We start from the raw sequence: 144,179 nt of genomic DNA on the forward strand, positions 1-144,179 counted from the left end.
AGGGTATTCGGATATTCCGATGATTTCGGTTTGCGACGCATTTAGCAGGGGTTTTTGGCGCATACGATCGTATTGTCGCGCACCGGCGCCATCTTTCATGCGACACTTACATACACCGGGAAGAAGAAGGTGAACTCTGGCAGACCTGAGCGGGGAGCGACACATGCAGGATATACCACGAGCGCTCGTAGTGAATCGCGGCACAATCCGTGGTCGGGGATCGTGACGTGGACAGGTAACTAAATGTGCCCCATAGTGTCCAGATGTCCGAAAAGCAGCTTGTTCGCCATTTTGCCACTGATTAAAAATAGTAATTATCAATTTAATTACATATTTACATACATTTATATATAGGTCCCAAATTGATATAAATCAAAACATGTGCTTTAACCTCAATAAATGGCTCTTTTAAATTGGTGTCAGAATATGGCAAAAAGGCAATGTTTTTTTCTTTGTACAAAAGATTTTCATCTTTCAAAATCTACTAAAACATAATGAAACCTATGTAAGGCTGGATTCACACCTCGCTTTTTGTATACACACGTTTATGAGGATTGTATAACCTTTTCCTAGAATCCTTGGGCTACATCCATTTGTCAACGTTAACTATTGTATTTCAAATTGAGTACTTGATTACCACATCCCTAACTTCCATGGTCTCTATTTGTAACAAACAATTATGTATGGCCTGTATAATGTATCCCGCAGGCAAGAATATCTCTTCTATTCAGTGGAGAGAATTATAAGTTCATATAAAGAACAATGTGGACAAAATGTAGTCAATGTGACATCATAATCAAGATGCTTATAATACTACAATTTATCCATTACTCTTACAGCGTATACATTGGAAAAGCTCCCAGCGTATATACTAAGCGCATACATTGATACATACTGGCAAACAGAGACTAGTTGTTGCCTCCATCTGACCAGTATATGTTGCAACCACTGAAAAAGGCAGGATGGAAAGCCGTAGCAAGCTACATGTTTCCATCCTGCTCAGCAACATATGCGCTCAGTGGAGGCAAGAGAATCCTTTGGGGAGCAGATTCAGCATATTTCATCCCTCCTCCAGCTTGGTTGAGTGGATATGTCACTCAGCAAGAGGGGGTGAGGGCGCACTAGTGTCTATGCAAGGTATAGAAAGGCGGACAAGGAGACAGCAAATAGCACTCATAGAGCAGTTTTATTGTGATACCAAATGAAGGTGTAGAAAGTTGAAATGGTTGTGCTATATTAGGCACAACACTATTTTGGTTGCTTGGTTAAAATGTAGGTACCCTTAGGTACTGCCTTTTGACATAAGGCATCGAGACATGGTTGCCAATACGGTCTGGATCATGCTTGGGTATAGTGAAACTGTCAAAGAAGGCGCACACAAGTATTCAGAAAATCGTGGTTTAAGACAGTAAAATCATTTATTTGATATCTCAGGATCACAATGCATTTCAGAGTTCACAACTCCTTTATCAAGTGAAATGAGACTGCATCGTGGTACAGACAGTGATATCCCAGAGCTGGTCTCATTTCACGCGTTGTGACCCTGAGATGTAACACGATTTTACTCTCTTGAACCATGAGATCTTATGAATACCTGTGCGTGCGCCTTTCTTGATAGTTTCACTATACACATCCGTCCATATAAGGACAGTGACATCACTGGGGAAACACCCCGTGCATCAACAGCAGCCAATCGCTGTCTGCTGCTATTGTGCAGTCCTCGAGTTGGGAGGGAACCCCAGGCAACGTTATTGATCGAATTGACCCACAGAATAAGTGGGAGGTGTAATTTGGAGCACACAACGAAAACCATAAAAACAGAGTCCACAATAAAATGCTGAAAATATTTCACTGCATATTGATTTTTTTACCAGCTTCCCTGTACATTGCATGAGAAATGAAATAATGGCATTAGGAAGTACATTTTGATACACTGAAATCAAGCCCTCATAAAAATGTAAAATGTAAAATGTAAAAGGCTTTTTGAAGGTCGGGAGTGGAAAAAACTGAACAAAATCGGAAAATGGCTGAAGGTTAAAGGGAACCTGCAGGGCCATCACTAGGAAATTTGGGTCCCCTGACTGCCAAGATTTTTGCCCTTCTCCAACACCCCACATTGTAGTTCCCCACATCACGTACAAGTGCTGCATAAATGATTTTCTTATATATAAAATTCCCTGGAATTAATTATAGCGATTTTCGCATGCATTAACAATGCATATACAGTATGCATAGATAGGTAGCCATAGCACATGCCCCCCAGGAGATGGAGAGGTAGCCACAGCACATGCCCCCCAGTAGATTGGTAGCCACAGCACAATACCCCCAAGTAGATAACTGGCTTCTCTTCCTCTCCCAGACGCTGTTGCCTAAACAATGATGGCAGTGGTGGCTCCTGGGTCGCACAAAGAATGCAGGCTGTGGTAACATCACTGCCTGCTGTGTGCTGACTTGGACACACACAGCGCTGATCGCTATTAAGGGCTAGTGGGCCTACAGTCCGACAAATCCCCTCATGATGGCGGCCAAGGGAAACTTGCTGGGAAGGGAGAAGCCAACTACCAGACTTGATGTTTAAAAAACCTAAAAGTTAAAATCACCCCCCTTTTCGTAGAACGGATCTAAAAATAAATAAACAATAACAATTATAAACATATTATGTATCGTCACTTTCCAAAAAGTCCCGATCTATCGATTTTAAAACGGTTATTCCCCTCGGTAAAAATTTGGTAATAAAATCTCTTTGATAGCACTGAACCAAAGAATATAGAGGTGGTGTTTTTTGGAGCGCACAATTTTTGTCAATTTCACAGCATTTTTCCTGCTTCCCATTACACGGTATGGAATATTAAATACCATCACTTCGAAGTAAAATTTGTTACACAGAAAACAGCCCGTTATACAGCCCTGTATACAGAAAAATATAAAAGTTATGGAATTTTGAAAATGGGGAGTGAAAAATGGAACCGCAAAACGAAAAACAGCTGTGTCCTTAAGAGGTTAAATTACTTTTTTTGTCAGGGCATAAATTAATCAGCAACTTCATTATAGATAGTTAATATTGAATGTTTTACATTGTAGTCTGGGTCAATTTCTTATTTGATATTGCATGTTTTAATAAGTTTTACATTATCTTAAATTAATGAATCTCTCTGCTGTAGGAATGGGAACCCTTCATCCTCAAGCAAATGCGCTGGGATTTAGCTGTCATAGTACCACATGACTTTCTTGACTATATGTTGGACAGAGTTATTTTTACCTCAGACATGCGAAGCTCTTTACGTAAAAATGCTGGGGCATATTTGACACTCTGCTCTGCTGGTATGTATACATGTATGTAGACAAAGCCACCATAATCATCATATGTACGACTCCATGTAGGGTTATCAGTACATTGTGACTTGAGTGAAATCCTTATATATTTTTTTTGTCTTAACAGACTGTAATCTCTACAAATTTGCACCATCACTGATAACAGTAGTCTGCATTGCAAAGGCAATGTGGGATTTTGGCTTAATTATGCCTCCAGCTGATGATTTGTTTGCCTGTCTTTCGTCACTTGCTGAAACAACAACAGTAAGTAGTAGACAATGTTACAATATTTAAAAACATTTTGTAAAACTGTCATTTTTGGGATTGGAAAGATTATCAGTTTTGCTAGACTGTTGTATTCATATAGTAACCTTAACATCATTCTACATCACTAACCCCGAATTTGTAAATATAGGGGCGCATTTATTTACCTGTTCCTTGGAGTCCACATAAAGTGCATAGTCTGCGATTCACTAAGATCATGCGCCTGATATCCTGCATGTGTTGCTTCCCCGTTTAGGTCCGCCAGAGTTCACCTTCTTCCTGGTGCATGTAAGGCCCCTTCCACACTTGCGTTGCAGATCACGTCAGAGTTTGATCAGGGTGCGATCAGTGTTTGGTCAGTGAAAAACGCAAATTTTGCATCAGAGTGCAATCAGTTTTCAGTCAGTGTTTGTTCAGTGTCTCAGTTTTTCACGCGCGTTTTTGATGCAATTTTCAATGCAATTTCAATGCGTTTTTCACGCGCAGAAAATGCTCGTGAAATGGACTCAGGACTGAGCTCTGTCTTTTCTATGGCAATTGATGCGTGAAAAACGCATTGCACTTGCATTGCACTTGCAAGTGTCTCAGAGTGCGATGCGTTTTTGATGCATCTCCATAGACTTGTATGGTGCGTTTTTCACGCGCGTGACTTGCAAAAGTAGAGCATGTCGAGATTTAAACGCGCGTTAAAAAAAAAACGCGCGTGTGTGCGTGAAAAAGAATGCAAGTCTGAAAAGACCCGTTACAATGGGTCAGAGTGCAATGCAAGTTCTGCGCGTCAAAAGCACGCGCAGAAAACGCGCATGAAAAACGCAAGTGTGAAAAGGGCCTAAGTGCATTGGATTGTGACACAATTTGAATGTTAAATCCCGTGCTCAGTCCGAATCAGTTGGATCGTCCGACGGCACTAAACCCCCCCGTTTTCTGCCGCATGAAAGCCAGCGCCAAAATCCGATCGCATGCGACAATATCCAGTGCTAAACACCAACACAGCCGTGCAATCCCCAAAAATTTTGGAAAATCTGACTAAAGTGCGGCCTCGGACCCTTAGTAAATAAGCCCCGTATTGTCAACAGTATAATAATATAATATGTGTTTGCATACAGACAGATTACGAAAAGCAATGCAATATTAACTGGTTAGCGACTGCCCGCCGTGTATTTACGGTGGCGGTCGGGTCCTGCTGCATAGAGAGGGCTCACGGGCTGAGCCCTCTCCATAGCCGGTCAGTCTTTGCTGCATATTGCAGCAAAGACTTACCGGTAACACCCGCGATCAGTGCTAGCACATTGTAATGAATGAGGAGGAAAATCCCCATATACTGCCATACTGTAGTATGGCAGTATATGATAGGTGCGATCAGACAACCTAGGGTTAAAGTACCCTAGGGAGTCTGAAAAATAGTAAAAATAAAAAAAAGTTATAAAAAATTATAATAAAAAAACCCTAAAAATTCAAATCACCCCCCTTTCCCTAGAACTGATATAAATATAAATAAACAGTAAAAATCATAAACACATTAGGTATCGACGTGTTCGAAAATATCCGATCCAAATATATAAACGGTTTTTGAATGCGTTTAACCCCGTAACGGAAAATAGAGCCCCACGTCGAAAACGGCACTTTTTGCCATTTTGAAAAATATGAAAAAAAGGGATCAAAAGGTCGTAGAGTCCTAAAAATGATATCATTGAAAATATTATCAAATGTTGCAAAAAATTACACCACCCACAGCTCCGTACAACAAAGTATAAAAAAGTTATTAGCGCCAGAAGATGGCAAAATAAAGAAAAAAAATTTTGTATAGGTTTTTCATTTTTGTAAATCTATGAAAACATTATAAAACCTATACAAATTTGGTATCCCCGTAATCATACCAACCTAAAGAATAAAGTAGACATGTCATTTGGGGCGCTCAGTGAAAGCCGTAATATCCAAGCCCACAAGTAAATGGCGCAAATGCCGTTTTTCACCATTTTCACTACATTTGGAATTTTTTTCCCGCTTCCCAGTACATGGATGGCATGGAATATTCAATGCCATCACTATGGAGTGCAATTTGTTACGCAGAAAACAAGCCACACAACTCTTTACATGAAAAAAATAAAAAACTTATAGATTTTTGAAGGTGGGGAGTGAAAAATGGAAATGAAAAAACAGGAAAGGGCCCGGTCCTTAACCGGTTAAAACATTGCCCCCATAAGATAACAGTTTTGGATCCTGTTTTTTTTTTTGGTAAAAGGGTCTGTAATTTGCCCTAACATGGCCATTTTTGTCACTGTATTCTTGAAAAATCTAAATCCTGGAGCATCTTTTCATATCTTTGTGTTGTGCCATTCTTTTGTTTTTACTAGAAATGTATTTCTGTTTAAAGTAAATGAACATCTGATTATTTGTAACATTATTAACCCTGTCATCAGCTAAAAATTATATTCCCGGGGACAGATTCGCTTTAAGTTGAATGGACCTATGAATATGACTGCACAATTAGCTAATATTATGGAGTGAATTGAGTAATTTCAATCAAATGTATGTATACTATGTAACATGATTACAAGATACTTGGGTAAAGAGGGGATTTTTACACCACTGGCCTTTATCCAAATACACTGCTCAAAATAAAAGGGAATCCTCAAATAATACTTCCTAATCAAAATTAAACTGGAAAAACACAATAGAGGTTGATCCAACTTTGATTAAATGTCCGTAAAACAAGAAAAAATGAGGATCAATATTGTGTGTGAGAATATTTAATTCATACAGATCTAGGATGTGTCATTCAGTGTTCCCTTTATTTTTTTTTTGAGGAGTGTATGTTGAAACTTCATCTTTTGGAATGGTTCTGAAAGTGGGTTACATGTGTGCCCCCCTCATCCCTCTGGCTGTCCGGTTCCATAAATGACTAATTCAGCCCAAAGCATAAACAAAGCAGTGGACAGACCTATCTATTGAGACCTGCCCTCCCATGGAATGACATGATATAGGGAAGTGGTCGGCATATGCAAGACCTGTTGTTAGGTCTGGCCTTGAAGCTGCAGTTTCTGATGACAGTATCCAGAACAAATGTATCTTAGGTCCATTTCCCACCTGCATTTGGTTTTCTGCTATTAATTTACATCACAAAAATGATGATAACAGAAGACTAACGGATCTATTAAAATGTTTGTTGATGTACATGGCTTCTATTTGTATCTGCTTGCACAAATTGTGTTGGGCTTCTGTTATTTCAAACGGATAAAATAGTTCTGCAGTTTACATCCAATTTGCTGTAGAACTAATGGAAGTTGTGCAAGCGTGACAATAGCGGAAGCCATTATAAGTCCATTGGCATCAATTAACATTTTAATGTATTCACAAGTCTTTGGTTATTTTAATTTTTGTGTGGGAAGTCCAGATGCAGGAGTGAACTGGGCCCTACCTGAATCACCCTACCTAAATTTGTTGCTACAAATATATTTCATGTGAGTATGAAGACTGGTTGACATGGAGATCACAGAATTGTTACCTCAACCAATCAGGTGCCAATTTGTTAGGACTAGAGGTAAGTGTGATCATTATAAAAGTTATTGAGGTTTTGTAAGGGGGGGGGGGCAAAATTGGCAGCAGAAAATGGAAAGATTCTATTTGGAACACTCTAAATAGAGTCTCATATTTCAGCAAGTAGTTATTATTTGTATGATGGAAGGTTCTGATCTAGATATCTGCTTGCTGTTATTGTTAATGTAGAGGCTTTCTATAGAAATACAGTAATGTCGTGAGCATTTAATATAGAAAATATATTGAAAAATTGTATAACTTTTCATTATACAAATAATTATATTTAGTTATTGAACTGGGAATACCCCTTTAAATGGAACCTACCACCACGAATCTACCTATAAAAGGTAGATCGGGTGGTAGGTGGATCAATAGGACGTGAGGATAGCCCATTTAAGGACTAATCCTCACGTTCCCGCACTGTTTTGAAAAGTTTTATTATCCCTATATTCAAATTTCCTTATGTTGCTACACCCCGGTAGCCTCTTTTCTCCTCCTACCGAAAATCTTCGGCGCGCAGCTCCTCGTCCGATGAATCTGCTGTCTGCGCAGAACAGCAGGCCCGCGCCTGCTCGGTCACTGCTCCGAAGCCGGATAATAAAACTTTTCAAAACAGTGCGGGACTTGAGGATTAGCCTTTAAAAGGGCTATCCTCACGTCCTATTGATCCACCTACCACCCGATCTACTTTTATAAGTAGATTCGTGGTGGTAGGTTCCCTTTAAATTCCTAGCGCTCCATGACATACTAAAACTGCATGGAGCGCTGTTACATAAGTTGTCTGGCAGTTTAAAACACTCCAGATCCGGTTTATTTTCATAGCCCAGTGCACTGGCATTAATCAAAAAACAACTTTGAAGGGATATGTGAATTGGTTGAATAGAGTCAAGGAGGCAGAGAGTGTAATATCTCTCTGTCTCAGATCACCACCCTTTGCAGAAAACAAATGAACTAAAAGCTTGAAATATTTACTACCCTTTCTGATTCATTTTTAACACTATACTGTATTCTTTCCACAGGATCAGATCTTGGCCTGTAAAACAGAAATTGAAGGTGCTTTGAGCAGATATGCGCTGGAAGACCATACTTATGTGAATCTGGTTTTTTAAGATATTGGAGGGATTGTTAGGACACTCATCATTGTACTCTACCATTGTTTTAATAGTTTGTAGTCTTTAAAGGGATTGCCCGGGATTTAATTTTTTTCTTTACGAGTGGTGTGGGAGCTGTGAAAACAAAAGTAGTGTTAAATTGGAAATAAAATATTGTTCTATAAATATCTGGTCCAGTGTTGTGCTTCCCATCTGTTTGTGTAGAAAAGTGGTTACCACAACCATGAAGTGCACCCTCTCCAGCTTCTGCCTACAGTTTGTGTAATGCTTATACATAAAGTGCCGGTAGGCACAGCACTGGAACAGAGTGACAGGCAAGTATATATATTTTTTCTTGTTTTCACAATCCCTAATGCCAGTTAAAAAAGAAAAAAATTAACACAGCCCCTTTCCAGTTACAGGTTGTTTTTCATTGTTATCTTGATTCATGTTAGGCTCACATTAGAAGAGGCAAACTAAAAAAATAGAATAGAGTAGAGAAAACACACAACTCTTTGTTCTTTTTACTTCTTCTCTAGCACTTCAGTGATGATTAGGCTATACAAACTCCAGCCCTGTCCAGTTGTAGTTTTCAATGTTGCATAGTCCAACACAGCTGTTTTATAGAGACTGTACCTTAAAGTTTACAAAAATAAAAGACAAGTTACAGCTTATCTCCATCTGTACCCTACGTGCTTCCCCCGTCTTTGTTCATCTGACTGTGTTGCATTGTGACTGTGTTACATTCAGTGGGTGTTATGAAAGAGTAAGCAGTAAACACTTTTAACCTCTTAACGCTCAGCGTCCGATATATCGGACGCTGAGCGCAGTGACTTAGCGCTCAGCGTCCGATATATCGGACGCTGAGCTGATGCCGGTTCAGCTCAAGATCTGAGCCGAACCGGCATCGGGAAAGACGGGGTGCCGGCTGTGACTGATAGCCGGCACCCCAGTGTAACACCCGCGATCGGAGTTGTCTCCGATCGCGGGTGCTTAACCCGTTAAATGCCGCGGTCAGCGCGACCGCGGCATCTAACATGTATCTGGGGGATCTTTCCCCCACGATCGGCCCCCCCGAACCGTTTTCGGGGTGCGCCGATCGTTGCTATAGTAACTCTGGGGTCCGATCTGGACCCCAGAGTTACCTGCAAGAATTGCCAGTAAGATGGCGTCTGTGACGTCATCTTACTGGCACAGTGCCAGCCTATGCAAGTGTATAGGCTGACACTGATAATACTCTGCAATATATCAGTATTGCAGAATATTATCATGAAGAAGCAATCAGATGATTGCTTCTTCATGTCCCATGGTATAAAAGTGAAAAAGTAAAAAAAAAAAGTTATTCAATAAAAAAATAAAGTCATAAATCACTAAAAATGCCCCAAACCCCCAAAACATATAAAGAGACATATAACTCAAAAAAAGTCTAAATCATAACACAAACCCCACATATATAGTATCACCGCGTCCGTAACAACCCGTAGAATAAAAGTAAATCATTATTGAACCCGCACGATAAACGCCGTAAAAAAAAACTGTTATAAACCCTCCAAAAATTATGATTTTTACCTTTTCAATCCCACAAAAAATGCTATAAAGTGTGATCAAAAAACCATATGTACTGCGACATGATACTGGTGCAAAGTACAACATGTCCCGCAAAAAATAAGCCATCAACCAGCTCCGTAGCCAAAAAAGTAACAAAGTTATGCCACTTGGAAGACGGCAATACATAAATGATAGATTTTTCCCCACATTAGGGTTTTGTTTGACAAATTTAGTAAAACGTAAGAAAATATATTCATGTTTGGTATCCCCGTAATCGTATCAACCCATAGAATAAAGATAACATGATTATTAGTCTATACGGTGAACACCAAAAAAAAAAAGAAGTAAAAAATCCAGTACAGAATTGATGCTTTTCTACTCCTGTCCTCAAAAAACGTTCCTAAATTTTCAACAATAGGTGATACAAACCCCAAAATGGTAACATTGGAAAAAGCATCTCATCCCGCAAAAAAAATGGCATCACATGGCCCCAATAACGCAAAAGCGAAAATTTTATAGCCTTCAAAAGGGGCCAATGAGGAAACTAAAATCCTGGCAGCTGCAGCGCCCTCCTTCCCTTCTGCACCTCGCTGTGCCCCCATAACACAAGTCACAGCCACATGTGGGGGGTCTTTGTACTCAGGAGAAATTGCAGAACAAATTGTATGGTGGGTTTTCTCTTTTTATCTTTTGGAAATGTGTAAATTTTAGGGCTAAATGAACGTATAAGGGAACAATTTGACCATTCTAAATTTCACCTCCATTTTGATTCAATTACTATGAAGATCTCAAGGGGTTAACAATCTTCGTAAAAGCTGTTTCTGATAGCTTGAGGGGTGCAGATTTGAAAATGGGTTGGTTATATAGGGGGTTTTGATGCTAAATATGTAAAATTTCATTCCAAACTGTATTTATCCCCAAAATAGTCAATTCTGAAAATCCGGAAAAGCGATATTCTATTTGCAAGCCGCGTGACATCAAAATAAATTATCCAGACATTTCAGAAATTATGAAAATGTAAAGTAGACAAATGGGAAATGTTATTCAGCAACTTATTTAGGTGGTAAATCGATCTGCCTGAAAACGCAATGATTTTGAATTTCGAAAATGGCAAATTTTTCCAAAAATTTATCATATTTTCTTTTTTTTTGTAAATAAATGCAAAACTTATCTGCCAAAATTTACCACTAAAATGAAGTACAACATGTGGGGAAAAAACAATCTCAGAATCGCTTTGATAAGTAACAGTGTTCAAAAGTTATAACCGTATAAAGAGACGCAAGTCAGAATCCAAAAAATCGGGCTGAGCCTTAAGCTACAAAATGGCTGCGTCCTTAAGGGGTTAAAGCATATACGAATATAGTAGATAATAAAAAATGTTTTTACATGTTTAATTAAAAAAAAATACGTTGCTTGTTTTTTGGCAAATGCTTTTTACAGCCTAAACCCCAAACTCCTTTCCCATCCCTCCCCAGATGAGCACAAGTGTCCATGGCCGCAGATATCGGCATAGAGGCAAACTTATCATGGGACATCTCAGTTCCTGTAAATATCTAGTCATTGTAATAAACAGTTTCAACAAGCAAGAATACACATGAACACCTGTAGTTGAGGCTTTTGGAGTAGCCACAAAAAAGGCAGCTTATTAGTGTACCCTCTGTATAACGATTCTGTGGTTCGCCTCGCTCGTATGTGCCCACAGGAGATCCAATGGCATACTTAAAGAGAACCTGTCACCACATATACAGCTAGTGACAAGTTCATATAAAGTCCTGTCATAAGATTAGCAAACGGTACTACATGCATATATCTAATCACATGAAATCACATCATCCTCCATGGACTTCTACTCCTCCCCATCCTCCAAGGAGGCTGATGTGATTTTGTGTGATCAGATACATACATGGGGTTGATGTTGCAAATGTAAGAGGACCTTTGATTATGGCATCTTGGTCACTTGACTTTAAGTGCACAATGAGCTCTCTCTCTCTCAATGTTCCATACAGCAGAAAATCATAGCCCTGAGACCTGTCAATCAGGAAAAGGAGGCAGAACAGTGCAAATAACTCATGAATATGCAGGGCTTCATTGGACTCGGGTAGTGTGATGGACTCGCATCAGTTGCATATAAGTTTACAAACAGATTTTGTAACATTGCAGCCATGAAAATGAACAATTTAGGGATAAGGACAAAGCTTTTTAAACATAGTTTTAAAGAAGTCTATTTTGGGTGGGTCAATCTGCATGACAGGTTCTCTTTAATAGTCCAATCCAAAATTTTTTTATAAACTTCTCATTGTTATCGCATTAACTATAAACAACAAACATTTTTGTTTATGATTTATTTGATAAAACCCACGCTTTCTGTAAACTGCTAGTAGATAACCTCATAAGACTTGGCTTTTAAAGGAAATCTACCATCAAAAAGAAGCATAATAAATCATGGACACTTACTCATAGATCCAAGTACTGTGACTGTGGCAATCTTATACATGTTATCCATGACCTCCTTTAAAAAAATGAATCTCTCTGTGATCTGGTTTTCAAGCTTTTACACTGTCTCTTCCTTCCCACTGCTCCCTCAGCACGTTAGGAAGTGCTCACTGCACAAGTACTGAAGAAGCCAGTAAAGCCAGATCAGAGTGGCTAGGCTAATAAGCATAATTTTAAAAGTTGATTTTAGAAAGATGGAAACCACGGGAAATAAATATAAGAAGATTGTCACAGTGCCTGGATTTAGGAGCCTTCATCTTAATTGATTGGGATGGTAGATTTTCTTTAATCTAAAATCAGGGGATGAAAAGGACCCACAAATCATAATAGGTATTACAATGCCACAAATCAAGATTTGGATTATATAAAAAATAACCCAGAACTACATGTAAGGGTACATTCACATGGCATTATGACCCCTCCATAGAAATCAGGGGCGCACGGATGCAGACAGGGGGAAAGATGAGCATGCTCCATCTTTTCCCCGAGTATAGCGCGGATTGTTACTACTACCGCTGTCATGCCGCCATTGCCGTCTATGGGGACGAATATGCGGCCGCATATATATCCCCACAGACAGCTGTCTGAATGAAGCCTAAACCCGTATGAATGTTCAACAGAAAACATGAGATTTGTGTTATAATCTTGTTTCTCTACTGTCATCTGCTGGCGCGAGTCAATATTATTAGCCATTTTGACCTCCCCGTTTCCTATTTGTGTGTACCGTATGACAATGGCTAACCACATCAAAATTGTTTGGGGAGTACTTCACCACGTATGGCCTTGCATCTCAGCCATCATATGCCTACAAGAAACACACTAATGCTTAAAGTGAGTAGCACTTCTGCCAAGTCCCATTCAGGTCAACATCTGCAAAGAGTTTCTCTGTTTTCTCCGTGTTTGCATGGGTTTTCCTCTCGGTCCTCCGGTTTCCTCCCACACTCCAAAACATACTAGTAGGTTGATTAGATTGTGAGCCCCATGAGGACAGGGGACAAGTTGGCAAGCTGTGTAGTACATTGTAATCTGTAGGCGCTAAATAAAGAATTGTTATTAAAAGAAATCTACCTTTTGTTTTATGCATTGTGAACAAAACATATCTTGAGAATGCTGTAGCTACACTGATGCAGAAACTTATTTTGTTTAATCCCTGAATCGAGTGGTTTTTCTCAAAAAAACAAATCATAAAATTCAGGACCTTGAAAAAGCTGGGTGCTACGGAATATAAACACATTACACAGAGCTTCCTGAACGGTCCAGGCAGAACTAATCAACCTGAGCTGGCTGACTCATACACAGCTGGGGGATGGTGCAGAGATTGATTACTTCTGCCTGTCAGGGACAACACAGTCCTTACGCTGGGCAGGACAAGGCTGAAGCAGTGCACAATTACGGAGAGTTGACATTGCTTAAAAGTTCCTAAATTATTGATTTTTCACAAACGCCATTTTGGCTTAGGCCATGGACCCTTGTTTGTATTCTGTGAGTCATCCACAGGTGAGCTCTGCCTAAATGCCAGGATATAAACCTGGATATTTTGTAATTAATTAACCAATCACAAGAATTCTTAAGTGCAAGTTTGTTGTGTTTTTTTGGGAACCATAAATGTGAATTGTGGTCCAATTATAGATTTTTTTTTTTATTGCATCCCGCATTTGGTGAACCATTAAAAATTATAGAATAATTTTTAATGCATTCCTCGGTTGGCCACCAGTGTGAGCTTTATCTGTGTATGGTTTCACTGCACTTGGAACACAGGAGTGTAGTTGCAGGAGTTGACCACATATCCTATGCTGAAGCACAGGATAAGTCCTTGGATGACATTACCATAGGGGAGAAACCAGAGTCGCACTGGTCTTAAAGATAGATTTGTCCACATTGTTACAGGTATCTGTACAGATCCATCAGGACAGAACAGTTCCATGAACCATACATGGTTTTAAGAATTTGTTGTTCTGCTTTCATGAAAACATGATCCCAATAGTTACCCCTCCCAAATCATGATAACAGCAAAGGTCCTTTATCATGTACAGGTAATGATTATGGATTGCAGACAATATCAGGCTACATGAGAAAAGTGGGTTTGTAATAACACTGTGCCTTGCATGGAAAGTACATCATGCTTACAATTTGATGTGGGTCCGTGAAATCTGGCCTTAAGGCTACATGCACACGAACGTTTGTCCGCCCGGCTACGGGACACATGTTGGAGAGCAGGAGGGGTGAGCAGTGCACAGGATGCACAGTGTACAACCATGCACATGGGGAAAGATGTGCTGTATGGCTATGCGTTGTTCTATTGCCGTCTATGGAGACGTATATCGACCACTGTATATACGTCCTCATGACTGTCGTGTGAATGTAGCCTAAGACATAGTTGGAAATGTGAACTGTAGATAAACATCCAATTCCAAACGGTTATATGTCCGGTTCTAAGAAAATCACAAGCGAGGCTCTTGGTACTATAAAGCCCAAGATATGGGCATTTGAACTGATGAGTCATCTCTTCAGCTCATTTTATTTTAACTTTCGAGCTCAATTTTCTTAACTGGTAAACAGGCACGTTTACTGCGGTAAAAACTTGTTGACAGTCCATTTAGCATTCCAGCAATATTTAGTTTCAGGTTTTTGTGTTGAGAGAATGAAAGTAACATTTCAGCCCTGGTATAATAATCAGTGTTGCTCAGTCCATGCCCATAGGTGTGGTGCATTCAACATCTCTAGACTTAGAATTAACCAACTCTCTACGAATTTCATTAGCCATCTGTGGATGACTGTGGGTTCGTAATAGTTCTAGTAAAGCCTCTTTCTGCTCTGAGGATATATCTTCTTTATATCGCTGGCAGAGAGCAAGAAGACTTTGATGCCAAAGTACTGGGAGTTCTCTACGATCTGCACGAAAAGCCAAGAAGTGAAAAACAAGAGCATCAAGAACCCGGAAAGGAAGGGCATATTTCTTATCTATGAGAAGCCGAAGGAAGATACTGTTTGCTCCATTATATGGCATTTCTGCAATCTTCAGCATAGCAGCACTGTAGCAAAAAAACAAAGAGTAAGCATTAATACAAGTAGAAAAAAAAAACTTGAGTAAATGAATTCTACATTTATTGTAGAACCTAAAGAACATAATTGTTTTCCCTCTGGCTCACTATATACTAATACTAATTCCTGGAGAGGGGCTCACTTCAAACCAAAGCCAGTTTTCACCTTCCTGACCAGGCCCTACTTTTAGAATCTGGCATGTGTGACTATAAGTGGTTATAACTTTGGAATGCTTTAACATATGCAGATAATTTTGAGACCGTTTTCTCATGACACATTTTACTATGTGTTAGTTGAAAAATGTGGATGATTTGTTTTGTATTTAGTTATGAAATAAATTGAAAAATTGAAGAATTAATAATATATAAGAATATAGAATAAGAATTTTTAAAAATTTTAGCCAAAGTTGTCTGCTTTCTAGGCAGATAGTTTCAAGTTGTTTGGGTGGCATCACTAACATTTCCCGAATTTCTGCTTTGTGTTGGCAAGAATTTTAGGCGTCCTCATTCTCCTAGGATGTTATGAGGCCCTTTCAATTGAGAGGCCTAAATAATAATACAACCCCGTTATAGAAACTGCACCCCACATTGTAGGATAAACCACTTTTAGGAAGTTTGTTAATACCATTTACATGTTTCATAGGTGGTAAAACAAAAAGGAGATGCAATTTTGAAATGGTTTTTTTTATCTTTTTAAGAAGAATGCATTCATTTAGGCCAAAAATGACACATTCACAATTGATTAAATTACTAAAAACTGCCATAAAGTTTGATACCCAATTTGTCCCGAGTATGCCAATAACCCATATTTGGTGGGAAACTGCTGTATTGCATGGTCACAATGTACAGGTTATGAAAAAGCTAAATATTGGGCCACTTGAAATTGGCCACTGTCTTGACGTCTATAAACGTGCTATGGCAGTTATGAAAGTGTCAAGGGGTTTACTGTAATTCAATGGGGAATGCAACATACATGTCAGTAGCAACCACAAGTCCACTTTACATAGGTAAATAGCTGACAACTTTGTAGGTAACAGAAAAGAGAAAAATATATATATATATATACCTGGAGTGAAGAACCGGAATAGAGCATTTAGTCAGGATACTTCCAATGATCACTGCTTCTCTCAGAGTACAAGTTCCAGATTCACAAAGAGGTATGAGGATTCCTAGATGAAGAGTTAGATAACAATATCGTTGTGAATTGAGCAGAATAATGACCTACACCATTTAACAATTGTGACATTTAATCTCAAAAGTTTAGCTGTCGGAACTGAGAAAATTTGTGAAAGTTTCTTTAATAGAATCTTTGATACTCAACGGGAGTCTACCACCTACCCAAGTCTTCTGCCACCGTGTTACAGAAAAATTCTAATGGATTTCATAAACACATTATTTCATTATACAGGTTCAAATATTATGTTAAGGAGTCAGTTAGTGAACCAAGGTCGTGTCCTCTGGACCTTGAGTACTGGCATGTCTGCTTTAACCCTAACCATATGTCTCATGAGCAAAAGTTTTGTCCCAATATAATACAGGCAGTCCCCGGGTTACGTACAAGATAGGGTCCATAGGTTTGTTCTTAAGTTGAATTTGTATGTAAGTCGAAACTGTATACTCTATAATTGTAGATCCAGACAAAATTTTATTTTGCCCTGGTGACAATTGGCGTTTCAAATTTTTTTGCTGTAATTGGACCAAGGATTATCAATAAATGTTCATTACAGACACTTTACAGCTGATCATTGTTGTCTAGGACTATACTGAAGCATCCAGGGAGCTTCACCAGAGGTCACAGTGGGCAGAGGGGTCCGTCTTTAACTATGGATAGTCTGTAAGTCGGGTGTCCTTAAGTAGGGGACCACCTGTACAAACAAAGATAGTATTTGTAAAGCAGATATATCACAGGAGCCTCTGGCAGATTGTTTCACTCCCAGAAAATAAAAGTATGGTACATATAGAAAATTACATTTTGTCAGTGCTCACTCCTACCGGGTCTTGAAGGATGCACTTTCAAAGCACCATGTTCCAACACTCTCCTCAACAAGACTAAAGAGGATTTCAATCCAAAAGGGATCCCTTGCACTTTGTGACTTTGATGGTTCAATACTTTGATTTCAATAGGGTTTCACCACAGCCAAAGCCAATTCACTCCCATGTCGGAGTTCCTGAAATGGGTCCTTGTAGGGATTGGGTAAGAAACAGTGCAAATCCTTTGGTTTTAGAGTAAAACACTTTGTTTAATAAAATTAAAAGTGTGAATATAAAAATCAGTAAGTCCTTTAGACGCCAGGATACCTTGCCTCTTGTTGACTTTATATGCACGCTTTTCATTTTCTTTTGAGAATCTGGTGAATTCTGCACCAGATTCATACATGTGTCTGGTGCTGGATGATAAATCTGGTGCAGTATAAGACTGTCTAGTCGTACTCTGCACCTCCTATTAGGCTTATTTTACGCCAGAAAGTTAGCACAAAATTGAGTTGGGTCAGGAAAATTTTTGCCGCACGACCCTTTTTGCAGAAAGGCCACGTCCCAATTAAAAGGCCACACCCCTTTGTCGAGCTAGTCCTAAGAGCCAAAAAAAAGGTCAAAAACCCTTTATAAATGTGGAGTAGACAGGGTATTTTTTTTAGTGCAAATGATGACAGAATTCTGTTGTAGACTGATCTCCCCCTATGTTTCTTGCCCTATCCCTACTAGGACCCATTGCAGGATCCTAAACCAAGGAGTGAACTGGCCTCGGCAGTGGTGCCGCCCTATTGGAATCAGAGTATCATACAGTCACCAAGAATTTCCTCTTGGATAAGATTATTTTTTCCTCTACCAGATCAGAGAGTGTTGTGACATGGTGATTTGAAATTACTCCCTGAAGACCCAGTAGGAGTAGGCACAAAAAAATGTAAATTTCCTGCAAGTTTTGTCCTGCAAGGCCCTCTGCACATGACCATACGGGGTAAAGGGATTCGAACGCACATATCATGCCCCCACAGAGATCTACGGCACCTGTGCAGTGCATAAAACCTATGGCTCTACTCACATGTTCCATTTGGATTGCGTTTCTAAACAGTTCAATTGGAACGTGATGGGGCCCCATGGCATAAAAAAATTTGCATTGAGATGCATGCCATCAGGAACGAGTACCCAGTGTTTTGCATGTAAACATTGTAAAACACTGGGCACCCTCTACCGATCACATGCGTTTCAATGGAAATGCATATACAGTCGGGCCAAGCCCCCTCCCATTCCAAAAGGATTGTGTTTAGAAATGCAATCCAACGGAGTGTGTGAATGCAGCCTAAGAAGTCGTAACCCATTGGTTCAAAAAGAAATAGCAACGCTACAGTTGCCCTGAGTACTTTTTTAGCATATGGAGTTTAACAAAAGCTTCTAGGAAACGGATATCATGATGATAAAATTACATGTATGTAGAAAAATCCTGTGCATTTCTCTGCAATATGCTGTCTGAAGAGTATAACGTTTAGGAGTGGTGGTAGACTCCCTTTAACCCCTACGGGACTCAGCCTCTTTTGGCCTTAAGGACGCGGCCCCATTCTTCAAATCTGACCTGTGTCACTATAAGTGGTTATAGCTTTGGAACGCTATGAGATATCCAGGGGATTTTGAGATTGTTTTCTCGTGACGCATTGTACTTCAAATTAGTTTAAAAATTTGGATGAAATCTTTTGCGTTTAGTTATGAAAAAAAACTACATTTGGCAAAAATTTGGAAAAATTCTTTATTTTCAACGTTCTAAATTCTCTACTTTTGATGCAGATAGTCATAGCTCCTAATTAAATTCATAACTTACATTTCCCAAATGTCTGCTTTATGTTGGCATGGTTTTTTAAGATTCCACATATTTTACTAGAATGTTATGAGGCTCAGAATTTAGGTATCATTTTTCACATTTTTTGTAAAATCACCAAAACCTGTATTTAGATGGACCTGCTCAACTTCTAATTGACACAGAGGCCTAAATAATAGTGAGACTCGTAAATTACCCCATTGTGGAAACTACACACCTCAACGTATGAAAAACCACTTTTAAGAAGTTTGTTAACCCTTTACGTGTTTTATAGGAATTAAAACAAAATGGAGGTGCAGTCTGCAAATTGTAATATTTTTTCACAATACACCCATTTTGGGTGGAAAATTAAACATTTACAATGGATTAAATGAATAAAGGCTCCACAAAGTTTGTTACCCAATCTCTCCCGTGTACAGTGATACCCCATATGTGGTGGTAACCTGCTGTATGGGCGCACGGCCGGGCATAGAAGGGAAGGAGGCGCCATCCAGATCAGATTTGCTATGTCACATTGTACTGTACAGGCTATAATTTTTTTCTTTTTTTTTTTTTAATGTGGACCTATAGGGGCTTATTTCTTTTGCCACATGAGATGCACTTTTCTGGTATGCAATTTGGGGGAATCTATAGGCTAATTGGTGAGATTTTATTAACTCTTTCTTGGTGGAGGAAATGAAAATCATCACTTTTCAGGAAGATTTTTATGGGATTTTTTTGGCCGTTTACCATACCATAAAAATAGTATATTATTTTTATTCTATGGGTCGCCACGATTCCAAAAAGACCTCATTTATATAGATTTTTTATTTTTTCCCATTTTTACTGAATAAAAAGTAATTTGGCAAAAATGTTGTTAATTTTAGCATCACTGTCTTTCATATGCATAACTTTTTTATTTTTTGCCTCACAAATCTGTTTAAATGGTTTATTTTTTGCGAGAAGGATTGTTCTGTTTAGTGGTCTTATTTTAGAGTGCATAACATTTTTTAAATCACTTTTTAGAGCATTTTTATAGGGTATTAATTGAAAATGATCTTTTTTCTGGAGCTTTTTTTTTTTTTTTTTACGGGGTTCACTTTGCGGATCTAATAACGATTCTGTTTTATTATGCAGATTGTTACGGACGCAGGGATACCAAATATGTGGGGGTTTTGTGTATTTTATTCAATTGTACTGAATAAAAACCAATTTGGAGAAAATCTTGTTCATTTTAGCATCACCATCTTTTCATATGCATAACTTTTTTATTTTTCGGCTGACAAATCTGGTTAGGGGCTTATTTTTTGCAAGAAGAGTTGTTCTTTTCTACGGCGTGTACCGTGCGGGTCCAGTAACGATTCTGTTTTATTATACAGATTGTTACGGACGCGGCAATACCAAATATGCAGGGTTTTTTTGTGTTTTTGTGTTTTTTATACTTTATTAAGTGTTTTTATAGGAAAGTGACATTTTAGGGGCTTATATTTTAATGCATTTATTTTTTATTTATTCTAATGTATTAACTTTAGTGTTTGACTTTTTTTTTTTAATTATACAGACTTGAACCAGTGATGCTCTGATCACTGGTTCAAGTTCAATACACTGCTCTACAATACTATTATTGTAGAGCAGTGTAAACTGTCTGAGCAAGCTTGCGCATGCTCAGACAGTTTACAGTTAGACCCGGAAGGGGTCTGACTGCCAGGTAGACCGGGCAGCTCCGGGGCACATGCCAGTCCTCGGAGCTGCCCAGAAGAGGATCGGATCCCCCGGTAAGCGGCACGGGGGATTCTATCCACAGCGCAAACACCCTTACACGCCGCGGTCATGCTTGACCGCGGCGTGTAAGGGGTTAACACCCGCGATCGGAGCCGGCTCCGATCGCGGGTGTTAGCGCAGGCTGTCAGCTGTACTAGACAGCTGACAGCCGCTGCTTCTGGTACCGGCTCCGTTCGTGAGCCCGTGCCAGAAGCAGGGCGTTATAGAACGTCCTCTTGCGCTAAGTCTCTAGCCCCGGGGACGTACTATAACGTCCTGGTGCGCCTAGGGGTTAAAGAGAAGTTCTCTAGAAGTTCTTTTCGTGTTTTGCTCCACTTCTTTAATAATCTACAGCTTTTATATTTCCGCACAAAAAGCTTTAGGATGTATTGTTTTCTGCCTAACAAATGTTACTTCCTAGTGATGGCAATTTAATTTTCCATGCCATATACTGGGAACAAAAAAATCCATATGCAGTGAACTTGACAAAAAACACTTTAGCACCATTTTCTCATTATTTACGTTTTTTACTGTATGCTCCAAATGAAACTTCCCCCTTTAGTCTTTGGGTTGATGCGATTCTGGGGATACCAAATTTAGACAGTGTAATTAACATCTTTTGTAGGGGAAAAAAAACCTTTAATTTTGCCATATTCTGACGATAACTTTTTAATACTTTGGTGTACAGAGCTCTGCAAAGGTAATTTTTTTTGCGGGATCTGATGACATTTACATAGATACCAGCCATGGGACCATATATTTTTACTTCAGTTTTTTGAGTTGCAAAAAGACAAAAAAAGTGGATATTTTGGAGCCATTTCCAGGAATAACTTTTTATATTGATTAATCTTTTTGGATGTGGCAATACCTAACATGTTTATTATTTTAACTGTAAATGGGGTAGGACTTATTTCTGTACTATTTTTAGACCCCCTGGGGGGGGGGGGGGCGCTAAAAATACGGTACTACAGTAATAACCATCTTAGGTGGTTTGATCAATCCTACTCTATTCTGCTATACTACAGTATAAACCAAGGCCGTAATCATGAGAGGCAGGGCTCCATGGCAGCCCTTCCCTAAAGATATACTGTACATACACACATATATATATATATATATATATATATATATATATATATATATATATATATATACATACAAACATTTATACATGTGCTCATGTATTTAATGGTGCACATCCTCCATTCTTTAATGTCACATCGGATGACGGGGCCTTAGGACACTGAGGGCGGCTGCTACAGTATAGCACTATGTGGGGTTTTTGCACATAATCTGTTAGAATATACCACTGGCATATTGTAACAGATTGGCAGGAATTAAAAGTCTTCGGGTCATAAAGACCTGAGACTGTCATGGCGACAGATCGTCATGGGGAGCAACAATGACAGCCAAGATAGTAATGCTCATGCGCTGCCGGCAGGAACCTGGTACTTGTGGTGGATGTTTGCTGCAATATGCCGCAAACACCAGTTCTGTATGGAGAGGGGTCCGTAACATAGCTAATAGAAAAAAAATTCTAAAATCACCATTTCCTCAGAAATTAACAAATAAAATCAAAAACATGTTAAAGATCACTGCATCTCATAATGCCCAATTAAAATATAAAAAGGTTATTCTCAGTGAACCCTGTAACAGAAAATAGCACCCAAACCACCACTTTTGCCATTTCCCAAGAGTGATCAAAAGTTCGTACAGTCCCCAACAAAATGTTAGCATTGAAAAAGTCATCTTTTTCCAGCTTCCTAGTACAATGCATGGAATATTAAATACCATACATGGAAAAAAAAAACCTATGGATTTTTTAGGTTAAGTGGAGAGTGAATAATGGAAATGAAGAAACTAAAAAGGGCTCTGTCCTCAAGTGGTTAACAGCACTTATATTTTGTGTGATACAGCTACGCAAAGTATCATGTATTTGTGAAGAAAATGATATGTACTCTAGCCCAAAATAAAATCCAGTGTGTACAGGTAACATATTTCATAAACGCAGTCTCAATGCACAGCTGTGGGTAACATATTGCACTGTACATCTCCGTACTGTGCAATCCATTGCTCTAAAAAGGAAGAAGTATCGCACAACTACTAAACTACAAAGACATGGCCATCCACCTTAACTGACAACCCAGTTAGAAAAGCAGCAAAGAGGCCACTGGGTACTGTAGATTTTAAAAGCAAGCCATAAGAAGTCCTGTTTGGAGTTTGCAACAAACAAGCAATGTAGGGGGCAGAGTAAGCATATGCTATTAGGTGCTTGAACACGAAAATGCTCTGCGTGGAGGAAAACCAACACTGCATATCATCCTGAACACACCATCCCCACTTTTAGAAACATAAGGATCACTTTAAAATAAATCTTTACAACTTTATGAGATACATTTTGCGTAAAAGACAGGTTTAGATGTACATGTATTTTCCAAAATTCTTATTGCATGCCAAATTTACCTTTGAACCAAGCACCAGGTTTGAATAGTGCTTTTTTAAGAGCCATATAAAGGTGAAAGTTGAGCCGCTTGTACTCTGCTATGTCATCTCGAATGCGAGGAAGCAGAACCAAATTGTAAAAACGCTGTGCCATACGTTCAGGCAGGTTAGAAGAAAAGATTCTGGTTGGGAAGAAAAACTATAGATTAGCAAACAAATCAGTCTTGATATTGTTAGGCCTATTTGGGTAGAGGTAAGCTGCTCTGAGGGATTCGGATATAGAATTTAAAAAGGGGAAAACTGTTTTCTAACATCGCAAATTCAGAAACACACATGAAAAGTACTATATTTATAAAAGCCAAGTCTAGCACTGCTAGACTGTGCAGCATTATGTGAAACACTTAGTGAGCTGTTCCCAGAGAAAAGCCTGAAAGTTCTATTGTTCATGAGGCACTTCCTCCATTTTGGAAATTGTTATTTGCGTTTGTGGTTGCTGTATTGCCACCAATAATTAGGTCAGACTTGAGGTCACCTACGAAGGTTTACCGACGTCACACCCCTGTCTCCAATGGTAAAGCCTACCGTGTTGCTTGATACATTGCTGCAGCAGTCCAGGATTCCGGTTCAGTAATGTATAGGATCTGTTCCCAGTTTGCCAAAGCTGGCACAATCTTGAAAGCTTTGGGGAGCTTACCACTACGGTAAGAGGATAATACCTAAAATGAGAAAATATTATGATTTAACCAAACTCCATTTATTAACTTGAAGATAGCATTGCAGATATGCAGAACAAAACCATAAGCAGAAACAGTTTCCGGGCCCTGCACACAAATAACATATGAATGTGATCGATTCCCATGGCTGTCCTGCTCATACCTGTATCCATCAATCTCTTGAATCTCAGGTCCATTTTTTTTTTATTATATGTTTACTTTTACTGCAAATGGTCAACAAATAAAGTTTTAAAAAAATTGGTCAGATACAATGAAGTCAGGGATTTGGTTCAAGCCCCATGAAACCAAACACTGAAAACAGAATACTTATTAACTAGGATAAAAAAAAAAATTAAAAAAAAAAACACCTTACTTCTTTTACACCTTTGTAGACTTCTAATACTCTAGGGTCAAGTTGCGGCATTGGTCTTCCAGAAACCTCTGACATTGCAGATTCTACTTCTGTTTGTTTCTCTGTGATCTTTTCCATGATAATGTCTGCAAGTGTTCGTCTAAAGCAAAAAAAAAAAAGAAAAAAAAAAATCATTGCCGTTTCTCATACAGAAATCCCAATGCAATTTTTTTTTAATTGTAGAAATGAATAGTGCAGGGAATAATATAAAATTTTGTATTATATCTCACTAAAGGAAAGCTACCATCAAAATGAAGCATGATAGAAACATACACATAGATCTAGGCACATCAACTTTGTTGATCTTCATATATTTGCTTTTCATGGCCTCTTCCTGCCAAGAATATATCTCATATGTCCTTTGCCATCTGTATTTCCCTGCCAAGGACATATCTCATACGCCCTCAGTGTGGCATCTGTATGCCACACTGAGGGCGTATGAGATATGTCCTTGGCAGGGAAAGGAAGGAAGCCATGGATAGCGTCCATCCTCTCTCTTCAGAAGGCGATAACCGAATCCGTGGCACCTAAAATCTCACGTTCAATATGAATCTAGATTTGTGTTTCTAGGTGTCATAGAACTGGAGATAAGTGCGTTTAACCCCTTAACGACCAGGCCCTTTTTTGTTTTTGCATTTTCATTTTTTACTCCCCACCTTCAAAATTCCATAAATTTTTCATGTAGGGAGCTGTACAAGGGCTTGTTTTCTGTGTAAAAAATTGCACTTCATAGTGACGGTATTTAATATTCCATGCTGTGTACTGTGCAGCGGGGAAAAAAAATTCAAATGTAGTGTAAAAAAAAATGCATTTTTTCTGTTTTCTTGTAGGCTTGGACTTTACAGCTTTCAGTGAGTGCACCAAATGACATGTCTACAATATTCTTTAAGTCTGTACGATCACTGGGAATACCAAATTTATATAGGTTTTTTAACATTTACAAAAATTAAAATGTGCAAATCTGTGTGCAGTGTAATTTTTTTCCCGACTTTTGATGACGTTTTTAGTGCTACCATGCTACCAACTTTACGGCCTTCTGTTCACTTTTTATATTTTTCAAAATGGGCACTATATTCTGTTATGGGGTTAAATGCCAGGAAAAACAGTTAGCTCCTGCTCAGGCCCTGACAATTCTTCCTGTTTGTGCGACCCTGGAGGGAAGCTACAACGATCATCCAAATTTCTTCTATTTTCTGCTTTACTGGTTTCCTCAGGGTGCTGAAATAAATGAAAGCTGTGACAGAGCAGGGAGTGTAAATCACCAATTACATTTCTGTGTTGGCACTTTGCGATAAATAATTGGGACTTGGTTGTAGTTTGGGCACTCGGTCTCTAAAAGGTTTGCCATGCTCTAGGGTACTTTAAAGGACTATGGAGGCTGAAGCCCCTCCGGCTCACTTGCATACAGTATTTCATTCTGATGGTAGATGCCCTTTAACGCTAGGCTACCTGATTGATTCTACCATATACTGCCATACTATAATATACTACAGTATGACTATACATGCGGATTTAACACATCATATATTACAATGTGCAAATCGCACATTGTAGTACATATAGTACAGAGAAGAAAAAGAGCCTCGGGTCTTGGTGTGACTCGTGGCTGTCATGGCGAGGGATAGGCGCTCCTTGATGATGTCAGGTAGAGTGACGATCAGTGCAGAGATTCTAAATGCCACAAGCGGCTTTGCTCGAAGGCACCCATGGCAGATGTGCGCGGGTGTTAGCGACAGGTGTTTGCTCCATTGTGCAGCAAACACCCCGGGAGTATGAAGAGGGCTCAGCCCGTGATCCGGCTTCATACCACCACCGCCCCCCTCCCCACACACACTACAGAACGTTCAAGGAAGTCTTCAGGGGTTAGAAACATTTCTGGATTGCAACCAAATATTTAATGGTTTGTGTTTTCTTGGGAGTGTAGATTCTTTTTGATGTTATGTATTGTGGTATATATAAATCTGGTCACTTTTGTTATTTTTAAATCCCCTTTTGAGCATAAACCTCTGCTTTGATGTGAGTTTTTGATATGTTTTCATTGCAGTTTGCAATAGCAAGTGTTCCTGGTTTATCCATTGTTAATTTTGATGGTAGATTTCCTTTTAAATGGGACCCAGGATTAAAAACAGAGGGAAAGGTCGAAAAAAAAGACACACAGGACATTGAAAAAAAATAAATAAATAAGAAGAGCTGTACAAGATAACACAGAATAAGCAGCAATGCACCACCAAAATTGAAGCTTTTACTTCATGTAGTTTTCACCAGATACTAACCAACCAATCTTCTAATTAAATAGAATAAAATATTCCTCACCTTAGAGGTGGATTTTTGTTCATGAACAACTCAATTGCTTTCTCATCTTCAGGATTCACCTGCACCTCCTCACTGTAGTTCCCTGCATCCATTGAAGCAGCTTTCTCCAGTGTAGGCCACTCTTCATCCTCAGAATCAGACTCATTGCTTTTACTCTTGTAATCTACACAAAATAAAGAATTAGCATTGTTTACACTGGATATCAATGGACTTTTTGTGGCTTCTGTTAGTGCTTCCATTAGAAAGTTATAATAAGCAGCACGGAGCGTAGGGTACAAGATGTCCAGTGCTCCGGGCTGCTCATTATACACCCCCCCCGCACCTCTCTCTCCTATGCTGGGACATCTGGTCCCTTACGCTCCGTGCTGCCAATTATAACTTTCTTTTCTGTATAGTTGCCCGACGGCCTTCATAAGCGGCCTGGGGTTCTGTTCTAAGAAATTTAAGATCACTAATGCCGTCCGTCAAGGATGCCCGCTATCTCCCCTGTTATTTAACATCTTTATAGAACCCCTTGCACAAGCAGTAAAAACAAATAAAGACATCAATGGAGTAAATATCAGAGGAGATAGGTACACAGTGGGCTTATATGCCGATGATATAATTATTTCATGCGAGGAGCCAGCTGTTTCCCTGGTCGCCTTTAAAAAGGTAGTTAAGATATACTCCTTAGTATCATATTACAAAATCAATGAAAGCAAAAGCAAACTGCTACTAATAAAGAGAACCACGGCACTAGAAAGAGAAATCAAAGAAAATTTTTCATACTTATGGTCCCCAGAAGGCTTCCAATACCTGGGGATACAGTTGGCCGGCTCCCTTAAAGGAAACCTACTGTATATTCCGGCGTATAAGACGACCTGGTGTATAAGACGACCCCCCTACTTTCCTGTTTAAAATATAGAGTTTAAGATATATTCGCCGTATAAAACTACCCCTTTTCCAACGCATACAAAACACCGGTAAAAATTTAAAAAAAAAAAACAGATTTGAATTTAACATGGTCCTTTTTTTAATGTAAATTCTTATGACATGCAGGTATATAGCAGGAAAACTGTCGCTCAAAAACATAAGGCATACAACAACAACATTACCATTACAGCACAGCCCCCGGTAGTATACAGCACAGCCCCCGGTAGTATACAGCACAGCCCCCGGTAGTATACAGCACAGCCCCCGGTAGTATACAGCACAGCCCCCGGTAGTATACAGCACAGCCCCCAGTAGTATACAGCACAGCCCCCAGTAGTATACAGCACAGCCCCCAGTAGTATACAGCACAGCCCCGCATAAAAAAAAAAAACTTATATACTCACCCTCCGGTGGCCCCGATGTGCGGCGCTGCTCCCCCGATGTCCGCGCCGTCTTCTTTCTTCTGCTGGGCGCCGCCATTGAGCTTCCCCGGCAGGCGCCTAGTATGACGCGCCGCTGCTGACGTCATACTAGGCGCCGACCCGGGGAAAGACATGGCGGCGCCCAGCAGAAGAAAGAAGACGGCGCGGAAGACTGAAGACAGCACAGCGCGGCCAACGGAGGGTGAGTATTTTCCCCCCGATGTCTTTTTGAGGCTGCCGGCAGCCATCGCTGTGCAAACACCCGCGATCGGTGCTAGCACCGATCGCGGGTGTTACCGGTAAGCCTTTGCTGCAATATGCAGCAAAGACTTACCGGCTATGGAGAGGGCTCAGCCCGTGAGCCCTCTCCATGCACCGGGACCGCCGCCGTATAAGACGATTACCGGCGTATAAGACGACCCCAGAGAAGACAGAAGATTTTTCTGTCTTCAAAAGTCGTCTTATACGCCGGTATATACGGTACCACTTAAAAAGTGGTAGGTTTATACACATATACATGGCACCAGCTCAGGGTGAGCTGGTGCCAGAGCATATTTTTGTTAAGGGAACAAAGTCCCCATCTTAGTATTATAAGTTATATTAACTTATAACTCGGCGCACCGCACTTTGTTCCCTTAACAAAAATATGCTCTGGCACCAGCTCACCCTGAGCTGGTGCCATGTATATGTGTATAAACCTACCACTTTTAAGTGGTAGGTTTCCTTTAAAGAAACTATAGGAAAAAACCTGACAGAATTAAATGATAAGATAACTAACATAATCAAATATCTGACAAACTGCCGCCTTACTTGGTTAAATAAAATCGCTGCTGTAAAAAGAAATATTTTACCTACTGTACTATATTATATGAGATTTATTTATCCCCCTGAGATTTCCAAAAGAAGAGATAAATAAGATCCAAAAATATATTGATAGATACATTTGGAATGGTAAGCCCCCACAGTTGCCCATAAAAACATTAAATGCTCCGAAAAGCTTAGGCGGGGTGGGACATCCGAATCTATCAAGATTCCAAGAAGCTACCCTAATGGAACCAATAAAAAGTTTATGGCAAAATGTAGAGGGAAAAATGGACCACCATAGAGGAATCGTTTGCAAAACAGACATCACTGAAAAACTTAATTGTAGCTGACTGGCTTGGTTATAGTATGACTGGGCTGATGCTTGACACCACTAAGGCAATGATAACAGCATGGCACAATTATCATTCCAGCAGGTCAGATATACACCTGGCTAGGCATGAAGTTGATATGGATGTTCTTAGCCTGTGCCTTATATAGATTTCCCAGCAGAAAAATGGAAAGCTGCAAACCTCTCCTCTTTGGCCATTTGAGGATGTCTATAACACACATAGCATCCCCAAGGGTGAGTTCCTCAACTATAAGAAATTGGTGTCGTTTCTGCAACGAGTACAAGGGAAAATGTACACCAACAATGTAGGTAGGCCACTCTTTATAAAATTTTTTAGAGGGTAAAAATAAATGGAAAGGCGGTATCTCAATCGCATATGGGGATCTAAATTCCCTTAGTTCCTCAAATACTAAATTAACATATATGCAAAAATGGGAAACAGAATTAGGGAAAACATTTCTACTAAGCGACCGGCTCTGATCATTTAACAACAGTTTAATGTGTTTAAATCACAGCGAATGCTTCCTGAAAAATATTTTAAGATGGCATTTAGCACCAAATAGATTAGCAAATATTTATAACAACACAATAAACGAATGCTGGAGAGGATGCGGTGAACAAGCAAATCTTCATCTGTGGTGGCACTGTCCACTTGTCACAAATTACTGGGTACAAGTGGCCAGGTTGTTTCAAAGACGATGTAAGGTTAAACTCCCTGTCTCCCCAGAGATATTTCTTCTCAACATTATAGAGAAAGATGTGTCTTTGCCTAGCGAAGCCTAAAAAGGATACCTTTGGCAATGTTCAACAGCTAGGCTAGAGATTCAAAACAAGTGGAAAACAAATTGCTCACCTCCGATAGAGAGAGTAATTTTGGGGATGAATAAGCTAAGGAATTATGAGCTATTTATGTATGAGGGGGGGGGGGGGGGAGCCACAAGTAAAAAAAATTTTTTTCGGGTTGGGATATATGGATATGTAATTCAGGAAGATAAAGTCAAAATTGATATCGGACACATAAGAAATAGGACGTTGGGACACGGAGGAGAGAAAAAAAATTAAAAAGGATAGGAGAGGAACGTGTGACAGGAGGGATTAGGGTATAACAGTAATAAAGGAAGATATATAACACTTGTATCTGTATAGACAGCGATTGTATTTTGTATAGATAGCACATGGTTCTCTGTTTTGTTCTGGGTTTTTTTCTCTTCTTTATGTATCATATAACGATTGATTGTTGACTCATACAAAGAATTGTAAATTTTCTTTTTTTTTATTGTCCTTCGAAGAAATAACACAAACAAAAAAAAAACAAACTTTCTTTTCTAGGTGATCCTGGCATGTCAAGCTTAATGAAAAACAGCGCCAGGATCAAGATAAAGATGAGCAGATGTGAGTATTGATAGGTTTTTGGTTTGGTTGATTGTCTTTAAACTTTTATTATCCTTTTAGTGATGGAAGATAATGAAGGAGGTCCTAACACAAGTGTGAAGTGGGCCTTAGTATGATTTGATTGTGATAAACTATTTTGATAAACAATAATATCTTAGAGGTTCTTAAATTCTATGCCGAAACTGAAGCTAAAACTGAGAATACAGAAATAAATCTAACATGGAAGATATTCTGTATTTAAAATTATTCCTATTCATTTTACTGCTGTTTAAAGGACATCTACCACCAGGATGGAGGATTGTAAACCAAGCACACTGACATAGTGGTGAGCCTGTAAGAACAGATACTTCCAGAGGGGGCAAACACCAGTAAATCAGTGTGTGGTTTACAATCCATCCTGGTGGTCAATGTCCTTTAAGTATACAATGCAATACTTCACTTGCATGAACTTTACATTATTAAACTGGATACTTTAACCCCTTAAGGACGCAGCCATTTTACAGCTTAAGGCTCAGCCCCATTTTTTGGATTCTGACTTGCGTCACTTTATATGGTTATAACTTTTGAACACTGTTACTTATCAAAGCGATTCTGAGATTGTTTTTTCCCCACATGTTGTACTTCATTTTAGTGGCAAATTTTGGCTGATAAGTTTTGCGTTTATTTTGCAAAAAAAGAAAAAAAAAATGATGAATTTTTTGAAAAATCTCACTTTTTTGAAATTCAAAATCATTACATTTTCAGGTAGATATATTTACCACCTAAATAAGTTGCTGCATAACATTTCCCATGTGTCTACTTTACATTTTCATCATTTTTGAAATGTCTGGATAATATATTTTGATGTCGCTCGGCTTACAAATCGAATAGCGATTTTCCGTATTTTCAGAATTTACTCTTTTGCAGATAAATACAGTTTTGAATGAAATGTTACATATTTAGTATCAAAACCCCCGTATATAATCAACCCATTTTCAAGTCTGCACTCCTCAAACTATCAGAAACAGCTTTTAGGAAGATTGTTAACCCCTTGAGATCTTCATAGTAATTGAATCAAAATGGAGGTGAAATTTAGATTGGTCAAATTGTTCCAGTTATATGCTCATTTAGCCCTTAAATTTACACATTTCCAAAAGATAAAAATAGAAAACCCACCATACAATTTGTTCTGCAATTTCTCCCGAGTGCAGAGACCCCCAACATGTGGGTGTGACTTGTTTTATGGGTACACAGCGAGGTGCAGAATGGAAGGAGGGACCTGCAGCTGCCAGGATTTTAGTTTCCTCTTTGGTCCCTTTTGTAGGCTATAAATTTTCACTTTTTCGTTATTGGGGCCATGTGCTGGCATTTTTTTTTGCGGGATGAGATGCTTTTTTCCAGTGTTGCCATTTTGGGGTTGGTATCACCTATTGTTGAAAATTTAGGAACTCGTTTTTGAGGGTATGAGTAGAAAAGCATCAATTCTGTACTGGATTTTTGACCTTTTTTTTCGTGTTCACCGTTTAGCCTAATAATCATGTTAGTTTATTCTATGGGACGGTACGATTACGGGGATACCAGACTTGAATATATTTTCTTACATTTTACTAAATTTGTCAAATAAAACCGTAATGTGGGAAAAAATCTATCATTTTTGCATTGCCGTCTTCCAAGTGGCATAACATTTTTACTTTTTTGACTTGGGAGCTGGTTGATGGCTTGTTTTTTTGCGGGACATGCTGTACTTTGCAGCAGTATCATTATGGAGTACATATGTTTTTTTGATCACTTTTGATGGCATTTTTTGTAAGATTGAATAGGTAAAAATGTTAATTTTTGGTGGGTTTTCAATAGTTTTTTTTTACGGCGTTCATCGTACGGGTTCAATAATGATTTACTTGTATGCTACGGGTTGTTACGGACGCGGTGATACTATATATGTGGGGTTTTTGTTATGATTTAGACTTTTTTGGGCTTATATGTCTCTTTATATGTTATGGGGCTTATGGGCATTTTTATTGATTTATTACTTTATTTTTTATTGAATAACATTTTTTTTTACTTATTCACTTTTTCCACCATGGGAAATGACCAAGCAATCATCTGATTGCTTGTTCATGATAATACTCTGCAATAATCATGTATTGCAGGGTATTATCAGTGTTAGCCTACGCACTTGCATAGGCTGGCACTATGCCAGTAAGATGACGTCACAGACGCCATCTTACTGGCAGTGCCTGCAGGCAGTGCTGGGGACCAGATCGGACCCCAGCACTTCCATAGCAGTGATCGGCGTCCCCCGAAAACTGTTCAGGGGGGCCGATCGTGGGGCAAGTTAGATGCCGCGGTCGTGCTGACCGCGGCATTTAACGGGTTACACACCCGTGATCGGAGCCCACTCCGACCGCGGGTGTTACACTGGGGTGCCGGCTATTAGTTACAGCCGGCATCCCGTGTTTCCCGATGCCGGTTTGGCTCTGATCCAGAGCCGAGCCGGCATAAGCGCCGTGGCGGATATATCCGCCACGGAGCGTGAAGGGGTTAAGTGTAACTGTAAAGTTGTAATTATTTTACTAATTATTATATGCGATTTCCCCTTTAAAAACAAAACAGAACAATGCCCATATTGTGCTGCTCGCCGCTTTCTTTCCAAATTTATGGCATTTTTGTTCTGAATGTGTTTGACAAAATTCCAGAGGTGAAGTGGGTGGAGACTAATGTCTGTCAGTCTATGCCCTCAAGCTGAGACCAGTTAGCATGCCCACAGATCCCATGATGCCTTGTGTTCTCAAAGTAATTTATCATTACATCCATTTAGTTTCCTAAAAGTAAATCCACTGAACACTGCACATACAGGATGCATATGGTGACCAGCATGGCAGCTTCCATCACATGGAGAAGGGAACATGTAATAAGTGGTAGAAATCATCAGTACACCAGTTACATGCAGTCTATAGCCTGTGGTGTGAGCACTAAGGGTTAATAGTTTATCTGAAGAGAGCTGATACTGCCAATGACAAGGTGAGGAGGGAAGCAGCATGAGGTACAGAGGAAGTTCTGTAGAAGCAAACTGGGATGGAGGAACTGATAGGGAACACTGAAGAGCTTCTACCTCCACAGCTCTCAACACATACAGAGAGTTTTTGTGTATAAATATTAAAGTCCTCTCAACAAAATAGAGCATATTAGTGAATATTGTTACCTTGTAGGGCTATCTTCTGAGCACAACCCTCCCCAATCAGCTGATCCCACTAGGTCTTGCATCTGGGAGAAGATGACTAGGGATGCATGTCCCCAGTAGGATATCCTTCATATATGCCATAAAGATACTAGAAGCCAATACTCTCTAGAACATTCTGCCCAGGGCTCTGTCGCGAGACTCTTACCAAGTACAGTGGTCTTCTGGTTGGGAGGCAGGCTCCCGGCCCCGTGTTCAGCCTCCAGCTCTTCCTGCTGAATCCGGGCCTGCTCCAGGATCTTCCGTGACAACTTCTCATCCACGTAACCATCATCTTGGGCCTCAGAACCTTGCCCCCGCCGCTTGACCCGGGTGGTGGGCCTGACTGATCCTTCCTGCATGATCTGCTCTCCCAGCGCCACATGACGGGGAGCGGATCCCCGTGAGCCCCGCTGTTTCGGCATCGTTACACACGTGTGGCACAGTATCTATTGCGCATGCGCTACGTCAAAATGTGGCTCAGAGTTCACACTTCCGTACCGATGTAATCACTAGCGGAAGTGAAGTCGTCCATTTTATTGTAGCCGTCTCTGTTTCGTTTCTTTATTATCAGACGGGGCAGAGTAAATGGACTTCAATATGTGCGTATCACAGCGCTAGGGGTGGCACTCACAAACGGCATAACTCTGCGCTGGCACGTCATCTTTTAGCTCTGCTGTCAGGACAACATGGGGGTGACATGGTGAGTAGGTTACAGTCTGCGTACTGAGAATTAGAAGGAATGTGGCTATTTTCGCATATATCAGTTGCTATCAGATTTTCGTATTTGCGTTCCAATAATGGTGGTGTCGAGATGGCAATCTATAGGACGAATCGTATTAATAATTTTCAGGGAAACAGGCAAAGTCATCCATCCATTTACTTATAGAGCTGTATGAGGGCATGTGTTCTGCAGGACATTTTGGAATTCCTGGTGGTCCATTTAATATTCTATGGAACTGTGAAACTGGAAAAATAAAATTTCCGAGTGTAATTGATGAAACAATGCATTTGTGTAATTTTCTACCTGTACTGCTGAGGTGAAATTTACTCTTTTTACTCTTTGGGTCATTATGTTCAGAGATTTCAAATTTATATCACCTTTGGTATATTTAAATACATAAACAAAAACAAACTTGTGTATAAAAAGGTTTTTAGTGGTATCGCCACATTCTGGCACCCATACTTTTTCATACTTTATTGTAAAGAGATGTGCCATTATCTGCGGACCAGACTAACATTTTTGGGATTCTAGGTATTAGGGTATTAATAAAAAAAATTATTATTATTATTTTTTTAATAAAAAAGGGGGTCTGATTGCTAATAAAATATACTGCAATACTCCAGCAGGGTTTTATTGAACTCTCTCTACAGCAGGCCTGGGAGTCTCAGGGCGCCGTCCCACGTGCCGTTTTAAACGCATTATGTTTCAGGCAGACTCATCCCCCCCCACACCCCCTCCTTATGACTTTTTCTAAAGTCTCCAACGATCTTCTTACAGCTAGGTGACTATTTTCACCTCATCTTCTGGATCTCTCAGCAGCGTTTGATACTCCTCAGGAGGCTTTGTTTCTATTGGCCTGAAGGACACTATGCTCCCTTGGTTTTCTATCTATCTCTCTGACTGCACTTTCAGTATCTTTTTATGGATCTTTCTCTTCTCATCTTCCTCACACTATCAGGGTTCCTCAGTGCTCAGTCCTAGGTTCCCTTCTCTTTTTCCTCTATACTGCCCCCATCGGAGAAACCATCTGCAGTTTCCATTATCATGTTTATGCTGCTGATTCCCAACTATACACTTTTGCACCTAGCATTATTGATGCCCTACTTCAGAACAGTGACTGCATCTCTGCCATATCTGACATCATGTCGTCTCTCTTCTTGAAATGTAATATTTCTAAGACTGAACTTCTTGTCTTTCCATTATCTACGAACTATGGGAGCATTCACATTTGAGGGACGTACATGGCGCCTGTGTGCCTCCCAGCCGCTGTCTTGGGGTTGTGCTGGACTCTGACCTCTCCTTTGCTCCACATATTGAATTTCTTTCTCGCTCTTGCCGCATGCATCTCAGAAACCTCTCCAGAATCCCATTTCTCACATTTGAAACCTTTAAATGCTTATTGTCGCTCTGATTCACTCTCGCATAGACTACTGTAACTCCCTACTTATTGGTCTTCTACTTCTTAAATTCTCTCCTCTACAATCTATTCTTATTGAATCAGCCTGGCTTGTCTTTCAGACCAAACACTACACTGATGCCTCAAGCCTGTGCAAGTCTCTCCACTGCCTGTCTTCCGAATAGTTTAAAATCGCCCTCATCCACAAACCTCTGCATAATGCTGCACCTCCTTATCTCTCCTGTCTCCTCTCAGTCTATCGCCCTTCCCGTGCTCTTATGATCTGCCAGTGATCTTAGATTATTCTCTACCTTTAATTTAAACCTCACACTCAACAGGACTTCTCCCGAGCTGCACCAATTCTCTGGAATGCACTACCCCAGACTATCAGACTTATACCCAACCTCCAAAGTTTGAAACATGCTCTTAAAACACATCTCTTTAGGCAAACCTATAATGCTCCCTAACTGCCTGTAATTCCAACTCTCTCTTTACTAACCCCTCCTGTGCACTCTTCTAGTCTGTTATTTGGCAAACACCAGATACCAAGCAACCGGTTTCTCTGCAGTCCCATTGATCTTGGACTTTGTATATATACCATGGCGGCTGATGGCTGGTGCATGCAGCAGCATCTTTATTTTTTAAAGAAATCTACCACCGCAATCAAGTATTGTAAACCAAGCACACTTGCATGCTGGACTGTGACAGGATCTGTTTGTTCTTCTTCCTTTGTTTTTACAAAAAAAGGGGTTAAAATATTATGCAAATCAGCCTCTGAGGCTCTGGGCTCCATAGATACTCCATAGGTACTTCTTCTGACGCGCGCCGCCTTTGTATGTCGTTGTGCAACAGAAGAAGATTGCGGAACATCGGGTCCTGCAAGTCATGTGTCATCAAAGCCCACACGCGGGACCGGAAAAACTCTTCACAATGGGTTCTGCCTCCTTCTGAGGGGGTCTAATCTTTGTTCTATTTTAATCAGCAGGAGTGCCTAGGCTATTTTCGTATACCTTAGCTCTATTCTGAGACTATGTAGGACAGTAGAGCTGTACTAGGGTCCAGTTAGTGCCTGTGACTAGACATCCATTAGGATCAGATATTGAAAGTGGTGCCTGATACACTGGTGTCTGTGTGAGCATAGAGGCATTTAACTTGAGGGATATAGCTAGGTTTGGTATGTAAAGGGATCATACTTGATCCCACACTACTGAACCCTTTGTACTGGGTTTAAATGACAATAACCCTTTACATTCTAGATAAGTGTAATATTGCTCACCCAATTTAACCTTTAGCACCCTGATATACACTCAGGAGAGTAAGGTACACCCTGGAGACACCCTCGACAGTTCTACCCTTATGTTTTTCACGGTATCCTGGTTACATGATCATTCTCTCCCTACAGTCTCATTTCAGTTCTGTACAGTGAAATCTGTAAGCCCTAGGCACCTGTGTTTTTAACATTTTGTCTCTCAAGTTGAGCAGTTAGGAGTGTCTCCACTGCCACTTTTTTTTATATTTTTGATTAACATTAAAAGTGACGTTTTATCTTTCCTGTCCGGATATGGGCATTTTTTTGGCGCTACCCCAGGTGGCGTTTGTTGTTAAAGACTGCCTCCTGCTGGACTCAGGTGTAACTAACTGAGCATGCGTCAGTTAGTACATTGTACCCTGCAGTACAAGTGTAATGCAGTGTCTAAGGGCTTGAACAAGCGATTGGATGAACTCCACATGTGACAGTACCCTACTTTTTAATGTTTTCCAAGCTCAGGAACTGGAACCACACTTCAGCTATTTGGCACAGACAGGATTGTGGTCCTAGGAAAAGCAATACTGTAGTCACTGTTAGGCTGTAGTCGTTTGGTTGCAGTGAATCCAGTATGGCTGGTGTTGTGGTGATGGCAGTTACACATCATTACTATGGTAACAGAGCAGGACAGCCTGTTACATCATCACTGGGAGCAGAGCTTATGAGGCGGGAAGAGTTACTGGGAACTAAAGGATCATGGGACTTGTAGTTTCCAGTAGTAGCCATCTTGGTGATAACTCTGCCTACTTTAGAGAGGCCATAAAATTTTGTGAATCATAAAATCAAACTATCTAAGCTCAATTTTGACTAATGACTTTGACTTTTGTTACATTCATTTATTTATATCATCATGGGTTTTTCCATCAGACGTTCATATTCCCGGAATACCCATTTAAGCAAATGGTGGAGAATGAGAACACTGCATGCTGCTTCCACTCTTGAGTATTACAGTCATATGTCAGTATGTCTGTATCAGCACATGGAATCATGTCTTTCCATGGCGTCCCCCATGACGGCCCCAACTGGAGGATGGCCCTTGACCTCTGTAGGGAAAGGAAGCAGAGAGGTTAAATGCCCCTCCCCCGCATCCACACTCCAGTGGCTTCCTGTCCCTACACAGGGCAGGAAGTAGAGAGAAGTTTCTCTCCTCGCTTCCCATTAGTTGGGACAGTGAGGGGGGACACCATGGCGCGGAACCTATCCCTTACCAGCACAGTTCCGGGCCTCGATCGGGTTGCGGCCCTTTCCTCTGCCCGTCGGGAACTGCGTCTTCTCCGGCTCTGCCCGCAGCTCCTGGAGCCTAGGACACCCGGAACGCACGATCCTCGCGCTCCCGCGCATTTCCGGTCGACCCCGGTGTCAACTTCCGGTGGAGTGCCGAAACCGGAAGTAGGATCACGGGGCGGTAAGTTTAAATTGCTCTAGCGTGGTAATCGGGTTGATCTGAGGTCTAATCTTCATTCCGGAGCACACCTCTAACCTGCGGCTTGCGAGCTTAAGGTTCCCTTTGGCGATTATTCAGGTCAGGTTTTTTACTTCAACATCTTTCTGAGCTATGTACACCTGTATATTATGTTGGTACCTACTATGTTTATTATACTATGTATACTACATTCTGACATGGGCCACATTTCCCTTATAGACCCTGGTGAATCTCTCCTGGCTTACCGGTACCAGGTAAAATCCTACCCTTTAACCATTGCAGTGCTGATCTCCAGGCCTTCAATTGTTATCATTACATTCTAGGCTGGCTGGTTACTGTAGTTCCTCTAGGAGCATGGAATCATGCAATTTGGAGGCCTCCGGTCTGGACCTCATATCCCCACCTCCTGTGAGTAGGGGTTAAAGGGATAGGGTGGTGGGTCACCCGCACGTCCTGTTTATAGCACTTCCTTATCTGGGCTCTCCTTTCCTTGTTAGGATCCCAAGGAAAAGGAAAAAGGCCGTGCTAAGGAGCAATCCTCCTCTGAGAGGAAGAAAACGGCTCATAAAAAGTCCAACATGTGCTTTGAAAAACTACCTAGTGCATATAAAAAACCCGTGTGCAAAAAATGCCTGGATAATTTTGATTTGCGAGGAAAGGACCTCATTCATGGATGAGATGCGCAGCTTTATCCAGGAGGAATACCGATCATCTGTGCCATCATCCTTGGCTGCCTTTACCCCCTCAGGAACCACCTCAAAAGCGACAGAGAATAGTGGATTCATCTTCTGACCCCGCTTCAGACTCTGAAGGAGCTACGGTCAAGGATTCTTTGGAGTTTGATACGTCCTCTTCCACCTCTGCAAACAGGATGGAGTCAAGATATCTGCTGGCCTCTGAGCCCATCTTAAAGGCTGTAAGAGATACCCTGAAAATAGAGGAGGTAGAAGAGACGCAGTCCATTCAGGATGAACTCTTTGATCTGCTCAAAGCCAAGAAGAGGCGTGTTTCCCAGTCAACAATACACTCAGAGATCTGATTCTGGAAGAATGGAGGGATCCGGAAAATAAAATTTCTCTTTCAAAAGAATTCAGAAATCGCCTTTCTTTTGATGAAGAGGAACTCGGCTCCTAAAATGGACATCCAGGTCACTAAAATGACCAAGAAGACCGACTTGCCTTTTGAGGATGCTACCCAGTTGAAAGACCCGCTGGATAGGAAGGCAGATAGCTTGTTAAAAAAGAGCTGGGAGTGTTCCATGCTGAACCTTCAGTCCAACATCGCTACAACGTCCGTAGCTCGCACCCTGTTCCACTGGGTAATGGAGTTGGAAAAGCACGTAAGGGATGGAACACCAAGGGAGCTGTTACTCAATACCTTCCCGACCCTGAAAGTAGCCACAGCTTTCATTGCAGATACCTCGGCGGAAGGAGTGAGGATTAGTGCTAAAGAAGGAGCTCTAACCAACTCAGTAAGAAGATCCCTCTGGTTGCGTCAGTGGAGCGGAGACTTCCAGGTCGAAGTCTAAACTGTGCAGCATCCCGTTCGAGGGGGAGTACGTGTTTGGGCCCGAATTGGACACCATACTGGAGAAGGCGGCGGATAAGAAAAAGGGCTTCCCAGAATCCAGGACCAATCTGAGGAAACCTTCCTTTCGTGACCCCAAAGACAGGAGACTGTCTTTTAGGGGTAAGGGTAAGCAAGGAAGATGGAGCTACCCTAAAGGTGGAAGAGGCAGGGGGTTTCTCCTCAGCGCCAGTAACTCCGTCCCGAGTTTCAGGAAGCAATGACGCCAAGGTGGGAGGAAGACTGTTAAATTTTCATCAGCAATGGAGCCGGATAACATCGAACCCCTGGATCCTGTCTATCCTCCAGGACGGCTACAAGATAGAATTGACCGCTCTTCCTCCCACAAATTACGTCCTTACCAGACAACCCTCTCGGGAGCTGTTGCTCCAACTCTGGACAGAAGTTGATAGAGCTGGATGTGATTATCCCCGTACCTCCGGAACATCAAAGAAGAGGACATTACTCTCCATTGTTCCTCATAAAGAAACCAAACGGGAAGTCCAGGATGATCTGCAACCTGAAAGGGTTAAACAAGTTTGTCCTCTACAGAAAGTTCAAGATGGAGACAGTCTCTTCCGCTTCAGCTCTAATCCATCATCAGGCGTTCATGTGCACCATAGACCTGAAGGACGCCTACTACCACGTCCCAATATACCCCAACTCGCAGAAGTTTCTCAGGTTCGCAGTCCTGTCACCAGAAGGCGAGGAAGCTCACTTTCAGTACAAAGCCCTTCCCTTCGGAATATCCTCTACACGGAGAACTTTTTAGAAGATTATGGTCGAGGTAGTAGCATTCCTGAGAAAAGAAGGAATATCCATCATTCCGTACCTGGACGACCTTCTGGTAGTAAGTGCCTCAAGTCAGGAGCTGATTCTTCACAGGGATATCACCATGAAGATTTTTCAACGGCTAGGCTGGATTATCAACACAGAAAAATCCAACCTAGACCCGAGCATGAACGTGGTATTCCTGGGAGTACTAAAAGACTCCACACAACAAATGTCTTTTCTCCCACCAGGAAAGAGAGAAAATCTAATTCTCCAGGTAAAAGACGTTCCAGAAGAAGAAGTGCTGCTCCATAAGAGAAGCAATGAGGATCCTGGGCTCATGACTGCATGCATCCAGTGCGTGCAATGGAGTCAAAGTCATACAAGGACACTACAAAACTGGGTGCTGTCCTCTTGGGACAAAGATCCTCGTCACCTAAACCAAAAGGTGGAAATTCCCCTCTCAGTCTCACGATCCATGGACTGGTGGACAGATCCAGCAAGTCTGGAAAAAGGAGTACCCTGGCGGCCGGTGACAGCTATACAGACGGACGCAAGTCAGTCGGGATGGGGAGCGATTGTCGCAGGTCATCCTGTTCAAGGTCTGTGGCCAGACTCGGTGAAATCTCGTTCCTCAAATTATCGGGAGTTAAGAGCTGTGCTGGAAACCCTGAAGTCCAGCACACAAATGCTGAGGGGAAAGCACGACAGGATATTCTCGGACAACGTCACTACGGTGGCATACTTAAGTCACCAAGGGGGAACCAAAAATCCGGGTCTCCTGGCACTCTCAAACAAAATCTTCGCCTGGGCAGAAGACAATCTTCAATCCCTCTCCTCCGTTCACCTCAAAGGGGAAGAAAATCAGGCAGCAGACTTCCTCAGTCGGAGGAAGATCGATCAAAACGAGTGGTGTCTACACGAGGACGTCTTCCTTCAGTTAACAAGGAGGTGGGGACATCCGTCAATAGACCTGTTTGCCTCCAGCAAGAACGCAAAGCTCCCGTGTTTCTTTTTTCTGGAACCTACAGTTCCCTTCAACCAAAGGGACTCATTCAGCCAGTCCTGGGGGGGGGGCTGTTACTGTATGCCTTTCCTCCAATACCTCTCATGTCCCGAGTCATACAAAAGATCAGGGAAGACCAGGCGGAAGTTATACTCGTAGTGCCTTGGTGGCCAAAAAGGAACTGGTTTCCTTGGCTAAAAAAGATGGCAATGGCGGATCCATTCCTGCTACCACCTCGTCCAGATCTCCTGTTCCAGGGTCCAGTCCTTCATCCCAATACGCAGGCTCTCCAGCTCGCTGCATGGATCCTGAAAGGAAGATACTAACAGCCCAGGGGCTATCCGACAAGGTAATCTCCATGCTGAAGGCTAGTCGTAAGGTGGTCACCCACAGAATTTACTCCAGAATATGGATGAAATTCGTGTCCTTTTTGCGGCTCAGTTCCGCCTAACCAGTTGTCTCCCAACATCTCGCAGATACTGGATTTCCTGCAAGCAGGTTTTGATAAAGGGCTGAAGACGAGTACACTCAAGGTCCAGGTGTCGGCCCTTAGTACCTTCTTTGGGGATCCAGAGGTTCGTAAAAGCTACCTCCAGATTAAGGCCTCACCTAAAACAAAACATCCCAAACTGGGATTTGTCTCTGGTGTTGAATCACCTGATAGGTCCTCCATTTGAGCCCTTAGAGAATACGGACCATAGAAGCCTAACCCTTAAGCTGACCTTCCTTATAGCCATAACCTCAGCTAGACCGCTAGGGGAGATTCAGGCTCTCTCCCTTAGAGAACCTTATCTTAGAGTTCTGGAAGATAGAGTAATTCTAACTCTGGATAAGACCTTTGCTCCCAAAGTGTCTTCCAGTTTTCACCGCAATCAAGAAATTGTGTTACCTTCTTTTTGCCAGAACCCAAAGAACAGTAAGGAATCAGCATGGCATACTCTGGATGTGAGGAGATGTCTTCTACACTACCTGGACATCTCTAAACCTTGGAGAAAGGACGACAAACATCCTTCTGCAGTACACAGGGAAGAACGCTTCCAAAGCGTCTATTGCCCCTTGGATCGGAACCACCATCAAAGAAGTACTGGTAATCTGGTACATCTCCAGTTTGGGCCGTCATGGGGGACGCCATGGAAAAGGAGAATTATTCTCACCGTTAACTCGGTTTCCATTAGTCCACCATGACGGCCCATATATTTTCCCGCCCCCTTTTGTTTTATAAGACAGAGTAGTCTTAGTTTTGTTATTATTTAACCTGTTGTAACTGTGTGTGACTATAACATACAATAGATGGGTTGCATCCACAGCCGGTGTAGTTATTTGGTAGCCACTGGAGTGTGGATGCGGGGGAGGGGCATTTAACCTCTCTGCTTCCTGTCCCTACAGAGGTCAAGGGCCATCTTCCAGTTGGGGCCGTCATGGGGGACTAATGGAAACCGAATTAACGGTGGGAACAATTCTCCTTATTTGTAAAATGAACTATGGTTTTCTATGCCACATATCCCATGCCACAATCATGAAGTGACCAGGATGCATTCAATATGTCCTTGGCTATGTAAGCTATCTTGCGGCTCCGATGGAAAGTCATGTGACCGGAGCACAGGTCACATGACGTTCTACATCGGCCGCGGGCTGAAGCAGTGAGTAGCTCCGCCCATCCCCCCCATGGCTGTGTGCGACCGTGCATGAACAAGATTGGGCTGTCTATGTGACAGACCAATCTTGTAGCCAGAGCAGCCCCTGTATACAGTGAGAGGCTGCAGGGAAGGTGCTATATGCATCCTCCCTGCATGACTCTGTATACAGATCACTGATAACAGTGATCCAATACTGTTACCATTAGGTCACTGTTATCTGTGATCTATATACAAGTTTAGCAGGGAACACATGCGACCTTGTAAAAAATAAAAAAAAATGTAATTAAAAAACCCCCCAAAAAATGACATTAAACTTAAAAATTAAACAGTTTAAAAAAAGCGATATGCCCCCAACCCCCCCCCCCCCCCAAAAGAAAATGAAATAAGTTTAGCGGTGTCGGGCATCAGCCAGGTCTATGGGGGAGGGGGTCCTGGGGGTGGAGTGTCTGCGGCCAGCGTCAGCTCTGGCCCGCTCTGAGGGTGGGGTCTGGGGCTTAGCGTCAGCCCTGGCCCGCTCTGTGGGTGGTGGTGGGGGTCTGGGGCCAGTGTCAGCCCTGGCCCACTTTGTGTGTGGTGGGGTCTTGGGCCGGCGTCGGCTCTGGTCCTCTCTGTGGGTGGGGTCTGGGGCTTAGTGTCAGCGCAGGGCCGCTCTTTGGGTGGTGGGGGGGGATCTGGGGCCAGAGTCAGCCCTGGCCCGCTATGTGGGTGGTGGTGGGGGTCTGGGGCCAGCGTCAGCTCTGGCCCACTTTATGAGTGGAGGGGTCTTGGGCGGGCGTCAGCTCTGGCCCTCTCTGTGGGTGGGGTCTGGGGCACAGCTTCAGCCTTGGGCAACTCTGTGGGTGGTTGGGGGTCTGGGGTCGGCGTCGGCCCCAAATAGTACTATAATTGTCCCAAGAAGCTACAAAAACAGGGGCTTTAACAAATTTTCTTCTATAAATAGACATCTATAATAATAATAATAATAATCTTTATTTATATAGCGCCATCATATTCCGTAGCACTTTACAAATCATAGGGGACATATACATATAAAATAAGACAGTACAGGGTAAAAACATAGTCATATGGAACAAAAGTCTATTAACACTATATATGACTAGGAGTTATATATTTGTATTACTGAAAATTTCATACTCCTCCTCGGCTGAGATTACTCCTCAAAAATGGTGAGAGGAGTATTATTACCCTTATGGAAAAATGTTAGTGCGACCTCTGGGTCTGTCATTGGCAGGAAAAGTGTCAAAGGTGTACTGAAGTTTATCTTCAATTTATTTATTCTGTTTATTTTCTGCAGGTTATAAAGGCATTTTGATATTAAAATGTCTTTTGTTGATGTGATACACTTGTTAGGTAGAAATCATTTGTGGTTTGTTACTATTCAGTGTCACACAGGTTCCCCTAGCTGAAGGCAAAAGTATACAGCAAACTGTGGAAATCCTTACTCGCAAGTTGGAGCAGCTGGGAGCTGAGAAACAAGGGACGTTTTATGTGGACTGTGAAACCTACCACACTGCAGGGACCAATGTGGGGTCTACAGGTATCAAGAAAATCACACTACATTAAAATCTATATCATTCAGCTGCTCTGGGGAAAGGAGGATCATACAAGTCTAAATGGGGGAGTTTGAGCTGATGCTGGTCACACCAGGTACTCTATTCACTCTCGCACATTAGTGGTCTAGTAAATGTTCCTAGTGTTCACAGCTGTTCTCAACATGCGCAAAGAAGTACTTGGTTAAAGGGAGCAGTGACGGCGCAGCCGCGGGCCTGCTGTTCTGCGCAGACGGCAGGTTTCTCTGACGAGGAGCTGTGCGCCAAAGATTTCTGGTAGGAGGATCAAAGAGGCTACTGGGGCGTGGAGTAGCTGCACCGTGTAGCCTCAGCTCTGGCTACTCCATGCCCCAGTAGCCTCTTTTCAGTAAATCTGCGTATTAGGCAAATAAAAGTTATCAAAAAATTGCGGGGACGTGAGGATTAGCCCTTAAAAGGGCTATTCTCAAGTCCTATAGATGAATCTACCACCCGATCTACCTTTATAGGTAGATCCGTGGTGGTAGGTATCCTTTAAGTGACATCATCACACCCAATGTAGCCACGGCAACAGTTGGAATGTGGTTTAAATGGAGGCCCATCTATAGACAGGTTTAGTTCACAAAGGAGTGATAAATTTTGTAATTTTTTAATATTGCTCATAAAAGTTTTTATAGAAGTTTTACACGTTTTAGATATTGATGACCTATCCATAGGATAACCTATTAATTCAGATCATTGTTTGTCCAAAACACAAACAACCAGAAGCTTTTGCCCTACATCCACTGCCCACTGACTTTTTTTTTTTTTTTTTTAATGCATTTCCCTGATCCAGGTCAGTCTGGGAAACTTCTTTACATCATGCACTGCTCAGAATACCCGCTCAGTACCTTTGCTCTGTTTGAAAATGGACCCTGCTTAGTTGCTGACCAGAACCTGGATGTAATGATGATAAAACTTAAAGGATTCTTCCAAAATGCAAAGGCTAATAAGATGGAGACACGTGGAACACGTTACCAGTATTGTGATTTCCTTGTGAAGATTGGTACAGTCACCATGGGGCAGAGTGGTCGTGGGATATCTGTGGAGGTACTTTCATTTTATGTTCTTAAAAATCAGTTAAACATAAAACTTAGATGTATGTAATTGACAGACTGTGGCATTGAAATGGCATTGATCAACAGCATTTATTATATACAACAGTCCCTGGGTTACCTACAAAATAGGTTCTTTAAATTTGTACTTAAAGGACACCTGTCATCAGGTCTCTTTCACTAGTCCTGTCACCACTACCTGTTGGAGCAACTCACAAGGATCCATCCCAGCCTTTATCTAGTCAATTCATACTTTAATCATTATAAAATCATCTATTCTTTATTATGTAAATGCAGCTGGTCACATGGTCAGAGGCAGTGATGTCACCACTGTTCCCCCTCCCCTTTCCTCCCCCTGCTCATGTCTGTGTGTAATGTATAGTAAAGCATAGTTAGTGTCTGTGCTGCATCTGCTGACATGCTGCATCCTCCTAATACACAGACATCAGCTACACAAGTGCCTGACATGTTCTGCTACAACATGGCTGCCTGGAGCTGTTGTATCTCTCCTATACACACAGGCTGCAGGGGGCGTGGCCACCAGCAAGCACATGGAGGAGCCATTACATCACTATACAGGCTGTCAGTCATACATTGGGGGCGTGGCTGTGCCACCCACTCACGAATAAGCTGGACAGCTTGAATATGCTAATGGCTAATTGGACATTTCACAGGTCATTTGCATACAGCTTTAGGACCTCATTGCTTAAATTTACAGGCATGTAGAGGGACAATGACAGGATAGAAGCAATGCCTTCTAATGGCAGTTTATGAAAATATATTTAGTTTATGAGGTTATTTTGCCTGACGGGTTCTCTTTAAGTTGAATTCGTATGCAAGTCAGAACTGCTATTTTATAATTGTAAATCCAGGCCACATTTTTTTTTAATTTTGTATTTCAGTAACAATAGGATTTTAAAACTTTTGTGGTGTCATGGGAACAAGGATTATCACTAAAACTTCATTACAGACGAACTTCATTATTACCACAAATTTCACTAGTTAGCCCTCTCCCACCTTTATTTTATTCACCAAAACAGTAATGTCCAATAAGGGATGGTTTATTTAACCCTTTCAGGACCTGGCCCTTTTTTGTTTTTTCATTTTTCACTCCCCATGATCAAAAATCCATAACTTTTTTATTTTTTCCATGTACAGAGCTGTGTGACGGCTTATTTCGCGTAACAAATTGCACTTCATAGAGATGGTATTGAATATTCCATGCCGTGTACTAGGAAGTGGGAAAAAAATTCCAAATGCAGTGAAATTGGTAAAAAAACGCATTTGTGCCGTCTTCTTGTAGGCTTGGATCTTACGGATTTCACTGTGCGCCCCAAATGACATGTCTACTTTATTCTTTGGGTCGGTGTGATTACGGGGATGCCAAATTTGTATAGGTTTTATAATGTTTTCATACAATTAAAAAAAAATTAAAACCTCCTGTACAAAAATTTTTGGGGGGATTTTGCCATCTTCTGGCGCTAATAACTTTTTTTTATACTTTGGTGTACAGAGCTGTGGGTGGTGTCGTTTTTTGCGGATTTTGATGACGTTTACAATGTTATCAATTTTAGGACTGTTCGACCTTGTGATCACTTTTTTATAGAATTTTTTTTAAATGACAAAAAAAGTGCCATTTTTGACTTTGGGTGCGATTTTCCGTTACGGGATTAAACGCAATGAAAAACCGTTATCATATTTTGATAGATCGGGCATTTTCGGACGCGGCGATACCTAATGTGTTTATGATTTTTACTGTTTATTTATATCAGTTCTAGGGAAAGGGGGGTGATTTGAGTTTTTAGGGTTTTTTTATTATAATTTTTTTTATTTTTAGTATTTTTCAGACTCCCTAGGGTACTTTAACCGGTTAACATAAGACAGGTTATCCTCACCATATAGTCTGTAAAGTTACAGCAGAGTCCTCCAGTGTCTCCGAACCAGTCCTGAGACAACAGCAGGAGAAAGACAGCAGACCAACACTTCAGGCTTGGAGTCGCTCTCAGCTCTGCTAGAGCTCCGTGCTAATAAATGCAAGGCAACACCTGTTCTGGATACATGGGAGTAGTCATCCCACCCAGCTCTCACACTACTCCAGTAAAATCCGGCCCGGATCAGCTACAGCAAGCAGCTATACTACTTTTAAATAAGGATCAGAAACCTAAGGGTGAAGACACACATGGCGTTTTTGGGCCGTTTTTGGGCCGTTTTTACTAAGTGCGTTTTCAGATCGTTAAAAACGCATGCGTTAAAAAACGCATCCGTTTTTTTAAAAACGCATGCGTTTTTTGGAAACGCATGCGGTTTTGTCCGTTTTTCCGAAATTGCGCAATGAAAAACGGACAAAAACGCATGCGTTTTCAAAAAACGCATGCGTTTTTTAACGCATGCGTTTTTAACGATCTGAAAACGCACTAACCAAAAACGGCCCAAAAACGGCCTAAAAACGCCATGTGTGTCTTCACCCTAAGGTTTCTGACAAAGATTAACGGCTTACTTCACTGAGGCCAGGCACCTCGGTGACACGTATCGGCCCTCAACCACGACACCCTGTGCCTTCTCACACTTCACACAAGAATTACCACTAAAACTTCATTACAGACAACTTAAAGCTGATCATTGCAGCCTGGGACTAAAATAAATCGGAGAGCTTTACCAGAGATCACATTGAGCTGAGAGGTCTGTTTGTAACTAAGGGTCATCTGTAAAGTTGGCTGTCCTTAAGTCGGAGACCGTCTGTATTTGAATAATAATGTAGAGAATGAAAATTGCCATATATTCTCAATTATAAGCTGAGTTTTTCAGCACAAAAAATGTCCTGGATAAAAATTCAAACTCTGCTTATACTCGAGTCTATAAAAAATTAAACTGAGTAGTCACCTTTTGCTCTCTGCAGGCCTTCTCTTTAAATCCTGTGGGGAGAGCAGATGGCAGCGCACACACTATGATGGCAGCCGCCTGTTGACATCATTGTGTGTGTACGGCTATCGCGCACAGACCTGCTACTGTCTGAGATGAGTACAGTTTTTTTTTTTCTATGTGCTGGGAATTCTGGGGGGCTGGTTGGCTATGTACTGGGTGAAAAATGTGCCCAATGCATTTTCCACCCTGGGCTAATACTCGATCTAGTCAATTGGTTTTCCCAGGTTTTTTTGTGGTAAAATTAGGTGCCTCGGCTTACAGTATATTCAGGTCAGCCTATACTGTACTATATACGGTACTTGGTCAGAACTCTTGTGAATACAAAAGGCTGATTGTCCGCAGCAATCGATCATAAAGCTGCATGCTAAAGGTTCTCATAAATGAGGGTGGAATCTGCTAATGGAGGTTTTTCCATGTTGTATATGAATTGTTAAAATAGATGTGAAATCTTAAATTGATAATAATCATGACATGCACAGCTGAAGGGTAGAGTGATAGGGGTTATGTGCTCATCTGGTTGAATTTTTTGAAATGCCTTTTTCTTTGACTAGTAATGGCATAAGAAACAGTAAAATTCTTAATAGCTTAGTTTACCTTGCTTTGTGAAGCCTCTTAATGCTCATGTGTAAACAAACGGCATCCAAAGCCAACCAAAATAATTCTACTGGATGAATTGTGTACTTCTCTGACACCAGAATTGCAGATACTAGTGGCGGAATACTGAGTAGTTTCAGTGCCTTAACACGGTTGCAACCATACTAGAAAGTTTTTGATGCTGTGCTATGTTTACTGTTTCAGTTGGCACTAGGTTGGCTTAACAGTATGGACTAAGGTAAAGTGAAAGTGAACCAGCCGTGGGTATGTGGAAATTTTAAGCATGTCTGAAAGTGAACCATTTTATTTAACCCCTTCACGACGCAACCCACAGCTCTGTACACCAAAGTATGAAAAAGTTATTAGCGCCAGCACATCGCAAATCAAAAAAAAAATTTTTTTTACAAGAGGTTTTAATTTTTGTACATTTATGAAAACATTATAAAACATATACAAATTTGGTATCCCCGTGATCGTACCGACCAAAAGAATAAAGTAGACATGTCGGTTGTGGCGGACAGTGAAAGCTGTAAAATCCAAGCCCACAAGAAAACATTGTAAATGCGTTTTTCACCATTTTCACTGCATTTGGAATTTTTTTCCTGCTTCCCAGTACACGGCATGGAATATTAAATACCGTCACTATGAAGTGCAATTTGTTATGCGGGAAATAAGCCATCACAGAGCTCTTTATGTGGAAAAATAAAATAGTTATAGATTTTTGAAGGTGTTGAGTGAAAAATGGAAGTGAAAAAACTAAAAAGGGCTAAGTCATTAAGGGGTTAATATGACACCACAATCTTGTTTCTAGATGTAAGGGTTCATGAGATATAGGGGTTTGAAGTGCGCTCCCCCTCCACCCTGTCAGCTGAAGGCAGAATGTAGAAGGAGCTGTAGGAAAGACTTTTACTTTTCATTATTGCAGAAGTACATGCACCCTCTGCATCTATAGCTGAACCTGAAAAAGAGTGATGGAATTATGCTGTTCATATTTATAATCTAGTTTGGTAGAAGTAACTACTTTTTAAAAAACACTAAGTGGAAAAATGACAATCTTATTTTTTTCACATTTGTAGTCAATTATTGGCTAATTTTAAATATGTAATTATTTAAAACTATTGTATCAAGATAGTCTCACATGTCTTGAAAAGAAAACAAAGTTGAATTTGTTATGATATGTAAAGTTTTTCTAGAGATATCGTCATGTAAAGTAGTGCATAGCAGAACGTCGAGAATTGACCTGGTCTTTCTGGCACCCATGACCATCGGTACTGATGGGGTTAAACAAGTAGGAACTTTTACCAAAATATGTTATAAATATGTCCAGCATTATTCCATCACACTTTTACAGGTTCAGCTACAGATGCAAAGGGTGCGTGTACTTCTGCAAAGTGAAAGTCTCGTGCAGCTTCTTCTATATTCTGCCTTCAGCTGACAGGCTGGAGGGGGGCACACTTCAGACGCCTATATCTACTGAACCCTTACACATAGAAACACAATTTTAGTGTCATATTAAATAGAAGAGTCTCCCCTTTAATATGAAATATAACCGGAGATATCCACTCTTAAAGTTGCAATTGGAATAGAAAGCAGTACATAAACTTTAAGGGTGGATATCTCTGGTTCTGTTAAGTATCCATACACAATCCTACATCATTTTAAAGGTGAAATTCTTCTTTTTATAATATAATTATGATTCTATGTGACAGGGTTCAGGAGATATGGCCGTTTTGAAGTTGGTCACTGTCAAGACTTTTATAAACATCCTTTCTGCACAGGGCATGTGCAAATAGGACTTGTATAGTCGTATGGCAGCCACGAAGGGGTTAAACAAGAATTTTTTTTTTTTGGGGGGGGGGGGGGAGTAAATCACATAAAAATAGTTCCTAAATGAGGATATAGTTTTTATTTTTTCCGCCAGCTAGCCCTACCAGCAGCTGGGAAATTAATAAATTGCACCAGTGATCGAACATTTGCATCAGATGTCGAGTAAATCTTTATCATGTAACAGTTCTCAGAGTTGCCTAGATTAATTGATTTAATTATGCTTAATTTGATATAGTACAAATTTTAAAATATGGAAGATTTTTTTTTCTGCTAAACATAACACAGGACTAAATCTTTTGATTTGTTTTACTTTCACAGGTGGATTACTGCCCTTGTGCTGTACCAGGAGACTGTTGGAATCTGATGGTGGAGTTTATGCAAAGTTTTATGGGTAGTCATGCGCCAACTGTTCCGCCAGTTTTCAGCTCAAAGCATGATGCGCTCTACACACCTGCAGACACCATGGTCCAGTATATGGAGCTGCTTAACAAGATTCGCAAGCACCAGCAGGGCACAGTGACTGGAATGAGATTATGAGTGTTACATCTTCTTGTATTTTTACATTTATTCTTTTTATACTGGAAAATTTGTGTGGCACTCTTTTCACAACCGGGTTTAAGGACAGAAAAAAAGATACATTTGTTCTTGATATTTAGGACTCTTGTTTCAGGGGGATTGTCCCATTAAAGGAGTGCATCCAAATATCTTGTTGCCAGCCTTCATAAGTTGCTAGAAAAAAAGTGGGCTATGAATTGGTATATGGGGTAGTAAATAATTCTTACTCCCCATGTTTTTCCTAAAGGAGATGGTGTTTGTATTTCTAGAAAGTGCCTATAATGATGTACAGAGTAATAATTCCCATACAAGCAGTTTTGATATAACTTAAAGGGGTATTCCCACAAAGACAAGTTTCTTATGTACTCTCATGTACTCAGCATAAGAAAATAACACATTCTCCAATTCACCGTTATTAAAAAAAAAGCAGCATTTCACAGATAAGTCCAACCTGTCTCTATCAGTCCCGGTGTACACAATTTCAGTTTCCCCCTAGACACGACCCTGTAGTGTCAGGTGGCAGCCATCTTGGATTTCTGTGTGAGATTGTGGTGTTTCTGTCTGTGGCTGTAGCCACGCCCCCTGCCTGGAGCTAAGAGACTCTCACTGATCACATCCTGTCAGCACATGGTAAACAGAGAGAGAGGCAGCAAACTACAAGGAGATAAGTGATCTGGGGGAAGGAGATGGCATATCTATGAGCAGAGCTGTGTGTCTAATCTAATGGATCTCATGATCTGTGAGATGTAGTAGAGCTGTGTGTGCGCATTTCTGATCCGTCTCATCTTTCTGTCTATGTGTCAGTGTGTTAGTACAGAAGCCAGATAAAAGTGTATATAAACCCTGTACCCTGATGATCTAATCACACTAGAGGGATGGAGATGTGAGAATTTTCTTTTGTGGGAAAACCCCTTTAAAGTGTCACTGCCAACAGCTGTTACCCCACTAAACTTGCAGCACCCTCAGGTAGGGTATTATATATCTTTTCTAGTGCTACTTTTTTTTTTTATGTGAAATCTCGCCTGTTTACCTATAAAATATCTCACTCAAAGTCATGTGAAAAGAAGTAGAAAATGTAATCATTTTCCAAAGAGTTAACATGGTGTTGGAGGCATGCATCCGCAAACTCAGGAGCCATGGGGAATCATGCATGAGTCCCTGGGAGGTGCTACAGATTGAGGAGGATGTCACACCAGAGGGCATTGTTCCACGGTCAGACCAGTGTTGCTAAATATTGTACATCACCTGCCACCCATGACTATTTGGGCTCATTTGCTTACCAAAATCTTAATTAAAACTTATCTTTTTCAGCACCAACAGATAAACACAGGGCATGATTGTAAACAGGATTACATCTTTGTATTTTTTGCGGTGAAGGTTAGTTTGGTGTGTTGAAATGCTGTGACTGGTTTCATTTAAATCTCATTTTAACATGTTCTATTGGAAAAACTGTTTTATTGTTTGCTGCTAGCTATGTCCAGATGCTCTCGGCAGTCACTTATAGTTTGCTGTCACCAAACACAATTACGGTATTCTATTTAACTGATTCACGGCGGCGGTCGGGACCCGCTGCATGGAGAGGGTTCACGGGCTGAGCCCTCTTCATCGCCGGTAAGTCTTTTATGCATATTGCACCGATCGCGGGTGTAATAACAGTGATCGCTGCCGGCAGCCTCAAAAAGACGGCAGCGCATGGGCGCTGCCATCTTGCCTAGGATCGTTGGTCCCCGTGACGTCATCGGGGAGCGGCGATCCATCTCCATGGTAGCCTCGGGTCTTCCGAAGACCCACGGCTATTTCGTATATGGTAATGAATGATGAGGAAAATCCCTGTATACTGCCATACTGTAGTCCCAAAAAAGGACACCACCCACAGCTCTGTACAACAAAGTATAAAAAAGTTATTAGCACCAGAAGATGGCAAAATCAAAAAAAAAAAATTTGTACAGGAGGTTTTAATTTTTGTAAATGTATGAAAACATTATAAAACCTATACAAATTTGGTATCCCCCGTAATCGTACCAACCCAAAGAATAAAGTAGACATGTCATTTGGGGCGCTCAGTGAAAGATGTAATATCCAAGCCCACAAGAAAATGCGCAAATGCGTTTCTTCACTCATTTTCACTGTATTTGGAATTTTTTTACCGCTTCCCAGTACATGGCATGGAATATTCAATACCATCACTATGAAGTGCAATTTGTTACGCAGAAAACAAGCCGTCACACAGCTCTTTTACGTGTAAAAATAAAAAAAGTTATAGACTTTTGAAGGTGGGGAGTGAAAAATGGAAATGAAAAAACAGGAAAGGGCCCGGAAATTCCCAGAGTTTAACCCCGTAATGGAAAATAGTATATGGAAAATACTACTTATTTGCCATTTTGAAAATTATAAAAGAATTCTATTAATAGTGATCAAAAGGCTTACAGTCCTACAAATTGTAGCATTGAAAACGGCATCAAAATTTGCAAAAAATTACATCACACACAGCTCCATACACTGAAGTATGAAAAAAAGTTATTACAGCCAGAAGATGGCAAAAAGAAGTATTGTGTTTGGACAGGAGATTTTATTTTTTGTAAATGTATGAAAACAATATAAAACCTATACAAATTTGGTATCCCCATGATTACCTCTACCCAGCACCGCAGAGGAATTGATCCCATCGCCATTACGGTACCAGGTACTTTAACCCTATGGGAGATGTGTGGGATACTGTATGGGGCTGTAACACTACGGGAGATGTTTGGGATACTGTATGGGGCTGTAACCCTATGGGAGATGTGTGGGATACTGTATGGGGCTGTAACACTATGGGAGATGTGTGGGATAGTGTATGGGGCTGTAACACTATGGGAGATGTGTGGGATACTGTATGGGGCTGTAACCCTATGGGAGATGTGTGGGATATCGACATTTTTTTTTCCAATATAAGACCTACCCCTAAAGTAAGACATAGTGGGACTTTTGTGTGCAAAAAGAATATAAGACACGGTCTTACTTTCGGGGAAACACGGTAGTAGACGGCATAGAATATTAAATATTAATCACTAAGAAGTGCAATTTGTTACACAGAAAACAAGCCCTCACACAGCTCTTTACATGTAAAAATAAAAGAGTTATGGGTTTTTGAAGGTGAAGAATGAAAAATTAAAAACGGGCCTCGGGGGGAAGGCGTTAAAACACAATGAAACAATTATAAGTTTAGTATCACCATGCTCATGCTGAACCAAAGAATAAAGTACATGTATCATTTGGAACGCAAATTCAAAGTCGTAAAAACTGACCCCACATGAAAGTGACACAAATGCGTTTTTTGCCAATTTCACCACATTTGGAATTTTTTTTTCCAGTTTCCCAGTACACGGCATGGAATAATATGTCACTGGGAAATAAAATTTGTTACACAGAAAGAAGGCAAGAAGTGGCCGTGATCTGTAATGTTTTCATTAGAGTCCACCTTATGTGTAACCTAGCAAAAGCTTCCCCGCCGCAGGACTCAAGTCACGCCGGGGCTCTACACCTTTAAGACTTCTTTGTTTCCTGCAACCTTATTTACCCTTTTACTGCACAACCACACTTTCTACGGGAGCCTGAATTCACAAACAATGTTACACCGTACGGCCAGGTTTTTCTTACAGACGTTACGTAGTTTACGTAGAACCACAATAATACCCCTAGTGCGGCCTGCGTGCGCTGAACGTGGTGGAGGAGAGGCAGCGCTTTGTGTGTGTGGCTACTGCCAGCGCCAATCACAGCGGCTGGAGGACCAAGCGCCGGCGGGCGGGAGCCAGTGGGATAATGGTATATAGAGCCAGTGGGCGTGGTTTTGCGTGGTGGCGGTGGGTGACAGGTCGAGCGTGCCGCGAATGGCGGAATAAAGAGCGGGAGCAGTGAAGACATGAGGCGGAGACACCGTGGAGGAGGAGGAGCAGGCACCGGGAAAGCAGGTACCGGTTCCAAAGGGGCGGGTTGCTGGGTAATGACGGGCCCGAGGGGAGGAGCAGAAGGGAAACCGGAGGAGGTGGTACCGGGGGGAGGCACATACCCAGCTCCTGTATGTATACATGCACATGTAAATAATAGAAAGGCAGCAATGCTGCTGCCCGTGATGGATACTTGTGATGTGGCGGCTGCACGCTGTCTGCGCTGGACACATTCGCCCTGTGTTGGCCTTAGTTGTGCGCTCTGTGTGTCTGTTGCAGGCTTCAGTCACGTTTTATCCTGCAGGCTGCTCCACCAGGTTGTGGTTTCACATAAGGATTTTGTTGTATTTTTGGGAAGTTACTTGTCAGGTGGTCCTTGTGCTGACACTTATTGCTAGCCATTGTCCCCTCAGCCTTTTGGTCAGGAGGCCACAGATGGTCCCATACATTAGTGTAGTCTGTTTATAGGCTTCATGGATTTGAATAACTTCATACTGTAAGAAGTTGCTTTTTATAACACAGAACATCAGATGTGGACCCAAACAATACACCTTAGTCCTATTCTTAGCCCTAACAGGCGGTGTTATCACGAGGACCAGCAATCCCCGACACATTTTAGGCTCTATTCATACCTGCATCCTGTTTTATGTTATTAGCAATAGTCTTTGCATCAAATGTAATGGAAATAGTGTAGATGTAACTGCTGGTAGGTGGAATAAATGCCTTCGATCTTGTGGCATATGTCATAGGGTACTTTTTTCAGGCTGTTTAGTTATTTCGTGAAGTTAATGTGTTAGCGGCAGAATAATTGGCAAGTGTGAGGATCTGTGGAGATGGCAATGACTAGACTATTGTGCAAGTCTTGTCCTTGGTATGTCGTTGTTTTAACATCACCAAATGGTAAGAGAAGACTAGAAGTTTAATCCAATGTCACAAAATGGCTACTAGAGAGTACACAGTACTAAAAAGTGCTAGAAATCCGTTAGAACATTGAAGGTTTCTGTATGAAGAGCTTTGTAGCCACAGACTGATCGTGGTCACCAAACTGACCTTTTTCATCACAGCTATGATGGATGCATGAGCATCCGCAATAAACCTGTGGAGGAAGGTGGCCTCGTCTGATATGCATCATTTACCTGGGGCAGAAGTGGCTTTTAGTGAACTACAAGTAGAATACAAACAACTAAAGAGAGTGACCTAGAAAATCTTGGTTTCTGACATCCATGTGAATATTAGGGCAGTGGTCACAACAGGATACATTAACCCCTTAACGCTGAAGCCACTTTTCACCTTCCTGACACGGCCCATTTTTTCAAATCTGCCCTGTGTCACTATAAGTGGTTATAACTTCGGAACGCTTTAACATATCCATGTGATTTTAAATTTGTTTTCTCGTGACACGTTGTACTTCATGTTAGTTGAAAATTTTTGGTGGTATGTTTTGCATTTATTTATGAGAAAATCAGATGTTTGGTGAAAATTTGGAAAAATTCTTGATTTTCAAACTTCAAAATGTTCTACTTACTAAAAATACTTAATAACTAACATTCACTAAATGTCTTCTTTATGTGGACATAGTGTTTTATGCATACTCTTATTTTTGTAGGATGTTATGGGGCTTTGAACGTTAGGTGCGATTTTTCACATTTTCATAAAAAACGCAAAATCCTGCTATTGAGGGACCTGCTTAGGTTTCAAATCACTTTGAGAGACCTAAATAAAAGTAAAAGCCCATAAATTACCCCATTAAAGAAACTATACTCCTCAGCGTACGTAAAACAACTTTTATGAAGTTTGTTAACCCTTTAATTGTTTTAAAGGGGTTAAAACAAAATCGGATGCAATTTTGAAAGGGAAATTTTTTTGGCTAAATTAATGTGTTTTTCAAAAAATGTACAAATTCTCAGTGGATAAAATACCAAAACGCTCCACAAAATTTGATACCCAATCCCTCCCGCGTATAACAATCCCCCATATGTGGTGGTAACCTGCTGCATGGGCACACGCCTGGGCATCGAAGGGAAGCTGCGCGATTCAGAGCAGATTATGCATTGTCACTTTTCATTGGCTATACAATCTTTATTTTGTGGGCAATTTGGACATATAAGGGCTTATTTTTTGCGACATGAGATGCACTTTACAAATACTTCATTTTAGTGGGTCATTAGCTAATTGATGAGGTTTTGTTAACTCTTGAATGTATGGGTGAAAATAACTGTCAATTTTGGTTTCCTTTCTTTGGGGGTCGTACACCGTACACTAAAAATACTATATTATCTTTATTCTACAGATCACTACGATTACCGTGATACCTCATTTATATAGTTTTTCATGTATTTTTACAATTTTACTGGATAAAAACTAATATAGAGGAAATCTCATTTGTTTTTGCATCGCCATCACGTAACTTTAATACTTTTTGCTTGACAGAGCTAGTTTAGGGCTTATTTTTTACGTGTTGAGTTGTTTTTTTCAGTGGTACCATTTTGGCGCACATTACTTTTTTTGATCCCTTTTTAGAACATTTTTGTGCAGAGATTTTATGAAAAATGTAAATTTTTGGCGTGTTTTTCGGGTTTTGTTTTTACAGCGTTCACCGAGTGGGTCCAATAATGTTTCTGAGTTATTGTATGGATTGTTTTTCTCCCTTTATTGCATGTGTATAGGGAATATTTGTGTTTAGGGGACTTTAACTTTATATTTATTCAAAAATGTTTTTATTTAATGTTTTTAACTTTTTTTTTATTTACTTTTACAGGTAAGCTTGAAGAAGCGATCCACGGATCGCTTGTTCAAGCTATTCTTCACATTACACTGTGTAATACAGATGTATTACACTGTGTAATGTAACGCACTGAGCATGCTGTGCATGCTCAGTGTGTTACAGCCGGGTCCTGTCAGAAGGCACGGACCCGGCTACAGGAAGGAGATCTCGCAGTCGGGCTGCGATCGGAATAGCGGACCCCCCGGTAAACGCAACGGGGGGGGGGGGGTCCGATTCACTTTAAATTCCCCCTAACACGCCGCGGTCAGTGCGACCGCGGCGTGTTAGGGGTTAACACCCGCGATTGGAGAAATCTCCGATCGCGGGTGTTAGAGGCAGGTGTCGGCTATAATATATAGCTGACACCCGCAGCTTCTGGCCCCGGCTCCGTTCAGGAGCCGGGGCCAGAAGCATGACGTAATAGTACTGCATTTTGCGGGAACTCACCTCCCGAGATGCACTACTATTACGTCAAATGTCGGGAAGGGGTTAAAGATTGTTCAGGTGTAGGGTGAGAGACACATGGTGTTAACACGGCCTTCAAATCTACCTCAGTGAATATATACTTCCCCCATGGGCTGGCAATGGGCACACGGAGCGATACGGTACGATTTCCTCCTTTGAAAACAAACAGAGCCATGCCTGTTTTGTGTTGCTCATACTTTTCTTTCCAAATTTATGGCATTTTTGTTCTGAAAGGAACAAATATCTTTCTTACCAGAGTTGAAATGGACAGAGACTGTCTGTCAGTGTATGCCCTCAAGCTAAGGCCAGTTAGCTTGCCCACAGATCCCATGATGTCTTGTGTTCTTTCTCAAAGTAATTTAGCATTAAATTTAATTTCCCACAAGTAATTTCACTGAACACTGCAAAGTGCACATACAGGATTTATATGGTGGCATCTTCCATCACATGGAGGAGCGGTTAACATGTAATAAGTGGTAGAAATCATAAGTACATGAAATCTATGCCTGTGCTGTCTGGGCACTAAGGGTTAATAGCTTATCTGCACAGAGCTGATGCTGCCTAGTACAAGGTGGGGGAAGGGCTGCAGCATCAGGTGTGGAGAGAGAAAGTTCTGTAGAATCACAGATTGGGATGGAGTGACTGATGGGGAACAGGGGAAATCTTGTACTTGACTATTCTGTGCAGGAGACATCTGTATCCATAGTTTTGAACAAATTGAGCTCTGCTACATACACTGAGGGAGCTCTGTCACATTACCTCCTCCTCTGTGAGCAGGGAGCTGCATCCCTCCCCTCTCATGAAACCCACCAGTTTGTAGAGTTTGTTTATTCTGAGGACTATAGAAAGGAAACTGCTGCATATAAGTTAATATGATAATAAAATAATAATAGGCAATGTTGTTTTATGTCCCAATAGCTATTGATTTGCGGGGAAAAAAACTTTAGTTACTCTTTAACCCCTAAGTGCACCTGGACATTATGGTACGTCCCTGCGTGAAAATACTTCCCGCACAGGGACTTTCTATAACGTCCTGCTTCTGGCACTGGCTCACGAACGGAGCCGGCACCAGAATCAGTGACTCTTAACACCCGTGTTCGGAGCCGGCTTTGATGGCGAGTGTGGATCGGATCCCCAGTGCCACTTACCGGGGGATCCGATCCACTTCTGGGCAGCCCCGAGGTCTGCCAAATGCCCCGGGGCTATCCGATGTTCATGGCAGTCGGACCCCTTCCGGGTCTTACTGTAAACTGCGTCAGCATGCTTATACAGTTTACATTGCTCTACAATGAATTCGTATTGTAAAGCCGTGAATTGGACTTGAACCACCGATCAGAGCACCACTAGTTTGTAGAAGTTAAAAAAAACGTTAAAAACAGTAAAGTTCAAACATTAGAATAAAAAAATAAATAAATACATAAAAATATAAGCCCCCAAAATGTCACTTTCCCATAAAAACACTTAATAAAGTATTAAAAACACAAATGCACAAAAAAACCCACATATTTGGTATTGCCACATCCGTAACAATCTGTATAGCAAAACAGAATCGTTACTGGACCAGCACAGTTAATAACGCCAGGAAAAAATTTGCAAAAAATGTTCAAAAAACAGATAATTTTTAATTAATACCTTTAAAAAAAAAATATATATCACAATTTGTAGACTGCACCTTCATTTTGTTTTAACCTCTAAACAAAACCTAAAAGGTTTAACAAACCTCTTAAATGCTTTTTCATACGTTACGGGGTGTAGTTTCCATAATGGGGTAATTTACGAGTCCAGCTATTATTTAGGCCTTTCACAGTCAATTTAAAAGTTGAGAAGGTCCATCTAAATACTGGTTTTGCTGATTTTCCAAAAATGTGAAAAATGGAGCCCAAATTCTGAGCCTCATAACATTCTAGTAAAATCTGTGGAATCTGCATCAAAAGTAGAGTGTTTAGAACTTTGAAAAGAATTTTTCGCAGGCAAATACCCATGCGAAACATGTATAATTTAAAGGGAGACTTCTATTCTGCCAGTACCTTCCCAATAAGAGGTCAAGGTATGGCGTGAAGTTGTATAAGCTGTGTGAATGTACATCAGGGTATACCTACAAATTTAGGGTATATGAAAAGAAGGACTCCGGCAATGGCGCTGCCATCTTGCCTCCGATCATTGCTCCCCCGAAAGTCATCGGGGGGCGGCCTGTGGTTCATTGTTATGTATAGTGTTCAGAAATGCCATATACAGGCAGTCCCCGTGTTACATACAAGATAGGGTCTGGAGGTTTGTACTTAAGTTGAATTTGTATGTAAGTCGAAACTGTATATTTTATAATGGAAGTTCTAGACAATTTTTTTTCTTTTGCCCCAGTGACAATTGGAGTTTCAAAATTTTTGGTGTAATTGGACCAAGAATTATCAATAAAGCTTCATTACAGACATCTTACAGCTGATCATTGCATTCTGGGACTATAGTAAAGCATCCAGAGAGCTTCACCAGAGGTCACAGTGGGCAGAGGGGTCCGTCTGTAACTATGGGTTGTCTGTAAGTCGGGTGTCCTTAAGTAGGGGACCGCCTGTACTGCGATACAGTTATATTGCAGTATATGGTAGGAACGATCTGACCATCTAGGGTTAATGTACCCTAGATGGTTTAAGAAATAGTGAAAAAAAAATGAAAATAAATATTAAAAGTTCAAATCACCCCCCTTTCCCTAGAACTGATATAAAACATAATAAACAGTAAAAATCACAGACACATTAGGTATCGCCGCAACCCTAAATGCCAGTCTATCATAATATAAAAATGGTTATAACCGGCGGTGACCTCCAAGACGGGAAATGGCGCCCAAATGTCCGAAATGCGACTTTTACACTTTTTTACATCACATAAAAAAATGATCAAAATGTTGCACAGTCCTCAAAATGGTAGCAATGAAAACGTCGGCTCATTTCACAAAAAATTACATATCACACAGCTCCGTACCCCAAAATGAAAAAGTTATTAGCATCAGAAATGGCAACATTTTTTTTCTTTTTTGTACACATTCGTTTAATTTTTGAAAATGTATTAAAACGCTATAAAACCTGTATAAATTTGGTATCATGGGAAAAATGTATCCCACTAAGTAATCACACAATGGGATATGCAGTTGCCCTCCATTGTGAAGGTATGTCATAAATTCTTAAAATGTCTACTGACAATGGAGGGCCAAAGCCAGATGTGTGAACATTCCACATTTTTCAAACATCCACTCTTGTACTAGTAATTTGCTAGTATTGACAACTAAAAGACGTTTAATATATATTTTTCTTTTGAAACCCGTTGCTAGGGAAAAAAAAGTGTTCTGTGAAACAAAGTTGGTCAAGGCTTACATTATAATACAGAAAAGAGTGTGGAAGTAAGAATGGAAATATTACAAATCAGTGTGGTTTTACAGTATTGTCCATATAATGTGCTCCTCTCACTATAAAATAGTCGAGATAATGTAAGAACAAGATTTGTTATCTTGCAAATACTGACTTTTTTTTTTTTTTTTTTTTTTTTTTTTTTTTAATTCTAATTCCAAACAGCCATGTGGTGAACATGCCTCTAAGTTTTTCTCCAGCTTTGCCGAAGTGGTCACATTGTAGAGGGAATACAGTCAGTTTTCTGACATGGGGAAAAAAATCAAGGCTTGCGAGGATTTTCTTGTGAAATGACCAGGTAAATGTTCCATTCCATTGATATTTACCTTTTGCTTTTCAATTGCAGTGTACAGCAAACGCATATATCCCTTATACTGCCAACTGTTTCCTCTTATGTATACCACTGTATAAGCATACAGTGGGCCAGATAAGCTGCCTGTGCCGGAATTCGGGACTAAAACTGCCTCAAATGCCTTGCACCACACCTAAGAACACTTTACTGTACTGTATATGCCAAATGTGTTTTTCCAACCATGTCTTTGTTATATGGTGTTTGAAATAAAGTACAGGCGGTCCCCTACTTAAGAACACTCAACTTACATACGACCCCTAGTTACAAACGGACCACTGGATATTAGTAATTTGCTTTACTTTAGTCCTAGGCTACAATAAACAGTTATCACAGGTGTCTGTAATGAAGCTTTATTGTTAATCCTGATTCTTATGACAACCCAACATTTTTAAAATCCAATTCTCACAGAGACCAAAAAAGTTCTGGCTGGGATTACAATGATAAAATATACAGTTCTGACTTACATACAAATTCAACTTAAGAACAATCCTACAGACCCTATCTTGTATGTAACCCGGGGACTGCCTGTATATAACTTTACCTGGTTCCCAGCCAGTGATTGTAATTTGAAATTTTCTACTGTGGGAATTTACATCTGCAATATATTCACTGTTCTGCTGGCCCCTTTTCTTCTCCCCTCTCACCCCATACGCTCTTTGCAACAAGAAGCCAGAGGGAGAGTGTCTGCAGTGAGCTGACACATCATGGGGGCATGGGCAGGAGCCAGTAGAGCAGTGAATATATTCTACAGCAGACGGAAATTGTTAGCAGAAGACTGTAGACCAACCATACTAGGATCAACACCATTGGGATCAATAAGTGTGAATGAATAAGGCATGCTATATAATGTCAACCTGAAATAACTGTAAAGAGGCATGACATAAGTCCATAAACATCATTCTCTTTATTAATTCACATGTGCATATACACCACAAAAAAATAAGGACATGGGGATGAGCAAAACTCGCATGAATTAATATAGATATGCTAATAAATACAGGAAGACTGAGGGTGATTTATCTTGCACCAGCATATTATGAAGAGGCTGTTTGCTGGCCTGGCTTTGCAGCACATATTTCCAGAATAGAAATATCTGCGGCCCGCAAAATTTTTCTTAGGCAGGAATGCTTTGTGCCATCCCACGATGTTGCCAGCTGTGCCCCTCTTAGCATGGAGGTGGCATAAAGGGGGAAATAAAAATTGAGATTATTTCAGTGCTCGAACACCAGAAGACTGGTTGAATGGACCCTGCCATGTGAATGCACACTTATTGTATATTAACTTCTGTCTTGATCATGATGTGGGGCACTTAAAAAATCACATGGATAAGAGGTTTTTGGAGGCTACTTTAGCAGCCTATAAGCCTAATATTGCGGTTACGTGTCTGGCGAGATCCCTCTTTAGGTGGATGTCACAATTAGAATAAAATCAGACTGGGTATTCCAAGGGAGATGTCACAACTTCCCTAAAAAGCATCAGCTTTCCTGGCTGATATATGACTGGATGCCTTAAGACTGTCAGCCATATCTTTTGCACTTGCAAATTCAGCTAGAAGAGCTATTCAGTTAAAAAGCTGTAATAGAGACGTGGCAACAAAATACAGGTTGTGCCATACCTTGTGAAGGAGAGTATCTATTTGGGTCCACACTGGATAAGATACTTGATAAAGCTTCTGATAGAAAGAAGGGCTTCCCTGGCAGTCAAGGGTTCAGAAGCACTCCTTTTCGTCCAGAAGAGGTTGTAGGATTAAAAGGAAAGTGGTTGGCAGTGATCTAGAAGGCAAAGAGGCTTCATGTTTAATCACCACCACAATCCTTAATTTTAACAAGGATGCAAGAAAATGTCTGAAAAAGATAAGACAAGAGCAGGCTACAGTAATTCTGATCGCTTCCTTCTGGGGAAACGGAGCCTGGTTATTAGCACTTCTACAGAAAAGCGGAAAACCTATTACTTCTAAAATATATTTTAGACTCTGGAAAGCCTTCTCCTTCTGTGAGATCCCTAACTTTTATTAAGATCACCCAAATATCGCTAAAACTCTAGACTTCCAAAGGGGATTAGACAAAGGACTTAAACCGGCCAACCTTAAAGGAAACCTACCACTTGAAGTGGCAGGTTTCCGATGGCAATACCGAGCACCAGCTCAGGGTGAGCTGGTGCCGGAGCTTATTTTAGTTAGTGTTTTAAACCGCGGTATCGCGGTTTAAAACACTTTTTAAACTTTATAGCCGGCGCATGGAGGTACGCGCTCGGCGCTTACCATGCGCGCGGCTCTCATTCACTTCCTATGTAGCTGCGCGCACGGTAAGCGCCGAGCGCGTACCTGCCTGCGCCGGCTATAAAGTTTAAAAAGTGTTTTAAACCGCGATACCGCGGTTTAAAACACTAACTAAAATAAGCTCCGGCACCAGCTCACCCTGAGCTGGTGCTCGGTATTGCCATCGGAAACCTGCCACTACAAGTGGTAGGTTTCCTTTAAGAAGCAGGTCTCCACCGTGGTGTCTTTTATTTAATACTTTCCTGGGCTCTCACCCTTGGGTGATTACATTTTTCAGGGCGGTATCTTGTATATTTCCTACCTCAAAATAAACAGCCCCCCTTCTCTCCTGGAATTTAAGAGTAGTATTAAATGCTTTTATATAACATCCGTTTGAAACCTTAAGTGACATTTCAGTTAGTACCCTTGCACTCAAGATAATGTTGGATACCATGATGGATTAGACTTGCTATTTCTGTTGCCTATTTGGCTGAAAATATGGCAGTGCCCTTAAATCTCATTCCACCAGGGCTGTAGCTATCTGGGCAGAGTTTACAAAGTTTAGAGAGGTGTCAATAGAAAAGATCTGTAGAGCAGCTATGTAGTCCTCCCCATCACACTTTCTTTTGTCACTATCAGTTACATGTGGGGGGAATCTCAAGATCTTTCTTTTGGTCATAGGGTACTATCCTCGGTTATCCCTCCCTAAGCAGTGTTTTTCTATCTCTCTCTGATGGTGCTGCCATGGTGAGGGGGTAATAGGTAATTACATTGCGTGGTTTTTTTGTTCTGAAGCACAACAGCTTATTTTCCTTCTCTATCTATTTCTCACGTGGTGAAAAAAGGGGCAGAATGGGTCACTTGGTGTAATGTTGGAGTGGTTGTTTTAAGTCTCTTACAGTTCTCTGAAACACACTGAGGGAAAGAATTAAATTTTTTGGGATGTTGATAATGTCTGCTTATGGTTTTTCTCTATTGTCTATATTCCTGTCCCATAATTTTTGATTGTATCCTAGTTTACCGACAAACGCTCCTTCTCTGCCTTTTATGCAGAGGTATACGGCAAGGAATAATAAACATCACTGAGAAGTAAAATTTGTTAAGCACAAGATAAGCCCTTGCACATCTCTGTCCATGGAAATATGAAAACATTTTGGATTTCTGAAGGTGGAGCGTGAGAAATGAGTGAAAAAAAACCTGCGTCCTTAATGGGTTAAAGAGCATTGGGAGATGCAGCATATAAATGCTGGTCTTGGAGGACCTCACATAACAAAGAAAAATAAAATTGGAAACTATGTACAATTATACAGTATGCATGCTCAGCCTGCTACCATAGATGAATTTTCACCACGGTAAAAATTGAAAAGAACATGTAGGAACATTAAGCATGCTTACAGTTATACATGTACAGAGTGTGCCGTACAACAATGGGTTCAAATAAAATTTAGCACCTGCCCATGTAACAATAGAAAAATTTGGAAACGCAAACAGCGCAAAGCACCCAACCTTGTACCATGACCCCACCCCAGGGCCGCCTCTAATAGTGTGACCAGATAAGGGCGAGAGAGACTCGTATGCAGCACAGACTAAAAGTTTGGACGCAACTTGTCATTCCACGAGTTTTCTGTATTTTCATGACTATAAAAATAGTAGATTCACACCGAAGGCATCAAAACTATGAATTAACACATGGATTTATATACTTACCAAAAAAGGAGATACAACTGAATGTCTTATATTCTTGGTTCTTCAAAGTAGTAGCTTTTGCTTTGATTACTGTTTTGCAAACTCACATTAACTTGATCAGCTTCAAGAGGTAGTTGTCTGAAATGGTCTTCCAACAGCCTTGAAGGTCTGAAATGCGTAGCATTTGTTGGCCCTTTTGCCTTCACTCTGTGGTCCATCTTAATTGGGTTCAGGTCTGGTGACTGTGGAGACCAGGTCCCCTGGCTTAGCACCCCATCACTCTCCTCCTTGGTCAAATAGCCCTTACACAGCCTGGATATGTGTTTGTTCATTCATTTTTTTCTACAGAGCAATGACCCCAATTTGTGTATAGGGATAGTATAATTAAGAAAAACATGCAAAGAATAATCGGGATGTGTATATCAAATAAATGAACACATTTTATTAGTCATCGTCAAATTTATAAAAACCATTAAAAAACCCACTGAGAGGTCTACAAATACAAAAAAAACAGGGACAATCTCAGACTAGAAGTGAATTTCATAAGATATACAGGATGACTCGGTGTGTTATTAAGGAGATGAAACAAGCTTTATGTATAGCACTTCATTTGTAACACAGTTATTTATCAAATTATCAAAGTAATACAGCCTGGATAAATAAAAAATGTATAAAGTGAATGGGGAAAAAAGGGGATACCACCAAATACTAAGTAGTTACCGGATAGTTAATACATTTACCAGTCCGTGTCGAGGAACACCTGACACGTTTCAAATAGGCTTCATCAGGGGTGGTGTTAAACCTAGAGAGGACTGCCTTTTATACCCATGGCTTTCTGGCGTACAGTTACGGTCAAAAATGAAAAAATGTATGACCTACGGCTGTGAAAACCGGAAATGCGTCATTGTGTACTAGGAGCACATGTGAAATGCTTGATGCTTGTCAAAACGACGGAAGATGGAGAAACCATAAATACATCACAGGGTGGGAGGAACTCGTACCAATGGAACACATAATGGGTGTCAAGACAGCAAAAAAAAAAGTACATTATGAAAAGCATTATGCCTACGAAAGATAGATAGGACCCAAATAAAGGAAAATAAATGACACAACCATATTTTAACCTATGACGAAGGAGGTATCCAAATAGTGAATGCATTTTGGTGTATGTAGAGAAGTTTTACAATTTAAATATAAATAATAAGACAGAAACATAGTATGAAGAATTACATATACCGTATATTCCGGCGTATAAGACGACCTGGTGTATAAGACGACCCCCCCTACTTTCCTGTTTAAAATATAGAGTTTAAGATATATTCGCCGTATAAGACTACCCCTTTTCCAACGCATACAAAACACCGGTAAAAATTAAAAAAAAAACAGATTTGAATTTAACATGGTCCTTTTTTTAATTTAAATTCTTAAGACATGCAGGTATATAGCAGGAAAACTGTCGCTCATAAACATAAGGCATACAACAACAACATTACCATTACAGCACAGCCCCCAGTAGTATACAGCCCAGCCCAGCATAAAAAAAAAAAAAAAACTTATATACTCGCCCTCCGGTGGCCCCGATGTCTGCGCGGCTCGTCTTCAGTGTTCCGCGCCGGATTCTTTCTTCTGCTGGGCGCCGCCATTGACCTTCCCCGGCAGGCGCCTAGTATGACGCCGCTGCTGGGAAAAACAGCAGAAGAAAGAAGACGGCGCGGAAGACTGAAGACGAGCCGCGCAGACATCGGGGCCAACGGAGGGTGAGTATGCGCCCCGATGTCTTTTTGAGGCTGCCGGCAGCCATCGCTGTGAAAACACCCGCGACCGTGCTAGCACAGATCGCGGGTGTTACCGGTAAGCCTTTGCTGCAATATGCAGCAAAGGCTTACCGGCTATGGAGAGGGCTCAGCCCATGAGCCCTCTCCATGCACCGGGACCCGACCGCCGCCGTGAATACACGGCGGGGGGTCGGGATTACCGGCGTATAAGATGACCCCAGAGAAGACAGAAGATTTTTCTGTCTTCAAAAGTCGTCTTATACACCGGAATATACGGTACTCAAAAGGTGATGCTGTATAAAGGATCAATTTGTGAAAACACATATATCGGACAAACCATGCATATTGTGGTCTTGTTTTTCAATGTCTTTTTTGTATTTGTAGATGCCTCCATGTTTTTTTTTTTTTTTTTTTTAATGGTCAATTTGATGCCTAATTAAATTAAATTTTTTTTTTTTGATTATACACATCCCCCTTCTCTGTTGTTGAAAAATTAGATGGTCCAACTAAACGCAAACCCGGATGGTATAGCATGCCGCTGCAAGATGCTGTGGTAACCATGCTGGTTCAACATACTTTTTCATTTTGAATAAATCCCCCATCGGTGTCACCAGCAAAGCACCATCACACTTCCTCCTACACGCTTCACGGTGGGAACCAGGCATGTAGAGTCCATTTGTTCACCTTTTCTGCGCCGCCCAAAGAAACCGGGGTTGAATCTCTAATTTGGACCAAAGCACAGTTTTCCACTGTTCGAATGTTCATTCCTTGTGCTGTTTAGCCCAAACAAGTCTTTTCTGCTTGTCGCGATTTCCTTCACAACAGGCAATGTTTCGGACCCCTGAAGGGTACGCATGGTCACTTATCCTCTTATAGACACTCCCACAACGCACAGGAGGCGCAGGACCTAATTTAAAGTTGTCCACACAACTTCCAGATATGGCACAACAATAAATCACAGCCCTGAATGGCTATAAGATCCCTCTCACTAGCTTCAGTGAGACAGAATCTTATCAACCTTGAGAAGCTACCACCAGTTCTCCTTTAATATAAGCCTGGTCCGTAACAGGATTATATAGGGTGAGGAACCAACCCGGTAGCGTGTATATAAGCAAGATTCTGACGTGGGGATTCGTGGATCGAGATAAAAAAAAAAAAAAAAGCACAGATTAGATTTTATTTAATTGCCTTACAGGCACACTAGACAAAACAATACACAGTAGAGATGTATACAGTTAGAGTACAAAATACAAAGGTAGGGGTATAAGTATCAGCAGTTCAGCCTAATAGTCCACACCTTAAGATCCACTTCCACTGCACTTGATGGTAAATTGGTTCCCAGACGAAGACAATGGGGATTCAGAGGTGTCTGATTATATCAGATGCAGACACACCTCTGTCCAACCCCAGGAGGGGCCATGGATCCCTCCTACCTGGTATTAAGTCCAGAACCCTGGAGAAGTCATAGGTTCTTAAGTGGAAGTTGTAGATGCCAAACCTGACCCATTTGCTATGTACCTATCCAAATGGGTCAATATCTTTGGACCCAAGGTTGCTAGAGTCCTGGGAATTGGGCCACTGTGATTTCCTGGTGATAAGAAATCCAAAAACGTAGTTGCCCTTGGGCTCAGATAGACCATAACTCCATAACTGTCCCTAATCAATGTATTGGTTTAAGAGTTTATTTGACTCTGTCTCCTGTTTGAAAATGGGGGGAGATCAATGGAGAAGATTCGGCTTCAGAGATCCTTTGAAGCTCGGCCATCTGCCGAGTTAGGTAACACTCTAGCTAGCTCCATTAGGCTAATTACACTGTGGCTGGGGGGAGGTGAGGGATATGGGTGGCTTGATGAACAGGGCAATATCTGGCCTGTGAATCTCCCTTGTACCTATATGTTCATCACACCATACATTTTTCTTCCTAGATTTCTTAAGAGTGGATGTGTGCTATATTGCCAGCGGGAGAAAGCATTCCAGTTTTATTTTTTGCCCTTTTGGCATTTCCTCTTCTCCTTGGATCATCTCGAAGATCCTGATAGTAGGTCTGCTTTTCTTAGGTAAGCAACTAACTATAATCCCATATATGGACGATCTCTTGATTTTGTTGCAGATTCAAAAACAGACCTACACTCCTTACACCTACCGTTTGGGTGTGGTGGCAAATTCCTTGATTAACTTGTGCAATGTTCTTGGTGGAAGGGGGTGCAGAAAAGCTGATCAAATTTCAGGGAGCTCAAAGCGGTCTGGGCCATAAGGGGGAATTTGATTTCAGAATTGCCTACCACCATATTCTGATACTTTCCGACAACATAAGTCTCTTACCTAAAAAGACAGGGATGCACAAAATCAAAAACTTTTCCATCTTTCCCCAAAAAATGTTTTTCCTGGGCAGTAGAAAATGTTCTTTCTTTGACAGCTACTCACATGATGGGGATAGAAAACCAAGCAGCAGATCTGTGCCGGAAAAGTTGAACTCCTGAATGGTGCCAAAATCCAGAGCGCTCTCTCTTACACTCACTCTCTCCTTCTCTCTCTTCATCCCATTCCCTCCAGTTCCAAGTTATCAGCTTGGATCCTGAAGGGTTGTTCTTTGAATCTAAGGACCTTTCCTTAAAGGTCATTGAGACCCTAAAGGCAAGTAGGAAACCGGTTACCTCAGCCATCTACCTTTTTAATATTTGGGGAAAAATGTCTTTCTGTAAAAACAGACCTCCTAATCAAAACAAACCTAATCTTTTATAAATAATTTGAATTTTTGAAAGCTGAACTGGACTGTTTCTTCGATACATGCATAGAAGAATACAGGTGGGTCAGACGCCCACCAGTACCAAGCTTTCTGGCTGATGTTTCGGTCAATTTTAAATGTTGGAGGTGCTTTCACACTCATAGTAGCATGAGACTCTACAGCCTACATAAGTGGCTCAGGTAGTGCAGCTGATCCAGGATGGCACATCAATGCAAGCTGTGGTAAGAAGGTTCGCTGTGTTTGTTTGGTAGTCTCCATAAGCTGGAGGTGCTACCAGGAGACAGGCCAGTGCACTAGGAGACTAAGAGGAGGGCAACAACCCAGCAGAAGGACCACTTCCTCCCAACTTTGTGCAAGAAGGAAAACTAAAATGACCTCCTGTAAAATAACCTGCAGCAGGCCACAAATGTGCATTTGTCTGCACAAAGAGAAACCGGATCCATGAGGATGACATGAGGGCTCAATGTCCACAGATGGGGTTAGTGCTCACAGCCCAACACCGTGCAAGATGCATGACATCTGCCAGAGAACACCAGGATGAGCAAATTGGTCCTCACAGATATGTGCTCAGTGTGAACCTGCACTTATGTCGGACATAAGAGTCTGGAGAGCGATACGCTGCCTGCAACATCCTTTAGCATGACCGGTTTGGCAGTGGGTCAGTAATGGTGTTCATAGAATTGCCACAAACGGACCTGATATTTTGGAGGGATTTGTAATTGAAAAAGTATTAAAGAGATGCTTGGGCAAATGATGCAGAACTCAGAATGAGCATAATTTTATTCAGCCGTCGCAAGTTATTTATACTTTTTAAAACAGGCGTGGTTGCTTAATTACTTGATTGTTCATCAAATCTATATGTACAAATCACACGCTTATTGCGATACATATGCGTTGTCATTAGGTGTAATGATGTCTTTCCTTGTTTTTGGCAGGCATTATGTTTGATTATTTAATGCTATCTTAATTGCTTATCGTTAACTTTCAGAGAAGCAGTTCATCATTTTTGATACTGCTTAATAACATCTAATCTTTCAGTGTTTAATTCGGCATATTGACTTTTCTAGGCGTAGTACACAGTGATAACCCTATCGCTGCAAGATGAAGGCGTTGAGGCTATGGACTGGCCCGCTTTTTCCCCAGCACATCTGGGACATCATGTCCCACTCCATTTACAACGTCATGTTGTACCACAGAATGTCCAGAAGTTGGTGGATGCTTTTAGTCCAGGTCTGGGAGGAGCTTCCTCAGGAGACCATTATTCCCTCATCAGGAGCATGATTGGGCGTTTGTAGGGAGGTCATACAGGCACGTGGAGGCCACACACAATACTGAGCCTCATATTGACTTGTTTTAAGTCGGACTGTATTGTTTTTCCACTTTAATTTTGTGGGTGACTCCAAATCGACGCACTCTCCTTTGTCAGCTCAGTGTCTCTTCAAACATTTAAAGAGGCCTGAGAAATTTTCAAGCAAAATGTGAATCCTAAAAGCTAGTGGGTGGAATTCAAATTATAAATGTAAAGTATAAAACGTTTGCCTAACACTCGTTTGCACTAAGCAAAAATAAGCAATTCTCTTAATTTACTATAATTGTCTGCATGTGTTTAGCAGCTAGCAGAGGTTTTACCTTTCCCCCAAGGCTAATCTCTATTTGCCATGCTTTCTGGTTGCTATTAGGAAAAGGTATTGTACAGCTAGAAACGACACTTGGCTTGTCGCATCACATGTTTCAAATCGGCCAATTACAAATATGCTGACCTTGTTTTGGTTTCATTGCCTTGAGCTGATGTGACAACCTGGAATTGCCCAACCATATCAGGAATGGCTGAATCAGAATCTAATGTTAAATATACAAGACCTGTCAGGCTAGGAAGAAGCCAGCAGCATGATACAGATACAGTTGCAATTGTTATCAAAGGCTCTCTCCTGCTGTGCCAACACTATTTTTTTTTTGTCAGTAACCCCAGTTTTAAAATTCCCCTTGCTGCCTGTCCTGCGATCCTAGTCGCCTAGAGACATGCTGGCTTTTTAATAAATATGTGTTTAAACTCCGCCTGTTCCTACCTGTAGATCAAATTAGTAAATGTGGCAGGCTGGGCATTCCCATCCACTCTCTGCTGCTACACGCCCATAGTGGCGCGTGGGTCAGAGAAAGCCAAAAACTAACAGGGAGGGGGAGACTCATGTGCCTTCTCCACCTGGTGGAGGAGGCCTATTGAATCTCCCCTAGTGGGAGTTCCTTTTGTGTGTCCCAACATAGGATTAGAGAGACAATGGGACTATTTATGGACAGAGAAGAATTGAGGTGATACATTTTCATTAGTGCTTGCACAATTTTATGAACAATGTAATTTTTTTTTAATATATATATATTATATATACACTCACCAGCCACTTTATTAGGTACACCTGTCCAACTGCTCGTTAACGCTTCATTTCTAATCAGCCAATCAGATGGCGGCAACTCAGTGCATTTAGGCATGTAGACATGGTCAAGACAATCTCCTGCAGTTCAAACCGAGCATCAGTATGGGGAAGAAAGGTGATCTGAGTGCCTTTGAACATGGCATGGTTGTTGGTGCCAGAAGGGCTGGTCTGAGTATTTCAGAAACTGCTGATCTACTGGGATTTTCACGCACAACCATCTCTAGGGTTTACAGAGAATGGTCCAAAAAAGAAAAAACATCCAGTGAGCGGCAGTTCTGTGGGCGGAAATGCCTTGTTGATGGTCAGAGGAGAATGGGCAGACTGGTTCGAGCTGATAGAAAGGCAACAGTGACTCAAATCGCCACCCGTTACAACCAAGGTAGGCAGAAGAGCATCTCTGAACGCACAGTACGTCGAACTTTGAGGCAGATGGGCTACAGCAGCAGAAGACCACACCGGGTGCCACTCCTTTCAGCTAAGAACAGGAAACTGAGGCTACAATTTGCACAAGCTCATCGAAATTGGACAGTAGAAGATTGGAAAAACGTTGCCTGGTCTGATGAGTCTCGATTTCTGCTGCGACATTCGGATGGTAGGGTCAGAATTTGGCGTCAACAACATGAAAGCATGGATCCATCCTGCCTTGTATCAACGGTTCAGGCTGGTGGTGTCATGGTGTGGGGAATATTTTCTTGGCACTCTTTGGGCCCCTTGGTACCAATTGAGCATCGTTGCAACGCCACAGCCTACCTGAGTATTGTTGCTGACCATGTCCATCCCTTTATGACCACAATGTACCCAACATCTGATGCCTACTTTCAGCAGGATAACGCGCCATGTTATAAAGCTGGAATCATCTCAGACTGGTTTCTTGAACATGACAATGAGTTCACTGTACTCAAATGGCCTCCACAGTCACCAGATCTCAATCCAATAGAGCATCTTTGGGATGTGGTGGAACGGGAGATTCGCATCATGGATGTGCAGCCGACAAATCTGCGGCAACTGTGTGATGTCAATATGGACCAAAATCTCTGAGGAATGCTTCCAGCACCTTGTTGAATCTATGAAGGCAAAAGGGGGTCCAACCCGTTACTAGCATGGTGTACCTAATAAAGTGGCCGGTGAGTGTATATATAATATGCATCATATTAAAATTGATGCTGCAATGGTTATGACCAGTTATATGTGAGTTGTGAGTATAAGACCGACAGGGAGAATTGAAACCCCCCCCCCCCCCAACTTGGGGAAATGGTTGGGGTAGAGACAGAGACTCAGATAACACGTGTTGCTTAGTGCTCCATCTCATTCCCCCCAAGCATTCAAATCATGTTTATTATATTGTGAAATCCTCGGACTGCCCCTCACAATCACATAAAAGTACACTTGATGCCATATGAGTTCTTCATATAAAGCGGATGATGAATCTAGAATGAACAACTAGTAAGTAAGGTAGAACTGTCTTGCCTTAAAGTCCAGATACCATTCTACAGCTTTTTGCATCACAACTGTAATTGACATTTTTATTCTGTAGTGGGTTAGTTCTAGCAATAAACTGTTTGGTCAAAATGCTCACTATAAATTCATTAAATGGTTTATTTTTCAAATTGGGGTCAATTATGGCAGGTTTCAATCTTTGTGGCAACTGAATGTTTGTTTTTTTTTTCAAACACTCAAAGGGTCCTGAATCCTATTCAAGCTTGTCCTTAAAACCAATTGCCAAACATGGGATAATGGTCAATAATTTCCATAGTGAAGAGCAACCCCATCATGAAATCTGAGGAAAATAGGAAACGCATTTTGAGTCTTTTTTTTACATTTTCATGAATGCTTTGTAAATGTTGTGTATTTAAGAAAAATAGACAAGGAAAATCCCGGCACTTCGAGGTAGGTGAAAATCAAATATTCTTCTTTTATTTAACAAGACATCATAAATCAAGTATAACACGCAAGGAAAACGCGTTTTTCGGATCCACCCAAGCCTTCATCATCTGGCGTCTTCCTGAACAGTGGTGTTTCTTAAGCAGATGAGCGTCCAATGAATGCACTGCTACCGGAACACATCATCATTCTGCTGCGTCATCAATCATGTGATCACATAACGTGATCTAACATTAACCATGTGACCGACCATGTGATCATGTCACGTGATCAGTTTAAATGAAAAACAAACACTAGCGGATGCTATCGTCTTGCAGGGAGATGGAATCGGACAAAACATAAGGTATGTACATAATAATGGAACATTCGTGTAAACATAATAACCATTTTGGACATTTTTATTGTTTTTCAGCATAGTTTAAATCCTGTTTTATATTCAAAAAACTATTTAAATACCAAATTTTCAAAATCGCTACATTCTAACATCTATTGTTAGGAGAATTAGTGACGTTGATCTCCTATCTGGAGACAAAATACATTTTTCACAGATGTTAGTATAAGGAAAAAAAGGGGTTAATATTAAGAATAGAAAAATAATGGGTTTTGTTCTATACCATGTCTTCTCTCCCATTATCAGGTGTACTCATGGGTTCTGTTTCTGTAAAAAGATAATGAAAGGGTCAGACTAGAGTTGGCCAACTTCATAGTCCCTATTTAAACCATGCGGTTCCAATGTTTTCAGTTCATGTAGCCAAAAGGCTGCTTTTTGTAGTAACAATTTGGTGACATCTCCTCCCCGTCTAGGTGGATCTACTTTGTCGATAACTTGAAATTTCAATTGTGGTAATGAATGGTTGTATTTTTTAAAATGTGCAGGTATTGGTAATAGGAGATTTTCTCTCCTAATGGTCGATTTATGTTGACCGATGCGGTCTCCTATACGCTGGCGGGTTTCCCCAACGTATAGGAGGCCACAAGGGCATTTGATGATGTATATTACATCTCTAGAATTACAAGTGAAAAAATCTTTTGTATTTTGTATGTATGTCCTGAATGGGGGTGAAAGAAGAGGTCACCTTTCTTAACATTATTACATTGTTGACAGCTTAAACAAGGGAAAGTGCCATGTTTCTTTGTTGCTAATAGTTTGTCGTGCTGTTTTTTTTTTATCACTACCCAAGTCAGCTCTGACAAGTTTATTCCGCAATGTGGGTAATTTCTTGTTACAGATTAGGGGAGGTTCTTGGAACTCTGGTATATGTGGGTATATTTCTTTTATCAGATGCCAGTGTTTCCTGATGATTCTATCTATTTTGTACATTAGGGGGTGAAAATGACTCACATAAGGTAGTCGGGGTTTAGATATCTCTCTAGTTCTAATATCACTTATTTGTTTTGATTCCTCCAATATTTTTGTAGGGTATCCCCTCCTGTATAAATCTATTTTTTTTTTCATCTCTTCTGTTCTAATTTGTTTTAACATGGGGTCTGAGACTATTCGATCAACTCGCTGAAATTGAGACTTTGGGATTGACCTCTTAACTGAAAGGGGATGAGCACTGTCGAAGTGTAAGAGGTCTGTTTCTTTTCTATAAATGTCGGAAAGTAACGTGCCGTCTTCCTGTTTAATGATTTTGGTGTCTAGAAAGCTTACTTCTTGTTGACTGTATGTCATGGTGAATTTTAATTCCTCCCATATTGAATTTAAGTCATTCAGGAAGCTCAAGAGGATGTCGAGTGGCCCCTCCCATATGCAGAAAATATCGTCTATGAAACGCCTCCAAACCTTTATATGTCTCTCAAATAAAGGGTTGCAATAGACAAATTGATTCTCAAAGAAGGCCATAAACGAATTTGCATATGGGGGGGCCACATTCGACCCCATGGCCGTACCACGTTTTTGTAAATAAAAGTCATCCTGGAACATAAAATTATTGTACAAAGTAAGTTTTAGGCTTTCCAATATAAATGTCTTTTGTTCAGTACTATATTCACTATTTTGGAGGATCCATTCAACAGCCTGTATCCCTTTATCATGCTCTATAGATGTATATAAACTTGTAACATCGATCGTGACCAACCAAGTCTCAGATGAGATATTATTAATGTCTCGTACAATTCTCAGGAAATCTCCTGTATCTAACAAAAAAGAAGGCATTTTCTTAGTTAAAGGAAACCTACCATTTAGAATGGCAGGGGTAAGCTGTAAGTACCGAGCACCAGCTCAGGGTGAGCTGGTGCCGGTACTTACTTTCGTTAGTGTTATTAACCGCTGTATCGCGGTTTTAACACTTTTTAAACTTTTTAAGCTTCGGTGTTGCGCGCGCACGGTCGCGCACAGCGCTGAAGTCCCTTCTGCTCTAAAGTTTAAAAAGTGTTAAAACCGCAATACCGCGGTTTATAACACTAACGAAAGTAAGTACCGACACCAGCTCACCCTTTGCTGGTGCTCGGTACTTACAGCTTACCCCTGCCATTCTAAATGATAGGTTTCCTTTAAAGGAGTCAGCAATTTCTCCAGTGTAATTGCTAATGGAGAGAGTAGTGATTCCATGGAGGACACAATAGGTCTCCCAGGTGGGTTATGTAGAGTTTTATGTATCTTCGGCCAGCGTATAGGAGACCGCATCGGTCAACATAAATCGACCATTAGGAGAGTAAATCTCCTATTACCAATACCTGCACATTTTAAAAAATACAACCATTCATTACCACAATTGAAATTTCAAGTTATCGACAAAGTAGATCCACCTAGACGGGGGGGAGATGTCACCAAATTGTTACTAAGAAAAGAAGCCTTTTGGATACATGAACTGAAAACATTGGAACCGCATGGTTTAAATAGGGACTATGAAGTTGGCCAACTCTAGTCTGACCCTTTCATTATCTTTTTACAGAAACAGAACCCATGAGTACACCTGATAATGGGAGAGAAGACATGGTATAGAACAAAACCCATTATTTTTCTATTCTTAATATTAACCCCTTTTTTTCCTTATACTAACATCTGTGAAAAATGTATTTTGTCTCCAGATAGGAGATCAACGTCACTAATTCTCCTAACAATAGATGTTACAATGTAGCGATTTTGAGAATTTGGTATTTAAATAGTTTTTTGAATATAAAACATGATTTAAACTATGCTGAAAAACAATAATGTCCAAAATGGTTATTATGTTTACATGAATGTTCCATTATTATGTACATACCTTATGTTTTGTCCGATTGCATCTCCCTGCAAGACGATAGCATCCGCTAGTGTTTGTTTTTCATTTAAACTGATCACGTGACATGATCACATGGTCGGTCACATGGTTAATGTTAGATCACGTTATGTGATCACATGATTGATGACGCAGCAGAATGATGATGTGTTCCGGTAGCAGTGCATTCATTGGACGCTCATCTGCTTAAGAAACACCACTGTTCAGGAAGACGCCAGATGATGAAGGCTTGGGTGGATCCGAAAAACGCGTTTTCCTTGCGTGTTATACTTGATTTATGATGTCTTGTTAAATAAAAGAAGAATATTTGATTTTCACCTACCTCGAAGTGCCGGGATTTTCCTTGTCTATTTATAAGCACCATTTGTCCACGAGCACGAGGCGCAGTTGACTGAGTGCCGAACCACTACAACTAAACATACTTTAAGAAAAATATTTAACTTTTTTTACCTTATTTGTAGTAAATCCTGCAAATGTTAAAAATACAAAACATTTCTTTTGCAAATGTTCTAAATTGCAAAAAAAAAGTATTAAAAATCATTAAAAGTTGAGCATATTGAACTATAAAATATTACGAATGTACATTTTGTGCAAATTTATAAACATATGAAATCTGCGCTCCAATTGGTTATCGTGGGCAACTATAACAGTAATGCTCCCAGACACTTCTGATCACTCTCCGCCAAAATTGTACTTTTGCTTTTTTTAGTTATCCATTTTCTGTTACCTCCAAAATAATGTCAGAATATGTTGGATGTATAAAACCTTTAGAGTTATTCTCCGTTAGCCGTATAGGCCAAATTTTAAAAATCGGTTTGTCATTAAGGGACTAAAAGGAGGCTGCTGGTAGTTTTGAGCTTACAAAGTTGCAGACAGTGTTTGGGGGCAGTCCAGTTAGAGTCCTGGAATTTAAAATAAATTTAGTCTATTAATTCCATCTATTGCTAACACACACTTACACAAACACACAAGATTATATACATACACAAGATTACACAAATCCCCTGGGCTGCTACCAAAGATTATCTGCAGCTCTTTGGTATGCAAAAATACAAATCCTTGCCCATAACACAACTTTATTCTGATCAGGTGCTGCAAAAATTGTACCAACGGTTTCCTTTGTTTGAATAAATTTTAAGCAGTCAAGCTTTTTGGATTGAATGCATGATTTATGTTGCATTATTTAAAGGTTTTTTTTTTTTATTTTAAATGTTTTAATATGTATTCATATTATTTTCTAGAGTGGACAGTTGGATCTTGTGAGACATGGATCGATGTAAACATGTTGGACGCCTACGCTTGGCACAAGACCACTCCATACTAAATCCACAAAAATGGCGCTGTGTGGACTGTGATACAAGAGAATCTGTGTGGGCATGTCTTAAGTGTTCCCACGTGGCTTGTGGGCGTTATATCGAAGAGCATGCCCTGCGCCACTTTCAGGAAAGCAGACACCCCTTGGTTATGGAGGTGCATGAGCTTTACGTCTTCTGCTACTTGTGCCAGGACTATGTTTTAAATGATAACCCAGAGGGTGACCTAAAGCTACTGAGAAGTTCACTTTCTGCGGTGCGAAGTCAAAAGCAGGAAGCATCAAGTCGAAGAAGCTTAAGGTCTCAAACCACAGCTAGTGATGGGTATAGATGTCATAGGTCATCGCAGGGGCAGTCAATGATGCTTACAGCATTGCGTTATAGACGACAAACTTTGCTAGCTAAAGCACTAAGACTTTGGTTTGAAAAATCTTCTAGGGGACAACTAAAATTGGAAGAAAGGAAACGGCATGAGGAACTTGAGAAGAAAAGGGAAGAAGCTAGGTTACGGAGACAGGAAGTTAAACGGCGTCTTTTAGAAGAACTTGCAAACACTCCCCCCAGGAAAAGTGCCCGTCTACTGTCACATTCATACAGGGATAGCCTTATTCCTCGTAAATTCAGGGACATGACAACCAGCAGTACTGCTTCAAGGAAGGAAGCTCAAAGGCGCTTTAATCAGCTGTACTCCTTTAAACCTACTGTGACCCCTGGAGTGACGGGGCTTCGAAACCTTGGAAACACCTGCTATATGAACTCTATTCTGCAAGTGCTCAGCCACCTGCAGAAGTTCAGGGAATGCTTCCTTACCCTGGACCCCTGTGAAAAAGACGAACTGTTGGCAAATAAAGGCAGCAATGGCAAGCACCGTACGGGTAACCTGGATTCTGGGTACCCATCAAGGGGCCTGGGGTTAAATGGTGGAGGGTCATCAATTAAAAAAAGCCTGGAGCTCATTCAAGCCAAGGAACCCAGCACCAAACAGCTGTCCCTCTGCCATGAACTGCACACCCTCTTTCGTGTAATGTGGTCAGGGAAGTGGGCGCTGGTTTCGCCCTTTGCCATGTTGCATTCTGTGTGGAATTTGATCCCAGCTTTCAGAGGTTATAACCAGCAAGATGCACAGGAGTTCCTTTGTGAGCTGCTTGATAAGGTGCAACAGGAACTGGAGTCTGAGGGCAGCAAGCACAGGATACTTATCTCTATCTCACAAAGAAAGCTTACAAAGCAGGTGCTGAAGGTGGTAAACACCATATTCCATGGACAACTGCTCAGTCAGGTGAGAAAGGACTGTTGTGTCATATAGCAAATATATCAGGTCTTAAATGCCGCATGGTGTCAACCCAGCTCTACTCACACATGAGCCAAATAAAATCTGATTAATAAAAAAGCTACGGTTTTCCAGGATGGCAAAAGGAAAACTATGCCTCCAGTGCGATTTTAAAGAATTTGGCTCCAACACCCAACTTCCGGAAAGCTTAGCGACCTGACTGGGGATAATAGCCATACCAGTAGATCTCTTCCAGAAGGAAAATGCACCAAACTGCCGACAGTGCCATTTGAGTAATTGCTCATCGTCATTGTAGCATAGGGTAGGTGAGAGGCCAAATGAGGGGGTCGGGAAGGAATTGGTTTCCTTAGCCATGCATACTTCACTGAGCATACTGGGAAAATGAATTGTTTTACTGGATGGCAAAAGGAAAACGATGCCTTAGTACGACCTTAAAGGGCATCATATATCATAGTTATCATATATACTCCATAAACGAGCCAAGGTCTAAACCTAGTCCTCAGCCTTATTAACATATACAGACTGTCCTCTACTTAAGGACACCAGACTTGCAGACAACCACTAGACGGACCCCTCTGCCACTGTGACCTCTAGTGAAGCTCTCTGGATGCTTTACTTTTAGTCCCTGGCTGCAATGATCAGCTGTAAGGTGTATGTAATGAAGTTTTATTGATAATCCTTGGTCCCATTGCAGCTAAAGTTTAGAAAATCCAAGTGTCACTGGGGAAAAAAAAAATTGTCTGGAGCTACAATAATAAAATATACAGTTTTGACTTGCATACTTGGCCTGGGACCGCCTATAATCATTTTGTATGACTTTCACGCTGTCTTTTTTAGGAAAGGGGGTTGTCCAGTGAAAATCTTTGCAAATGGCTTACTGCCGCATAAACCCTCTTCTTACAAGAATTTTTCAGCTTTTACTTTGTTGATGCGAAGCTTTTATTTAACAGCAGTAAATGCTTCCTCTCCTTTCTGAAACCAGTAGCTTCTGAACCCATGGACCCTTGGTAAAAGAGGCAGGAACATTAATGTGGTGAGCTTCAAGCTCTTCTATTAACCCTTTCCCACAAATGGATGTAATAGTACTGCTGACTTGTAACTAATTTCCTTCAAAACAGAGCACTGTTATACCCTGGTTATGGCATCAACTCACATGTAGAGCTGGTGCCATAACCGTTGTGTCAGCATGCAGTAGCTTGAGCAATTGATGAAATAAAGTCCACCAACCACCCCCTTCCATAGAAGTGCCTATTAAAGTATAATAAACACAGCTGTACAATAATTATGAAGCATTATTGGATCCGTATGGTGAACGCCATAATTTATCATTTTTTTTTAAATCCATTTTATATTAAATTTCTAAACAAAATATGTTCTAAAGTTTTTTTGTAGCATACAAGAATTGATGATTTTCAAAACGCCCTAAAGGTACCTAAAAAATTCATGTCAACCTGCAAAAAATATGTCCACATATGTCCAGATGTGATAATGTAAATCTGTTCTGGAATTTTGCTCATTCCCTTCAATTCTCTGCCATGGCATACTCGGGTTTAACAGTTTGCGTAACAAACTTTGCAGAGCTTTTTGCCAGTAAATCCATTGTGAACATGTAATTTTTTTTGGTGTAAATTACCATATATACTAGAGTACAAGCCCGAGACCCCTAATTTTAACACCAAAAACTGGAAAAACCTATTGACACGAGTATAAGCCGAGGGTGGGAAGTGCATTGGTCACAGCTCCCCCCCAGTATATAGCCTTCCAGACCCCTGTAGGATATATAGCCTGCCAGCCCCTGCCCCTAATAAAATGCCTGCAGGTCCTCTACTATCCATCACAGCCCTGGCATCTGTTCTGTGTCAGTGTGCTGTCTGTCGCAGGCACCATGAAGTTAGCCGCATCCTGACTGCTGACAACATAGTGCGTGCCAATGCTGGTGCACACATTAGAATGTCATCGACGGACCGACAGGGAGCAGATGCCAGGGCCGTAATGGATAGAAGAGGACCTTCTTGGGGGGCATTGAAGGGCGTAGTTTCAATAAAGCGGTATTTTTATTTTCTATTATTTAGGCCTCTGTCACTTGAAAGCTGAGTTGGTCCCTCAAATTTTGAGTCCTGGTGATTTTCATAAAAATGTGAAAAATTGCTCCTGATGTTCTAAGCCTTTACATTCTGTAAAAAATGAGGTGTTGCTTTAAAAATCATAAAGCAGACATTTGTGACATTTGCGGCAAGTTATTTGGTGTGATATGACGATCTCCCTGGAGAGCAGGAAATTTGGAAAATTGATAATTTTTCATAACTAAACACAAAATATATGGCCTAAATTTTTTATGTGAAATTGTGCCATGAGAAAAACAATCTGAAAATCGTCTCGGTATTTATTTTAAAGTTTTATAACCACTTCTAGTGACACATGTCTGGTTCTAAAAATAGGGCCTGTTAGGAGAGTGAAAACCTGGCTTCATCAGCAAGGGGTTAAAGCAGCGCAGGAGAAGGACAAAGGGGTTACAATGACAGTAGATCTACCCTACCATATGGAGAGCAAATAATGTCAAAGATGCAGAGTAACAAATCAAGTATTCCAAGTTACTTGTCCAAACCCATGCTCTGAACTTATATATTGGAACTGTAGCACAAGAGTCAGATTTCCTTTTTCTATCCTGGAAAACATATTTGTATATTCCTTTACCAGAATGCTTAGCTTTAGTGCTCCACATTCCTATAAAAGAAAAAAACCCACAAGAATGAATATTATTGTAAACCTAGATATTGCATAAGGGCAGTTTAAAACAATCAGTTGTAGAAGACCTGCATGAATTTTAAACTTGCCTTAAAGTGTAACAGTTATTCTGAGTTATTCTGTCCCTGGGAATCATTCCTCAAAGTATTTTGCCTCTCGGTCCTCATTTAGTACCTCTTTTGGCCCATAGCAACCATGGTTTCCAGCTCTCAAAAAACCTACAATCAGCAAGATGGAGGGGCGGGACCTGCCACATCACAAGCACCTGCTGCTGACCAATGACACTATATCTATCTATGCTGCTCATATCTATCTATTATCTACTCATATCTACCATCTATTTAATAACTTTCTATCTCCTAGCCATCTATGTATATCCTAAGTAAACTCCACAGCTCATGAGGGCACAGCTTGCAGACTTGGAGAGTCTCTCCTGCCATTTCCTTGTGTAAGGGAAGGGGGGACTGCAGCTTGTGTCTCTGTGTATTTTTTTTCTTTATACACAAGTGTAGGGAAAGCTGAGGGAGAGTTGTGCAGGTGCTTGGTTACTACATTATTTAGGACTTCTCCCTGCACATAAGTGCTGGAGCAGAGAGAGAAATGGGGGCGTGTCTAATGCTCCGTAGTCTCTGCTCCTTTCTGAAGATGGAATGTCCCTAGCAACAGCTATCTAAGAGATTACTGACATCTAGGGGAAGTCTTCAGAATACAAGAGAAAGGAGCAGGATTCTGTTAACTAATACAATTGCAAAAGGGCTTAAAATTACCTGCCCTACAACATATCAAAAGTTTTTTGAAATGACAGTTACACTTTAAACCTGGTCATATTGTCATACAACCAACGGGATAAGCCACACTGGCAAGGTGTGGCAGCTAGGTCAACTATCCTAAAGACTGTGCTATCAAGCTAGCAACTTACACGTTTCTCCATTTATTTTATAATGCATGCTTCATCAGAGGTGCACTATGTATAGACCCTGTTGCAGGCTGATTAACCTCTTAAGCACATGGCCCTTTTCCGTATTTGCATTTCCACTTTTCATTCTATAACTTTTTCCAGTGGTGTATTTGTTTTCTGCCTAACACATTGTAGTTCCTAGTGATATTCAATATTCATGCTCTCAGAAGCTGGGAATAATGGAAATGTGGTGAAATTGTTTGAGAAAAAAAAAAAAAAACATGCTTGAGCCCTGTAACAAACTTATCTTGGGCCCGGTTCGATCACAGGGATACCAAATTTCATATAGGTTTTAGTAAATTTAAAAGTTAAAATCTCATGTTCAAAGAGAAACAATTTGCCATACTCCGAAGCCAATAATTTTTTTTCATAGTTCAATGTACAGGCCTATATGGTGTCATTTTGTGCCGGAGGAGATAATGTTTTCAATGCTACCATTTTGCGGACAGTACTAACTTTTTATCACATATATATATAATATAATATTTTGAACAGGTATTTTGTGACACAGCAAACATGTTTATGATTTTATTTTTTATATTGTATATAATACATAGGATTTTTTAACAGTATTTAAACCCTATGGGGTCTACTCACTCCTAATGTTTACTGCGATACCCAAGATGGTGGCGCCCAATGCTTTCGCCACTGAAATGGTTAACACCCACGAGGGCCCATGATCCCTCTTCATAATACCAATGCTCACCGTTGGGGAACATTCAATTGCGGCATGTGGATAAAGAGAGTTACATCATAACCACACACCCATTCCCCCTTCTTTACAGCCTGCAGTCTGTATACATATAATGCACCACAGATAAAGCATCTATTATAAACTTGAAGCAGAAACCTTCAAAGTACTAGCTTGAAAATACAGCCTGTAGTGGGATAGGTGTTTAAGTTGCCCACCTTGCCACAGTCTGTACTCCAGCCTATGGAAACTGTCCTGTTTTTTTTTTAGGGCAGGAGTCCCACTAGTGGAGACGAGATGGATTACCTACCGTATAAGCCGAGGCACCTAATTTTATCATAAAAAAACTGGAAAAATTGTATTGACTCAAGTATAAGCCTAGGATGGGGAATGCAGCCACTAGTCTCTAAAAAAAAATGGCCAGCAGAGTGCCCCCCCCCCCCCCCCATAAATTGGCCATCCTTCCCCCGCTTTCCTCTTCTCCACGCAGCATGTCTTCGGGTTCCTGTCTGGGCTGGCGGATCGCATAGACCTGCACCTGCCCGGACAGGAACCCGAAGACATGCTGCGTGGAGAAAAGGACACCATGAGGTGAGTGCTGACTTATTTTTTTTTTAATATACCTGAGTATAAGCCGAGTGGGGCATTTTCAGCACAAAAATTGTGCTGAAAATCTCAGCTTATACTTGAGTATATACGGTAAATCTTCACAGTCTGCTAGTGGACATAAGCAATTTTAATCTGAATACTTATTAAAAGTATTTCAGGCCTCTTCAGGGCTATATGTGTGGTCCAGGAAACCTCATACTGTACACGTGACAACTGCTTTTGTTGGGCCCAGAGTAACTTTCCTCAACTTGTTGGACCATTGTGCTCTGTATACCAGTTCAACCTTGGCTCTTCTGATTTGATGTTGGGATTTTTTTTACAGTGAGCTGGGCTCACTCACAAGCCAGTCACATGGACCATTTTAACCGGTTCGCGACCGCCCGCCGTGTATTCACGGCGGGCGGCCGCGGTCCTTAAAGTCCGGCGCATAGCCGATTCACGGCGGCACTTTAATCACTGCACAGGCGCAGTGTATAACTTTTTTTTTCTAGTGCCAAGGCTGTTACCAGCAGCCTTGGTCACTAGGCAAAGTTTGGGGGACCAATCCTGTCCTCCCTGCACACATGATCGCTGTGAGAACAAATCACAGCTGTCACATCAAAGTTTATTATTGTTATCTGACACTGAATCTTCTGCTTCTTTTCTTCTCCTCACACTTTGTTTCTTTGTGAGGAGAAGAGAAGAAGAAAGATTCATTGTCAGAGCGATTCATTGTATTCTACAGTTTCAAGCAGCACATTACTTCCCTGTACTGATTAACCCTTTATATACCGGTTATTTAACCCTTTCTTTACACAGTTCTCTACCAAGAAAAAAAAAGTTTTTTCCCCATATACCTGTGTAATAGATTACTTATAGGCAGGTAGGACCTACGGGCGCATTGGTGCGGTAATTTTTACCGTTGCCTATTACTGTGGGTGATTAACCCTTCATTTTTTTACAATTTATTTTTTTTGTTGGTACGCTTAGTGCTTTCACTTACAAAGCGTACGTAAAGTTTGCTAGTTTCGTTACTGCTACCATTTGTAAGGTTATATAAAAAAAACTATAAAAAGTATTAAAAATTTTTTAAAAAACTAGAAAAATACAAAAAATATATATAAAACAAAAAAGCATAAAAAAAATTAGTGTTAGTGTTATTTAGTTAGCGTTATTTAGTTAGTGTTATTATGGCGAGAAAGCAATATACTGCTGAGGAGGCCTACGCCTTGCTTCAGTCCGATTCTGAATTTGAGACCGCATCAGATATGGACTACATTGAAGGCAGTGACAATGCCAGCGTCACTTCAGAATCATCCACAGGGGGTGTCTCTGGTGATGTTGACGCAGCAGATCAGGAGGTTGCAGGACCTAGCAGCGTTGTAGCCCCTATAATTGAGGCACGCACTCTCCCATGGGAACCAGCTCCATCTTTTACACCCAGAGTTAATGCGTTCACTGTCACCCCTGGCATAACAGTGGACGATTCCAGTTTTGCAGAAATTGACTTTTTTCTTTTATTTCTAAGCGACACTCTGCTAGATCATATTGTCCACCAAACCAATTTATATGCCACCCAGTACATAAGACAGAACCCATTATCTGTCCATGCAAGAGAATGGACACCAACTAATATTCATGAAATAAAACAATTTTTGGGACTAACCCTAAATATGGGTATTGTAAAAAAGCCCAAAATTAGATCATACTGGTCTACAAATCCCATCCAAGTGACACCTGTATATTCCGCAGTCATGTCCAGGTCACGTTATGAACACATAATGCGGTTCCTGCACTTCAGTGACAATTCACAAGCTCCTCCAAGCAGTGATCCAAACCGTGACCGCTTGTACAAACTAAGGCCCCTTATAAATATGCTAAATAAGAGTTTCATTGAAAAATATTTGCCAGAGCAGAATGTGGTTGTGGATGAGTCCCTCCTGAGTTTTCATGGCAGACTCAGCTTCCGCCAATATCTCCCTTCCAAACGGGCACGTTATGGAATAAAGTTATATAAGCTTTGTGAAAGCGAGTCCGGATATACCACAGCCTTTCGGATTTATGAAGGACGTGACTGGACTATTACTGCTCCTGGGTGCTCTCCTGATCTCTCCACTAGCAGCAAGATCGTGTGGGAGATAATGCAGCCTCTGCTACATAAAGGGTACCACTTGTACTGTGATAATTTTTATACAAGTGTGGCCCTATTCAGACATTTGCATGCTGCAAACACTGGGGCGTGTGGAACGATGCGCAAAAACAGAAAAGGTTTTTCGCAGCAGTTAGTGGGGAAAGCCTTGAAAAAGGGAGTCCTGTGCGTACGCTTGTGACGAATTTTTAGCGGTCAAATACCGAGACCGCAAAGATGTATATTTATTGAGCACCATCCATTCTGCGGAATGCGTATCAGTGCGGGAAAGAGGGGCACCAGCAGACAGACAAAAGCCAGTTAGTGTGGCTGAGTACAATAAGTACATGGGGGGGGGTGGATTTAAGCGACCAGGTGTTACAACCCTATTTAGTCAAAAGAAAAACAAAAACCTGGTACAAAAAAGTTGCAATTTACCTAATTCAAATTGGAATACACAATGCCTTTGTTCTTTATAAAAAGAAGGGGGGCAGGGACACATACCTTGATTTTCAGGAGAAAATCATTGAAGGCCTCATATTTGAACCTCAGGACACCAGACAAAGCCTTGAGTGTGAAAATGTCAAAAGACTAACAGAAAGACATTTTATCAGTCCCATTCCAGCAACGGAAACCCGCACCTACCCCCAGAAAAGGTGTCGTGTCTGCAGTAAAAATGGACAGCGCAGAGATTCCCGTTACTTCTGTGCCTCATGTCCCTCACAGCCCGGCCTGTGCATTCATCCCTGCTTTAAGAAGTACCACACCGTTCTAAATTATTAGTAATTAATTTCGAAATATAGCCAAAAGTGATTTTTTTTTTTCCCCAGAATTTTTCTTTATTTTGCAAAAGGGAAACAGTATTTGGGGGGGGGGGGTGTAAAGTTTGTCTCCCATTAACTGAATGATGCAGATACCTTTATCTGCATGCACATTATATTTTTTTCTTTTTTTTTCTCTAAAAATTTCCTTATACCCCTAGATGAATACTTTGTAGATCTGCTTTTTATGAGTAGTTATTAGCAAAGAGTTTTATTGGCCCACAAAATACAAAATTGCCTCCTTTTGTGCCAGGCAGTGGCACGTGCCCATTTAGCAACTCACACACACATATTGGGTATCCTCATGCACGGGAGAAATAGCAGAATGTGAAATGAGGTCACTATTACCCACTTCCTGAACTGTGTTTGAAAAACGGGCGCTTAAATTGACCCATTTGCTAAAAAAACATGAAAATTTCATTTTTCTGTCTTTTTCAAGAAAAAGTCTGAAAAAACCCAGAGCGCCTATGAAAATGTTAAACCACTTAATAAATAGCTTGAGGGGTCTACTTTAGGAGGTGACATGATTTATGGGGAGATTGCAATACCCCTGCGGTCAAGGATGTCCAAAACGCTGTATACGCCTCGAAAATTATCTGAGGGATTTATAGAACAAAAAAGTCCAAACTGCCTCCTTTTGTGCCAGGCCATGGCACGTGCCCATACTGCAATTAACACACACACATTGGGTATCCTCATGCACGGGAGAAATAGCAGAATATAAAATTAGGTTAATTTAGCTAGAATCCCATACTATGTGTGAATACTGCGTACATAAAATGATAAATTTGCCATTTTTTAAAAATTTTTTGTCCATTTTTCATACTTTAGAAAAAAAACTAAAAATAATTGAAATGAACAGCCAATCACAAAATGCAGCCCTATTTGTTAACTAAAAATGACATGAATATAAGAGACATATGGCAATTAACTGCTGAGAAATTTTCACCTTAAACAGCATATAGCAAAATTGTGAAATTTTTCCTGGTCATTAAGGTGTATAATGGCTTAGTCCTTAACCGGTTAAATAGTCAAATACTCAGATTTACGTACAGCTATTAAAATGTTCTAAATGTTATCTTATAAGGCCGCATTCACAAAGCGGTGTTGTGGTCCATATTCTGCATTACTTGCCAAAATTAAGAGTGAGAAATATTTCTGTGCCAGATAGCGGGGAGGGTCTGCTTAGTGCTGTTTTTTGCAGTGACTATGCTGCAGCAGGTCGGTAGTCTAAGCCTGGTGTGGAAAGCATTGTTCTACAAATACTGGCCAAAATATTTCTGGTGATCTTGTCTAAGGAAAAATGCTGAATATATGCTCACAAATTAATGGAATTCTCAGTATGTTTGGTGCCCTGTGTTTGTGTGGTGGTGTTTTTTTTGTTTTTTTTTTTTACTCATTTTGTTTTTTTATAAGATGTTTCTTTTTTATATATTTATTTGCAGGTTACGTGTTTAACTTGTACTTATAAGTCTGATACAGTTGAACCTTTCTGGGACTTGTCCCTGGAATTCCCAGAGCGTTATCATTGTTTGGAAAAGGGGATTGCTCCAGTGACTACTACTGAGTGCACACTTACAGAAATGCTGGCAAAGTTTACAGAAACGGAGGCGCTGGAAGGAAGAATCTATGCTTGTGACCAGTGCAACAGTGAGTGGCATCTAATGCTTTTGCCTTTTTTTTTAATTAAGTGTTTTATATCTTTTGTAAAACTGACTCTCAACATGGTTAATGACTCGCATACAGAAAACTATAGTTTGAAACCTTATAAGCCAGTAAAATGTATATAGGGGTAAATTTTAGATTTGGATCCAATTTCCAATTATATTTTTAAGGATAATTGCACACTACCATTCAAATCTCCATTAAAGGGAACCTGTCACCAGGAGACCCATTTTTAGCACTCCCCCAGTCCCCACAGAGCATAGTATATACACTCGAGAAAAGTAACTGTTCCAGCTCACCTCCAGCCTCCTTGTACTCTGGAAACGGCACGGACTCCACCACGTTTGTCAAGGTCGAAACAACATAAGAAAAGACTTTCAATGATCCAGCCAGGTTCCAATGAAACTTTAAGACTTATTTAGTCAACATCGTGTATCCACAGCATGGTTTCAATAGTTCCCTTAAATCCAATTTAAGGGGAATATTGAAACCATGCTGTGGATACCCGATGTTGACTAAATAAGTCTTAAAGTTTCATTGGAACCTGGCTGGATCATTGAAAGTCTTTTCTTATAGTACATACACTGCCAAAGTGTTTTTGTATTAAAAATTGTTTTTAAAGAAAAAAAAAAGATTTGTTATATTGTACCAGGAAAGCGGTGTAAAACCTTTTTTTTTTTTTTTATATATACAAAAACACTTTGGCAGTGTATGTACTATGCTCTGTGGTGATTGGGGGAGTGCTAAAAATGGGTCTCCTGGTGACAGGTTCCCTTTAAAGGGAATTGCAGGATCGCGGACCTGCAAAGATTTAGGCGATAGAAGATCGACTCAAACGGGAGGGATGGGCTGAATTGAAATGTATTAAGCAGTGTGATATGAACATAGAGGAATGTGATGAAATAAGAAAGGATCTGACGTGGGTAACAATGAATAGTGAATAATGATAATTATTACTGAGACTGGCTAGATGAGTCACAGAAAGGCATGGCTGTGAATGTCCACCTACACATCTACCACATACTGCTTCATTCTGAGCATCTCACGTTCCTTAACCCCTTAACGACTTGGCCTTTTTTAGTTTTTTCACTTCCATTTTTCACTCCCCACCTTCAAAAATCTATAATTTTTTTTTTCGTTTTTCCACATAAAGAGCTCTGTTATGGCTTATTTTCTGCGTAACAAATTGCACTTGGTAGTGACGGTATTTAATATTCCATGGAGCGGACTGGGAAGCGGGAAAAAAATTCCAAATGCATTGAAAATGGTGAAAACACATTTGCGACGTTTTCTTGTGGGCTTGGATTTTACAGCTTTCACTGTGTGCCCCAAATGACATGTCTACTTTATTCTTTGGGTTGCTACGATTACGTGGATACCAAATTTGTATAGGTTTTATAATGTTTTCATACATTTAAAAAAATGAAAACCTCCTGTACAAATTTTTTTTTTTTTTTTTTTGCCATCTTCTGGCGGCAATAACTTTTTCATACTTTGTACGGAGCTGTGGGTGGTGTCATTTTTTGCGACGTTTGATGGCGTTTTCATTGCTATCATTTTTAGGACTGTGCGACCTTTTGATCACTTTTTTATTAATTTTTTTTATATTTTCCAAAATGGCAAAATAATGTAATTTTTTACTTTGGACGCTATTTTCTGTTACGGGGTTAAAAGCAGTGAAAAAACGTTATTATATTTTGATAGATCAGACATTTTCGGACGTGGCGATACATAATGTGTTTATGATATTTACTGTTTATTAATATTAATATCAGTTCTAGGGAAAGGGGGGTGATTTGAATTTTTAGGGTTTTTTTATTATAATTTTTTTTTTTTTAAACTTTTTTTTACTTTTACTATTTTTCAGACTCCCTAGGGTACTTTAACCCTAGGTTGTCTGATCGATCCTACCATATACTGCCATACTGCAATATGGCAGTATATGGGGATTTTACTCCTCATTCATTACAATGTGCTGACAGCACATTGTAATGAATGGGTTAAAACGAGACAGCTTCGGGCCTTCGTGAGACCCGAAGCTGTCATGGCAACGGATCACCGCTCCCCGTGACGTCATGCGGCGCCATCTTTTTGAAGCCTCCGGCAGCGTTGCCGGCGGCGATCGCCGTGAAAGCACCCGCGATCGGTGCTAGCACCGATCGTGGGTGTTACCGGTAAGCCGGTAGACTTACAGGCTATGGAGAGGGCTCGGCCCGCAAGCCCTCTCCATGCGCCGGGACCGGGTTAAAGTGTAACCGTCATTTCAAAAAGCATTTGAAGGGCAGATAATTTTAAGCCATTTTGCAATAGGATTAGTTACCCGAATCTTGCTCCTTCCTCTTGTATTCTGCCGACTTCCCCTAGATGTCAGTAATGTCTCATATAGCTGTTGCTATGGACATTCTATCTTCAGAAAGGAGCAGACTACGGAGCAGGAGACACACCACCTCCTTGCAATCAGCTGATTACCTCATGTCTTACTGCTCCAGCACTCACTGATGTGCAGGGAGAAGCCCTAAATAATGTAGTGACCAAACACCTACACTCTCATCTCTCCCTCAGCTTTCCCTACACTTGTGTATAAACAAATAATGGAGAAGATAATAAAGTTGCCTATTGTGACCAGTGTGACTGGGTGTGTATTATATTCAATATCAAGTAGAGAAAAGAATTTGTCCTATGGGGACATTATCACCCATTTGTCACATACAATTTGACTTTTATTTCTGACTTTAAGAAAATGGATCAAAGATCATTCAACTATGAGTGAAACTTTAAAACTAACAGACAGTGGCACACAGCGAATTAGACATTGGGAATCCAGGGCGTATAGGGCAAATAGTAGTAGGTCCTATCATGTAGAGGTCTATGTATAAGCCGGCCGGACCATCAATTTAATTCCCAGCTGAGTAACCTTACTGCGGTGTAGCCCCTTTAATCTCCTATCTGTAAGCTATGACACAGCCCATACAGAGACCAACATCCTTTTTTATAAGACTTATTTACGGCTCGATAGCCAAGGCAAAAATGAGGGGGGACAAAGAGCATCCTTGTCTAGTGCCTCTCTCCAAGTAAAATTCCTGAGAAATGTTGCCATTTTCTCTCACTCGGGCCTTGGGGGAAGAGTATAGCAGTTTAATATATGCTGTAAATCTGGGTCCAAACCCCATCTTATGCATTACCATCCATCGGTATCTCCACTCGTCAAATGCCTTGGCAGCGTCGAGTGAGAGCATTGCCCTTGCTCCGCCCCCTCCTCTGACAGCTGTAGATTTAGAAACAGTCAGCGAAGGTTAATGGAGGTGGATCTCTGCGGCATAAATCCAGTCTGATCCGGATGTATAACCTCCGAGATCACCTGGTTCAAGCGCATAGCTAGGACCTTGGGAAATATTTTAACATCCACCGGGAGAAGGGAGATGGGTCTATATGATTCGGGTCTGGCGGGATCCTTCCCTGGTTTGGGGATCACTACAATTACTGCTTCCAGCATAGAGTTGGGCAGCCGCCCCTGACTGTCTGCTTTTTCCAGGGTGGTCAACAGCCTAGGTAGAAGGATGGTCCTTATGGGATTAAGAGTTCTGCCGGGAGCCCGTCCATCCCCGGGGCCTTTTCATTCTGCATTGTACCCAGAGCTAGTTCTAGTTCCTCTGTTATCAGGGAGTCTAGAATTTCCTTGACCTCTTCTGAGAGGGCTTTTACGGGGAGGGTCTCGCCATACCCCACCATATCCTCCCAAGTGTCAGAAATGGTGGAAGTGTATAGACATCTATAATATTCCTGTAGAGTCTGCAAAATGTCTCTGTCTTCAGTCACCTTTACCCCATCTTCTCTAATTAAATAGGGAATGTGAGATCTCCGAGCCAAGTATGTTACTTCTGTTACATATGACATAAGTGAGTCTGAGCCCAAAGCTAAGTCAATTCTGGAGAGTGATCTGTGAGAGGCAGAGTAGCAAGAATATTGCTTAACCCCTGGGTTTCGGTATCTCCATATGTCGCACAACCCAACCACCTCTGTCAAGCGGGCTAGCGTTGTTGGGGGTGCTGACTCTGCAATGTTGCCAGTATGGAACTTGTCCCAAAAGGAATTAAGGTAATTATTGAAGTCCCCAACAATTAATACTGGAATCACCGGAGAGACAGCCACAAAGGTCAGTACTTTCTTGAAAACCACGCTGTTATAAGGAGGGGGAATATATATTGCAGCAATAATACACTGTACAGGCGGTCCCCTACTTAAGGACACCCGACTTACAGACAACCCATAGTTACAGACGGACCCCTCTGCCCACTGTGACCTCTGGTGAAGCTCTCTGGATGCTTTACTATAGTCCCGGACTGCAATGATCAGCTGTAAGATGCCTGTAATGAAGCTTTATTGATAATTCTTGGTCCAATTACACCAAAAATTTCGAAACTCCAATTGTCACTGGGGCAAAAGAAAAAAAATTGTCTAGAACTTCCATTATAAAATATACAGTTTCGACTTACATACAAATTCAACTTAAGAACAAACCTCCAGACCCTATCTTGTATGTAACCCGGGGACTGCCTGTACATCATATATGGAGCATTGCAGACTGACAAATCGACCCTCGCTATCAATCAGTTGTCTATGACATAAAAATGGGATATCTCGGTGTACCAAAACGCTAACCCCTCGTGCATGGGTGGAGTATACAGAGTGGTACTGGTGTCCCACCCATGATCTGTTGAGGAGAGAAGCATGCTCCTTAATTAAATGCGTCTCAGACAAACACAGTATAGCAGGTTGAAAACTTCTAAGAGTTCTGAAAATAGCATGCCTTTTGTTTGCACCCCCTGTGCCTCTCACATTCCATGCCAACACATTGATTTTAGCCATTGTCATATACCTGGTTTTGTATTGTGTCCCTGATGCCTATTACTATGCCGCTTTTTGCACTGCTTCCTGACTGGCATCCCTCCCCCCACCCCCTATCCCAACTGCCTGAGAACTCAAAATACAATAACTGTAAATTACTGTAAAAAACATTGACAACAACGACATTTCCCACTCATAGTGGGACCTGGGGTCTGAGCGCCTCCCATCTTTCTCCATCTCATAACCCTTTAGTTTTAGTGTGTAAGGTATCCAATACAGTCACGCATTTATTTGCATATAAACGTTCATTCTGGCCTTCTTTACTGTTTTGTTGCATACTTATCTGCTCCTGATGGTAGAAATGATCAGTCCTCCATGGCATTGCGACGCTCCTCACGGATCTGTCTTCTATGTATGTCAAGCCAGTCCATGGCATCCTTAGGTATATCAAAGAAATGCCTCCCACCCAGAGCCACCACTCGTAGTCGCGCAGGATATAACATGGAGTAGACAGCATTCATTTCTCTCAGTCTACGCTTTACTTCTGTAAATTGCGCTCTCTTCTTCTGAACTTCCACTGAGAAGTCAGGGTTTATGGAGATTCGCTTCCCATCTATAGTAATGTCTTTCAGTTCCCTGGCTCTGCGTAAAATAGTGTCTATCTTTAAAATGAAGGAGTTTCATCAGGATAGGTCTCGGTGGTGCCCCTGGCGGTAGAGGCCTTGTTGGGACCCTATGAGCGCGTTCAATTGCAAAGAATGGGGATAGTATATCAGGGCCACAGATTACTTTCAGCCAGGTCTCAAAGAAGTCTGCCGCATTCCTTACCTTGTCTTTTCCGGGACTCCTACAATTCGAATATTATTTCGGCGGAGTCTGTTCTCTGTCGCCTGCTTTAGACATGAGCATTTGTGTGGCATTAACAACTCTCCGCATATCTCTCATTACAGGAGGGAATTGGTCCTCTACCTTGCTGACCCTATCTTCCACCTCCTTCACTCTTTCATTCACTTTATGCATGTCTTGCCGTACTAGCACTACCTCATCTGTGAGGCAGCCAAGTTGCTTAGTCAGGTCGTTTTGCAGGCTATGACTGCAACCAGCACATCTCTCAGGGTAGGTTCTGCGCCGGGGCTGCTCACCTCCTCAGTGCTTGTCTCTTGGTTGTCCGTCTCTGAATCGCTCGCTGGTCTTTCCTCCAGCCCCGCTGGCTCCGCCATCTCCTCCTCCTCCTCCTCAGGATCCGCGGCCATCTTGGCCTCGTGCTGGGCCTTCCAGTCTCTCTCCTGTATGCACTTCAGCCCGAAACAGCTTGTTAGCAGGTGCGTTGTTCTGCCCAGGACCATCTCTCGCAAATGCTTCCAGGCGCGCCGCGATTTCTGAGAGCCTGTCTTTCGCACGGCGGCCCGCGGCCATGTTTCCTGCCCCGTTGCGTCGTCCCGCTTTGTCTTTGCGTGTACTGCACCTAGTGATCTCTGCTCTCGGTCAGTTCCGTGGCTGAGTTGGTAGAGGAAGATGTCTTTCCCAGCAACCGGGGTGAGTTTTTAATCCTCTAGTAGGCCAGATATGCAGGATATTTGCGAGTTATGAGCGGGAGACCCTCTCATACGCGTCTGGTCACATCAACGCGCAAGCCACGCCCCCCCCCCTCCCCGTGCAACTGTCTGTTAGTTTTAAAGCTTCATTCAAAGTTGAATGATCTTTGATCCAAGTCAGAAATAAAAGTAAAATTTTATGTGACAAATGGGTGATAATGTCCCCATAGGACAAATTCTTTTCTCTTCTTGATATTAAACAAATAATGCACACAGACACAAACTGCTGCCCCCCTCCCCCATCACCTCACACAAGGAAGTGGCAGGAGAGACTCTCCAAGTCAGCAAGCTGTGCCCTCATGTGCTGTGCTGGAGTTTTACTTAGATAGAAAGGTAGATAGATACATATATAGATATAGAGATAGATAGATATGAGTAGATAATAGATGAATATGAGATGGATGGATAGATGTAGTGTCATTGGTCAACAGCAGGCGCTTGTGATGAGGTGACAGGACACAGGTCCCGCCCCTCCATCTTGCTGATTGTAGGTTTTTTGAGAGCGGGAAAAGATGGTTGCTATGGGATAAAAGAGGTACTAAATGACGACCGAGAGCAAAATACTTTGAGGAATGATTCCCAGGGACACCTGGAGCAGGATTATGTATTTTAATAGTTTTTTTTGTTCAGAATGACGGTTACAATTTAAAGGGGTTTGCCCGTAAAAGAAAATTCTTACACTTCAAACCCCTAGTCATGTTAACACAATTAAAATCATTTTTAACCCCTTATTTTACTTAGTTTTATTGCTGTTTTAGCTCCCATCACTCGCTAGGCTGGTCAGTCTAAACCCCTTAACAACATGTGACGTAGTATTACCTCACATGCCAGGTGCGGGTGCATGGAGAGGGGTCACAGGCTGAGCCCTCTCCATAGCAGGTAAGTCTTTGCTGCATATTGCAGCAAAGGCTTACCGGTAACACCCGCGATCAGTGCCAGCACCGATCACGGGTGTTATCCCGCTGTTCGCCGCCGCCGGCTTTAAAAATATGGCGGCGCCATCTTTCTGAGAATCGTCGCTCCCCGTGACTTCATAGGGAGCGGCGATTCGTCGTCATGGTAGCCTCGGGTCTTCCGAAGAACATTGTAATGTACGAGGAGTAAAATCTATACATACTGCCATACTGTAGTATGTCAGTATATGATGGGATCCTACAGACAACCTAGGATCAAAGTACCCTAGGGAGTCTGAAAAATAATAAAAATAAAAAGAAGTTTTAAAAATATATACCGTATATACTCGAGTATAAGCCGACCCAAGTATAAGCCGAGACCCCTAATTTTACCACAGAAAACTGGGAAAACATATTGACTCGAGTATAAGCCGAGGGTGTAGTATACAGTCAGCCTGGCCCCGTGTGGCATACAGCCCGGCCCCGTGCGGCATACAGATTTAAAAAATAAACTTAATGATCACCCTTCGGTGTCCCCTATGTTTCTCCCGGCGGCTTCCGATCCCCATCGCGGCTTCCAGCGGCTTCTTCACTCTACTATCTTCTCTGGGCGGGAGATCGCGCCGCCCGTCGCACACTGTGGTGCGACGCTGTCGCCGCTGATGACGTCATCAGCGGCGACAGCGCTGCATCACAGTGTGCGACGGCCGGCAGATCGCATGGATGCGACTGTCGGCTAGAGAAGACAGAAGAGGAGACACGGGGAGCTGCGACAGGGATCGGGAGCCGCCGGGAGTCGCGACGAACATCGCGGACACTGGAGGGTGAGTATTAATTTTTTTATTTTTTTGACTCGTGTATAAGCCGAGGCAAGGTTTTTCAGCACATTTTTTGTGCTGAAAAACTCGGCTTATACACCAGTATATACGGTAATAAAAAACCCTAAAAACTCAAATCGCCCACTTTTCCTCTAACTGATATAAATATAAATAAACAGTAAAAATCATATACACATTCGGTATCGCTGCGTCCGAAAATGCGCGATCTTTCAAAATATAACTGTTTTTCACTGCGTTTTAACCTGTAACGGAAAATCGCGCCCAAAGTGATTTAAAATTCTATAAAAAGTGATCAAAAGGTCGCACAGTCCTAAAAATGATAACATTGTCAATGTCATCAAAATCCGCAAAAATTTTTTTAAATGTATGAAAACATTATAGAATCTATACAAATTTGGTATCCCCTTAATCGAACCGACCCAAAGAATAAAGTAGACTTGCCATTTGGGGTGTACAGTGAAATCCGTAAAATTCAAGCCCCCAAGAATACGGCACAAATGTGTTTTTTTTTTTTTTTTTTTTTTTTTTTTTTTTTTTTACCGATTTCACTGCTTTTGGAATTTTTTTCCTGCTTCCCAGTACACGGCATGGAATATTAAATACCACGATTTTGAAGTGTAATTTGTTACGCAGAAAATAAGCCATCACACAGCTCTATACATGGAAAAATAAAAAAGTTAGATTTTTGAAGGTGGGGAGTAAAAAATGAAAACGCAAATACGAAAGAGGGCTGCGGCGTTTAGGGGTTAAAATTCCAGAGCTTGCACGGGTACTCTGTAACCAGACAATTCATGATTCCTGTAGTTTTGTGTACTGACAATGCGGTTAGATTAGTGCTGTACAGGTTTATATACACTTTTAATTTAGCATTTGAACATTCTACTAGGACACTTAGAAGGATATGAGGGATAATGAGATCAGAGGTCGCACTAACATATTTCCAGAAGGGTAAAAATGCTACTCTCACCATTTTTAAGGAGTATTTTTACCGGAGGAGTATAAAAATTTCAGTAATACACAGCACACATAGCACACACTCTCCACACAACACAGCACATCACGCACTCGCAACACGGCACACACGCACTCGCGACGCAATACGGCACGCACGCGCAACACTGCTCTTAGGTCCCGTCGATCACATAAACGCAGGCAGCTGTGGGCAGGGAGAGCTGGAGCAGGACGGGGAGCAGCAGCTTCGCGGTCCACATGTCTCCCCCGGGGCCGGTGCTCTTACTCTGGATCTCTCTGGCGTGCCAATGACACTGATAACTTCGTTACGTGTCCTGCTGAGCGGCTCCGTTCTACTGATAAGCGTAACTTAAGAATGGCAATTATTTGGGGGGGGGGGGTAATGGCGCCTCCTCACGTGTCTATGACGCGTGGTGAGGCGTAAATGCGACCTCTGCATGAGATGCATATTACACATCACATTCTCCCCTCTCACAGCCATTACATGCTGTCATATCTACTATATTGAATTGTCATGAGAGAAAAAAAAAAGTTTCTTGGTTAACCAACCTGTAATTCAGTGGGAAAGCATAAAGAATATTTATTTTATATTTTGCGTCTCGTTTTTTACATCCTTAAGTTATGCTTTGTTCCGAAGACTCTATTATTTTGCCAGTATCAAATCTCTATACGGGGAGAGTAATAACCTTGCCAATATAGGTCTTGGAAATACTCCAGACCGCGTCTTCTTCTTGAATGGGAGTGAATGAGCAGCAAATTGATTACTTTCCTTCAACTTTAAACTCTGAAATTAATTTTGCTGAAAAGGTTTTGCAATTATCTTTTCCAGCTTCAAATCACTTTATTAGACTGCACTGATGAGATGGAAACACATTTAAAAAGGCTTATCCTACAGTTGGGAATCATTTCATTAAGCTTTCTGAAAAAGGTTGTGCTTTAAGTGTTCCTTACAAAGTAACCAAGAGGAAATGTTTTCGTTGTTCCATCCTGGAAAACTTTTTTTTGCATATATCCCAGAATCCCCGATGGAGCATTAATGGCTGTGAGCCTCCCCATGCCTACTGAGAAGGCCTTAAATGGTAGTCTCCCTAAGGAGTCTTCTTACTTCCCTTTCCTCGGAATCCCAACAGTCCTTTTATAATTTATTCTTAATCTATCTTAAACTGTATATAAAACAATTGAAATTGATTCATACTGTTTTCATGCACCAAATGTTTCTCACTATGTGTTTTAACCATTGTTTTTATGGATGGCTCAAATCCTTATGTATATTTGTTTCTTACACACAGCTGTGCCTTCCCCACTGTATGAGCCTAGTGTCCTGAGGGAAAAAACACAGAGCTTGTCCTATTCTAGGTCCTGTTTGGGGCTCTGGTCCCCCACCGAAGTCTACGGGGGCTTTAAAAAGACAGATGTTATACAGTTGTTATCCTTTAACCTTTTATCGTATATGTGGATCAGCTTCACAATTATGTGACACTCCAAGGGGTTGGGGATAAGCTTTTGAATTAATTTTCAACCCTTTTTATTTTGTCGTGTGATTTCCTAAAAGCGGATTATCATTGCTGATGTTTTTGTTTGACAAGTTATTTGTGGGCAGAAGAAAAGTTTTTGCGCAGGTAACTGACCTGATTTTCAGTTTGTGACCTAATTGCTCCATTATTGGTGATTTCCCCTCCCCCCCCCCCCCCCCCCTTCAGCACCTCCTGCAAAATCTCAGCCAAGAAAGGTTCAAGGGGTTTACCATTCAAGAAAGAAATGTTTGCCAAAAAACTAATATTGAGCAATTCTCAGAATTAAAATGTTAAGACTAGAGTAACTAGAGTGATTGTAAATATTAGTAATTACCGGTACCTTATTTTGATGATAATCTATTTGAAAAGCAGATCACTTTGAAAAAGGTGAATTTTTCGAAATTTCAGGCCATTTTTTTTTTTTTTTTTTTTTATTAAAGCAAAAATCGTGGGCTGCGGTTTTGCAATCAGCGATTGCCGCTCTTTTCTTAATGCTGTCTGTGCCTATGTAAAATCTCTCTTTTGTAAAGCAGAATGGGGTCATTTTAACATGCATGGTCCCTCCCCTAGATTTCTTGTTAAGATATGTATCTTGCTTTTCATCCATGTAGCTGCAATATAAAGAATACTTGTTGTTCCATGGCTCCTCTCCTGCATGTGACTGACCTCATGCCTCTTCTATCCCTAGTCTGTAGTTTACACTCTCGGTGTCCTGTTGGGGGAGGCATGAAGAGAGAGAGGGCGAACAGTGCAGAAGCATTTTTCTAAAATTGGGTGAAACTTTCTGACAAACTTCTTTTTTTTTTCTAGCATTAAAAAGTCCTAGAAAATGTTATTACGGCACTGCTATAACAGCTTGGACCCTTACTGAGGATCCCATGGCTGTCACAGCAGGGTCTAATACATATCCGGTTATGATTATCCCACAATGGTGTTCCCTTTTATACCTGGAGTCATTTTGAAATGCGCCCAATTCTTCAAGAGGAGCTCACTAGTTGGCCATGTACTACACCTACTACTAAACCTAAAAAACAACAACTAGAAATACTCACCTCCGTTCCTCTTGATGTTGATCTCGCCGCTGTCCTCTGCAAGTCTTGACACGCCGGGATCACCTAGAAAAGAAACCTAATTGGCAGTACGGAACACAGGGACAAGGTGTCCGGTGCTCTGGGCTGCTAATTATGCATGTCCCTGCGCCTACCACTAATTTGCTGGGAGAGAGAGGTGATGTCACGTGAGAGTGTGAATTCACCTCTTCCACCCAGCATGGGAGAGCAAGTCCAGGGCCGTGCATAATTGGCAATTAGTGCCGGACACCTTGAGGAGAGGAGGTGAGTATTTTTAGTGTGTTTGTGGGTTTTTTGCTTCTTCAAATGGTAGATTTCCTTTTCTTCATAATGGGTGAATTCTGGGCTTGCATCATGAATTGTATCTGTGCAGAAATAAATGAAAAAGGGATCAACATAAATAGGATTGCTTCATTCTAACCCTTCCCTTCTCCTTCCCCAGGTCACCTGGTTCATCAAGGATTTATTTATTTATTTTAATCTACTAAAACCAATATAAATTCGGTATCCTTGTGATTGTATCGACCCAGAGAATAAAGCGAAAGTGTCATTTGGTGCACATAATGAAAGCCGTAAAAACAAAGCTCACAACAAACGCAGCAAATGTTGCTTTTTTTTTTTTTCTGTTTGTCAATTTCACCACACTTGGAATTTTATTTCATGCTTTCTAGCATATTGCATGGAATATTAAATGGTGCCACTAAAATGTACAATTTGTCCCGCGGATAACAAGCCCTCAAATATTTTTGTAAATGTAAAAATGTTATCACTTTTAGAATGAGGGGAGTAAAAATCAGAAACTCAAAAAACAGGGCTCAGTCCTGTAAGGGTTAAAAGATTTTCCATCTATCCAAATAGAGGAGGCGGAAATATAATGGTTGAACTTCCTTCACAAGAGCATTTTTTGTCAACAAGTAATAACTTCCAGTCTTACTATAGATAGTAAGGGTTTAATATTTAACTCTCAGTAGTCCTGTACTACAATTTGACCCTAACTCCCAAGTATTCAAAACTCTGGAGTCCAGAACCTGTAATTCCTCCACATATCCGGCCTCCCTAACTAATGGTGGTGGAGTAGATGTACAAATCTCTCTACCTCCCTCATGGTTTTAGCCACTGACATTTCTGAATTTGCTAGGCACAACAAGGGTTCAATAAATATAGTCAGACAACCCCTTTTAGTAGGTACAAAAGTTTGCAGAGATACCCATAAGCCAACACCATACTCAACCATTCCCACCTGACATTATTATATGCCTTTATGGCATCTAAGGCTACAAGAGTCTCTCTCCTTGCTGTGGATGGTGCTGGACCCCATCTTATACAGTCAACACCTTACATAACTTGTAAACTGCGTCTCTTCCCTTTTACGAACCCTACTTGCAATCAACCAATCAATCCTGGGAGCATAAGAGCCAGATGTGAGGCGAGGATCTTAGAAAGAAGCTTCATGTTCTCATCTATAAGAACCTGCATTGAGAAGTTCTTACCAGGCTTTGGCAATAATATAAGCAATTTTTGATTCTGGCCCGATTGTCCCTTTTCTCACCCCTTATTTTAATTCGGTGATGTAGATGAAAATCTGATAACATAGACCTTTATAAAATTTACTTAAGGTAGACCTCATTTTTAGACAATTTTATTATATGTTTGTGGAGTCAGTCGGTCCAACTTCAGTCCATTGTCACGGACCCTGACAATCCCTGAATACAATCCTCCTGCCCTCAATTGCTGCATACAAAAAAACAAGTTGACGTTTTAAACGGCTCAAATTAGATTTTTCTCAAAAGTGACGTCTGAATTGAGTTGATTTGGTGCACCATCCATCTTTTTCCACCAAACCAACTGTTTCTGCTGTCGAGTGCGTTTCCAGTAACGCAGCAATCGTGGGCAAGTGCATGCCAATATAATCAAACACAATATATTTGTATTTTAATTGCTTCCCCAAATCCCCTTATATTCCAGGTCAATACCTGTTCGGGTGATCGACAACATTGACATTGGCTTTGAATAACCTCTGTTTCACCTCTGAAAACTTTTTACCTTGGGTTGCTTTGCAGTAACCTGAAAATATTTTCAGCCCATTGTTTTGAGATTCCCCCATTTTGCCTTGTAGCCTGAAAAATAGCGTCCCACTATGTAAATGAGGCTCGGCAGAGAGAAGGTGATGTCACCCCTGTATCTCCTCTCCCTGTGTGTAATGTGTAAAGCATTGTTAGTTTCGCTGCTTTATCTGTTGACATCCTCTGTTCTCCCATACACATGTGTGAGACCCAAACATCAGCTACACAAGTACCTGACATGTTTTGCTATACACATGGCTTCATCCTGGAGCAGTTGCATCTCTCACACACAGGCTGCACGGAGTATGGCCGTCAGCATCAGGAAGCACATAGAGGAGCCAGCACTAGGAGTGTCACATCATTATAGACTGTCAGGCAAGCATCAGGGGTGTGGCTGTGTCTCCCACTCATGAATAAGCTGGACAGCTGAATATTGAATGATTCATAATAATAATTCTATATATAGTGCAGACAGATTACGCAGCGCTGCACAAAGCATTTCAAATTGGTCCCATGGAGTTCACAATCTTAACAAACTATTTGCAGATGTTGACCTAGGTGGGATTTGAACCCAGGATCCCAGCACTGCAAGGCAGAAGTGCTACTCGCTCAGCCACCGTGCCGCCCTATTCATTGTACATCTCTCAGGTCATTTGCATACAGCTTTAGTTCCTGATTGTTTAGGTTTACAGGCATGTAGAGGGACAATGCAGGGATAGGGGAAATGCATTCTAATGGCTGTTTATAAAAATCTTTTTACTTTTGGGGGTTAATTTGCCTGGTAGCAAAAAAAAAAAATTGATTGTATAGCCTTTAAAAAGTGACAATGCAAATATTTTCTGAACCATGCAAATCCCTTCAATACCTTGGCGTGTGCCCCTACAGCAGGTTACATGTGGGGTATTGTTATACTCTGGAAAAATTGGACATCAAACTTTGTGTGGCCAAAAAATTTTAAATTTCAAAATTGCACCCAAAATTGTAAAACAAATAAAGGGTTAACAAACTTCATAAAAGCTGTTTTACATACATTGAGAGGTGTAGTTTCTGGAGTTTTATTCAGACCTTTCAAATTGACTTGAAAGCTGAGCAAGTCCCTCATAAGTATGATTTTGCATTTTTATGAAAATGTGAAAAGTCGCACTTAAAGTTCTAAGCCTATAACATCCTACAAAAATGAGAGGACGCATAAAAAGCCATGTCAATATAAAGCAAGTATTAGGTGAAGGTGTTAGTTATCTAGTTATTTTGCTGTTATGACCATGTGTCAAAGGAGAGAAAAAATAGAGCATTTTTCCAAATTTTTGTGAAGTGGCGTCGGCGGAAAGGGGACGGCCACCCCCCACCCCCCTTTTGTGTTGCATGAAAGTCGGCGCGATTGCACCAAAATCCAATCGTGTGCGCCCAAAATAGTCGGGAAACCCAATGGAAATGCGGTCCACGGACCTCTAGTAAATGTGCCCCAATGTGGTTGTGTTCTATTTAGTATACACTTGCTGTTTGTTCTTTTAACCCCTTAAGGACACAAGGTTTTTTCGCTCATTTCTCACTCTCCAACTTCAAAAATCCAAAACTTTTTCATTTTTCTGTGTACAGAGCTGTGTAAGGGTTTTTTTTTTTGTGCGTAACAAATTTTACTTTCCCATAATGTTATTTATTTTTACATGCCGTCTACTTCGAAGGTGGAAAAAAATTCCAAATGTTGAAAAATTGGAAAAAAAACGCACGTTCTTGTGGGCTTAGTTTTTACGACTTTGAATGCACGCTCCAAATAACACCTCAGCTTTATTCTTTGGTTCGGTACGATCGCGTGATACCAAAGTTTTCCAGGTTTTATTGCATTTTAATACATTTTCAAAAATTAAACGAATGTGTACAAAAAAGAAAAATACATTTTTGCCATCTTCTGACGCTTATAACTTTTTCATACTTTGAGGTATGGAGCTGTGTGATTATGTCATTTTTTTCAAAATGAGCCGACGTTTTCATTGCTACCATTTTGAGGTCTGTGTGACATTTTGATCACTTTTTATTCCATTTTTATGTGATGTAAAAAGGTTTAAAAGTCGCATTTCAGACATTTGGGCGCCATTTCCCGTCTCTGAGGTCACCGCCGGCCGTAACAGTTTTTATATTTTGATAGATTGGGCATTTTGAGATGCGGTGATACCTATTGTGTCTGTGTTTTTTACTGTTTATTATGTTTTATATCAGTTCTAGGGAAAGGGGGGTGATTAGAATTTTTTTAATATTTTATGATTATTTTTTTTTTTTTTCCCCATTATTTCTAAGACCATCTAGGGTACATTAACCCTAGATTTTCAGATTATTCCTACCACATACTGCAATACTTCTGTATTGCAATATATGGCATTTTTGCAGCTCATTCATTAAAATGAGCCACTGGCTCATTGTACCGAATCTGCATGTAGCTATGTAGCTATGTAGCAACCGATCGCCCCCCCCCCCTCCCGGCGACAACGGCCCGACTGCGGTTATTAGAGGTGGGGGTTTGCTACAATATGCAACAACCCCCACCCTTGTATGAAGAGGACTCAGCCCGTGAGCCCACTTCATACATTCCCTGTACCTCTGACCCGTAGAGCTACGGCGCAGAGCGTAAGGGGTTAATACATTTTAACATGTTTTCTAAAACCGAATATTCGGAAATCGTCTACATGGTGTGTGTCCCTCATTCCGAACCTGTGAATTTAAAAAAAAAATCTGTACATTAAACAATGTAGGACTTTTGGTTTTGGGGGTTGTGATGGTAGATGTTTCTGACAGGTTTCCTTAACCCCTTAACGCTGAAGCCACTTTTCACCTTCCTGACACGGCCCATTTTTTAAAATCTGACATGTGTCTATTTAAGTGGTTATAACTTTGGAATGCTTTAACATATCCAGTTTATTTCGAGATTTTTTTTTCGTGACACATTGTACTTCCTGTTGGTTGAGAAATTTAATCAATATATTTAGTATTTATTTATGAAATAAATGGAAATTTGGCAAAATTTTTGAAAAAAACAATGTTTTCCAAATTCAAAATTTTCTACTTTTTGGAAAGTTGGTCATATCACTAAAATAACTTGATAACTAACATTTTCCATATGTCTGCTTTAACTTGGCATCATTTTTCAAACATCTTTTCCTTTTTTTAGGATGTTAGGAGGCTTATAACTTTAGGTGCAATTTTTCAGATTTTCACGAAAATCAACAAAACCTACTTTTGGAGGGTCAATTTAGTTAGAAGTGACTTTATAAGGCCTACATGACAGAAAACCCCCACAAATGACACCATTTCAGAAACTACACCCCTCAAAATATTCAAAACAACCTTTGGTAATTTTGTTAACCCTTTGAGCGTTTCATGAGGGTGAAAGATAAATGAAAGTGAAATTATAGAAATGTAATTTTATTTTACTATAGATTCATTGAACACTAAAATTTGCACCTTCACAATGGGTTAAAAAGGAAAATGCATTTTACAATGTTGAGGGCAATTCCTCCTGAGTATGCCAATACCCATTTTGTCACTGTACCCCGCTGTACGGACACAGTGGGGCACCTGGAAGGGAAAGAGCGTTGTTTCGTTTTTGCAGGGCAAATATGGCTGAAAAAGTTTTCATGTGTCAGGATGCATTTGGAGAGCCATAATGGTACCAAAACAGAGGAAAGCCCCAACAAGGGACACCATTTTGGAAAGTACACCCCTTGGAGAGTTTAGCAAGGTGTAATTTGTGTAGTTGCCCCAACAGGTGTTTGATTCATTTAGGCCCCTAAAGGGAAAAAAGGTGAACATTTTCTCAAAAAAGTCACTTTTACCCCAAATTTTTGTAAGCCACAAGGGATAAAAGATTAAACAACCCCCATAAATGTGTAAAACTATTTCTCCTAAGCACAGAACTGCACCACTTTTTCATATAAAGTGTTGTATGGGTACACAGTAGGGCTCAGAAGGGAAAGAGGGGCGTTGGCCTTTTAGAGGCCAGATTTGACAATCATCCTTTACATGTGTCAGGATGCATTTGGAGAGCCCTAGTGGTACCAAAACAGAGGGGAACCCCAACAAGTGTCACCATTTTGGAAAGTGCACCCTTTGGAGAATTTAGCAAGGTGCAATATATGTATTTTCCCCAACAGGTGTTTGCTTCAATTAGGTCCCTAAAAGGAAAAATATGAACATTTTCCCAAAAAAGTCACTTTTACGGCTATTTTTTGTATCCCATAAGGCATTAAAGATTAAACAACCCCAAAAAATGTGTACTAGCATTTCTCCCTAGTATAAAATTGCCCTACACATGCAAATAAAATGTTGTATGGGTACGCAGTGAAGCTCAGAAGGGAAAGAGGGGCGTTGTCCTTTTAGAAGCCAAATTTGACAGACATCCTTTACATGTGTCAGGATGCATTTAGAGAACCGTAGTGGTACAAAAACAGAGGGGAACCCCAACAAGTGTCACCATTTTGGAAAGCACACCCCTTAGAGAATTTAGCAAGGTGTAATATGTGTATTTGTCCGTAAAGTTGTTTGATTTCATTAGGACTTAAATAGGAAAAAGGTGAAAATTTTCTTATAAAGGTCATTGTACCCCTAATTTTTTATAGCCACAAGGGATAAAAATATGTAATAACCCCCCAAAATGTGTAAACCTATTTCTCTCGAGTGTAGAAGTACCCCACATGTGTATATAAAATGTTGTATGGGCGCACAGTAAAAGGGAAGGGGGATGTTTGCCTTTTAGAAGCCAAATTTGACAGAAATGTTTGACATGCATTTGGAGAACCCTAGTGGTATAAAACAGATAAGAATCCGAAAAGTGACCCTAATTTTTGAACGCACACCCCTTAGAGAATTTTGCAATGTGTAATATATGTATTTGCCCCTACAGGTTAATGATCCAATTAGGCACTAAACATTAAAAAGGTGAACATTTTCCTATAAATGTCACTTTACCCCTAATTTTTGTAAGCTACAAGGGATAATATATTAAATAACCCCGAAAAAGGTGTAAAACTATTTCTCCCGAGTGTAGAAGTACCCCACATGTGCATATAAAATGCATTATGGGCGCACAGTAGAGGAAAAGAGGGATGTTTGTCTTTTAGTGGCCAAATTTGACAGAAATCCTTCACATGTGTCAGGATACATTTGGAGAGCCGTAGTGGTACCAAAGCAGAGGAAAACCCGAAAAGTGACCCTAATTGTTGAATGTACACCCCTTGGGGAATTTAGCAAGGTGTAATATGTGGTGTAGGGTAATACACGTCGTGAAATGAGCATTTTGAACATATAGGTGGTTTCCAAATACGATGTGCGATGGAGTCCAAGATGGAAATTGCAATTATTTCTGGAAAGTTCAGTGCCAGTTATGTGGCGCCCCTTATGAAATAATGGAGGGGTATAGGGAGCAACGTAACCTAACAGTTGTTACAATTATTAATTTTACCTAAATGAATTCAGAACAGCTTGGGCGTGAATTGTGAATGTGTTGCGTATAAGGAGGTAGAATATACCAGGGGACCAACTAAACTTTTGTCACTCTGGAGGTGTCGCAGGTCTATTAGTAGTATGTAGTGTCCATCCTAACTCCTCTTTTGGAACAGACTCTTTATTGAGTCCTACCTTTAGAAGCAGCAGAATTCACCGGGAAAATGCTGTCCTGGAACATCTAAACCAGAGGTACTGGGGCCCCGTCCTTCTTGTCCCAATATTAGTTTCCTAATACCTTCCTCTTGAAAACGGAGAAATGATACGGCAGGACCTGCACATTGGAACAGCACGTAAGAGTTGTACAGCATAATCTGTACAATGTGCACGGCCAGCGCTTTTGTACCATATCTTCGTTTTCCGTAGGGAAATTATCGCCAAGTGTTGCTCTTATTCACCCTAGCGATGCCCATTGTGACGAATATTGCTGCTTTTGGCTGGACCAAATCGACCAGCCAATAGCGGCAAACATGGACAGAGGGGGGCAACAAAACCCCTCTGAACCACAAGGCACAATTGGTGGCTGTCAGGAACAGCCGCCACCCTGCCCCGATCACCGTGTCTACAGACATAGTGACCAGTATTACTGACGTCATAAGTAAATTCGCTTCTATTGGCTGGTCTGAATTGATGAGCCAATAGCAGCGATCATGAACTGGGGGTGTGGGGGGGACGGAACCCTTCTGGTCCATGGGGCAGGATGGATGGCTGTCAGGAACAGCTGCCATCTTGCCCCGATCACTGTGTCTGACCGGTGTTGGAAAGTCACTACCCGCCGCACCGTTCTATAACAACGCGCGTTGGGAATGGGCTATACAATCTTCATTTATTTTTTAAGCAATTTAGTCAAATAAGGGATTATTTTTTGCGAGACGAGATGCACTGTAAAAAAACCCTTTATTTTAGAGGGTGTTTAGCTTATCGAAGCATTTTATTAACTTTTTTCGTGTGGAGATAAATAAAATCATCAATTTTTGTTTTGGATTTTTAGCATTTTTTTGGGGGGTGTTCACTGTAGCATAACAATAATATATTATCTTTATTCTACGGATCACTACGATTACGGTGATACCTCATTTATATAGTTTTATTTATATTTGTCCAATTTTATTGAAGGAAAACTAGAATAGAAAAAATTACATTTGTTTTAGTACAGGCAGTCCCCGGGTTACATACAAGATAGGGTCTGGAGGTTTGTTCTTAAGTTGAATTTGTATGTAAGTCGGAACTGTATATTTTATAATGGAAGTTCTAGACAATTTTTTTTCTTTTGCCCCAGTGACAATTGGAGTTTCAAAATTTTTGGTGTAATTGGACCAAGAATTATCAATAAAGCTTCATTACAGGCATCTTACAGCTGATCATTGCAGTCTGGGACTATAGTAAAGCATCCAGAGAGCTTCACCAGAGGTCACAGTGGGCAGAGGGGTCCGTCTGTAACTATGGGTTGTCTGTAAGTCGGGTGTCCTTAAGTAGGGGACCGCCTGTATTGCCATTTTTATAGCGGCATAACTATAGTATTTTTTGGTTGACGGAGCTGGTTGTGAGCTTATTTTTTGCGTGACAAGTTGTTCTTTTCAGTGATATCATTTTGGCGCTTATAACATTTTCGGATCACTTTTTAGAACATTTTTTGTAAAGCAATTTGATAAAAAGTTTTAATTTTTGGCAAGTTTTTGGGTTTCTTTTTTTACCACGTTCACCTAGAGGGCCCAATTATGATTAGGATTTATTGTACAGATTGTTACGGACGCGGCGATACCAAATAAGTGGGGTTTTTTTGTGATTTAGTGTTTTTTATACTTTATTACTTGTGTACAGGGAAATGTGGTGTTTGCGGGGACTTTCACTTTCTTTTATTATTTATTTTTATTTTAAAAAAACCTTTATTTATTGTTTTAACTTTTTTTTACAGGTAATGACATCTAAGCTTGAACAAGTGATCTTCTGATCACTTGTTCAAGCTATTTTACAGGTTACACAGTGCAATACAGATGTATTGCACTGTGTAATGTAAGACACTGAGCATGCTGCGCATGCCCAGTGTCTTACAGCCGGGTCCTGCCAGAAGGCAGGGACCGGGCTTCCGGATGAAGATCTCGCAACCCCGCGCACCGGCAGTCCCGGGGCTGCGATCAGAGCAGGCGCTTACCGGGGGGGTCCGATTCACTTTAACTTGCATTTAAATGCCTCTGACACGCCGCGGTCAGCGCGACCGCGGCGTGTTAGGGGTTAACACCCGCGATCTGAGAAATCTCCGATCGCGGGTGTTAGAGGCAGGTGTCGGCTATAATATATAGCCGACACCCGCAGCTTCTGGCGCCGGCTCCGTTCAGGAGCCGGCGCCAGAAGCTTGACGTAATAATACTGCATTTTGCGGGAACGCAGCTCCCGCCATGCAGTATTATTACGTCAAATGTCGGGAAGGGGTTAAACAATCAGGCCCTTTTTCGTTTTTGCATTCTAATTTTTCACTCCCCACCTTCAAAAATTTGTATGAGGGCTTGTTTTCTGCACACCAAATTGCAATTCATTTGCAATTCAAATGACATTTCTCCTATATTATTTCGGTTGGTACAATCCCGGAGATACCATAGTTGTATAGCTTTTATAATTTTTGTTTTACAAACATTACAACCTCCTGTACAAAAAAAAAATCATCATTTTCTGGCGCTAATAACTTGTTCATACTTCAGTGTACAGAGCTGTATTTGGTGTCATCTTTTGATATAGTTTTCAATGCTTTCAAGGGAAAGGGGGTTGATTTTATTTATTTTAAAAAAAAAATTTACTTTTTTTTTTTTTTTTTTTTTTTTTTTTTTTCCTTCATATTCCCTAGAGTGCTTTGAACCTAGGTTGTCTGATTGATCCTACCATAAACTGCTATACTACAGTATGGTAGTATATGGGGATTTGGCACATCATCTATCACAATGTGCAAATCACACATTGCAATAGATAGCCTAAAACATGACAGCCTCTGTGTCAGTCACACAAAGACAGCCTCATGACAGTCTTTGTGTGACCCGAGGCTGACTTGGCAACGGATGGTGATCTGAGATGGTGGCGACCCATGCTCCGCCGGTAGCTTTGCCAGGAGCGATCAAAGGGTTAACGCCATCGCTGGTGTTGGCGACGGGTGTTTGCTGCATTGCGAAGCAAACACCTGGTGAGTATGAAGAGGGTTTAGCCCGTGAGCCATCTTCATACCCCCGCTTCCACTCAGGAACGTTGAAATGCGGTAAGGGGTTAAGCTTCAGCCCTGTTTTTGTTTGTTTGTTTTTTTGTTTTTTTTTCTCATATAAACTGGCTGTAAACTTAAGGAGTTAAATTATTCAAGATTACTAGATCTGGGATTAGCAACATATTAATGGGAATATTACTTTTTTGTTTCATTCCAGGACGGAGGCGAAAATCTTCCCCTAAACCTCTTGTGCTGAGTGAGGCCAAGAAACAGCTTATGATATTCAGACTACCTCAGGTCTTGCGGCTGCACCTTAAGCGGTTCAGGTAATATTTGTTTTGTGGTTTTGTGAAGATATTTTACTTACTTTATACTTGTTGTTTACATTTTTTCTTCTATTTCCATGTATATTCCCTCCTACCACTATATAGTTATCTAGAAGGGTTTCTGATAGATGGATCTAAAACTTGTTTTACCTTTGAACCAATATGTTTTACTATGAGCAACTTTAGTGAAAATTAGGTCCCTGGTGACAGTTTCACTTTAAGACAGGTTGCAGAAGCTTATTACACCTTCAGTGCAAATCTGCCTTTTATAAGCATTACAATATAATTGTGTGTTATAACTTATATTGCATCCTGACAAAATCCTGGGGTAGTCACAGGGGTTGGGCTTTGGTTTGGATGCACTTCAAAAAACAACATGTGCCTTGTCTGTGCTACTCACTCCTCAGATCTTAGCCCCTACCTTTGTGCTCCCGTACAGCTCCTCCTCCTGTTCCTTCAGAGGTCACAGCCTGTTGAGATTACATCAGTGCGGTTGGGAGTAGCTATACAGGAGCTAGGTGTGGGCTAAGATCTGAGGAGTAAGTAACACAGACAAGACACATGTTGTTTTTTGAAATGCATCCAAACCAAAGCCCAGCCACTGTGACTACCCCAGGATTTTGTCAGGATGCAAGTGTAAGTTATAATACACAATTATATTGTAATGCAAATGCTTAGAAAAGGCAGAGAGGCATCTTTGCACTGCAGGTGTCATGGGCTTTTACAATCTGTCTTTAGTGAAAATTAGGTCCCTAGTGACAGCTTCCCTTTAAAGGGTAATTTAACATTACATGTTTTGTGTAATGTGTGTAAGTGGGGGGGAGGGGCAGGGCAGGATATTAGGTAATTTACCAATATTCATCAACTAATAGTTCTGCACAGCTTTCTTGACACTTAAGGTGAAGCCTCTTGTCTTTTTACCTCATCAGCCGGACATTCCTGTCCATAAAATGACCACAGATGGAGGGTCATGTGATCTCTAACTTGTTCATGAACAGTTAAGAGATCTCATGACCCTCCATCTGCAGCCATTTTATGGACAAGAATGTCCGGCTGATGAGGTAAAAGACCAGAAAGCAGAGCAGAACTTTTAATAGTAAATTGCCTAATATCCTGCCCCCTCATACTCAAACCCACATTACAAAAAATCTGAGGTAAAGTGGCTAACCCCTTTAAGTCCAAATGTGTCATGTGGTGAAATATTAAATGCTTTAACAGACACATGAACAACTCTCCTCCCCACCTACCCCTCCTCCACAAGGACTCTGGAAACAAAAACTGTTAAATATTCCTTCCCCTTTGTTAACGGTGTATTCACTTATGGAGTTTGCAGTGCACTTTTATATTAAAGTCCACAGCTGCGTAGAGGAGATTTGCCTACTTGCATTGTTAACAGCAGGGTCGGACTGGGGTGCCTGGAGCCCACTAGAGAAATTGATTCTGGGGGCCCACAATACCGCTACCTAGAAATATTCGTTATTTCCCAGGAGTTCACTGCGGCTGCATTGTGCTTAGCCCTAACTTACCTATAAGAATAACTTACTATAACCCTTCACCTTCTACATATGTTCTCTTCAGCACATAAGAAGACTAGGCAGTGACATTATAGAAATAGTCTAGACAGTTAGTCAGTAATTACAGTTATCAGAAGTGGGATTCAGTACCTCGCATGTCACTCGTCTTCTCCTTTGGGTACTGAACTGCAGATCAACTTCTCCCTGGAGAATTTTCCACCAGATATCTTCATCTCTGTGTGGCACTTCTCCACACTGTGCAACTAAAAATATCAGTCTCTACAGCATAATGTCACCTGGATAACTCTGTGCTCCTAAATAATATTTACAACTCAGAACACAACTGACCACATTGTGCCCCCCACAAATACCAAATATACCCCCATAACAAAAACCATACTGTGCCCTCTAAATAAATCAAATATTACATTGCGACTCCTCAGTATGTTACAATACACACCCCTGAGTAAATAATATGATACACCTAATAAATTAAATTGGACATAATTCCCTTTATTTTCATAATATATAATTTCCAATTAATCATTTCAGTCTTACAGTGCTCCTACTTATTAATTATGTTTTATATAATGCTCTCCTTAATTATTCTTATATTTACTGCTCCTCTTATCAAATATTTTGTATAAAAGTCCTAATAAATACTCCCTTCATGAATATATGGGCACAGCACAGTACTAATACTCCTATCCTGTATATATTGACACAGCACAGTACTACTGCTCCTATCCTGTATATATGGGCACAGCACAGCACTACTACTCCTATCCTGCATATATTGACACAGCACAGTACTACTACTCCTATCCTGTATATATATTGACACAGCACAGTACTACTACTTCTATCCTGTATATATATATATGGACACAGCACAGTACTACTACTCCTATACTGTATATATGGACACAGCACAGTACTACTATTCCTATACTGTATATATGGGCACAGTACTACTACTCCTATCCTGTATATATGGGCACAGCCCAGTACTACTACTCCTATCCTGTATATATGAGCACAGCACAGTACTACTACTCCTATCCTGTATATATGGGCACAGTACTACTGCTCCTATCCTATATATATGGGCACAGCACTACTGCTCCTATCCTGTATATATGGGCACGGCACAGTACTACTGCTCCTATCCTGTATATATGGGCACAGCACTACTGCTCCTATCCTGTATATATGGGCACAGCACAGTACTACTTCTCCTATCCTGTATATATATTGACACAGCACAGTACTATTACTCCTATCCTGTATATATATTGACACAGCACAGTACTACTACTCCTATCTTGTATATATAGACACAGCACAGTACTACTACTCCTATCTTGTATGTATTGACACAGCACAGTACTCGTTGCCATTAATTATATATTCCTGCAACTAGTCACATTATTATATTTACGCTTCTAGTGTTCCCTTTAATATTAATTCCTGCAATGGAGTCCCTTGCTATATGCAGCCCCTTACTACTGTAGCCCGCCAATTACATATTTAGACTAGTAGTTAAAAAATAATAAAATTCACTTACCTATAGCAGCGCTCCTGCGTCCTCTGCTTCTCTTCTCCCCTTCTCTTCTCCCCACAATAGTGGAGCTCACAATGTAATGCCATTGCCGAGTGTTCGGGCTACGCGGTCGTTTTGTCCTGGCACGCACCGCACTGTGATGCGCGGCAGCGTGATGATGCTCTCACGCTGCCGCGCATCAGGGGTCATAGTGCGGCGCGTGCTGGGACAAAACGGCCGCGACGCCCGAACACTCGGCAATGGCATTACAGCAGAGATGGTACTCGAGTGGCCGCTTATGGCCGCATCGAGTACCAGAGCTGTCACTCACTGGCAGGGGCCTCGGATGGATGCCCCTGCCTGAGCGGAGATATCGGGGGCCCACTGTTGACCCTTGCGACCTTGCTGACAGGGCACACAGATCGGATGGAGGCCCCTGCCGTAGCGGAGGTAACGGGGGCCCACCGGAGGATCCCCTGGCCCTCCCGTGGGCCAGTCCGACCCGGGTTAACAGTGTGTTTACGTAAATGATATGTCCAAGTAATTGTGTTTCAATATGCACTGTAATTGCCATGTGTGACTGCACGCTAAAGTAAATCTTTACTGGTTTTATGGCTGTATTTTTGGAGGAGGTTAACGTTGTTGTGTTAACACATAGTTGACTACTTGTTTACATAAATGTGTTAACATGGCGTTTTTTTATATATTGCTGGGGGGCTTTAAAAATAATTTTAAAAAAAACTGTCAGAGGTCGCAGGAGATCTTTTGGGAGAAGGTAGAAGTGGTTTTTTTACCGCTTTTTCCTTCTCCTTTCCTCTCTGCATAGCTCTGAAGTAGCACTAGGTAGAGGAGTCAGCAGTACCAGTGATCCTGTATATGCATTAAAGCACAACTACAACATTTTTTTTCACAGATCAATAGCTCTGTGAATATAGAACACCTTTGCCTAATATGTTTTCACTAAAAATGCCCAGCCATTAACTCCTTTTCAGTCCTTGTCATTAAGGGGCTACTCAGCATTGTAACTATTGGGGACCTTTTGGCAACCCCGATCAATCAGGTGACAGAGCTTGACGTAGACTTCCTTCTGCAAAATCAAATGCCATTCACATAAATAGAATATTTACTTTTCCCCAGATGGTCTGGACGTAACCACCGTGAGAAAATCGGAGTCCACGTTTTCTTTGATCAAGTGTTAAATATGGAACCATACTGTAGAAGTTCACTGTCTCCCTCTGATCCAGGGACGTATCTGTATGACTTGTCCGCAGTAGTAATGCATCATGGTAAAGGGTTTGGTTCTGGACACTACACCGCATACTGCTATAACACAGAGGGCGGTAAGCATACATACATTTTTCCTTTTTCATCTTAAGTACAGTTTTACATGTACTTATTTATTGATTTCTTTTATTTCAGAATTTTGGGTACATTGCAATGATTCCAAACTGAACATGTGCTCTGTTGAGGAAGTGTGCAGGACACAGGCTTACATCCTTTTCTACACTCAGCGAAGTAATCCACAGATTGGTGTGCAAAGCAACAACACACAGAGTGACCCAGGGATCCCGGATCTTCTCTTATCACCTCAGGCTCCATCCAGTCCCCAGGAGCACGGCAGACGAATTACTATACCATGACATCACTAGCACCGGTGCATTTCCGGTCTTTTTAACTTTGTTTTTTTTAAGTTTTGGACAATGGGGTGTTTCTAATTCTGTAGACTGATTCTTGGTTGTGTAATTTTTTTTTATTCACCTTGTCAGAGTAGCAACAGACTGGCAATGTGACCAATCTGCTCTTGTAATAGGAACCCACAAAGGGGGAGGTCCACTTTGTATCTTTGTAAAAACAAGTTTTTTTCCAATGTCATTCATTAATCTAGTTTTTATGCTGTTATTTTAAGTGACTTCATCATAGAAGATGCCCATCACCAGTGGAATAAGCGAGTTAGGAGGCTTTTTTTCCCTTTCCCTTACACTAGTTTGTCATGTCCCCTTAATCTTAAAGGGTTAATCCCATAGATTTATTACATATCCATAGAATAAATCATAAATACTTGATAAGTGCAGGGCCTATTGGTGGGTCCTCTCAAATGACATCTGGCTTCATTTTTGAATAGAACATCTTTCAGACTCACCATCTGATCTCATGATCTCCATTCTCATGATAGGTGTGGCTCCTATGGTTAGGCCATAAATAAAGAAGATTGCACAACCCCTTTTAAGCTTTATTAGAAATTCAAATTATTTTGCAATATAAAATTTTTTGCAAGATAAGCCAAGTCTACAAACTTAAGTGATCAAAAAGTATATAGTAAATGTGTATTTTAGCAGTACTGCAACATGATATTTCATGAAAACTAATAATTTACATTGCAGCGTTGAAGATCTCCCCATTCGGACATATTCTGTGGAGGTCTTCATTATTTGAAGTAGCAGTGTTATTTGGTTACATTTTAAGGGGAAGCTGTCATCAGATTTTAACTATTTAACTCAAAGGGCTACAGGAACCCATCATTCAGTTTAATTGTCAAAGTGAGTTAATAATTTAACTGAGTTAAATCTTCTTGTCAGGGAAGACCACTGAGTTATGTGGGGATGTTCATCAAGCCTCTGACTAATGGATCTTCAGTGTCTTGTCCTTCCTTCTGACCTGAGCAGTATATTCTGTTGGTTGCAAATTTCCCCGGGCCAATGGTCCTGCACTGCGATAGGTATGCAACTTGCTACTGCGTTTGTGTACCTAGCTCACTGCAATAGCATAAACCATGGAAATCGGCACAGTGAAGCTTTGCAGTGGACTACACGTCTGGCTGCAAATGTCAAAAGGAATGAGAGAAGCTTGCAAGGGCTGGACTCTGTTGCACTGGTCGGATTGTAGCCCACCAATAGCGAGACCAGGCCGTTTTACACAATTTAATCAAATTGTATCCTTTATACAATAACACAGTGAATTCATAAAGTCAAGGAATACAGCGTCCAAGAGCCAGGTAACTTTCCCTGAACCCACAACTACAAGGATCTAAAGATTTGTCCAGTAACATATCACTGCAACCCAGTGACAGCCATTTTTTCACATTATGCAAGTTGAGTGTATATTGTATAGATAATAAATATCACATGAGCATCTGAGAGACTTCTACCTGCAAAAGATGAAAAATTCCATGACCTATAGACCAAGTAAATGTGATGGGCTGTGGAAACCTCTGACCTGTGTTTTTCACACCTAGTTTCTTCCAGTTTCTTAAGAGCTTATATTTATTTCCTTGTAGCTGGGGTTGGTAACTGGGTCTTGGGCCCTGTTATTCTGTCTCATTGTCTGTAATTTTTTAACTTTTTTATGAATTCAGTACTATGGAATAAAGGATACGATTTTACTATTTGAATTGTGTGCTACTGACTAGTTTTGTTTTTGTAGGCTATAGTTGTAGGATGTATAGATGTAGGACTAGTTTCCTGGATGACTCCACAACTCAAATGCTTGATGAAAATGATCACTTAAACATAAGAACAAAGAAAGGGCTATAAAAACCTGTCCTTAGGTGTAAAAGATAAAATCTGATCACATGTTCTAAAAAGAGGACCTGTCACCCCCAAAAAGACCCCCATCCAAACACGCCCCCCATAATCCTCTCCCCAGCCCCTTTCTATATATGCTAAATTTATTTTTATGTATGTTGGGAAAGTTGTACTAAATGTTCCTAAAAGATCTGATCTCTTACCAAATAAGAGGTCGGATCCACGTATCTCCAGCGCTGGCAGTGGTATATACATGAGGGGGGGGCCGACACTCCCCCGACACTTGTTCACCACGCCCCTCTGTTTCACTTTCCGCGCACTCTCAGAGGGGACCTGTAAGAAAAGCCGGCAGAATCGCATATATTGCGCAATCGCTGCTGGCTCTCTGCTATGCGGCCGCGCCTGTGCGCATTGACAGGGATTGCGCAATATATATGCAATGCTGCCGGCTTCTCTTACAGGTCCCCGCTGAGAGTGCGCGGAAAGTGAAACAAAGGGGCGTGGTGAACCAGTGTCGGGGGACTTGTGCTGGCCCCCTCATATACCCGACGGCAAGCGCTGGATATACGTGGATCCTACCTCCTTATTTGGTAAGAGGTCAGACCTTTTAGGATCATTTAGTACAACTTTCCCAACATACATTAAAATACACTTGGTGTGTGTGTGTATATATGTGTATTATAATTAAAGGGCCCAGGGAGAGGATTATCCGGGGCATGTTTGATTGGGGGTGACAGGTCCTCTTTAAAGGAAACCTACCATTTAGAATGGTAGGGGTAAGCTATAAGTACTGAGCAACAGCTCAGGGTGAGCTGGTGCCGGTACTTACTTTCGTTAGTGTTATAAACCGCGGTATCGCGGTTTTAACACTTTTTAAACTTTAGAGCAGAAGGGGCTTCGGCGCTGCATGCGCACGATCGTGCGCGCGCCTACATAGGAAATACAGGAGATGTTGCGCACGCACGGTCACGCACAGCGCTGAAGCCCCTTCTACTCTAAAGTTTCAAAAGTGTTAAAACCACGATACCGCGGTTTATAACACTAACGAAAGTAAGTACCGGCACCAGTTTACCCTGAGCTGGTGCTCGGTACTTACAGCTTACCCCTGCCATTCTAAGTGGTAGGTTTCCTTTAAAGAAGCAAAATTCCAATTTTCCATTACTATACCCTTGTTTCAATGTCAATCACTTTCTACACTTTGCAGTGCTGTCTTTCCTGGCACTTTAGTCTCATCCCTACATCTGATCATACTTTGGTACCATTCCGTTACATGAAAGTCAATGGAAACTGATACATAGTGGAAGACCTTTCATTTGGTATCCGTATTTAGGTTTATTCTACTCCTAAAAGGGATATGAGCCCAGCATAAACCAGCTGCAAGACTGTCTGCAATGTACATTATTAGTAAATTGCTTCTTTTTGAACTCCATTAGCGCAACGTTAAAGGGAAACTGTCACCATACTAACTTTCCCTAACCTATTTCTAGGATGAGTGTAAAATCATCTTGTATTCTGTTGTACATTGCAGTCAGGCAACTGGAGATAAAAGATTTTTTTTTCATTCATGCTGCAACCTAGAAATTTGCTAAAACGATCTCCAGGGGGTGCACATATTACAGAGGATGGTATTGTTTTGGGCTTGGTTTTAGTGTGGCGACACATTCATTTAAAGCTTAAAGCGACACTCCAGGAAAACCATTGCTGCAACCCTTACCTGATAATTAGGTACATACAAGACATTTGCTTCCCTGCAGCCTCCTCTCTGCTCTCATCAGACAGCATGACTGTAAGATTTGTACACTTCTTGTGTCTTCATGACCCATAATCCATGAGGAAAGCATCACAAGCTAGAGGCTGTAGCTACTGGTAGCACAGTCTGACAAGTAAATCCTTGTAAATCTGACTAGGTCACAATGAGAACACTTGAACAGGCGAGATAAATCTACAGTCTTAACCTTAATCTTAACGGCCCATGTCGGAATAGTATGGGCTGAGCTCCATATAGGAAGAGCGTTTGCTGCATTATGCTGCAAATACCCTTGATCGGTGCTGGAACTGATAGCAGATGTTAACCATTTAAGACCACTGCACATAGGTGATGCGATCAGAGAGCTTTATTCCCTATGGTGAACCAAGTGAAGTCCAAATGTCTGAATCGCTACATGAAAATAATGAGTAAATAACAATGAAGAGGTCATTTAGCCCTCAAAATGGTATCAATGAGAACATCTGCTTGTCCTGAAAAAAATAACACCTTACATAGCTCCGTACACTGAAGTATGAAAAGTTTTTCTTGAAAGGTTTGGTGACAGTTAGTTGTAAATACAAAGCTCCTAAGAAAATGGCGTGAATGCATTTATTTTTTTCAATCTGGCTGCATTTGGAATTTTTATGTAGCTTCTGTGTACATTGCAAGTAATATTAAATACTGACACTGTCAATTACAGTTTGTACTGGTCGTTAGAGGACTATATAATGCCAGATTTATCATCCAGCAACAGACAGTGATGAATCTGGGGCAGTATAAGACTGTCTAGTCTAGCTTTGCACTGTCTGTCTTTGAGACACTTGATAAATCTGCCCCATTGAGTTCTACATTGGGGGAATCTAGGGATATAATGGAAGGTGTTGCTTTAAAGTACTCCAATAGGAAAAAAATGATATATTTTAAATGCTTGATCGGTTTTAAAATGGCAAATACTGTTGCTGGTTCCATTGAGAATGCTGCGGCTTTGTAGGCAGAGCTTTACATGTGCAACATGTGACTGGTGCTTAGCTGCTCTTCCCCCTTGCAGCTCTTATCAATGTGAGCGGCAGAGGGAAGGGCAATCAACTTGACCTCACAATGGCAGCCGGGTAAACAAATGCTGGCAAGTGACAGCACTGGAACCAGTACTATAGTTTGTTTAATTTCAACAGGATCCTGAACTTAAAATATGCATTGAAAAATAGTAAATACTTTTCCTATCCCATAATAAGTTTGCTGGATGCTTTGTTTTCTAGGGTGTGTGAATTTTTTTAATATTACTAGTGTAACTTTTTTCTAAATTGAACATTAAATTTTTTTGCACATTAATTCCGCCGCAATCCTAAAAATAAATAGCCATAATGTCTGGCCTGGATATGCCCTACAAACATTTCTGTTCTCCCTGAAGACAATGTACATGGGGTTAGCAGTTTCTCTCCAGAAGACAGTGGTTTGAAAGTCAGAAATCTTCCTTTGTCTGTTACTGGTCTCAGTATAATCTATGGTATATTCCAAGGGGTGTGGTGGACTAGCCGTCTTCAGTTTTCTTTACACTTTTAGTTAGTCTTTGGCATCTTTGAATTTCTTCTTCTTTTTAACATATAGTACTACAAGGGAGTGGTTTCTTCCTGTTGCTGATCTCCTCACCTGACAAACTCAGGACACTGTCCATACTTAGGTAACCTACGTGCTGGCACAATTGTATTCATTTTTATTTTGTACAATATGGACCCAACTCCTAAAAGGTTAATAAATATTCAGTCTGATAAGATTGGTTGACATTTTTATACACGTGTATGGCTCTATTATTGTGTTTTTTAGGAGTCTCATTTATATCTTGGTCTATTTTTTCCCCTCTCTAGGCACTGGTGTCCAAGGGTTTTTGCTTTGTACCCTTTCAGATGCTGGAACTACAGGTGGAAAACTGCCTTTATAAAATGACATCATGAATCCTACTCAATTCTGGACCTAAGATGGTATCAGTTCATGTGTTGGGTATATAACTACATACAATATCTGTTTCATGAAATCATGCTGCACTTTCTTTCTGTTGAAAAGGGTTACTCTCGAAATATTTTACAGGCCAATGTAAATTAATTTTTTACTTACAGTATATTTTTTAAACTAGCTGGAATAGTACACCATGGCTTTTTCTTTTATACATGGGGCCCAGATAGAGACCCGATACAGGCCAATTTGGTGTAACCGATTCTCCTTAAAGAACATCTACAATCAAAATCAAGCATGATAAACCAGGGACACTTATTTATAGATCCAGCCACAGTGACTGTTGTCTTCTTATAGTTGTTAAACATTACCTCCTGCCTTCTAAATCAACTTAAATAATGTTAATGCGTTTAAAAGACTACCCTAGCCACTATGTGATCTTTCTTTACAGACTGTTACACTGTCTCTCCCTCAGCACGTGTGCAGTGGTGTAAATTCCTGGTTTAATTACAGTATTAGTATTTTTTTGTTCGGTTTCATTATTAGTATTTTAAACAGGGCACCTCATCATGCTGTTCACATTTTGATGAACAGTACCTCTTCATTGTGAGGCTTCAAGTGGGTCCACTACCCCTGGAGCCTGACGGTATGATCTGGCCATGGACCCCGCCAAGGTTCCGCTTTCTGAACTTGCTGATCTTACCACTGTCGTGGTCCAGCAATCCCAGCAGATTGCCACACAAGGTCAACAGCTTGGACAAGTGACTGCCCTGCTTCAGCAGATGATGGCCACTCAGCAACAGCACCAGGTTCCTGTGACTTTTTCCGCTACTCTGGTTGGCCTGCCTGCCACAGAACCCAGGATAAGACTTTCCATGCTATCACAGTATGATGGGGATTCCAGGTTGTGCAGGGGTTTATCACCCATTGCTCCCTGCACATAGAGCTTATGGCTATGCAGTTCATCTCAGAACGGTCTAAGGTGGCATTTATCATCAGCCTCCTCTCCGGGAAGGCCCTGGCATGGGACAGAAAAGACTCGGTTACAGCAGACATCACCTCTTCTCTGAGTTCCGGTCTTTCTTGGGGGAACCTGCATGGGCGTCTTCAGCCGAGAATGCAGTACTGAACCTGACTTTATCTGTTGGTGAGTATGCGGTTCAGTTCCATACTCTGGCCTTGGAGCTAGCCTGGCAGCCCTAATTGCAACCTTTAAAAAAGGACTTTCACGACAATTTAAAGACACGCTGCCAGCATGTGACCTGCCGTCTACTCTGAGTGGTCTCATCTCTCTGGCCACTCAGATAGATATCTGGCTTTTGGAACGCTCTGAGGAACAGCGTTTTTAACAACCGCATCTCCGGGTCCAACGTTTTCCTTGCTTGGCTCCTGCTTTCCAAAGGCCGCTTCAGTCCCCTGCCGTGACAGCTCCAGGGGAACTTATGCAGGTGGACAGAGCTCGGCTGTCTACTCATGAACGTTGCAGGCGACGTCAGGAGAACGAAGTCCTATCATATCTACATAACTGAAAATAATTACGACTTTGTGAATGAAAACAAGTCTTTATTGCACAATTTATTCATAAATTACATCACAAAATATTATCTGACTAAAAATACCCCATTAAAAAGGACCTAAAAACACAAAGCAAAACAACACGGACAGTGTGAACAAATATGGAGAGGCAACACATACAGGGGCGCACCTGCCATGAGGCGAGTTGAGATTCTCGCCTCAGGCGGCGCGCCTCCTGCTAGACCAGGGGGCGGCGTCTGGCTCCTGCCCGCTGGCATCGGTTCCAGCTGGCACCTCTTAAAGTCCCCCCCCGGACAATATGTGATGGGCGGCGGCCGGCTCCTGTGCTGGCGCGCAGGCCGACACTTCCCCTCAGCGGCCCGCCTATCACATCCAAACACCCGGCACAGGTACCAGCACGGGCCGGCACTTCCCCCAGCGGCCCGCCCATCCATTCAACACGCGCGCGGCCGGCACATGTACCTGCGCGCCGGCCGACACTACCCCCACCCGCGGCCCGCCTATCACATCTCACCGCCCGGCATAGGTACCAGTCCCTGCCCCAGCCCAATGTCCGCGCTAGCCGCCCCCCCCCCCCCCCCGTTTTTGCTGCCCCCCCCCGACTCTGGTCCCCCCCTTCCCCCGGCTCCGACATCCCCGTTCCCCCCTCCCCCACCCCGGCTGCGATTCTCACATCCCCGGCAACCCCCCCCCCCCAGCCCCCCGAGGACAAGGCCGACGAGAAAGGAAGAAAAGAGTGAAGGTAACTTCTATGTATGTATATATATGTGTGTGTATGAATGTAGAAGAAGAGTGAAGAAATCAGGCGATACCTTTTTGAGGCTAACTGAGTATATTTGATGGTGAGCTTTCGAGAATACTAGTTCTCTTCGTCAGACATGATGTTATGCATGAAACAGAAAATTCACAGCATTTTATACACACTAAACAGTGATCATCAAAGGATATTAAAAAAAACCTCTAAAACAACAGATTGATAAAAACAGGGACATCTTATTTACAACAGGATGGCAATAAAAACATTAAAAACCTATGAGGCAAGACACATGAGCCCTGGCTCTTATCTGCTTGTGGCCTCCAGGTCAGAGGTAGGAGGTCATGAAGCTGGCATGAATGTTAAGACCACTTTGCAAGGTGTTGAATCTCCTCATCAATTTATACTCCCATTCTTTCCTTTCCCTCTGTGTCTTAAAATGTCCCATTAAAACAGTAATCTGCAAATCTTCCATAGTGTGGTCCTCTCTGGAGAAATGTGTATGAATGTATGCATAGATGTCTCTGTATGTGTTTGTATGTGTGTAATATATATATATTCTGTATATGTATGGGTGTATATTTGCTGTATATACTGTTTATATATGTGTATGTATGTGTGTACATTCAGCGTGCCACCATGTAAAATATACTATATGGCGCCACGCTGTATGTATTATATGGTATATGGGGGCACGCTGTATGTATTACATGGTATATGGGGGCACGCTGTATGTATTACATGGTATATGGCGGCACGCTGTATGTATTATATGGTATATGGCGGCACGCTGTATGTATTATATGGTATATGGCAGTACGCTGTATTGATTTTATATTATATGGCGGATTGTTGTATGTATTTGTGCTTTGTAGTAGCTCGCTGTGTTTATTCTATAGTACACGGTGGGATGCTCTATGTATTTTGCATTGCTTTATTTTAACATTAAACCAATATGATTGGGTCTGGTCCTGACACTCCTTGATAAATTACATATATGGAGTGGGGGGGGGGGGCGTCTTTTTATAGTTCGCCTCAGGCAGCAGAAAGGCTAGGTGCACCCCTGAACACATAAAACAAGAAATTACATCATAGGTGCTGGTAAAAAGATTTTCAAAGTACTAAGGTTGCACACAACAGATAAGCGATGCGGTACCGCATATCAAAATCATTCAATGAATAATATCAAAAGTCCAGTCATGTACCTGTGCATCATCACAATATTGCTAACCTAATAAACAAATTAAATACCCACCAGTCGCCATATTGCCTGACCTAGTCACGCCATCTGACACCCCGACGCGCGTTTCGTGCCAGCCTGGATTATTTTCTTCAGACCTGTCCACTCCGTCCTCAGTGTCCGGGAAACGCTTGCACCTAGGGTTCTTGGGAGAACAGGTGCTCAGTTCCAGATTTCTGCCTTTCTGGATTCCGACTCTGCAGGAAACTTTGTGAATGCCTCTCTGGTCTCCTGGCATCCCTTCCCTATGGTCCGCCTCGAGAAGCCTCTGGTCATCTCCTCTGTCAGCGGCCAAATTCTCTCCGCTCAGGTCCGGTACTGCACTGAGCTTTTGTTACGGCAAGTCGAGGCACTACATAAAGATAGACTGTCCTTCTATGTGCTACCTCGGTCCACGTCTTCCCTCCTGTTAGGTCTACCATGGTTGCAGCTCCATGCACCTGTGCTTAATTGGAAGACGGGAAATTCTTTGTTGGAGACCTGACTGCCAGTCTCGCTGCATGGTGGTTCCCCATCCAGTGCCAGTCATGCTCTCTTCCGTGGTTCCCAGGCCTCTGAAGGGTCTTCCAGCCAGTTATCAGGACTTGCAGATGTATTTTCAAAGAAGCACGCAGAGACTTTACCACAGCACGGTCCCTACCTCTTCCCTGTTGATCTGCTTCCGAATTCGTCTTCTACTCGGGGTCAGGTGTACCCACTCTCTGTGCCCGGAACTGCAGCTATGTTGGACTATATCCAAGAGAACCTGCAGAGGGGATTCATAAGTAAATCCTCATCTCCGACTGGTGCAGGTTTCTTATTTGTGACCAAGATGGGCCTCTCCATTCATATATAGACTATCGTGGTCTTAATAAAGTCACCGTTAAGAACTACTATCCCTTGCCATTGATCCCTTGTCATTGAGCTGTTTGAGCGTCTACGTGGAGCAAAGTTCTTCTCCAAACTAGACCTTCGTGGGGCCTACAACCTCATCCGTATCCATGAGGGAGAGGAGTGGAAGACCACTTTTAATACTCATGATGGACACTTCGAGTACCTAGTGATGCCGTTTGGCCTCTGTTACGCACCAGTCGTCTTCCAAGAAATAGTCAATGACATCTTTACAGACTTGCTATATACCTGTGTCGTGGTTTATCTTAATGACATTTTGGTGTTCTCTCCGGATCTTGAGTCCCACCAGTCCCACGTTTGGCAAGTCGTCAGTCGTTTATGGGCCAATTGCCTTTACACCAAACTTGAGAAGTGCAAATTTCACCAGCGGAGTCTTCCTTTCCTTGGCTATATTATCTCCAACAGAGGCCTCCAGATGGATCCTGCAAAGCTGTCTGCTGTTCTTCAATCGCCTCATCCTGTAGGACTCTGTGCAATACAAAGGTTCCTGGGCTTTGCGAAAATACTACCGGCAGCTCATCCCGCATTTCTCCTCTCTGGTGTCTCCTATTGTGGCAGTGGTTCTCAACCAAACCATGTACAAGACTATAACTAGTATAATAGTGCCCCCTATGTACAGGAATATAACTACTATAATACTGCCCCCTATGTACAGGAATATAACTACTATAATACTGCCCCCTATGTACAGGAATATAACTACTATAATACTGCCCCCTATGTACAGGAATGTAACTACTATAATACTGCCCCCTATGTACAGGAATATAACTACTATAATACTGCCCCCTATGTACAGGAATATAACTACTATAATACTGCCCCCTATGTACAGGAACATAACTATTATTATACTCTCTCCTATGTACAAGAATATAACTACTACACTCACCGACCACTTTATTAGGTACACCATGCTAGTAACGGGTTGGACCCCCTTTTGCCTTCAGAACTGCCTCAATTCTTTGTGGCATAGATTTAACAAGGTGCTGGAAGCATTCCTCAGAGATTTTGGTCCATATTGACATGATGGCATCAAACAGTTGCCGCAGATTTGTCGGCTGCACATCCATGATGCGAATCTCCAGTTCCACCACATCCCAAAGATGCTCTATTGGATTGAGATCTATTGCATTGAGATGAGCACTCGAGCATTTTAGTGCTTGCTCATCTCTAATCTTGAGAGTTGCCAGCTCTCTTGGGGGTATATTGATGGGAAGGGCCTCAGTCTTATGTTTATTAATTTTATATCCAGAGAAATAACTATATGTGTCTAATAACTTTTAGACTAGCAGGACATCATCTGCAAACAGCGAGATCTTAAATTGTTTGACCCGAGCGCATATTCCTGTGACATTTGCAGAGGATTGTTTGCATGCTACCAAAGGCTCAATGCTCAAGACATACAGCAAGGGGGAAAGTCGCCAGCCCTCCGGGTGAAACAGAGTAAAGCCCTATCAGCGACTGTAGAAAAGGGCCTCCCATGCCGCAGTGATATACACTCACCGGCCAATTTATTAGGTACACCATGCTAGTAACGGGTTGGACCCCCTTTTGCCTTCAGAACCGCCTCAATTCTTCGTGGCATAGATTCAACAAGGTGCTGGAAGCATTCCTCAGAGATTTTGGTCCATATTGACATGATGACATCACACAGTGGCCGCAGATTTGTCGGCTGCACATTCATGATGTGAATCTCCCGTTCCACCACATCCCAAAGATGCTCTATTGGATTGAGATCTGGTGACTGTGGAGGCCATTTGAGTACAGTGAACTCATTGTCATGCTCAAGAAACCAGTCTGAGATGATTCCAGCTTTATGACATGGCGCATTATCCTGCTGAAAGTAGCCATCAGATGTTGGGTACATTGTGGTCATAAAGGGATGGACATGGTCAGCAACAATACTCAGGTAGGCTGTGGCGTTGCAACGATACTCAATTGGTACCAAGGGGCCCAAAGAGTGCCAAGAAAATATTCCCCACACCATGACACCACCAGCCTGAACCGTTGATACAAGGCAGGATGGATCCATGCTTTCATGTTGTTGACGCCAAATTCTGACCCTACCATCCGAATGTCGCAGCAGAAATCGAGACTCATCAGGCAACGTTTTTCCAATCTTCTACCGTCCAATTTCGATGAGCTTGTGCAAATTGTAGCCTCAGCCTCAGAACTGCCGCTCACTGGATGTTTTTTCTTTTTAGGACCATTCTCTGTAAACCCTAGAGATGGTTGTGCGTGAAAATCCCAATAGATCAGCAGTTTCTGAAATACTCAGACCAGCCCTTCTGGCACCAACAACCATGCCACGTTCAAAGGCACTCAGATCACCTTTCTTCCCCAGGAGATTGTCTTGACCATGTCTACATGCCTAAATGCACTGAGTTGCCACCATGTGATTGGCTGATTAGAAATTAAGTGTTAACGAGCAGTTGGACAGGTGTACCTAATAAAGTGGCCGGTGAGTGTATAATACTGCCCCATATGTACAAAAATATAACTAATATAATACTGTCCCCCCTCCCCCAGTTTTGGTTCCTCCATTTGCTGCCCCAGTTGTAGTGCCCCCCCTTCTGTCTCCAGTTTTGCCCATTCTCCTGCCCCCAGTTCTAGTGCTTTCCCTCCTGCCGCCAGTTTTGGTGTCCCCCCCCCCCTCCTTGTCTCCAGTTTTGCCCCTTCTCCTGCCCCCAGTTTTGGTGTGTCCCCCTCCTGTCTCCAGTTTTGCCCCTTCTCCTGCTCCCAGTTTTGGTGCCCCCCCCCTCCTGTCTCCAGTTTTGCCCCTTCTCCTGCTCCCAGGTTTGGTGCCCCCCCCCCCCCTCCTGTCTCCAGTTTTGCCCCTTCTCCTGCCCCCAGTTCTAGTGCTTCCCCCCCCCCTGCTGCTTCAGGTTCTACTCACTGTGAGCAGAGCAGTCAGTTCCGCGGGAGTCTGTATAGAGGAGGAGCCAGAGGGTCAAGTGATGATGACATCACCACAGGTCCTCAAGCTTCCACTGTATCAGCAGGAAGGTCCTCAAGCAGTGAGTTATCACACATGTTATACTCCGTTTTGCCGGGAATCGCGGCAAAAACGTAATAGGATCGCGACCCCTGTGTTTTGGTCATTCTACCCCCTCTGGGGTCGCGACCCACAGGTTGAGAAACGGTGCCTTAGCGAAAAGAGAACTGATACCAATTAAATTTGCCTTAGAAGAGTGGCGTTATCTCCTGGAGGTAGCTTGTTTTCTGGTCTGTCAATACACGGATCACAAGAATCTCCTTTATCTCCAGACTGCTCAGCGACTCAACCCACATCAAGCTCGCTGGTCACTCTCTTCTTTTCCCGCTTCAATTTCTTTTTTTCCCCAGGACCAGCACCCGCTGCTGACTTCTTTCTTCGGCCTGAGCCTCCCATACGCGCCGGCCCTGAAGCCGGCACACGTGATCTGATGACATCATCATGTGCGCCGGCTTCAGACCCGTCACCGCTTCGGGGGAACGAGCAAAGGAGTAGGTGAGCAGAAAAGTCATCAATACGGATGGTGATCATTTGTTCCAGTGTCTTAGACACTTAGAGACACTAGTACAATTGATCCGGGGGCTTTAGTGGGCCCCTCCAGTACCCCGGGTTGACCGGGTGCTGGCGCCATGCCTGACTGCACCCATGCCCTCCACTTTATCTATGCCCTCGGCGACTGCACCCGGTCAACCCAGGGCCCCAGAATACTGACGCCGGGCATGACTGCACCCGTGCCCTCCACTTTCTCTATGTCCTCGGACGTTCCTGCAGTTGTGGACTTGGTACAGGATCTGAAGTCCATTTGGGAGCAGACGCCCCTTTCATTGCTACAGGCTTCTGCTGGAACCAAGCTTCAGGCCAATAAGAAACGCAGGCCTACTCCTATCTTCTCTCCAGGTGACAAAGTCTGGTTGTCCTCCAGGTATTTCCGCCTGGAGATCCCTGGCTATAAACTTGGTCCTCGTTTCCTGGGTCCTTTCAAGGTGCTGAGGCGCATCAATCATCGCATCCCGAACTCCTTCCATGTCTCGCTACTAAAGCCTGTCATCCTGAACCGCTTCTCCTTGCAAGTACCTCCTCCTGCTCCTGAGGCTGACCTCACTGACATCTTCAAGGTAAAGGAGATCCTAGATATGAAGATGGTGAGAGGTAAGCGGTTCTTGGTTTACTGGAAGGGGTTTGGGCCGGAGGAGATATCCTGGACCAAGATCTTCTTGTGAGATTTTTCCCGCCCAAGAAGAAGTGGAGTCCAGAGGGGGGGGGATAACTGTCATGGGCCGGGCTCACCTGTGCCCTCTCTGCCTGCCAGCGTGGCACCCGTGCTACTCACCCGTCCTCTTTCCTGCCTCCGGTCCGGTGGCCATGCACGTCCTAGGGCGCGCATGTCGGCTTCAAACGATTTAAAGGGCCAGCTTGCCATTAATTTGCGCTAGTCACTTCCTAGAATCCCTTATATTCCAGCCTCTCCCTGCACTTCCTGACATATCTATGCTATATGCCTCTGAGAAAGCTAGTATTGTTGACCTGTGCTCATGTATTGATTTCCTGTTGTGACCCCAGCCCTGTTCCTGTTTACGCTCCTCTGCTGCCTGCCCTGAACTTCTGCTTTGCCTCTGATGTTGATCCTATGCCTCCTGTCCTGACCTTCCGCCTGTCCCTGACCACGAACCTGCCTTCTGTTTCTGTACCTCACCTTGGCAGCCACCGTGGACAATCGCACCTGTGGAACAACCTGGTGGTACCACGCCGCAGCAAGTCCAACCCGCTTTGTGGCGGGTTCTGGTGAAAACCGCTTGCCACTTAGACTCCGGTCCCAGGTGTCGGCTTACGTCATCGTCCACAGTGGTCCAGTGGGTCCACTAGCTTTGGAGCCTGACACAGGGTTGTCACAATTTAAAGAATTTCGCACAGGAGTAATCGATTTCCACCAGGAGTTCCTACATTTGTAAAATCTCCTGGGCTCATTCGGCAACCGAAGGCGTACTATTGGATCGCCACTTGTGAGGGACCACCGATTTGGCCACTTTCAAGCAATATTGTAAAAAGCTACATTTCTGCAGCCCAATGGACCCAGGAAGTATAAAGAGCAGTGCCACCTCAGGAGAGTTTTCAACCTGTGAGACAGTTATTGTTTGTGTAGCCCCCAACACCCCCCTCCCATAATGACCACCAGACATGCAGCATATCTTTCAGTACCAAATCTCCAGCTTGTGTCCGGGACTGAGGGGTAGATGGAATGTATCAAGCTGTAATAATCTAGATTATTTTATAATTATTTTCCTGCACAGAGGAGGCTGATTGTTTGTGAGAATAGAGAAAGGCTTTATGCTACTCTTCTGAAGATAGTGTTGTCTCTAGCTCCCGTTCCCAACCCGTAACATTCAGGAGGTGTCAGATTCCTGAATGAGTAGACTATATATTTTCGTGTTCTGGGGGAGAGGGAGAACAGAATAGACCTTCAGATGCAGTTAGATTTTTCAAACGTAACCTATGCTTCTGGACGCGTTGAGGAGCATAGCCGGGAATTTTTCAGCCATGAAACGTTTCTACCTCCAGCCCTGGAAACTCACCTCTCTGTAGAATGGACCCCTGGAGGAGGTCTTGCAAGCCGGTGTCCGTTTCAGAATTATAGGTGAGGAAGGTGTCCCTGTTAAGGGCGGGAATAAAATCAGGGTTTTTAAAGAGGCGTGTGAGAGGGCTACACCACTGCTGATTTTTAAAGTTTTCAGACCTACAAAGAACGCAGAGGTCACAGTCGCCCTGTTGGCCCAAAGCTATACATATTATGTATCAAAATGACACACTAGGACTGTCACATTTTGAGTTACTGAAAACTAAAAATATCTCTACACTACAAAAAAGTATTTTTTCCCAAATTTTGTAACATTAATACCTACTCCCCCCCCCCCCCCAAAAAAAAAAAATTGTTAATTCTAAACTAACCTAGACTAGTAACCTAGACTAGTACTTGCGCTAAAAATGCTTCTGTCAGGAGAATAAAATACAGCATGGAAGAAGGAGGTGGCGGGGGTGTGCATAATTAGCACATCTTGACCCTGTGCTCTAGCCTGCTAATTATAAGTCAACATTTTAAGAAGATCAGCTCTGGGAGCAGAATGTAGAGGAACGCAGGTAAGTATGTCTGGTTTGTTTTTTTGTTCTAATTGGTTGTTTTCCTTTAAGAGGTTAAAGAGGTCTTAGAGACAGATTTCTTCCTGGTTAGTAAGTGATCAAATACTTATTTCATTAAAATGCAAATTAATTATTTAGATATCACAATTAAAAATTTCTTTTAGATTCTGTCTCTCAAAGTTTAAGTGTACCTACAATAAAAAATAACAAACCTCTACTTTCTCTGTAGGAATAATAACTTTAACCGGTCTTGTATCAAAATACTTATTTTCCTCGCAATAAATTTTCCATAAATCTTACCAAAAGGCAAATATTCATAATCTGTGAGTAGTGTACAAACCCGCTTTAAACTTTTGAGATGACCCTTTTCTTTTTGACCTGTGATCTAACATCATTTCTGATAATAGTCTTTCATGTTAAAAGAAACATGTTAAAAAATCCTGTTTCTGGGGATCCAAAAAAAAAAAAGATTGTCTAGATTACTTAGATCACTTGAATGCTAGTGTATTACCCTATAAGCCGAGGCACCTAATTTTAACACAAAAAACTGGAAAAATCTATTGACTCAGAGATTGGGAAAACAGCATAGGGTGGAAAATGCATTGGTCACATGTCCCCCAGTATACATAGCCAGCCACCTTCCCCCAGTATATATAGCCAGCAGCTCCCTTGTATAAAGCCATTGCCAGCATACACCCCTACCCCCTGTATATAGCTAGGAGCCCCCTGCCCAGCTTAAAAAAAAAACAAAAACACTGCACTCAACTTTCCCATGCCCCCCGCATGGTCCTGTTGCATACATCATGATGGCAGCCACTTGCCAACATCATAGTATGGGCCGATGACATCATGGTGTGTGCAACGCAGCCACAGGGACCCAAAGATGGAGCTGAACCTGAAGACAGAAGAGGACCTGCAGGGGCATCGGAAAGGTGAGTACAGGCGATCCCCAACTTAAGAACACTCAACTTACAGATGACCCCTAGTTACAAACGGACCTCTGGATGTTGGTTATCTATTGTATTTAAGCCTTCGGCTACAATGATCAGCTGCAACAGTTATCAAAGGTGTCTGCAATTAAGTTTTGTTAATCCTGGTTCTTATGACACCCCAACATTTTTTAAATCCAATTGTTACCCGAAAAAATTTTGGTTTGGGTTACAATTCTAAAATACAGTTCTGACTTGCATCCAAACTCAACTTAAGAACAGACCTACCTTGTTTATAACCCGGGGACTACCTGTAGAGATTTTTTAGCCATTGATTAAAGTATAAGCGGAGATAGGGTTTATACTTTGTCTCATACTCGAGTATATACTTTGCCTCAAAATTTGTCTCATACTCGAGTATATATAGTACATTGAGCAAGTCAGCCTAAACTCACACAATAAAGTACACATGTCATTTGAAGTGCACAGCCATAAAAACAGTTCCCACAAGACACAATGGGGGGGATTTAACAATGTATCTCAGCTTCCGCCAGTTTCTAGCTGGAAATCACTGGTCTTTTGCTGCGCCAGATTTATCACCATCATGATGAATTCTGGTGCAGGATAAGAATGTCGGTTCCTACTTTAGACCTACTTTTAGTTGGTCTAAACTGTGCGCCAGAATTGTGGGTGCACGGACGATTTTCCATAAGCCACGCCCTTTCTCCTGTGGACACACCCGTTTCCCTAAAGGTCACACCCCTTATTCGGACAAGTTGGAAAAGTGTAAAAAAAATGGTCTAAAAGCCTTGAAAACTGTGGTGCAAGGCATTTTTTTGGCGCAAAACCCCCAGAATTGTGACAAAATCTACATACGGTGGAATTGATGAAATAAGACATTTAATCCATTTTCTTGAGAGCTGTTTTTACGGCTTTTACTGTGCTCTCCAAATGACTTCTCCCTTTTATTATTTGGGTGGGTACAATAAAGGAAATATCAAATTTATATAGGTTTTGACAAATTTTTAAAAATGCAACCACTTGTACCGGAAAAAAATTGGTTTCAATGCCGGACTGTTTAACTCCCTGGAATCAGCATTTAACCTCTTAAAGGAAATCTATCATCAGATCAAGGATTGTAAACCAAACATACTGGTGTTTGCCCCCTCTGGCAGGATCTCCTCTTCTTTAAGGTGGCTATGCCCTTGTTTTTAAGAAAAAAGGGCCACTGTGACCTCTCTGAATGTTACTTTAGTCCCAGACTGTAATGATCATCTGTAAAGGTTTCATTACAGCAAAAAAATTAGAAAATCTAATTGTCACTGGGACAAAAAATTTTTTGTCTGGATCTACAATTATAAAATATACAATTCCTACTTACATACAAATTCAACTTAAGTACAAACCTAAGGAACCAATCTTGTAAATAATCCAGGGACTGCCTGTATATGAAGAAGGTTCACAGGCTGAGTCCTCTTTATACACAGCGGGGGGTGCGATTATAAAAGCAACTATGCCACCTCCATGACATGTGGGCGTGAAGGGGTGCACGTTGGGCGCGGGGCTTGCCTGAATTATTTTGAAAAACCTACAAACTTTTGTTTGCTGTTTTTATACAAAACTACATCAGGATGGACCTGGTATGATTTTGCCCGGCGGCTGCTTTTTCCAGGAGATACATCAAGAGGCCTCAGGGTGCTGTCACATGTTAGGGTTTTGATTCCGATTTGTAACCAATTGCATATTTGTTTGTATAGAAACAGATGTGATCGGCAATCAGCGCCGTTGTATTGTGCAAATGCAAGACACCGGGTGCGGATTGTCGATCGCATGTGTTTTCATACAAACGATTACTGTATGCGATTGGTCGCGGCACAACACACTGCATTTTGAATGAGTTACAAAACACAATTAAAATGCTAACGTGTGACAATACCCTAAGGGTGAAGACACACATGGCGTTTTTGGGCCGTTTTTACTAAGTGCGTTTTCAGATCGTTAAAAACGCATGCGTTTTTGTCTGTTTTTCCGAAATTGCGCAATGAAAAACGGACAAAAACGCATGCGTTTTCAACGATCTGAAAACGCACTTAATAAAAACGGCCCAAAAACGCCATGTGTGTCTTCACCCTAAGTCTCTCCAGATATCCGGGAGGACATGGGGGCCGATGAATACCCCCTAAATGGATTGCTGGTACCAATCACAGGTATTAACCTACAAAATGCCACTGTGAGCATTAAAAGGGCATTAACACCTGTGGAGGAGCCTGGAGCACCTCAGGCTCATTTGCATACAGGCTTTCATCCAGGTCGCCACATATTGCGATGCAGCTATATTGTTGTAAATGGTAGGAATGCGAAGCCCTTACGGCCTGCAAATACAGTAAAAAAAAGGTCAGTGGGACCCCACTGATCAGTAAGTTATGCCCTATCCCATGGATGGGGCCTAACTTGTCTTTGTGGGAAAACCCCTTTAAGACATTTTTTTTTTAACAAAGGTTTATTTTTTAATATAAAAACTGAATAAAAGCTTTATGAATTTGGTGTCCTCACAAGTCACACTTACCCAAGGAATTAAGGGGAGGTATGATTTGGAGCATACAGTGAAAGCCATACATACGTAGCCCACATAAAAATGGCATAAGTATGTTTTTTTTTGTCAATTTCAACACATTGGGATTTTTTCCCGCTTTCCAGTACATGGCATAGAATATTAAATACCATCACTATGAAGGACAATTTGTTATGCAGAAAACAAGCCTCATACAGCTCTGTACATGGAAATAACATAATTATGGATTTTTAAAGACACTGAAGTAAAAATGGAAAATCAAAGATGAAAATGGTCTGGCCTTTAACCCTTTAAGGGTTAATATTCCGTTGAACCTGGAGAAAAATTCCAAATGTGGTATAAATGACAAAAAAAAGTTGCATTATTTTTATTACAGGCTCGGTTTCACACACCTCTTACTTTTTTAAACTTTAATGTACGGAGCTGGAGAAGCTGACGTTTTCAGTGATATCAGTTTGTGAAGTGAAGAAGCTTTTCATCACTTTTTATTCAAATGTTTGTGCATTGAAATGGTGATGAATCTGCAATTTGGACACCATGACGGATGGGGGGGGGGGGGGTCGTTGGTAATACTGAGGCTGCAATCACACGTAACGCGGGGTATGCTGGTAATACTGAGGCTCTAGTCACATGTAACGCGGGGTATGCTGGTAATACTGAGGCTACGGTCACACATAAGGCAGGGTATGCTGGTAATACTGAGGCTACGGTCACACATAAGGCAGGGTATGCTGGTAATACTGAGGCTGCAATCACACGTAACGCGGGGTATGCTGGTAATACTGAGGCTGCAGTCACAGGTAACGCGGGGTATACTGGTAATACTGAGGCTGCGGTCACACGTAACGCGGGGTATGCTGGTAATACTGAGGCTGCTGTCACACATAACGCAGGGTATGCTGGTAATACTGAGGCTGCGGTCACACGTAATGTGGGGTATACTGGTAATACTGAGGCTGCAGTCACACGCAACACATTGATTCCTTCTGCCCTGGCATTTGGACAATACAAGACACTGGGTGCCATTACCGATCGCGTGCGTCATCCTGCCCCCGTGCGTTTTGATTCAAATTCTAAACAGAGTCCGCGCGTTACATGTGACATCCTTATTCTACATCAATACTTAATACAGTCAAAGTACTACAACTTTCATCATCTCATTCAACTGCTGGGAGTTGTAGTTCTTGAGTCCACTGTTATTCTATATGTATGTACACATTGCAGGGATGTAATGAGGTGCACTGTGTGTGTGTAAATGTGATGCACTTTTATTTTGTACCTTTTTCTTGTGCTGGAAGCCATCAGCAGCTCCTCACCCATCCTGAGCTCCTGCACATGAGTGCAGCCTGTGCTGTGCCAGGGGGAGGACACTCCAGCAGCTGCTGCTAGCTGATTGGTGGTCCCTGATGTCTGTCATGACCAGGAGGAAGGGGGCCCACTGTGACAACTAGGGGGCCCACGTCCTCTGGTCTGTAATTAGTGACAGCTCACTGTCTGCTCCTCCAGTGAATCAGGGGCCATGTTCTCCTGCAGTGACACAGGGGCTGAGGTGCTCAGTGCAGGGAGGAGGAAATGTCTTACTCCCTGCCCCAGCGCTGATGTGGGAAGAGCAGAGAACCTGTCTCTCCCTCCTGCAGGACGTCATAGTCCCCTCTGCTGCCCCCCTCCTGCAGCCTCAGCTGAATGTTCCTGCTCACAGACACAGGCAGGAGATGGTGACTTATGATAAGGGCCCACCGGGGTTTTGACCGGTATCCCGGCAGGCCAGTCCGAGCCTGACCAGCAGCCATGGCAAACCATACACCGGGGAGACCAAAAGGCTCATAGAACACAAGAAGGGCCAAACAGACATAGTTAACAAAAAAAAAAAAAAACACTTCACCTATCTGTGCTTCTCAATCACTCCTCAGCTCTCAGCCCCCACCTTTGTGCTCCTGTACACCTTCCCATCCTGCTCCTTCACTCACACAGGGACAGGGACGTGATTTTGAAATTGTTTTCTCGAGACAAATTTTACAACTAACATGACTTACAATGTAGGTGATAAATTTCTCGTTTCATTCTGAAAAAATTAAAATGTGCCTAAATTTCAAAAAACATTCCTCATTTTCAAAGTTTAAAATGTTCTGCTTTCCAGGCAGATAGTTAAAATACCAAAAGAGCTTGATAACCAACATTTCGGGAATGTCTGCTTTACGTTGGAATTATATTTTATGCGTCCTCTCTCTTTTCTAGAATGTTATAAGGCTTAGAACTTTCGGTGTGCATTTTTCTCATTTTCATGAAAATGGGCAAAACTCATATTTTGAAGGGCAACTCAGTTTTTCAAGTGACTTTACAAGGCCTAAATAATAGTAAAACCCAATAATTTACCCCGCAACATATGTAAAACAACTACTATTAAGTCTGTTAACCCTTTAAGAGTTTCACATGGGTTAAAACAAGATAGAAGTGCAATTTAGAAACTTGAATTTTTTGGGAAAATATATTTATTTAGGCCAAAAATTACACTTTCATAATAAATGATGAAATGCTCTGCAAAGTTTGATGCAAAATTTCTCCCGAGTGCAACGATATCCCATATATGGTGGTAAACTACTGTATGGGTTCACGGCCGGGCATAGAAAGAAAGCAGCACCATTCACAGCAGATTTGTATTGTCTCATTGTACAGGCTATAACTTTTTTTTTTTGGTACGAGGGCGTATTATTTGCGGGGTGATACAACATGTAAAGAATAACACATTTTGGGGGTCTCTAGCTTATTCATGAGATTTAATTAACTATTTCAAGGGGGATACAAACAAAATTATTAATTTGTATTTAGGATTTTTAGCACAGACAGTACCTACAGGACGGATCAGTCATGAGAAAAGTGTCCAGGAATCCAGGAGACTGAGCGGTAAGTCACGGACGCAGAGTGTGAAGAGGTTAAATTAAAAAAGTTAAACATAAGGACATTAGATTGCAAATAGGTTTACAACAGGTCTGAGGAGACCTGTGCTTTGATAGTTGTTATGGGTAAATCATTTTATTGAAAATGGAAATACTGTGCATAGTAAGTATACAACACGTACATTGTTTACGCAAAAATAAACAGCAAAATGCAAGTTAAGACAATAATTCACAAGGAATGATGTGTCACAGGAGCACAGATATAAGTGTATCTTAGTAATTGTTATACTAATGCAAAAATGAACCACACCATCAAAAACAGCAGGAAATGAACGGTTTGACAAGGACAAAGGGTAGAACATTAGGACAACACATAATGAATTCAGGGAGGGGCAAAAAGGACTAAGTGATGTCAGTTAGGTAGCTCCTGAGGAGAGCTAAGAAGTCAAAGCTGTAGAGGTCCTGAATATGGACCAGGAAGACCAGATCTTATGAAATGTAGTGATTTTATTGTTATGCAGAAACGTAAGCTCTTCCATTCTCATAATATAGTTTAAACAATCTACTAATTCTGCCCTAGATAGTGGAGAGGGTGACCGCCAATGACGCGGTATAACTGTTTGAGCAGTGCTCAAGAAGTGTCTAAGAAGCCCCTTTTTAGCTTTTGTCACAGAATAAGGAAATAAGGAAAGTAAAGAATTCCGGGGAAGGAGTAATCACCTCCCCACTGACTTTATTGTACAAGTCCCATACTGCCTCCCAAAACCGGGTAATTATGGGGCATCCCTACTAAGTGTGTAATTGCGAACCCGTATCGGAGAGGCATCGCCAACATGAGTCGTCTACTTCAGGGTAGATTTTATGCAGTACTGTAGGACATTTATACCACCTGGAAAGTATCTTTGTTGGTTGTTATAATTCCACCTGACAAATGTCTTTTAAAGTGTTCATATGTTATAATCATAGTTTGTCAGTGCCATATAGATGAATAGAGCAGCTGGAGCATGCGCGATTGGTTGCTCTCTAAACCGCGGTCTCAGATAGTGATACAACAAACTCCCCCATTCTCGTGATTTGTGAGGGTCCCATTGATGAGACCCCCACTGATCAGTCAGTTAGCTCCTATACAGTGCTAGTAATTAGCTTGTGTTCTGCTGTAAGCAATGTGTGTCCTGTTGAACTGTACAATACCTAGAGGAGTGTTTATCTCAGTGTATTGGCCTGGTGTAGACATCTTGTAGGCTTTAATCAAAGGGTGGTGACAGTGAAAAGTTTATGGAATAAGTGCTTTACTGTTTTGACGACCAGAGTGGCACATAAGCAGTGTGGGCGTTGGGTTGCATAGTGTGCATAGTTGTGCGCCCCATGGGCTGGATTCTGATGGGGTGGGTTTACCTAACACAGTCTTTAAACAAATACTTATGAAAATTTGCTAAAAAATGCCCCAATCATTTTTTTTCAAATTCAAGCTATATTTTTCCTACACCAACTTGTTTAAGAACCTGCCCCCAATAACTTGCACTAAACACGGCAAAACAAATTGACTTTTTTATTCAACTTATGTCAGCATCAAGATTCCCTTTATACAATAATAAATAACCCAAATGGGGGTTGCTTCCAAATCCATCAGCCATCTGTGTGTGATTGGCCCATTCTGAGTGGAGCTACAGTACAATCTGGACCCAGATGATTTCCATACAGGTGCAAGGTACAAAGGTGGACTGCAAAATAGAAGGATTCAATTAGAGGTTTTGCAGAACAAACTACACAGAAGTATATTCAGAGGTAACTATCCCCTTATCACCGACACTAGTTTTCAGCTCAATGACCAGACTCGATTTTTCAAATCTGACATGTCTCACGATAATTGGTTATAACTTCGGAACGCTTTAACATATCCAGGTGATTTTGAGAATGTTTTCTCGTGACACATTGTACTTCATGTTAGTTATAAAATTTAAGTGATAAGTTTTGCGTTTCGTTCTGAAAAAAGTGAAAATTTGGCAAAAGTTTGTAAAAATTCTTCATTTTCCAAGTTTGAAATGTTCTGGTTTCCAGACAAGATGTAAAACTACCCAAAAAGTTTGATAATTAACATTTACAGAATATCTGCTTTATGTTGGGATGATATTTTATGCTTCCGGTCATTTTTCTAGGATGTTATGAGGCGCAGAACTTTAGGTGCGATTTTTCTTATTTTCATGAAAATTGCCAAAACTCACATTTTGAGGGACAACTCAGCTTTAAAGTGACTTTGAGAGGCCTAAATAATAGTAAAACCTCATAAATTACCCCACTATAGAAACTTCACCCCTCAACGTATGTAAAACAACTTCTATTAAGTCTATTAACCCTTTAAGTGTTTCACATGGGTTAAACAATATGGACCTGCGATTTAGAAACTCTAGAATCTTTTTGGAAAATACATTAATTTAGGCCAAAACTGACATTTTCAGAATAAATTAAACGATGAAACGCACTGCAACGCTTGATGCCCAATTCCTCCCGAGTTTACTGATACCCCATATGTGGTGGTAAACTGCTGTATGGGCACACGGCCGAGTATAGAATGAATGGAGGCGCCATTCACAGCAGATTTGTATTGTCACATTGTACGACCTATAAATTTTTTTTTTTATTTTGGTAATGCGAACATATGAGGGCTTATTATGTACGGGATGATATACAATGTATATATATAATTCATTTTGGGAGTCAAGCTTATTCATGAGATTTTATTAACTATTTCAAGGGGGACACAAACAAAATCATCAATTTTTATTTTGGATTGTTAGTATTTTTTTTTCCCCCGCTCACCGTAACATAAAAATAATATTTTATCTTTATTCTCTGGTTCACTACGATTGCGGTGATAACTCATTGAGCAAAAATAAGAAAAACTATATCAATTTTCCTAAGCAAAACCAATAT

General features: G+C 41.4%; 5 protein-coding genes across 13 annotated transcripts in view; 3 read left to right on the forward strand and 2 right to left on the reverse strand.

Moving 5' to 3' along the window:
• Positions 1-8,985, forward strand: part of CCND3 (cyclin D3) — a 13,887-nt gene extending 4,902 nt beyond the window's left edge. The window contains exons 3-5 of the mRNA XM_072133115.1: positions 3,162-3,321; positions 3,440-3,576; positions 8,133-8,985. Coding sequence (XP_071989216.1) covers positions 3,162-3,321; positions 3,440-3,576; positions 8,133-8,222 — 387 coding nt within the window. The 3' untranslated portion in view covers positions 8,223-8,985. The remainder of the gene's footprint in view (positions 1-3,161; positions 3,322-3,439; positions 3,577-8,132) is intronic.
• A 5,720-nt stretch (positions 8,986-14,705) lies between these two features.
• BYSL (bystin like) lies at positions 14,706-34,353 on the reverse strand. Its single transcript, XM_072137333.1, has 7 exons — positions 33,959-34,353; positions 26,715-26,877; positions 24,363-24,501; positions 23,859-23,992; positions 23,298-23,458; positions 16,353-16,455; positions 14,706-15,277 (listed from the first exon to the last, which is right to left on the reverse strand). Exons 1-7 carry the CDS (start codon positions 34,212-34,214, stop codon positions 14,929-14,931), a joined length of 1,305 nt encoding a protein of 434 aa, XP_071993434.1. The 5' UTR covers positions 34,215-34,353; the 3' UTR covers positions 14,706-14,928.
• MED20 (mediator complex subunit 20) lies at positions 34,290-52,288 on the forward strand. Of its 3 annotated transcripts, XM_072137334.1 has the most exons (4): positions 34,290-34,492; positions 45,001-45,155; positions 45,983-46,236; positions 51,903-52,288. In XM_072137334.1, exons 1-4 carry the CDS (start codon positions 34,479-34,481, stop codon positions 52,119-52,121), a joined length of 642 nt encoding a protein of 213 aa, XP_071993435.1. In that variant the 5' UTR covers positions 34,290-34,478; the 3' UTR covers positions 52,122-52,288. The 3 variants fall into 3 exon arrangements, 1 of the variants encoding a protein (XP_071993435.1); XR_011853283.1 differs by lacking the exons at positions 34,290-34,492; positions 45,983-46,236; positions 51,903-52,288 and adding exons at positions 34,502-39,046; positions 39,136-43,428 and having other exon boundaries at positions 45,001-45,136; XR_011853282.1 differs by lacking the exons at positions 34,290-34,492; positions 45,983-46,236; positions 51,903-52,288 and adding an exon at positions 34,502-43,428 and having other exon boundaries at positions 45,001-45,136.
• Positions 52,289-52,426: 138 nt separating this feature from the next.
• On the forward strand, positions 52,427-120,475 carry USP49 (ubiquitin specific peptidase 49). 7 transcript variants are annotated; one of them, XM_072137329.1, is made up of 8 exons: positions 55,825-56,089; positions 62,855-62,987; positions 70,685-70,816; positions 80,281-81,631; positions 91,020-91,224; positions 113,922-114,030; positions 118,225-118,427; positions 118,507-120,475. In XM_072137329.1, the coding sequence occupies exons 4-8, from the start codon at positions 80,306-80,308 to the stop codon at positions 118,725-118,727; spliced, it is 2,064 nt and encodes a 687-aa protein (XP_071993430.1). In that variant the 5' UTR covers positions 55,825-56,089; positions 62,855-62,987; positions 70,685-70,816; positions 80,281-80,305; the 3' UTR covers positions 118,728-120,475. The 7 variants fall into 7 exon arrangements, with proteins under 7 accessions (XP_071993431.1, XP_071993430.1, XP_071993433.1 ...); XM_072137330.1 differs by lacking the exons at positions 55,825-56,089; positions 70,685-70,816 and adding an exon at positions 52,427-53,516; XM_072137325.1 differs by lacking the exon at positions 70,685-70,816 and having other exon boundaries at positions 55,827-56,089.
• A 22,308-nt stretch (positions 120,476-142,783) lies between these two features.
• TOMM6 (translocase of outer mitochondrial membrane 6) overlaps positions 142,784-144,179 on the reverse strand; it is a 2,670-nt gene continuing 1,274 nt past the window's right edge. Inside the window, exon 3 of the mRNA XM_072137335.1 lies at positions 142,784-142,969. The gene's annotated coding sequence lies outside the window, so the exon portion shown is untranslated. The remainder of the gene's footprint in view (positions 142,970-144,179) is intronic.

This window comes from Engystomops pustulosus, chromosome 2 (genome assembly GCF_040894005.1).
Source record: "Engystomops pustulosus chromosome 2, aEngPut4.maternal, whole genome shotgun sequence".
Taxonomy (NCBI): domain Eukaryota; kingdom Metazoa; phylum Chordata; class Amphibia; order Anura; family Leptodactylidae; genus Engystomops; species Engystomops pustulosus.

Excerpts from the sequence above, each read along its gene's own strand:
- BYSL (XM_072137333.1), bottom strand. The coding sequence starts at position 34,214 with ATGCCGAAACAGCGGGGCTCACGGGGATCCGCTCCCCGTCATGTGGCG. Across the intron at positions 23,459-23,858 it reads GCAATGTATCAAGCAACACG|AATCTTTTCTTCTAACCTGC; the intron begins GTAGGCTTTACC and ends CTTCCCAACCAG. Across the intron at positions 16,456-23,297 it reads ACCTGGTGCTTGGTTCAAAG|GAATCCTCATACCTCTTTGT; the intron begins GTAAATTTGGCA and ends CTCTTCATCTAG.
- MED20 (XM_072137334.1), top strand. Across the intron at positions 45,156-45,982 it reads GACCAATGTGGGGTCTACAG|GTCAGTCTGGGAAACTTCTT; the intron begins GTATCAAGAAAA and ends TCCCTGATCCAG. Across the intron at positions 46,237-51,902 it reads GTCGTGGGATATCTGTGGAG|GTGGATTACTGCCCTTGTGC; the intron begins GTACTTTCATTT and ends TTACTTTCACAG.
- USP49 (XM_072137330.1), top strand. The coding sequence starts at position 80,306 with ATGGATCGATGTAAACATGTTGGACGCCTACGCTTGGCACAAGACCAC. Across the intron at positions 91,225-113,921 it reads TGCTTGTGACCAGTGCAACA|GACGGAGGCGAAAATCTTCC; the intron begins GTGAGTGGCATC and ends GTTTCATTCCAG. Across the intron at positions 114,031-118,224 it reads CTGCACCTTAAGCGGTTCAG|ATGGTCTGGACGTAACCACC; the intron begins GTAATATTTGTT and ends ACTTTTCCCCAG.